A 144,179-nucleotide genomic window follows, 5' to 3' on the forward strand; every position below is an offset into this window, starting at 1 on the left:
ACGGAATGCAAACACTGGGGTTAGTATTTTAATAAACATAATGACCTGTGAACAATCCATGTTTGATATATACAATTTGTTCATATAAAACTCAAGATCAGATCATGATAACAATGACCGAAAGGATCAGACCCACAGATACAGCTGGCAATGGAAGGTACAGTTGGATATCATCCACTTCCTCAACAAACATCACATTTTGCATGCAGACCCAGTCCACATACTATTACTTAAATCAATACAATAACGGCCCTGTCAAATATACTACTCAAAAAAGATCAGGACAATCTCTTTCTTTCACATTTCTGTAGTTTCAAGTTCATAGGATGACAGTAGCTACAGCAAAATCAAAGAATCTGTATTTTTCAGCAGTGTATGATGGCTTTACTGACAAACTTTGGGGATAACAACTTCTGTTATGTCATGAGTGTGAAATTTCTAAACAGATTCTTGTACCACTGTCAAGTAGGAATCATCTGGTACAAAAATATGTATTGGAACACATCACTCACGTCATCACTGTTATGTCATGAGTGTGAAATTTCTATCCAGATTCTTGTACCACTGTCAAGTAGGAATCATCTGGTACAAAAATATGTATTGGAACACATCACTCGTGAAACAAAAGAAGCTGTTATCCATAGATAATATTGGGACTGTTGGAAACCAAATTCTCTACCAGTTATCGGGGAACAATTATCGATTATAATAAAAACATAAAACTTTTCAATGTAATCACCGATTTTAAAGGTTTTGCCCCAGGTAGCTAATACTGTCATGCAATGAAATGCACACAATTGCAGTTTGCTCTACGCTGTTGAGCGCCTGTTTGTTCATGAATATTCATCAAATTTAATGGTTTGTTTATCTCATTCAGGAGTGTTACACAAGAAAATTCTGACAAATGACAGATTTTTTTCACAATCGATAATCGTTTTTAATCCTTTTTTCCCCCCCGAGTTGATTTTTGATTAATTCCGATCAACATAACACCACCATCCATAAAGTTTGCCAATATTTTACTTTTCAACTTCTAAAATGCCACTCAAAGAATTACATGATGACTTGGCTAAAAATTTTCATTTCTCCTGACCAGGCCATCCCCTCGAAACCTCTTACACTTTTGTTTTTCTTTAAAGCATTATTAAGAAAGTTCTGTTTTCAACTCATATTTAATTTTTCCAAACAAAATTTAACATAACCTATGCCATGCCATGCCTTTTACAGAATATCAGATTTGAAAGTAACCTAGCCATGTAGGCCAGCTGTATATGTTACCTCCTTATTAAATGATAGCATTAAAAATGTTTTCTCTCTCTCAGTTTTCTACAAAATGCAAGAAAAGCAAGGCTATTTTTGTACACAATTTGGCCATACATTGTGCTTTCACCACGTTATCTGTGTTAACCATAACATGCAAAAAATAAGTAGAGGTTAAACAAAAAGAGAGACGTGGATTCCCTTCTCCCAATCAGCAGTGAGGTTTAGTTTTGTCAACACTGTTGCACTTCATGATCATCATTATAATGATCAACATGTTCCTGGAACAAAGTCACCAATTTATTTTGGAGAATTAAACAATTTTAATTATGTACTGAGCAAAACTCAAATTTATGAAAATATTCCCCCAAACATTCATGACTGTAAACTTTTTCTATCTGTATATGTCTCCATATATTAGACCAACCGAGGTATTGATATGTGCAATGTTAAAATGGCAGTGTGTACTATGGAGACAAATATTTAACCTTTACGAAGACCTTGAAAACAACCACAAATCAACTAGATACCTTAAAGACACATTGAACTCAGTCAAAATGAAGTGTTTCCTTGCTTCTTCTTAAAATCCACGTCCAGAAGACTCCCGTTTTATGATGATGGTGTGTTAAGTTTCAGACTCGTGAAGATCCAGGTTAGAATTGATCTTTAGTAACTGACCCGTGAAGGTCCGGGGTAGAATAGGCCTTCAGCAACCCATGCTTGCTATAAAAGGCGATTATGCTTGTCATAAAAGGCGACTAACGGGATCGAGTGGTCAGACTCACTGACTTGGTTGACACGTCATTGGTTCCCACGTGCACAGATAGAGGCTCATCCTGTTGATCACGGGATTGTCTGGTCCAGACTCGATTACTGACAGATTGTCGCCATATAGCTGGAATATTGCCGAGTGTGGCGTAAAACTAAACTCACTCTCTCTTCAGTAACCAATGCTTGTAAGAGGCATCTAATGAGATAGTGTGATCAGACTCGCCGACTTGTTTGCATGTCATCGTATCCCAATTGCTAGGATCTATCTTATGCTTTTGATCACTGGATTGTCTGGTTCAGACACGATTCCTTGCAGACCACTTCCAAATAATATGGCCTGTCGCCATGGAATATTGCTGACTGTGGCATAAAGTCAAATTCACTCACTGTTAACTATGGAATCGGCACCAGACAACTTACATCATGATTATCCATCTCTACAACAAAGATATGACAACGTTTATCAACAAAGCCTGACCACCTGATCATGTCACCTCATGACCAGCATACGCAGATTCCTATTCTAATTTATAGTTTTTTAGAGTATCCAGGTATGAACATATTCAAAAGTGCTCTCAACATGATGCAATCTACCTACATTCACATCAACAATCACTGCACAGGTTTTCCACATCAATTTGAAATCTTGTCAATTTTTCTCTTTAAAAAATATATACATATATAAAAAATAAATACAGATATGAAGGTAACAAAAGTTTTTGAGACATGTACTAAACTCCTGGGAGGTCTTCCAATGCATCACAAAACCCTCCAAACACTCTGCTGTATTCTTTCACTCCCATCACACAAAAATGATGTCATGGCACCGAGTATCATTTTATCCACAAAGCCAGACCAATTTTATTTCTTGTTTTAGGGATCCGCCTGTTTTTGTTTGTTTTTTTCAAGAGTAAGAAAAAAAAAAGATATTTAAGTTTCCCCACTCAAAAATATAATCCAAATGTTTTTATTGGTCAAGCAATAGGTTTTATTTAGATTGTTTGTTTTGCCCCGTATACGTAAATTGCTAAAAGTAAAATACATGTACTCTGAGTATTTGGAAGGAATATTACTTTGATTGGTGATTTTATTTTTATTTTTTTCTCCCCTGCCTTTAGGTTTTCTGAGGACAAAAATCTGTAAAACAAGAAATAAAATTGGTCTTAAACTGTATTACATTTAATATAGTATTACATTCTGTTAAAACCACATTCACACTAAAACACATGCCAATATCACGTTATTGCTAACACATAAGACTAATAATTAGTCAAGAATAAATGAAACATTAAAAGTGTACCTTAAATAATAAAAGAAACAGTTCCAAGGCACTCTGAAAATATTCGTGCCTTTAGTGTACTTAAAATAATGCTAATAAATATCTGGAAACACTATAAATGCATGTGGTTCTGAATGCATCCTTGTATATGGTGTCCCAACAGTGACAATTTAATTATATCTTGATGCTATTCATTATGCAATATAAACCCCAGTGAATGTGGTTTCATATCAAATACAGCTACCAACATCACATCTAATAATTTCGTACATTTATAATGCGCAAAGTTCCATTCACTTTGTGAATAGCCATTCTGTTGCAGTATTAATACTCTGTCAGAGGGTAAGTGTGCTCTCAATGTTAGTTCCAAGCTCCCTGGGGGGTATACAATGTAAGCTGCCTGTGAAGTGCAAGGTTAACATTCTTAATACCATCTCAACCCACCGGGTACCCATTCACTACTGGGTGAAACCAAGGAATATTTTTAACAAAGTCATTTACCTTAGGTATCTCAATGTTACTTCCCAGTTCCCTGGGGAGTATACAACATAAGCTGCCTGTGAAGTGCAAGGTTAACATTCTTAATACTATCTCAACCCACCGGGTACCCATTCACTACTGGAAGAAACCAATGAATATTTTAAACAAAGTCACTTGCCTTAGATATCACCATGTGCTGTGACAGCATAAATATTGCTGCCTATGGCAATAGATCGTTCAAAACCTTACATTTCTACATCGGTATTCCACATAGAGATGGTAGCAATACCACAGAACTGTCAGAAATACATGCAAATCATCTCCAAAATTTAGATTTATCATCAATCAGAGCTAAAGTCATTCATGTTCTTTTGTGTGCTTCAACAACCCTCATAAATATTGAACTGTCCCTAATATCACAGTGTGTTTGCCTGATGTGAGAGAGAAGCTTGAAATGATGCAAGTGTGTGGAGTTTAATACCTTGGTGAAACCCACAAGTATAGGTACACAACATCATGAACATTGGAGGATTTCTCTGTCCATGATTTCAACATCTTTTCAACACACTCAAGCAGCACTCTGATACCATCTTTACCTTGGAGTTTGATATCCATTGACAACTCACAATAAAAACCACAGAAACTGTACATCCCCATAAATGTATCACACATCAGACAATATTCTCCGCCTCTAGCTCTCTCGGTCGTAGTCCCCACCTCTGGAGGAACTTGTTAAACTTTTGGTCCCAGGACTCTTTGTTCTTGCTGTACAGGTTGAGGTAGATGCCCAGCACCACCACCAGACTCGACCATAGATATCTGTAGACGTAACAAGGTGGTATTACATATATACAACACTCAGCATCACCAGACTCGACCATAGATATCTGTAGACGTAACAAGGTGGTATTACATATATACAACACTCAGCATCACCAGACTCGACCATAGATATCTGTAGACGTAACAAGGTGGTATTACATATATACAACACTCAGCATCACCAGACTCGACCATAGATATCTGTAGACGTAACAAGGTGGTATTACATATATACAACACTCAGCATCACCAGACTCGACCATAGATATCTGTAGACGTAACAAGGTGGTATTACATATATACAACACTCAGCATCACCAGACTCGACCATAGATATCTGTAGACGTAACAAGGTGGTATTACATATATACAACACTCAGCATCACCAGACTCGACCATAGATATCTGTAGACGTAACAAGGTGGTATTACATATATACAACACTCAGCATCACCAGACTCGACCATAGATATCTGTAGACGTAACAAGGTGGTATTACATATATACAACACTCAGCATCACCAGACTCGACCATAGATATCTGTAGACGTAAGAAGGTGGTATTACATATATACAACACTCTGCATCACCAGACCCGACCATAGATATCTGTAGACGTAACAAGGTGGTATTACATATATACAACACTCTGCATCACCAGATCCGACCATAGATATCTGTAGACGTAACAAGGTGGTATTACATATATACAACACTCTGCATCACCAGACCCGACCATAGATATCTGTAGACGTAACAAGGTGGTATTACATATATACAACACTCAGCATCACCAGATCCGACTATACATATCTGTAGACGTAAACAAGTGGCATTATGTATATACAACACTCCACATCACCACCAGACATGACCAAGCATATCTAGAGACGTAAGGCTGCATAAAAAATTAAATGTTTCTTGAGAACAATTTTTTAAAAAATGACAAGGACGGTAGAATATTTAAAAATTTTTGAGAGAGAAAAAAGTGGTGAGGGAGGAACACATTTTCTATTTTTCTTTCCCTCAGAAATACAGCTTGGCAAGTTTAGCATGTGTTAATGAGTGTGTAGATTCAGTCACACTCATTCTAACAGACACTCATTCTTATAGAGGGCAAATGGATGATCGGGATGCAGCCAAGTCAAAATCACTTTTTTTAAATGGAAATAAAAAACTGTTACACACACAAATAAAAGTGACAAGCCTCCCAAGCTGATTAGATACAGACTGCCACTGTATCACTGGAATATTGCTGCATGCGGCACTTAACAACACACCAACACCAGGTATTGAGTGCCCATCATGTGTGTCTCTGTGACCACATTGACCCTTTAAAACATCTGGACAGGTTGTTCAAAAGCCTGTTAAATTTTAACTGACCGTTAACTAGTCCTTAACAGAACGTTAATGTTAAGAGAGCAAAAGCCTGTTGCTCAAAGCTCTGTTAAGTTTTAATGGTCAGTTATGAACACGTTAACTTACCATCAGGAGACGAGGTGCATCAGCTCACATTACCATTAGCATTAGTTCAAGACCTAGCTCCATGGTGACAGAACCTCATTTATGAAAATAATGGTGCTTTGAACAACCGGGCCCGATACTTATTGACCACTTTAGTACACCTGTACTTATGGCCCACTTGAATACAATTGTATGTACTGGCAACTTGAATACACCTGTATGTACTTGCAACTTCAATACACCTGTATGAATTGGCAACTCCAATACGCCTGTATGTATTGGCAACTTCAATAAATCTGTCTGTACTGGCAACTTCAAGACACATGTATGTATTGGCAACTTCAATACACATGTATGTACTGGCAACTTCAATACATCTGTATGTACTGGCAACTTGCCTACACATGTGTGTACTAGCAACTTCAATACACCTATATGTAGTGGCAACTTCAGTCCACATGTATGTATTGGCAACTTCAATACACCTGTATGTACTTGCAACTTCAATACACCTGTATGTACTGGTAACTTCAATACACCTGTATGTACTGGCACCTTCAATACACCTGTATGTATTGGCAACTCCAATACACCTGTATGTATTGGCAACTTCAATACACCTGTACTTACTAATCACTTCCATCCACTTAACAGCATGGACTGCAGTAGGAATCAGTTTATACTTACTGGAATGTAAATGGTTTTGTGAAGAACAGAAAGGACAGGACGATGGTGACAGCTTTCCTACATGTGGTCACTGAAACAATAGTGTACTATTAATACAGTACGAACTTCAATAATGCGACCTGATTCAGATAGGTCATACATCATAAATATTCTTTCCATGTGGTCTTCCATGTAAATTCATAATTTTAAATAACTTCTATATAATGCACTCATTCTGATCACAGAATACCAAATTTGCTCATCTGATACTTGCAAGCATTGCGTATTTGGCCAGGCATTTCATCAGGTTGGACAGACAGACTGATAGTCGTAAGAAGTCTTTGCAGGTATACAGTGCAACTTGTTCAAACTAGTTTTATACAGGTTTAAGTTCATGGTGCTGACTGAATATTACCTGTTACAGCTACAAGTGCCCCAAAAGTCTTGACCAGGGTGAGGACAACACTGATACCCAAGTACCCAGACACAGAGAACAAGACTGCATAACCGTACGTCTTCACTATGTGCTGTAACACAAAGCATGAAGATTGGGTTAAAATTGATGTTCTGTAACCTGTGCTTGACGTAAGAGGTGACTAAAGGGATCGTTGACTTGGCTTGAACATCATCTGATCCCAACAGCGTTGATCAATGCTCATGCTCTTGATCACTGGATTTTCAGGTCAAGACTTGATTATTTACTGCAGTCATATAGCTTGAATACTGCAGAGTGCATCTTTAAGCAACAAACAACACCCAATTCCCATCAACAATATAAAACAAACACATAATTCACAGAAATAACACCCAAGATGAGTAATAAAGATACCACCAACATGGAATATCATTTCCATGAAAATGAACTATTACAAAACACCTGGTATGCATGGTAAAGAGTAGGTTTATCTAACACACAAGCACCAACTTACATCCTGACAGAAAACAAAAGCTGGAACTATCTGGCCAGAGACGCAGAGTCCTACCAAAATGTAGAGAAACCCAATTCCATAGGAATACAACACCTGAAACAGCATCATGATCACATTAGAAATGTATTCCATGAACGTTACAGTTACAAACATGACATAGCCACTATACTCAGCTTAGTGCCCTCTGAAGGATATCTGTGATACATTCAAGCATGTTTTAACACTGTAGTCTAACTTTCAATGCAGTAAACAACTGAAAGAATTTGAGGTCATTATTCATAAAATCTTGTCCTTTTATTTCACTTTTCTGTTGTGTTTTAAATATCAATCAAATCAAAACTTATTGTGGCCACACATACCATTTCTGAGTTTGAGGCACTGTACTTCTTCAGTGTTTTCTCCTGGACATTGCCTATGGCTCCATCCGAACACAGGGCAAGAGATATCAGGATGACACCTGATGGAGGTAAGCATTTCAAGTTACTAGCAGCAACAACATTGTACACAATTAACCCAAAAACAAAATTATCTGGAACACCTAATGCATATTCCCTACTGAGCATGAGAAGCATGGTGTATTTGTTTTCTGTCACACTGTCATCGAGCCTGAAACACTCCCTCAACTAGGAACAATCGAACAACAACTACAAGAATGCTGAAATACTTTACAGATTTACAAAGAATTTCACACTTAATGTGACACACATTAAAAAAGATAACTGTTTACTAATGAAAGAAGTGGCATGACAGATTAACTTTAATGATGGCATTAAGCAAAACATCAAGAGGCCTTGAAAATTTGAGAAGTATGTTTTGGGGCAAAATATTTTCAAGGCTGCTCGGTTTCAATCTTGGTATGAAAAATGTAATTTCAAGATAATCTTGCTATAAGCTTGAAGCAGCTCCTCATTCTTCGGTTGATGTATGACGATTTGATGAACATTGTATGATTAGTCAATAAGAACAAGAAATACAAATATCATGAGTTAGTGATAAAAGGGGGACAATTCTTACCATACTGGTTGAAGTTTGGTGATACACTAGAGTCTGCAAGCATGAACAGGACGAGCCCAATACTCATCATTAGACATGCTGTCATGTCAATAGAGTTGAACTTCTTTCCTGAAACAACGAATGTGACATTGTTCCAGTCCTATCTCTGATGGCATCTGATACTAGACCAATATACTGATAATTAACCTGTGCTGCCATCTCACCTGAAGAAATATTGAGTGAGTTTAGTCTACAGAGCACTCAGCAATATTCCTGTTATGTGCCGATGGTCTACAAATAATTGAGTCTGAATCAGACAATTCAGTGATCAACAGCATGAACATCGATCTGTGCAATTGTGACACAACGATGTGTGAGTGAGTGAATGAGTGAGTTAGTGAGTGAGTGAGAGTGCGTGAGTTTGCTTTTATACCAACTTTAGCAATATTCCACCAACACCAGAAATGGGATTCACATATTGTACCCATTGTGGGGAATCTAATCTCTTTTCTGGAAACACCATGAATTGGAGAAGAGCACCCACTTAATATCCTAAATCACACATCATTGTGATATGTTCAGTCAGACTACCTTGAATGAGAATTCCTCCAATGAGTACTGGGATCAGCTTGCAGCATTTGAATATCACCTGAGTTGGGTAATTGAGGTAGCCAACTGATGTGTTGGACAATCCCATGGAGGCTACCGTCAGAAAGGCCAATAACCAGTAGGCCTGCATGGGTATCCTGTAAACATGAAACACCTTCGTCTTAGTGATAAAACTTTTACACTCTTGTAGTACTGTATATAAACAAAGTAAAAGGCAACTAACAGGATTGGGTGGTCAGGCACTCTGACTTGGTTGACACATTATACTGTATCCAAGTTGCACCAATCGATGCTCTCGTTGTTGATCACTGGATTGTCTGGACCTTTCGTGATTATTACAGGTACATAGCTTATTTACTGCCATATAGCTGGAATATTGCTGAGTGCAGTATAAAATTAAACTCACTCATTCACATAAACATAGATAACCTAACCACTATCTTGATCCTCAAGGGTATATAATACAGTAGCAGTTCTTTCATGTATTCTTTCCTAATCTTATGTAAAAGACAAAGAACTGAAAATACATAAAATCAAAACTGTCAAAGCAGTTACAGTTGTGGCTCCATTTGAATAAATTATTGCACCGTTTATGATTAAAAGGTCACAACTCACTAAAAGCAGCAACCTTACCATGCCTACAGTCTTCATCAGTTGACTGATCTTACTGATCCAAGGATACATTTTCTATATTTACTCAGAACTGTGCAAAAACTTCGAGTCTACATGCCCAGTCTGGCTATAGCAATCATTTTCTGTAGACAAGGATTTGCACTAGTCATAGACTGGGGCCCGTTTCACAAAACTCTCGTAATTCTAAGAACTCGTAAGTTTTCTCGTAGCCATTGTACCTCCTATATTGTAACACAGGAGCTACGGGTGCTATAAATATTATATCAGCTACCAGGTATATACACTCAAGTAAACATGGAAACAAAACCTACTTTCTACTCTTGTCCTGTTTAAACTGCAGTTCTGTGAGTCCAAACAGTGTATAGCACGCAAACTGCACCAAGGTCAAGTACCAGCCAAAAGGTTTGAACCCTTTCAGTTGAAAAATTAGCTCCTGAAAGAAAATGAGAAAATATCAGCTTAATAGTCTTTCACTGCGACAAATGCAACCTATCTTTATCATATTGTTATGTGCACTATATAAATATCCTATCTATCTATCTATCTATCTATCTATCTATCTATCTATCTATCTATCTATCTATCTATCTATCTATCTATCTATCTTGACAGGAACAGTAAGCGCAACTATAACATGTACTGATTCTATCACACGGGGTTTAACATCTTGGTCCAGGTTATTGCCCTTATATATGTATGTATCTCATGATCTGTGTGTGGCTGCTTTTACTCAAGGACCAAGCTATAGGTTTTTCTGGCACTAATCAATTGAGATGCCATACATGAGGAGTCAACTAGTCACCTGAGATACCATGCTGCAGTTTAACATGGGCACCCCACTCAAAATAAAGGCTTCAAGTCAACCAGTCCTTGTCTTTAACAAAGAACAAAATATTGCTTAAGAATGGTATGACTCAGCCAGGGTTTGAACTGTCAATCTAGCCAGATACTCCAACGACTACACCATGGATGGAAACAGTTCGGCCACATTCAAATCTGATATATTTTCGCAAGGCCATCAAGGTAGACTGACAGAAGCAATTGCTGACTGTTCAATCCAAGATAACTGCCTCTTATGGCAAATATAGTTTGCTGGGGATTTTTTTCTCTACCCAGACTCCTCATGAGGGGAAAACACTAGAACTGAGCAAGGACAAGCTGGGTCTGTATAAAAAAAAACAGGGCCCAAAGATACAAAACCTCACCTTTTTCCCTGATATATTCACATTTGATGGATGACAATGTGCTAAACAAACTAAACCACTGCAGTCATAACATATAGCAGCTGATTTAGAGTTGTCCAGGTACTTGTAATTTTATCATCCATTTTCATATAATAGAAATTGTTTAAACACAGGGTTCATTCAGATCACTGACCTCTAAATTTATCACTATCTAAATTTGCCACTATCTTATAATTACACTTATTTATTTGGATTGTACCTGGGCCTAAGGCCTTGCTACAAAATAAACTTGATTGATTGATTGATTGATTGAAATTTAAGCATTTTTTATGCACCTGCTAAGGAAACACACATGTTTTCAAGAAACTCATTAAAATATGAAATTGAGATCAATTTAAACAAAACCAGTATCACTGTGCAATACCTAACAGAATATAACTTCTTGAGGTCTTTACATGAACAGTTTTTTTTTCCATTACTAACACACTTTCCCATGATGTCATAAATGCCTTTGCAATAATTTGGAGATCCACTTCTCTACCTAGTTTTCGCCACAGGTCAATCTGACATTTAAACCTTCCTTTTGATTCCATTGAGAATTGTGTGAAATGATTATGATGATAAGAACTATTTTCAGTAATTGTAAACTATTACAACGTGTGAAGGAACTATTGCAATGCAAATCATAATAGACTGAAGAAAAAGTATTCCTCTCTCTTTTGTTTTTCTGGAAGAAAACAAGGTACAAAAACCCAAATGTTAACAATTATCAGCCATGACTTGGTTTCAACAAGTCTGATTTATTTCAAATTACAGTTCAAGTCTTTTCAAGAACTGTTTATAAAACAATAATACAAAAAAGTAATATTGTCTCCAACACTGGGAGACTGAATCACTGAAAGAATATAAATAAGTTTTACATGAAAATATGATCACACAGTACCATGACATCAAAACTGGTACTTTCTGGGCAATGAATCATCACAGGCTGTGGCCTTCCAATTGTCCAGTGAATCTTTCTTTAGAAACAAAGGTTGCTGAATAGGTACTCTTACCTGGGAGACCTATAGATTTTGAACTGAAACTTGTGTAAATATTCTAAAAAAAAGTTACAAGTTTCATGACTTTAACATAATCAGCTTATGTCACAACCAAACCTCATTTTACCTGAACCTAATAAATGTTACTTTGACTACAGATATAATTACCTGAAGATAGCCATAGATGAGGTAAAAGAAGAAGGTTGCCACAGTTAGAATTATAAACTGCGTGCTCCGTGAGAGGTTGGACAGATCAATGCCAAGCAGTGAAACCTCCTCCTTCTTCTCAACTCCTGATTCCATGGGCACAGAAACTTTGTCTGACTTCATGTTTGGAAATACTTGTCTTCGACCTTCATTTGGTTCAACTGGAAATCTGGACATCACAAGCACTGATCCTTTTAATCAGAACGTTTCGCTGAATGTCTTCCTGCTGAAAAGAACATAATATAGTTGTTTTCAGATTGTGTGTTATTTAAAAGTTATACCCCCAAATATTCCAGCTACATGTTTGTAAATTATCAAGTCTGGCCCAGACATACTGTGATACTCGTGATGATCATCAACCTATGCGACTGGGGCATAATGGCATGCATCAACAAATCCTGTTGGTTGTCTACAGAACGGCTGTATACTCTTACTTCAAGCATCCTGCATGGGCTGCTGAAGACCTATTTTAACCTGGATGTCCCAGAGTCAGTGAGTTGTTGTCAGCTCTCCTTGGATTTAACCAGGATTTTCCCGAGTGAACTGAAATTTATCGCTGTTCTAAATATCTTATCAGTCGCGATCCATCACCTAGCTGGAGGAAAGACCAGTAAGGTGCCGCTGGCCAGAGACACGTAATTTATAATAACCACGATATGAAACACACTCGACAGCGGATGAGCAACCTGCGATTCGCTAAAAATGCTTACTGAAATAAAACGACACGCTCTGTATAATCACTGCAACGGTGAAACCATCCGAAGAGAATTAAACGTTTCTCGATGTTGACACGGTACCAGTGATTTCAGGTGCTTGTGGACTACGTCACACTTTATGTGTAGAAAAAACAAACATGGCTGCGTCCATGCAGTTCGATTTCTCAGGCAGTAGAAAAACGTTTACGGTATGTTTCGTGGAGGTTATCTTGCGTTTTCAGCCGTTTATTAGTAGGTTTAATGAAGCACTCGCAATCGGGTTGTGGTATCGATTCACCACCGTTTAAATGTATCGCTGAAACGTTTTTCCTTAACTGTGTCTCGGTATTCGTGCATAAAGTCTGAGAAAACAACACACAACAGCCACCGTACGAGGCTACATTTCTCCGGTTGTTGTTGTGGAGTTAGGCTAGCCAACCATGACCATATCACATCATATTGAAACTGTCTGGTTGATCCATTACTAGAAAGTTAAATTAACAAATGCGGAACCGTAACCTAAATTCGTGCAAAATGCCATACTGCACTGGCAAAAATGTTACCAATCTGTTCATTACAACACTGATATAAATAGCCCAGTTTCTCTAGTACAACAAAAACAAATTTTCCTTTTTACAAAATGTCAAGTGAAAAGCGATACCGTTTGCACCAACCCTCTCACATCTCATCATCTGCTTTCCTTGGGTCAATACTTACTGCAGTGAGCTGTCATACCAGAGACCATATAATAGAATAGGTCTCTGGTCATACATAGTGATGTATTGTAACCCACCATGTAACCCACAAACCAAGGTTACATCATATTTTGTGTGCACACAAATGGGTAATAATTGCAAATGGCTTGGTAAACAAACATTCATTCCCGAGTGGACTCTAAGGCTTTTTTATTTGTGACATATTTGATAAATTTCCCATTACATGTGTTTTTAATGTTATGAAATAGTAATCTGTCTCTGAGCGGTAATTTGTTGTGAACATATTAAAGGGACTCAACAATGCTGTGAAGTTGAAAAATATGTCAGTTTTGGATTATGTTAAAATATGATGTCAGTTTTACAGCAACATTTGTATGATCTTGACATAGCAACTCCATATCTTTTCAAATATGGAAGTTATTTTTCAAATATATGCTAGTCATACTAAAAAAATTCTACTGTATTCAATGACCGTGATGACAACATGTTCAGCATTATTCATCAAATCACTGTTGCACAAATGAGTTTGTATTTCAGGAATCTCTCCATCATGCAAGTACCAGCGAAGACATCCAGTCCACTCTTGAGAGTATTGACAAGTATTCTGGCAGGTGAGTAGACATTGTCTATCGTATGAAACAAGTATATGGATGGCAACTTCTTTATTGCCATCCATATACTCGTCTTATATTTTCACCAGCTTCTACATGCCCCTTCAGAATCTCATGATGTATCATGTCGGATGTAAAAGAATTGGTTTGACATTCATATTCCCAAACAAGTACATGTATTGCTATCTGTGGTCAAACTGTATGACCTGTATTGTAATGCACAAGCCTCGCAGACAACACTCGCATTACACTAAACAAGAGGTTACTGTAGACGTATCGATAATCGACAACAGGTAATGTGGAGAGTGTTTATGGTACACTGCTATGAAAATGGCAATGGTGGTCTAGAAGTTACAGCATTTTTGTCACTGATCCCTCTCAGGTGGACGTCAACACATTGGTAATGATTGCCGCTTCACGGCATTGAGAAAGATGAGTCATTTTGGGTCACTAGCTTCAAGACAGGGCAAGTAGAAGAAGGTGAATTTGTGCTAGTTTATTCTGGATGGCTTGTCTTATGCGTTCCTTCTCAGAATCACCTACTCACTGATAAATACAGAGAGACACTATGTGTACACTCTTGTGGTCAGTGACAGCCGTAGTTTGAGCTGTACCAACATGGCACCTGGACAAGACTGTGACCCCAGTGGCACAGACAGAGTGATTTTTGTACACTGTGGATAGATTGAAACTGTTGCTTAGTGATGGCATGGGTATCTGGAGAGCATTGACTCCAATGGGAACATTACAACACCAAATTGCAGCATCTAGTGTTTGTTTACAAACAATGCAAACAAGGTAGATAATTCTTGATGATATCTTGTTATTAGGTACCTGTGTGGTCCCATTTAACAAAAAAATATACCTATGGCACGTGATCGGTTTGACATTTATGTGCAAGTCAAGATAATATGAGTTATCATATAGGTAGTGCATGTTTCATGTTGTCAATGTTGTGAACCAGTTAGAAAAAATATATATATGCAATTGAGGTGATTTATTGGAATCTATCATTAGCTAATATAACTAATTGATTTCTATATTCTTTTTGTCAGTACACAGATCTATAACAGTTTCTTTGAAAGCTTTGTACATGAGTGTGTGGCTAATTCCTCAAGAATTGTTGCAGAGGTTAAAAAATCCCATTGCCTGAGACCGGGGTTAAATCAGTTTTCATTTGGGGCAATGAAATAATGGTGTCTTACTTGTCTGTTAACTTTTAGATAATTTCCACATACGGTTTCAGACTACAAATAAACTTGGATTTCATTTCATATCTGTTCACGATGTAGCTATTACATTTTGCAGTAATAATAATTTAGAGGTATCGTTCTCTGAAATTTATCACTCTTGGAAAAATAGTCCAGTAAACATTAACGTCAAAGATTGTGTGATGAAGTCAGGGCAAGTGGAAAATTAGTCAGGACAAGTTACTTTCTTGAAGTCACGTGCCCTGGGGCAAGTGGCTACAAAAAACAAACTTGAACGCCTGTGTTGTATGATTCTCCTTAAATGATAAGATTTTGCTTACCCGACACATGTTCAGAACCACAAGCACTCACATGGGTCCTGAGTGGATGCAAGCGCTTGCTTACATCAAACCATTTGTGACCAAACTCATGTTATTCCGTGAAAGAGCTTTTTGTCTTCTTGTTGGAGGTTGCGGAAAGTGGCAAGTGGTGACGAATGACTTTGAACATGTATAAGACCAAACGTTATGGATATCAACTTCTTCTTTATGCTTTACACAATGTTTCATGGCTATTCCTTGCCCACTCTTCAGGTGGATGCTAACTAATGACAATGATTTGAATGGTTTATTTTCTTTTAAACATGGTCGCCATCTTTGTTCGCTTAGCGAGGCAGCTGTGAGTATAGTTTGCAGGCGCTCGTCCAGACACAAGCGTTCAGGATGGAGCGCTCGCAGGCGTTCGCAGGCGTTTCCGATTCTGAACATGCTTCTGGTGTATGACTACTTGTATACCCAACATGTCTACAATTTGTCAATACAGAGTTGCTTCCATTTTCCTGTTAGAACCCTGTTATTGTGGGTTCAAATCCTGGTGTTGTTAGTGAAGCTAAAACTGGTGCAGCGGCCTACCTTTAGCAAGCACCACCACAAACTTTAAAAACACATCATAATACTGTTTTACGTAAAGAGAACTTGTGAGAGGAGAAGCTAATCATGATGACCCCTGAATCTAGTTAAGGGGTTCACGGCTGATTTTCAAAATTGCCAACACTGCAGCTCCATGCCCTTGAGGTTTGCTGGTATTTAATTCCAGGGACTTCATTAATTAATGATTATAATAAACTTTCAGTTTTTGAGGTGACCGCATTTACATTTATGCATACTTCTTAACTCTGACTGACATTACAGTGAAACAGAAAAGAAGTTGGCTCTGGATCAGTCTCTGAGAGATGCACTGAAGGAAGCTCTGGTAGGTAGACTAATGTTGCCAGCGCCCATTCCACAAAGGAATCTTTGTTGTATGTTTTACCATGGACTTATGATGATCACATTTATAAGAACCATAACCATGGTGAAATCAGGAACAGCTTTATTTGACATCCCAAAAGGCCTTCAGATACAATATGTAGACAATTGAACGCAATCTTTATTTCCAATATCATGTACATGATGCAGACAGGTTTGTTGGGAGAAACTTTCAATGTTGTAAATTATTGTTTGGTTTTGGAGTCAGTGAGTTTAGTTATATGTAGCTTTTAGCATTATTTGAACAATATCACAGTGGGAGACACCATAAATGGGCTACACCTGTTGTACTCATGTGGAGAATCTAACATGGGTCTGGTGTGATGAGTGAATGCTTTAACCACAAGACTACCCTTTCACTCCTGGCTTTTAAGAGTCATTGACACAGAAGGTGTAAATCAGTATTTTGTATTGTGGGTCTTTGATCACAATATGACACATGTACAGTATTGCCATACTGAATCAATACACAACCAGTTGTGGAGACTTTCATCTGATTATATTAATTCACTCTAGAAACAGAAAAAAACATCTTATGGGTTGAAATTCAGTTAGAACTGTACGCCATGAGTCTGGTCTCAAAAGCTTCATTGCATCCTTTAATGATATATATTTGAATTTTTAGTAGCTTGTTGGCTAAGTTACTCATTTTCTGCTTCAGGTTTTTCAAAAGGGCTATGATGTTTTCAAGGCTCTGATACACTTTTCTGTAGAAGCAGCTTCGAAAGGTGAGTCCATGAGTAACCATGGTATCCAATATGGTGCTTCATACAAGATACATATGTAGATAATTATAGGTCACCATGGATAACAGATATCACGTATGTTGGATATATCAATAGGCATATTTTGGTCACAACAAAAGAAATCACTGGCACTATGACCACAGAATTCATCACTTATTTCAAATACATGGCAGAGTTTGATATTTGATAATGACTTTGCTTTTATGAAGTGATGTTCTCAGTAACTGAATATCTTGTGAGATTAGATTATCATGTGCGTGTTAGTTAATGAAATTTTCCAAACAGGAAAAGACTTCTCACTGGAAAAAAATGGATAATAGTAACAGGATATATGTTTTTCTCTATTATCACTTGAATAATTTTAAAATATGTCCCTAGTTATTTAAGTCAAGTTTATCTTAAACACAAGCCATCATTCAAGCTTTAAAATGTCTGTGTGACACAGCCAAATATTTATGATGCCTGAAACATGTAATCCAATGTCTATAAATATGTGCACATGTAAAGACTGGTGGCACATTCACTAAAGAGGAAAATACCTATGAGTAATTATGAATTGTCTCCCATGAGTCAGCTTGCAGGATTGATGTTTGGGCAGGAATGGATTGTAACCGGAGATTGATTGAGAAAATATGTGATTGAACACAATACTGTCTCATTTTTTGTCGCTCGTACAGATGCTAAGGCATGAATTTAATATAACATTTGCTTATGTTCCTTACTCTTCTCTATGACAGTAGCCTAATGGTTAAGGCTTTGGCTTATCACGCGTATGACATGTGTTCGATTCCCACATGGGTACAATGTGTGAAGCCCATTTTTGCTCATGATCTAACAAATTGTCTGTTTGTAATTTGGAAATCAAGAGACATTATCCTTGCTGAAGTGTGCTTTTAGTTTTATCAAATTGGTTGTTTCAAACCATAAACATGACTATATTTCAAGGACATTTTGTCAGTGTCAAACTCTCTTCACATATGTTAAAACATAGAGGAGATATGAGGTTAGAAAAAGTCCTCAGCAACTATTCTGGTCAAATGACCGAATGGTGGTCAGGGTGGTAAGACTCAGTGACTTAGTTGATTATACCCACTTGTTACTCAAAATATTCATTGCAGGATTGTCTGGTTCAGACTCGATCATTCACAAGCCACCGCCATATAGCTGGAATATTGCTGAATGTGACCTTAAACAAACATTAGTCTTAAGACTGTTAGATCTTTGTACGACTGTGGTCATTTTTTGTGATAGAGATGTGCTCGGCCTCCACACCATTCCTGATGTTGTCAGACATATTTGACATGATGACCTTGGACAAGTGTGAGGAGGTGTTCAACATCGTGGAGGAAAAAGTGACAACATGGAAGTCTGTGAGTGAAGGCTTGTTGAAGACCTCATATATTATGATCAATAACTGGGCATGTAGTGACTATAGAATCAGTCATTGGAGGGTACTCTTCAACTTCTTTATCCTCAGTGTCTCATCCTGATAAGAATAATTTGACTTATTTTCAGTGACTTTTTTGATAACATGCACGAATAGCATGAGTTTATTAATGAGTCATGAATACTGTATACTTTTCTTTGTGAGCTCAATGGTGCAAATTGAAATATATTTCTTTTTGTTGTTTTCAGAGCATGTTTTATGATGCAGGAAAAAACTACCTTCTACGAATGTGCAATGGTATGATGTGATTGTTTCAGATGAACTTTCTCACTGCAATATTTCTAATGTACTATTGCTGTCTCTTTTCACAGTAAATACTTAGTAAGACATGAAATAAGAGACTAACACCAAATGTGAAGATGCTAAATTGCAGCAGAAGGTAGTAGGTTGATGCAGATTCTATACCCATATACATTGCTCAGACTAGTATTTGGAAATTATTAATACATGTACTATTATTGGTGTATTATTGAGGGATAAAAGTCCCAACAGAAAAGTAAAATTTCAAGGTAAAAAGAGAGCATTTTAGCTTTTAGCCATTGCTTACGTTTGGAGCCTCTAACATGATCAATTACATAAGTAATCATTGGAGTTTATTATGTTCATCAGCTTCAAAAGAAATCTAAGTAGGACGAAGTTCGTGACTACATTTGACCAACCCTGTCTGTATTCAACTACTAATGTGTTATATGTATTACTATAGTTTTCTAAACTTGTTCTTTGGTCTTGAAATGTCCCTGAAAAGGCCTTTTACTTTGATTACTGATAATTTGTATGAACCCTGTTGTCATCATTGCAGATTTAATTCGTCGTCTCAGCAAGTCCCAGAACACAGTTTTCTGTGGTCGGATTCAGCTGTTTCTGTCACGACTCTTTCCACTGTCAGAGAAGTCGGCTCTCAACCTCATGAGTCAGTTTAACCTGGACAATGTCACTGTGTACAATGTCAAGTCAGATCAACGCAAAATAAAGGTAAAGGCATTGGCAGTTACACCTTACCATCTTGTGTATGTTTAAAGCAGGGAACTGAACAGAGTGTGGCGTGATAAGGTTTTTCCATGCATACAAATAGGAATATCTTAAGAGCCTTAGTCTACATTCTATTCATATTTGGTACCTACGCTCACCACAGTGTAAGAAAGGTCTAAGTCAGGTTTGGTGATCTTGATCCTCATTTCAAGTTCACAAGGGGATTTTAGTTTTTTATGCTCATGAGCTAGATATTTCAAGAATTGTTAACTAGGTTTTCTTCATATTTGACATCCAGCTTCACCCTTTCTTTGCACTCCTCCCTCGTAACAAACTGTGAACTGTGTCAGTATCTTAATTTTAGTGTCTTAAACAACTTGTTTATTTTTTAGTTTTATTGGAGTAATATTTCAAAGTTGACATTTCTTTTCTTGAACACATGCTGTTTTCATTTCAGCTGAAGGATGACAGCAAGGATGAAAGGATGGATGTTGAGGAAGGGGAAATGGATGACTTTTCCAGGTAAACTTAAAAACCTTCAGATACAAACTGGATTTCCTCAGTCAAAGAAGTGGTAAAGTTATGACAATCCAACTTGTTGTCAAGGAGAGTGTGTTCCAATCCAGCTGATCTACTGATACACCGCATGGAATAGTTCCTTGTGGTTATCTCCCTTTACTGTGTGCCAGTGACATGCGATCTTACCTATACCCTATTTGTCCTTTGGTTGTCTCCCTTTACAGGGTTCCAGCTCTCATGACATCATCCTAGTTTCATATGATTTTCTCCCTTTTTCAAGCTTTGATATCCTGAAATATCCTCACCCCACCATAAATATCATAGAGCACATACAGAGTAACTCAATCTTTCAGGGCGTTATCGTTTGGAGAAGCCAGATGTCTGTCATGAACTGACTGACGAAGGACTCCTGCAAATAATAATGCCCTGAAAAGTAGCGTTATTGTTATGATAGCTAAAATGGATAGAATTTTTAATAAAATAAGAGTAAAACCAATGGCATCAGTTTAGGAGCATTTACTGCTAACAGCAAAAGATGGAGGTCACTGACACAATTTTTACAACTATGGACACATCAAAGAACAACGCAGATATGTAACTTTTGAGAATGATGACATTCGACCTTGACCTTTGCCCATACTACCAGCCACCATTGTTTTCAGTGCTCAGCAATCTTAAATTTCCATTCAGTGTTTTCATTGCTGTATGTTTTAATTACATAATGGCACAGATACGTGTGACAAATATGAGTTCAATAATGAACCCAAGTTCAAATGAGCTGTAGGTGATTGAAAATCAACAGCTGAGCTGCTTATTATGTCACCTAACAACGGGCTTGATAATGCCCCATTGTCAAGCATTTTGCAGACATTATCAAGTTATAGTTGCCTGTTCATTTTTGATAATGTGCGGGTGTTTTAATGATAATGAGAAAGTGTATCATGACATCATGATCTGTTATATCCTAGTTTCATGTGATTATCTCTCTTTAAAGCATTCACGCTTTGATATCCTGATATACATCATATATCTTAGTTCCCCGTGATTATCTCTTACAGTGATTTGGTTTTATGCTATCCAGATATCTTAGTTTGCTGTGGTTATCTCCCTTTACCGTTTTCCAGTTTAAATGACACCCTGATCTAGCATATAGTCTAGTTCTTCGTGATTATCTCCCTTTACATGGTTCAAGCTATATTGACATCTTGATACAGCATATATCCTAGTTCCTGGTGATACCTCCACATCTATCATATTCCGAAATCACCATTATTATGTTGGTCATTTTTTTATTTACAGCTCTAGTGGTGTACCTATAGACTACAACCTTTACAGGAGATTCTGGTCACTTCAGGAATACTTCCGAAAACCAGCACAGTGCTACGAGAAGGTTGCATGGAAACAGTTTGTTGTGGTAATTCTTTACTCTCTAATTCTGAGCTCTCATGATTTTCTCAATATAATGCTTAGTTAATCCAGAATGATCAGTACTGGCAAGATTTGATTGATATTGATGGCATTCAGTACTTACTGTGATTTTTGTGATGGCCTCTGATGGTGTAGTGGTTAGAGCATCTACCCAGAGAGCAGAAGGTCACTAGTTCGACCTCCAGCTGTGTAATACCAAAGGATTATAAAATATGGTACTTGTTGTTCCGTGCCTGGTGTTCGGCATTAATGGGTAAGACAAGGAGTCAGTATAATGGCTGGGAGTCAGTGTAATGTGTCTGAGTGGGGTATTCATGATTAACTGTGGCATGGCATCTCAGTGAGCTAGCGCTGTTTATGCAATTAAGTCAGGGCTCGTACAAGCAGCCACACATGCACGTCAAGGTATGAGCAAAATATTCTCAAGTACGACGTTAAACCCCATTTCACCTTGTGACTTTTGTTATTTAAGAATGCAGACGAGGTGCTTGCAGCCTTTGACAGCTTGAAGCTGGATGATCTGAAGTCCCAGAGGAAGAACCCCAATGCCAGGAAACAACCGGAAACACAGACATTTTTTGCAAAGTACCTCACCAGTGAAAAGGTACTGACATTCAGCCTGTTGTATATCATTAGCATTTGGTGGGCAGTATGAAAGCCTAGCGGTTACAGCGTTTGGTTGTCATTCCAGGTTTCAATTCCCACATGGGTACAATGTGTGAAGCCCATTTCTGGTGTCCCTGCCATCCTATTGAAGGAATATTGCTAAAAGAAATGTAAAACCATATTCACTCACTCACTTTTACCATTTTCCTTCATATACCAGACCTGGATTCCAGAGTACACCAACAGTAATTCACTGTAAATACACAATGTGTTAGACTGTTTGGGTACTCTGTGGGATTGAGGTGTTCTGCTGTGTATTTCAGCTTTAGGTTCTAGTGTGGAGTAGTAAGACTGGTATTGTGACATACAGCTATGTGTGTTTCAGTTGTTAGATCTGCAGCTGAGTGACAGCAACTTCCGGCGTTATGTGTTGGTCCAGTTCCTCATCCTCTTCCAGTATCTCAACCTTCAGGTCAAGTTTAAGAAGTGAGTCTCAACAAAGCACTCACTATCTATTGAATCAATGTTTATAATATTGTTTAACATAAATGATGAGCACCATACTCTTTAGTTAAGAATTCATGGAATAGTCGCATGACAGATGATCAAAGTATTGATGCTTTGCGGTTGTTGACGTCTAAATATTGGTTTCTTTTTCAATACTACCCAGTGCTACCCAGGTCTTGAATGATGATCAGAGCAACTGGTTAAAGAATGCCCAGGAGAAAGTTTACCAGCTGATCAGGGAGACTCCTCCTGAGGGGGAGAAGTTTGCTGCCACAGTTGAGGTAAACATTGACTTTAGGGGTGGATGGGGCTGAGGTATCAGCTGATTGCAGACACATTGCCTGAGGGGGCATTTGTTAATATAGCTGATACACAAAGTCTTGTATTGGTAATGATTATAGGGGTGAATGGAGCTAAGGTATCAGCTTATCACAATTACACTGCCTGAGGAGATGGTGTGTGTGTGTTGGGGTGGGTCCCCCCCGAGCCATAAAGTATGAACAGTCTCTAAATGTCACAGTTTTGTGTGATTATCTCCCTTTACAGTGTTCCAGCTAAATTATGATATCCAGATATATATTATATATCTTAGATCCCTTTGGTTATCTCCCTTTACCATATTCCCGTTTTAGTGACATCCTGATCTATCATATATATCTTAGTTCCCCATGATTATCTCCCTTTATAGTTTAAATAACATTGTCACATTCTCCATGTCACAAAACATGTTGCATGTTACAGCACATTTTCTATGTAACAGGATATTGTCTATGATACAGCACATTCTCTATGTAACAGTGTATTGTCCATGATACAGCACATTCTCTATGTAACAGGATATTGTCTATGATACAGCACATTCTCTATGTAACAGGATATTGTCTATGATACAGCACATTTTCTATGTAACAGTGTATTGTCTATGATGCAGCACATTCTCTATGTAACAGTGTATTGTCTATGATGCAGCACATTCTCTATGTAACAGTGTATTGTCTATGGTGCAGCACATTCTCTATGTAACAGTGTATTGTCTATGATACAGCACATTCTCTATGTAACAGTGTATTGTCTATGATGCAGCACATTCTCTATGTAACAGTGTATTGTCTATGATGCAGCACATTCTCTATGTAACAGTGTATTGTCTATGATGCAGCACATTCTCTATGTAACAGTGTATTGTCTATGATACAGCACATTCTCTATGTAACAGTGTATTGTCTATGATACAGCACATTCTCTATGTAACAGTGTATTGTCTATGATGCAGCACATTCTCTATGTAACAGTATATTGTCCATGATACAGCACATTCTCTATGTAACAGTATATTGTCTATGATACAGCACATTCTCTATGTAACAGTGTATTGTCCATGATACAGCACATTCTCTATGTAACAGTATATTGTCTATGATGCAGCACATTCTCTATGTAACAGTATATTGTCTATGATACAGCACATTCTCTATGTAACAGTATATTGTCTATGATGCAGCACATTCTCTATGTAACAGTGTATTGTCCATGATACAGCACATTCTCTATGTAACAGTATATTGTCCATGATACAGCACATTCTCTATGTAACAGTATATTGTCTATGATACAGCACATTCTCTATGTAACAGTATATTGTCTATGATACAGCACATTCTCTATGTAACAGTATATTGTCTATGATACAGCACATTCTCTATGTAACAGTATATTGTCTATGATACAGCACATTCTCTATGTAACAGTATATTGTCTATGATACAGCACATTCTCTATGTAACAGTGTATTGTCCATGATACAGCACATCCTGCAGAGGGAGGAGAATTGGAACAACTGGAAGAACGAGGGCTGCCCCAGCTATGAGAGGGAAACACCAAAGGATGCTCCGAAAATGAAAGTCAGGTGAGTTATGCTGAACTCCTGCTTACATTCATCTGTCACTTCCATAGGGTTGAGTAAGAGGTTATCTTTACATGGTTGTTACGTCTTGAATGTACAGAGCCAAGCGTCGACGGATCGGGGATGACTTGAAAGCTGGCGGTGGAAAGATTATCAAGATGGGCAGTGCAGAGCTGACTCGCTTGTGGAACATCAATCCAGACAACATGGATGCGTGTAAGAATGAAAAGAGGTAAAGATTGATTTATGACAGTTTTGTCATTTTCATCATAATATCCTTTATCATAATGCTTGGATACTTGGATATCATATACCTTGATATCCATCATCATATTGTACTGTTGTTGTGCCATATTACCTTAATCATAACATTGGGGTACACTGATATCATATACCTTGATATCCATCATCATATTGTACTGTTGTTGTGCCATATTACCTTAATCATAACATTGGGGTACACTGATATCATATACCTTGATATCCATCATCATATTGTACTGTTGTTGTGCCATATTACCTTAATCATAACATTGGGGTACACTGATATCATATACCTTGATATCCATCATCATATTGTACTGTTGTTGTGCCATATTACCTTAATCATAACATTGGGGTACACTGATATCATATACCTTGATATCCATCATCATATTGTACTGTTGTTGTGCCATATTACCTTAATCATAACATTGGGGTACACTGATATCATATACCTTGATATCCATCATCATATTGTACTGTTGTTGTGCCATATTACCTTAATCATAACATTGGGGTACACTGATATCATATACCTTGATATCCATCATCATATTGTACTGTTGTTGTGCCATATTACCTTAATCATAACATTGGGGTACACTGATATCATATACCTTGATATCCATCATCATATTGTACTGTTGTTGTGCCATATTACCTTAATCATAACATTGGGGTACACTGATATCATATACCTTGATATCCATCATCATATTGTACTGTTGTTGTGCCATATTACCTTAATCATAACATTGGGGTACACTGATATCATATCCTTTGATATCGTCATCATATTGTACTGTTGTTGTGCCATATTACCTTAATCATAACATTGGGGTACACTGATATCATATACCTTGATATCCATCATCATATTGTACTGTTGTTGTGCCATATTACCTTAATCATAAGGTTGGGGTACACTGATATCATATCCTTTGATATCGTCATCATATTGCCCTGTTGTGAGTGTATGTTCATAATTCATGGCATCTGGCCTCTGTTACTTTGTACATAAGTTTATGGGATTCATTCACATTGTACATACTTGCCCATAGAAAGTATCATCACCCATCACTAGCCATAAATAAATATGAACAGTCACTTATGTCATCTTATCCTTTATTGCTGCTCCTTTATCAGATTATGTACACCTTTTGCTTGCAGCCATGACAGTGACATACCCCTTAGGGATAAGTAAACTTGTGTACTCAACCTTGGCTGCCAGTCTCTATGTAAATCACATGCTTCTCACCCAGGGGGCAGGCAGCATGCTGGTACTAGGATGATGCCTAGCACTGCAAACACTCAACACTGAATGTGCTGAAAGGATGCAATCTTTTGATCATAAACTTCGGATTGTATCATGGTAGCATTTGATAGTAATTCAGTGTTATAGAATTTGGTTTCATGTTGTGCATTTTCAGAGACTTTCTACCTCAGCTTGATGACTTCTTTGGAGAAGCCATTGAACAGGATGACCCTGAGGCCATGATAGAAGACAACTACAAGTTAGTGATGTCCTTGCTTTATGTTCTTAGGCTGAAACATCCCTGTTGTCAGGAAGTGATCCAGCAGGGATTCCTGGTTAAAACAGGGCCTAGATTTTCAAAGCTCTCTCAGCGATAAGATCGTCATAAGTTAGTTTAATGTATGGCACTTGCGACTATTTTAGCGATAAGAGAGTTTTGAAAGTTTTGGCCAAGGTCCTCAGGAACCTGTGCACATTGAAAGATGCAGCTTAAGAGACTGCAAGATTAGATGTGGATACATTGTTTGTTTGGTCCAAGATTGGTAATTTGCAGGCCAACATCATCTTACTCTAACATTGTCGACTGTTGCTTTACTTTGAAAAGTTTAAAAAATCAAATTATTTTGTGGGAATCAGCAGTCCTGCATTTCTACACAAAACTGTCAGTGTGTAACACTGATTTAGACAAGTAGTGTCACATTTTGTTAGCACTTTGTACAAGGTGACTTTCTGATTATTGAACTACTTTTGTGCCACCTTTAATTTCTTGATACAGCTGCTTCTGTTGCAGCTACTGTTATTAGAAAGATATTTAACAATGGTATTATAAGATATCACTGGTCTCGAAGAGGACATGGGTTGATGTACCCTCAATGTTTGTTTGTGTTCCCCGAGCCTGAAGGTCCAGGGGAGCATAACTAGACATAGAGTTTACACCAACCTATGGGCACCAAGGGACCAGTGAATGATGTATTTATCTTACTGAACTCCTCAGTGTTAATTCTGAACTGTATGAAGTATGGCTGGTGCATCACAGTAAGGAGTACCAGAGTTAGGCAACAGCCCAAACAAAGTCCCACAGTTGAGCATTTCCAGCTGAGTAACATACTGGTAAATACATATAAGACAGTGGTGTGGAATTACTATGTCCGACTCGTCCGACTCGGGAAAAAATTGACACTGACAAGTCAGTTTTTACAAGTTAGTCGTCCGCGGACAAGTAAATACCGAATCTCATTCATTCGTTCCATTAAAATACAGTGTGCCAAAAATTAATGTCCTAGATCAAATTCATTCATCAGTCCCCTCCCGCACTCGTTCTGACGGTCACGAATATTAGTGTTGTAATAAATTGTGAATGTCAACTCTTCTCTGGTTGGCTGGATTTCATAACTTCCTGGGAATTCCTTGGTAGAGAACCAGTCAAATCAATTGTTACTATAAGGCACAGTCGCGTTGACAAAATCGTGGAAGTGATCCCTCGGCTATTTCTGAGAATTCGATACGATGCAGCATTACGATTGGCTGAAAGTTATATCCCTGATTAATATTCATGAGCTCATTCGCGAACATTTGTCAAACTTCCGCTGTCAGGGAAGCGAATGTTGTATGAAAAATGGACAAGTTTGTAATACGATCAACACCTGGTCACAGAGAACAAACCCTGAGTCGATCAAGTGAGGAAGCTGGCTCTAGTAAAAGAAAATCTAAATCAGAACGCGACCGTGATTATGATAAAAAAAGAGTTAGAAAATTTCAGTCAGGTTGGCTGCACGAATTCACGTGGCTCAAAACAGATGACGATGACAATGTATATTTTTGCGAAATTTGTCGTCTGTACCCTCAACTTGCAGACACTACCTCTGGACTGTATGTTGGAAAATCAGTTGACAGAAAGGACACGTTAACGGCCCATCAGATGTCTGCCAGACATATTTCGTGCTTGTCAAAATTTGAAGGCCAGCAGAAGAAAAACACGACTGACGGCGCGCTGTCGAAAGCCTTTTCAAAAGTCGAAGAAAAGGAAGTTGAGCGATATAAAAAGCTTTTTAACACAGCATTTGCGGTTGTAAAACACGGACGCCCATATACCGATTATCCGTTTTTATGCCAAATTCAGAAGAAAAACGGACTTGAGCTGGGAAATGACCACATCGGGAGGGATGCTTGTGTAGATTTTCAGAATGCTATTTCTGCTGTTTTAATGAAAGAAACTGAAAACCACATGCAGAGTGTGAGATTTGTTTCAATTATGAGTGATTCCAGTACAGACTCTTCTGTTATTGACCAGGAGGGTATATTACTGCGTTATGTGCATCCAGTCAGTCATGAACCAGTTACTGCAGTGGCAAGTATTGAGAAGCTGGAAAATGCCAGAGCTGAAGGTGTTGTACAGGCAATTAAAACAGGTGTACAGAAATGTGGCTTTGATCTTGAAAATACTCAGAATAACTCTCCCAAATTAATCTGTGTGAATTTAGATGGAGCAGCAGTTAATATGGGGGCCAAGAACGGTGTTGCTAAACAGCTGAGTGACTTAGTGGACAATAAAGTTATTATAACTCATTGTGTTGCACACAAACTGGAACTTGGTGTGTTGGATGGCATAAAACACATGGATTATGTAAAGAAATTTGAAGACACAATCAAGAGAATTTGCAAATTTTATTCTTATTCTCCAAAAAGGCGACAAGAACTTCAGAAACTGGCATGTTTTTTTCAAGAAAATTTGATCATGTACACCGAGATCAAGGCTATCAGGTGGGTCTCTTCAAAACTACGAGCGCTGAAAGCAGTTTGTGCAGATCTACATGTCACTGTCTCTCATATGGAACAAGTGCTGTCCACATCCAACAAGGCAGATGAATTAGGCCAGGCACGGGCCATACTCAATGAATTGAAGCAAGTGAAATTTGTCAAGTACATTCACCTCATGACTGATGTTCTGTCTGTCATTACAAAAACCTCTGAACTGTTTCAGACCAAAGATCTTCTTCTCTTTGAGGTTAAAGAAGCCATTGATACCCTGTACATGAAGCTACTTGCTATGTCAAAAGAACCAGGAGAAAATTTGTCCAAGTTCTACAGTGTTTTTGACAAGGAATCTGCCCTGTTTGATGGGAAGCTAAAACTCACTGGCCATCTCCCTGTCTTTGGAGAGGACAAAGATGTTCATGATCTACTTGAAAAAGTTGCCACATACATTCTGAACAGGTTTTCAGATTTGGGAAGACCCCCTGTCTCCAACTTTCAAGTGTTTGACTTCAGGACCTGGCCATTCAGTCTTCAGGACTTGAGCACTTATGGGTGCAAGGAAATTGGAACTCTCTGTGATGAATACAGTGACATCTTGACAGACGAAGAAAGATCCAGCATTCCCTCCGAATGGCAAACCTTGAAAGTACAAGTCTCAATGCAAAGGAAATCACACCCCCTGGCAGTCTACACTTCCATTCTGCAAAGACAGGAAGAGAGTGTTAAACACATTCTGGTCCTGTTAAACATGTTGGTAACTGTTTCACCTTCGACAGCTGCATGTGAACGCTTGTTCTCCAATATGAATTTTGTGAAGAATTCGTTCAGAACACGCCTTACCCAACAAAACCTTCAGAACCAAATGCGTATCATTGTTAGTGATACACAACTTGAGGACTTTGATCCACTTCAAGCTGTTGAATTTTGGTTGCAATCTGGACATAGACACATAACTCACAGAAAGCGTCAGAGGGCTGCTACTGTAGTTCCTACCCAAGCCAGTACAGCAAGCTGTTCTGATGTGACAGATCAGGAATCTATCCAGCCTTTTGTAGATGCCATTGTTAACACACTGGGTGGGGAAGACATTGCCAGGCAGAAGCTAAAAGACATGGCCAGTGATTCAGCTAAACAATGCCTTATTATGTGAAACCTTGTTAGACAGAAGCTGAAAATCATGGCAAGTCATTCAGTTAAACATTGCCTGATGATGTGAAGTTACCATAGAGACACTTTGCTAGACAGAAGCTGGAAAATAAAGAAATGATTCAGCTAAGTAGTGCCTTATTACAAATATGTGATATTCAGTTTAGCATTGAGTTACATTGATAGACAGAAGTTGGAAGACAGCAAGTGATGTAGCTTATTGTGTGACTTAAATACTTTTTGATCCAGCCTATTGTGTGACTTAAATACTTTGTGACATTGCAAGACAGAAGGTAGAAGATACATCTGTGCTGGCTGCTTCCATTAGGTGAATGGAAGTTCCTAATTTCAAAGAATTCAGAGATTTAGTGACTGTGTTGCAAACAAATTCATTAAAATAAAGAACTTGTGCAAAGTAAACGTGTTTGATGACCTTCAACAATGTATGCCATAGTATAGTCAAGGTAATGTTGATTTAATTGTAGTTTTAACTGTCATAATTCGGACAAGTAGAGTTTAGCTGCGGACAAGTGGATTTTGGCACTTTACTTGTCCGTGGACAAGTGAATGAAAACTGTATTTCCACACCCCTGTATAAGATGATCCACGACCTGACAAATCACCCCAATTTGCATACTTGGGAACGCCCCACAGAACGATCCACTTGAAACAAGTGGGAGACAGGTTGTCTGATAAATATTGAGAAGTTCATTTTCCCTGTGCGTTTCACGCATGAATTGTTATAGCACACATGATTTGGGAACAGGTACAATCCCAACGAATTGAATCAACACAATATACTGAGCAAATATGTTTAGGACCACCGATCCATTTCACAAAGCAAATGACATTTTCCTGGGGTTTTTTAAACAAAATTGTTGAATATCTAAAATGCTTGTCAATGCCCCAATCATCTATTTGTCTTCGTCTTAACTAAAGGTTAGCGTAGAATATCAGTATCTTATGCCTGAAATTGCAGTCTAATCATTCAAAGGAATATGCGGTGTTGATTTTATGTCACGGTTAGCATGTATTGCACGTGCATAATCGTCAAGCTATCTGTAGCAGCCAAGTGTACTCGCCCAATTCGTTGTACCGCCTCTCTGTCACAAATGTGTTTAGTGCGCAGGATCATCTAGTATGTGTCTAGCAGTAGTGGCCAAGTGTACTCGCCCAATTCGTTGTACCGCCTCTCTTGTCACAAATGCGTTTAGTGCGCGGGATCATCTAATATGTGTCTACCTGTAGAAAGTGCTAGCTGCTTGTAAGGGGATACATTCATTGGCCCAGCCAATCAGAAAGTGACACTAATGTGTGAGGTAAGATGAGATCATATGATGATCTTTTTATTACGCTTCCTTTTAGACTCATCTATGAACAAAGTTTCCAGTGGAAGGCTTTACGTCTCCTTGCCCGCAGATGTCCTCATTTCTTCACTCACAACAACACCCCAGCAATACCCATTCCCAAATACCTGGAGCTGATGGTCAAGAAGCTTGCTACAGAAATGCCAGTAAGGTTTTAATGCTGTTACAATAAAAACAGAACAGAAAATCTTGTGGTTTGAAGTGCTGCAGGTGATACTCCCAAAAGAATGACATAAAACCTCATTCACCTTCATTGAAAATTCCAAGTCAAAAAAGTCTCCAGAGCCAATGGCTAAAAAAGGCAGATTAACATTGGGATCTGGGTGCTGTTGTACAGAATGATCTTAGCTCTAAGTTGACAGCTACTCCCAAATTTTAACATAGACCCTTAGTGCTAAGGCTGCCTTGTACAACTGCCAGTTCTACTGAAGACTGGATGGTCAGGCTTAGTGGTTTCTTGCTCATGCTTTCAATCAATGGTTGACTATTTGCCTGGTTGTCCAAGTGTCATTGTTGAAAGACCACAGCAGTGAGGATAGTTTACTGTGGCAGTGTTTCCCCTGACTCTGAAAATCTGCACGTTTTATGCACAAAATATCTAAAATATGCAGTGTATTTAGATGCATTCGTCTTTGTTGACATACTTCTTCTGGGCACTTAGTGCAGGTGATCTAAACAATTAATTTGTAATTTGTTTCTGTTTAAAACAGCTTAGTTTAATTCTTGCCAGTTAACTGGTCAGTGCTAGTTAACCTCACCTGTCGTACCTTGTTTATCACAGTACCTTGTAAATCACAGTAGATGTCTTGATGAAAATTCCAAACTGTAGGTGAGTTCTTGGGCAAAGGCTGTGTGGTATCACTCACTGTTGACCAGGGGCCACAGGTAGTCCAGTCAACTAACACCGCAGTGTTCTGGTTTGATTTGTTGTTTAACGCAGCATTCAGCAATATTCCAGCTATATGGCAGCCATCTGTGAACAATACTGGACAAGACAATCCAGCAGTAAACAGCAGAAGAATCAATCTTCACTAATGGTGTTACGGTGATATGTGTCAAATAATTCAGAAAGCCTGACCATCCGACCCTGTATGTCACCTCTTACAACAAGCATGGGTTACTGACAACCAATTCTTACCTGATCTTCATGGGTCAAGACAGTAATGTACTGTAGAGTTTTATCCAGTGATCCAAATTATCTTGCATACAAATCCTGTTAACCCTGATTATGTGTTTGTCAGCACCAAGCCAGTAGTCCTTGATGGCATCACTGTAGGTAGAATTCCCAAGTTGTCATCAAATCCAAGTCTTTTCCTCATTGGTGCTTTTATATCTGTCAGTCCCAGTCAAGTGAAGACGCGAATGGAGATCAGCAGGAGATGAAGACAGAGGTTGGCGAGGAGGAGGACTCCATTAAAGAGACACAGGATGAAGAGGACCTCAAACAGGGCAATGAACCAGGTACACAGTCATTCCATTTCTGTAACAGATGGTCCAGATTTTCAGGTTTCAAATCCAACCAAAAAGAAAGGGTTTCAATACCTTCCACATTTATCCTTCAGTTTTCAATCTTACCATGTCAAAATTTTGCTTAGTCTTAAAACTATGGACATTGCTTTTTATGAAGATTTCAAAGATGCATTAAAGGGGCACTAGAGTAGAGCAGTTTCCGTGAACTGGTTGTCGTTTTTGTTATTGTTTTTCTCTCTTGTGAGTACCTGGATGATATCCCAGAATTCGTGACTGATTCATGACCTCTGCTGCGCCACCCATATGTGGAATTGATAGTTTAAGTATCTACTGATCAACAAAAATGAATCATTTTTACTTCATTATTATGAAAACAAATGAACCACTTTGAAGTTTAATCATCTGCCAGTGGTAAAAAACTGTTAGGACTGAAATATAATGAAGGCAAAGTGCATCTTCATACTTTGTCTTATAACCCTGAAAGTTTGTTTTCATATTTGTATGCATTTTGAAAGTTTATGAAAAGCACATGGTCTACTTATACTATGTGAATCATATTTCAACCATTGCATGTGGTTAGTGATTGAAGTTGTGCATTGCATGTTGTCATTAGCAGACAGGCAGGCAGACATATAGGTGTCGATAAACCAGACATTGAGTTTTCTCTGTGACAGAGTCTACTTATCCCAATCAACATGTTTTTTTCATGTTACGAGTAGATAATTTACTTGTTCATGTACACAACCAAGATTAGATTACTGCTCACGACCTCATATTCTGGGCAGGCATACCGAGTACGTTGCAGGCAAAAAATTGCTTAGAGTGAGTAAATGAATCGCTTATTCCAGGCTTGCAACAGCTCGAGGTTTCTATCGCTCTTCCAAAAATGGCGGAGCGATTACCGTTTGCTCGTCTGGTGCTGATAAGGAATGTATTAGGACAAGTGATGAATTTATGATTGTTGATGACTACATTGAACCTGTGGAACAAACTGAGGATGCTGGGATGTGAGAACTTTTTTGCCAATTTGGCAGCCGAATAGTTTTGTTCAGCCTTCAAATTCAAATTTTCCTAAGCCACCATTTTGGTTTGAGAATGAAGCGACCTCATCCATCGATTGCTGCGATTGCAAGTGGCTGAAACTTAGTGCTGCGTTGTCAAGTGAATCACTGAATCAATCAAATTAGTGAATCGTTTTAACTACGATTATGATTCCGATCAGTATTTTACCTAAGAACTGCTCAGATTCTTCTACCAATGGCAAAGTCATAGTTATTAGTTTATGGATTCAGATAAATCAAATGTGTGTTTTGTTATAGATAATAGACCAGAGGCGTAACTACCAAAAATTACACATGATTTTTGCTATGAAAGATGGGATAACCCTCAATACTATCTAAATATATAGCTTTGCAATCTATCAGTCTTAAATGAAACAAATGGCTAGCTGCATGTCTGTTGACATATTTTTACATGACATAGATAAATAACAAGGTAAAACACAAATAAATTGGATCAAATTGGATCAGTCACTATACAAACCAGGCATTAGAAAAAAACTACACCGCTGGGATATTTTATTACAGTCAGACAAGCAATACCAGGGATCTTTTCAGATAACTGCATGTGATGGACATCCACCCTTCTCACTGTTTAGGGCTTTGAAATTCTGCCAGTGTGGACAGTAGCCCAGTCCCTGTGTCAAAGGAGCAGGTGCTGACCAGCTTGCATCTTGGTTTTGTAATTGCACAGTTGGTGAGAAACATTAATCGCTCTGCATCAGTGCCTGTTTATGGACACAATCCACAAAATGTTCATGACTTTGACTGTTATAGTTTGTGGAATGATCATGCTCAGAAACAATGTTGATGTTATATTGTCAGACAAGGACGAGCCTGCCGAGGAGCAGCTGACAAAAGTTCAGCTGGAGGTAGTGGCAGGGAAGCTAGCCGATGACTGGAAGAAGCTGGGGACAGAACTGAACTTCCCAGAAGACGATATGTACTACTTTGAGGAATCATGCGACAAGGTCGCCAAACTGGCAGGGCTCAAGATGCTGACGGTGTGGATGGTGAGTGTCGCTTTCAGAGTTACTTTATCACTAGTATGGGCGTACAGCTCAACATTTTGCTGTAAAGAGTTGTTTCCCTTTTGCGAGGCAGAATCCGAATTCCCTTTCATTATCTGTATGTTTCTAGGTTTATCTGCATCATACCCATCATCAGTGGGTTAATCAATATGGTAAATGTATCAGACATGCACAACCTCGGGCTTTCCTGCCATGAATCAGACATGCTGTGATGTAACTGGAATACTTTAGAAACTGCATTAGACCCAATTCACTCATGCTGAGTGGAAAGCAGCAGACTTGACACAATCAATATCTCCATTGCACCTTCCTTTGGCTTGATGAAAAACATTCCTTTGTCTAAATATTTTAGATGTTTGGTCGAAGTCATATATATATGTCTGAAAACTAGAGTGCTTAGGTTTTAGGTCATCAGTCCCAGCCAGAGATTATATTTCTTGTTCACTGTACATTGGTGTTCGGAAACAGAAAAGAAACGTTTTGAAAATGATACATTAGAACTGATATGTTATATCTTTTAGTATTGTCAAACATCTAAATAATGTTTTATGCATTTTTGATAAGCATGGAATATTTCATAACTAATTTGGGGGGTGTTGGTACCTTTAGAGTAACAGGATTTGTGTCTCCTGCCAAAGCTGCCTTGTTCAATCCACCATACGGTTATGGCGTGTAAATCCATTACTGGTGGCCTTACCATTGCGATAATGCTGAAAACGATGTAATTACCAGTGCATACTGCATACCAAGTTTCTCTTTGACAGGAAAACGAGCCAGAGAGGGCAACAATTGGAGCATTGCAAATAGCCCTGAAGGAGATTGGCCATGTTGATATTGCCACAGAAGTGTTCGGAGCCTTGACATAGTGGCACCAAGTCTGTGATGGGTTCCACTGACATTACATGATTCAGTGTTTTGACCTACATGATTTGGTTATGTGACCTTGCAATGGACCCATCTGGATACTCACTACATGTGCTTCTGAGTCTGGTTCCGCTTGCACTAAGAGATCCAAGTGATGAAGCTATGCTGCTGCCACATTAAAAAAAAAAGACTTTTTTTATTGATAGCCTTAACACTATGATTGTTCAGTGCAAGTGGATCCTGAGTCCTGTTCAACTTGTTGTGGAATAGCTACCTGGAGCATACCATCATTCATCAGTCACAGAAAAATGTGTCCCAGGGTGCAGTTGTACAAAACAACCTTAGCACTAAGACTACTTTAAGGTATGGGAGTTACAGACACCTTAGTGCTAAGATTGCTTTGTACAAGGGCACCAGGTGATTGGCTGTTCTTTGTGCTGTGAAAGCTTTAAGATCATGTCTCTGCCGATAGTCAGCTAGGTGAAACCCAGAAAGAGGGAATTCAGCAATTTCATCATCAATATTTACATTCACCATCACAAAGCCATTCTTGTATCTGGTGCATCAGTAAATCTATTTTTACGTCACTGTTGCGTTATTTTGATTGCTTATGTCATGGACTGGATTGTATATGATGTGGTTTGAGGATAAATGGTTGTGAATGTGGGTGTTAAATATGCTAACATCTGCCTATGACCTGGAGTCAGGTCTTTAGTTCCTTATGTCACTCTGTATGTGTTTCCAGACTCTCTCTCTTCCACCCTGAATTACACCCTGCTTCGCGAATTCTGTTTCCAAGTTTCATTCAGTATGTTTAATGCGGCCTTTTTCAAGAATATCTTAGTGCATTGAGCATGCACAAGCAAGTACATGGATACAAGTGCTTTATGAATGTATGCCATTATTAATTGTTTTGACTAAGAGAGGGTCACATGTACCTTAGGGTTTAATCTTTATTTATGATGATCTTAGCCTAAAATGACTTGTAGAAGAAGTAAGTAGCCTTATCATAAAGGATCTACCATTTGATCTTATGATCACAAGGCTGTGGTAGCCATGGGAGTAGTGGGGCCTGCATCACCAGAGGATTAATTTTTTGTGAAGATGAAGTTAATAACAATAGCTATAAACCTATGTGATAGTAACCTTTGCCTTAGGATGCAAATAACAGGGACTGAACAGGCACAGAAATATGTACTGGTTATGACCCTTGGATGGGATGAATTACTGGCAAAACAGCTTATACATTGAAATAGCGAACATCATTATCTCATGCAATGGCATTGACGACACAATGGCGTAGGTAGCTCTCTGTACAGTATTTTACAACATTAGTATTGTAACATATCTCTTGAAATGGTTGAATATTGACGGAAACAGATCACTATATGCTATTGCGCAGTGAACATCCACGACGGTTTATTTTGGTTATGAATGAATGAGTGTTAAAACAACACTTCCTACATTAACATTATAACAATTCTACCCCGAACTTGACCAAGACTACATGTAACGTGTACAGCATGATGTAGCATTATGTAGCTTCTATATTTCCCCTGCTATGCCCATTGGGGGATTGGCCTTACAATACAGAGGAGGTCTGCCCCTCTGTTATGTAAGTAGAGAGTCCATGCATACTTTTCTTAACATACACTGTAAAATGTAGAGACCACGTTTAATTTTCACGACACTATCGTTTGATGTGCTACAATTCACTGTGCAGAGTTCGCCAGCGTCCGTAAGTGTGCAAGACAATTAGTGTTCAAACCTCTGGTTCACCCTTATCGTGTGTATAGTTTTGTTGGCACACCCTTATACTTGAGGGGTTTACAGAGTTCCTATTGTGTTCCATATATTTTGTCAGTTGTATTAACATTATTAATACAGGTGCACATCTGCAGCGACAGGTGGACCAATCTCACTCGACATGGGCCAGATAATATCGAGTCGACCCAAGTTGGAAAGATGTTTTTCTGTTCAGTTACAGGTTGTTACAAATAAGGCATAATTACGTTTTATCACGTTTGATCGAGTGGTCAGGCTCGCTGACTTCCCAGTTGCGCAGATCGATGCTCATGTTGTTGATCACTGGATTGTCTGGTCTAGACTCAATTATTTACAGACCGCCGTCATATAGCTGGAATATTGCTGAGTGCGGCGTAAAACTAAACTCACTCACTATGACCAATGCAAAATGATTTTGTATATGTGTGAATTTACAGAAACACTCACGCTAACACATACACAAAGACATCCACACTTATTCGCACGCACACACACATTTTTGCGCGTGCACTTTATGCTCAATTCCTGAAGACGCCCCTTAAGTTTATCTAAAGTCCATCGGAAAATGGACATTGAATACAAATTAAAAAGTGTTTCCGAACGTACAGTCAGCATCGTGGAAATGAGAAAAACAACATAACGTGACTGTACACTACGCTTACACAAACACAAACGCGCACACATACGAGCGCTGTTGAAACATTTTTACGTAGGCATCGGTTTCGTAAGTGTAGCTTTTTGAACGCAATTCCTCCGAGGTGACCTCATTTGCATACTTATGGATCGTGATACTAAGTTTATCAGATTGGTGTATCGCCCCGATAACACTATCCGTTGTATGATACATGTGTGATACTGAGCGCAATGTTACGACAACACCTTACATATATCACCCGTTCATCGCAATCAGCTAAACCAATGAGTGTGTGAGTGAGTGGGTTTATGACTGTTAGCAGTTTTCCAGCAATGTCATGACCGGGAACACCAGAAATGTTCTGCACACATTGTAATCACGTGGAGAAGCGAACTAGCGCTTTTCGTGTGACGTGCCTGGAGGGAGACCCCAGAATCCACTGAACCTTCCAATAACATACAGCCGTATCTAGTTAAAACATGGCTGATACAGTAACCATATACGGAAGAGAAACAGTTATTATCAAGCGCGCCTTCACATTAACTTGCAGTGAGGTGAGTTTTACGCCGCACTCAGCAATATTCCAGCTATATGGCGGCGGTCTGTAGATAATCGAGTCTGCACCAGACAATTCAGTGATCAACAACATGAACATCGACCTGCGAAATTGGGAACCGATGACATGTCAACCAAGTCAGCGAGCCTGACCACCCGATCCCGCTAGTCTCTTCTTACGACAAGCATAGTCACCTTTCATGGCAAGCATGGGTTGCTGAAGGCCTAAACATATCGTGTTGGAAGAGGTATATAACGAAATTATAAGACCTCTAAATTTAAAAGTATAACCGCGTTATTAAAATTTCAAAATACACGCTATGTGGGAAAATCAGCGGTATATGAGGTGATTATATACCCCTAAATGTCTTTGATTAACCAATCACAATCCAGTATTTACTGAAGGCATGGTGGAATCACAAAATGAACATTTCGACTGATATGATGCAGTAGCTGGGCTTTGAAGTGGTACACCATTTAATGTTACTACAACAGAAAAAGACCCGACAGGAGGCACCAGGAAAAAAATCAGCTCCCGTGTGACAGGTAACGCTTTCACACGTGGACTGTAGGCAAATATAGATATAACGTCATCATCAGAGATAAAGCACGTGATAGAATGCTGTTTCACGCCGCGATCAGCATTATCCCATATATAACACGTAAAGGTCGAACCTAGATATGCACCTATCGCAGTCTTACTGACCGTGGTCATAATCACAGATACACCATTGGACAGAATGATATTTCACGCCGCAGTTGGTCGTATTGCATGCATATGTTCCAGTCTGATTGTGAAATCAGTCGTTTCGTGAAATGACCAAGAGGGTCAGTCATTTTGTGTAACAACAATCAATATTCTTCATCAAGTGGATCACAATTTTAACTTATTGTCACTAACAGTTAAACCTATTGTTACTTCAGCTGTTGCATTTAAGCTTACCTTTGAAGCATTTATACCTGTTTGTTTGACACTTGCTGTGTCCAGAGCAGCTACACCTCACAACCCCTGTCCACCACATACAGAGGAAATGAAATTTTATGAAACGACTGAAGTATATTGATTGTTGCTACATGAAATGACTGATTTTTTTATATTTTATTTTATTTTATTTTATTTTTTTTAAATGTGATTTCTCAATCTGACTGTGACACATACACAACTAGACGATGGGGTAGCCTTGAAGTTAAAGCGTTCCCTAGTCACGCCGAAGACAGGATTCGATTCCCTACATGGATACAACGTGTGAAGCCCATTTGTGGTGTCACCCCCACCTTGACATTGATGGATTATTGCTAAAATCGTCGACAAACACTCACTCAATCACTCACTGACAATCATCATCATCAGATACAAGCGACAGGAGAAATACTTTATTTATTAGTCAGCAATATTGCACGTACAACAAGTACATAATTGCGTTTATTGTTAATATACAGAAGAAAACTTTTATAACGAACACGGATATAACGAACTGACGGCTATAGCGAACTGTATTTACCTTGATCTTAATAGCATAGTGAACGATTCATGAAGGAGGGGTCATGCTTGTGTTAAGATTATTGAAAAGTCAGCCTAGGGTTAGCTTAGTGGTCAATGCGTCGGCTCGCCACTCCACAGACCTGAGTTCGAATCCCCACACGAGGAAGACCCGTGAAGGTCCGGGTTAGAATAGGCACTCAGCAACCCATGCTTGCCATAAAAGACGACTATTCTTGTGAAAGGTGTCGGTGGTCAGGCTCGCTGACTTGATTGACACATGTCATCAGTTCCCAATTGCGCAAATCGATGCTCATGTTGTTGATCACTGGATTGTTTGCTCTAGACTCGATTACTTACAGCCAGCCGCCATATAGCTGGAATGTTGCTGAGTGTGGCGCAAAACTAAATTCACTCACTCATCTGCATGGATACAATATGTGAAGCCCTACATGTTGGAATATTTTAAAAGCGACGCAAAGGCAATCTCCGTCTACGAAAGCCTAATGGAAGCACAAAATATATATTATCAAAACTTTGTTTCAATTATTTGTTAAATATTTTCGAAATTTGGAGTTTTCTCGCTACACTTTATTATTTTCGAAATTCGAATTTTGTCCAAATTTCAAATTTTCTCAAATTTCTAGATATTTCAAGTTACTTTCAAATTTCAATCGCTTTTCTCGTAACAAATAAATAACTATAATGGTGAGATATTTCAGTTAAACATAACTCATGCTACCAAGGTGGCAACCTTAGGCTATTGTTGATTTCATTGTTTTTATAAGTCGTTGTTTGTAGTTTGATAAATGCACCCAGAGTTTTATATGTATAAAATATACATTGATCAAGTGTTGATCATCTTGTGAAAGTATAATCAGATCTATTTGAGTGCGTTTGCACATATTTGTTCGGGACCTCCCCAGATATATGTTTTGTCAATAGATCGCTTGAATACACCAAGAAAGTAAAGAAATGAGCTCTCACAGCTTGTTCCATTGGCAAGGAGATGGTTCCGTGACTCCCACCAAAGATAAATGAAGACTATAAATAGCTTGGGTTAATAAGTTGGCCACATGATTACTGTAGTTTATTAGAATAGTATTCAACCTTCACCTTGCATATTTATCTCATACCCATTTTCAACATGATTGTGAAGTGTTGGAGATATAGGTTATCTTTCTTGCAGGAACAATGACATCTTGATCGTTAGCCCGTTTACGAGAAGGTGACACATTGAGGGACCATTAGGTACATATGTTCTGTGGGTCAGTCAGATATACAAGCTGAAACATCATAAATAGTTTCATCGATGTTTAATCGTAATATATCAAACACTTTAAAAATTGTATGAAAACTGCTTTAAATTACTTCTTGTGTACTTCTGAGGTTTCCTGTGAAGGTCCGGGCTTGAAATGGATTTCAACGCCGCGCTAATGCGATAATATAACGTGACTTGTAAAGAATCGAGTATGGACCAGACAATCCAGTGATCAATTTCATGAACATCGATCTACGCCATTGGGATACAATCTGTTAACACCAAGTCAGAGAGCCTGACCAGCCGATCACATCTTACAACATGCATAGGTCACAATACTGAAGACCAATTTTAACATATCAGAAATACTAGGGCGGGGAACGCAAGATATTGGATTCACACGTCGTGAACATTTGGTTCCCGAGCTCAAATAAAACACCTATATTCATCATAGATTTTATCTGAAAATGAACAGCATCCCTATCTGGTTGAAGCTAGCAACAAAGATTGAAGTGGTGCCAGTTGTTCAACCTTGTGTTTATGCGAACCATTGTTAAAAGCAGCCTCTGATCACGTACAAGTATTTTTTTCATGAAGGTTAATATGTTGAGAGTGAAGGACACACTGTTTACTTCAACATAGATAGTGATCGGCTTCACAAACGCGGTTGTTTATTCCGAAACAGAGATAAGTTACTACCAGGTTATTGCGCATGTACAGTCAAATACTATCGTTTTGAAACACTAGCATGTGGAACATACGGATGTCTGAAAGTAAAGGCTTGGCCTCAGCGCATTCAGTTTTAATTACCACTTGGTTTTGTGTCGAACCTACTATAACTTCGACTTCGACACCACGGTGGCAGATGACTCGACAGACAGACATGCAGACATTGTCAGTACGTTATAGAAGAGAATAATTAAGTTTAGTAAACTCCGCACTCAGCAATATTCCAGCTATATTGCGGTCGTTAGATAATCGAGTCTTGACCAAACAATTCAATGATTAACATCATGAGCTTCGATCTAGTGCAAACGATGACATGAGTCAACCAAATCAGCGAACCTGACCACCCGATCCCGTTACTCGCAACTGACGACAAGCATAGGTTACTGAGGATCAATTCTAATCTTCAAGGGTCAGAACCGGCAGATTTGGTTCTCACATTTTAGGTACGAAAAACACTGTTTTCATTAACTCATGAATTCATATATTTCTGTTTGGCATTCAGCAATATTCAAGCTATACGATGGTGGTTGGTACAAATGTAGTCTGAAAAATGCAGTGCAATGCTTGATGCCATGAGTACATGCCTATACACTCCATGTTCAAGTGTGACCATGAGTTTGTAAAGTTTTCAGGACGTCGCAGTGTAGTACCTACAGCGGACTGGATATTTATGTTTTGACCGTGATCTTTTATCTACGTATTATCAGAGTGTATGCGTTTGAGAGCTCAGTTTTTGTATGAGTTACGCTTGCACTTTATGTAATTGTACGCGCATTGGGAAATGTTGGATTATTTCTTATTCGAAACTGAACACACGAAAAGAACTCATCTCCAATGTCTGTGTCCCCACGAAGATTGTACTTCCATTAACGTGACTGGTAGGTTTTATAGTCTCTCTGTTTCCATGAAGAGATAATGGTTACACATCTAACTTTTATCGTTCCTTTTGGTCAGCACCATTCCTGTTCTTGTACCTATGAAGATCCGGGTTAGAATCGATCTTTAGTAAACCATGCTTGTCGTACGAGACGACTAGCAGTATCGGGTGGTCAGGTTCGCTGACTTGGTTGACACATAGATTCAGTTCACAGTTGCATAGAACAGTGCTCATGTAGTTGATCCCTGGATTGTCTGGTCCAGACTCGATTATTTACAAACCGCTGCCATGTAGCTGGAATATTGTTGAGTGCGGCACCTTGCCTCCTCCGAAATCACTCAATCCCTCACTCCTGTTCTCGTGCGTTTCACCAAAGGGGTCAATCGGAGTCTGCCTCACTCCCTTACCCCTCACACTCCACTCTCCTAACTTATCATTCATTTACAATTCATCACCACAACACGCTCGAGTTTGCGTATCTAATTCACTGATCAGCGAAATTGACTTGTCATCACCTACACCTCACATATCATCTCAACCCCGCTCACCACCTCCGTCAGTCCCATCATCTCAACCCCGCTCACCACCTCCATCAGGCCCATCATCTCAACCCCGCTCACCACCTCCATCAGTCCCATCATCTCAACCCCGCTCACCACCTCCATCAGGCCCATCATCTCAACCCCGCTCACCACCTCCATCAGGCCCATCATCTCAACCCCGCTCACCACCTCCATCAGTCCCATCATCTCAACCCCGCTCACCACCTCCATCAGGCCCATCATCTCAACCCCGCTCACCACCTCCATCAGGCCCATCATCTCAACCCCGCTCACCACCTCCATCAGTCCCATCATCTCAACCCCGCTCACCACCTCCATCAGTCCCATCATCTCAACCCCGCTCACCACCTCCATCAGTCCCATCATCTCAACCCCGCTCACCACCTCCATCAGGCCCATCATCTCAACCCCGCTCACCACCTCCATCAGGCCCATCATCGTAACCCCGCTCATCACCTCAATAAACCTCATCAGCTCCACAGCTTGTCGTAAGAGGCGACTAACGGGATCGGGTGGTCAGGCTAGCTGACTTGGTTGACACATGTCATCGCTTCCCAAGTACGCAGATCGATGCTCATGTTGTTGATCACTGGATTGTCTGGTCCAGACTCGATTATTTACAGACCGCCGCCATATAGCTGGAATATTGCTGAGTGCGGCGTAAAACTAAAACTCACTCACTCACTCATCAGCTCCACCACACTCATCACCTCCATCAAACACACCATCTCCACCACACTCATCACCTCATTAAGCCTCATCATCTCCATCCCAATCATCTCCTCCTTCAAACTCATCATCTGCACCACACTCATCACCTCCATCAAACTCATCATCTCCACCCCACTCATCACCTCAATCAAGCTCACCATCTCCATCCCAATCATCACCTCCATCAAACTCATCATCTCCATCCCACTCATCACCTCCATCAAACTCATCATCTCCACCCCACTCATCACCTCCATCAAACTCATCATCTCCACCTCACTCATCACCTCCATCAAACTCATCATCTCCACCACACTCATCACAACCATCAAACTCATCATCTCCACCCCGCTCATTACCTCCATCAAACTCATCATCTCCACCACACTCATCATCTCCATCAAACTCATCACCTTCATCAACCTCGTCATCCTCAACCCGCTCATCACCTCCATCAAACTCATCATCTCCACCCCACTCATCACCTCCATCAAACTCATCATCTCCATCAAACTCATCATCTCCATCAAACTCATCATCTCCACGACTTAGCTTGTCGTAAGAGGCGACTAACGGGATCGGGTGGTCCGGCATGCTGACTTGTTTGACACATGTCATCGGTTCCCAATTACTCAGATCGATGCTGAGTGCGGCGTAAAACTAAAGTCACTCACTTACTCATTCATGATCTCTACTTCGCTCACCACCTGCATCAAACTCATCATCTCCACCCCACTCTTCACCTCCATCCTACACATCATCTTCACCAAACTCAGCATCTTCATCCAACAGCCCCCTCATCACTAACACACCACGCCCCATCCACCACCACCCCTGACGCTTATCACGTTCATCTCACTCATCACCCCAACGCACATCTGACCCTGGTTCTCTCCTCAACAAATCTCGATCACAACACAGCCCCACCTCCACCGAACTCGACACTTCGCCTCCACCAAACTGGACACCACCCCTCCACCCATCATCCTCTCTTCTCCTCCACCCTCAAACCCGCTCATACCCGCTTCTCAACCTCAACCCCTATCATAATCTCATTTATTCTGTTCATATACGCCATGAATTTTCATCCCAAAATGAACCTCTGCTCACATTTATCACGCCCGCTTCTAAACTCCTCAGTCCAGTCATTCACCTACCGCACAGGCTTGTCTTTCGTGCAGACCTTAAAGCAAGTATATCCAAGAAAGCCCACGCAAGTCTAGAAAATGTGGCAAGTCTAGATTCCCTTAGCACTGAAAATGAAGAAAGTCTCAGGGCTCCATTTCATTATATTATTTTTTTTACTATGAAGACTATTTCAGAGACTAGATGTTACTCTACGCGCAAATGGGGTTGCTCAGCAGAAAGATACAGACCAGTCTGTCATATTCTCTACGCTGCGCAACCCTATTTGCACTACAGTTTGCCTGTGCCAATCGGTTACCAATGCCAGACCCTCTCTCTCGTAACCTTGCGTCCGAATCATCATTCCCATTTGAACCTCATACCCATGCACAGATTACCTCTTATCTCCAACGGTCATTTACAGGTCAGGGCCATACAGCTGGAATATTGCTAAGTGCGGCGTAAAACTAATCTCACTCACTCACTCGTACCTCCAGCAACTCGTACCTCCATACACTCTGTGTTTTGCCAGAAACGAATCGACCAAATGACACATTTTCTCTCATCCTTATCGTGACATAATTTAAGACTTATGATATTTGTTTAAGAAGCTTAAAATAAGCCATATTTTTACATTTAAAAACATTCATGAATAGCAGCTGAACAATATTAACATTTCGTCCGTTAACAAGATCACCTCTTATTAGTGTCTTATCAAACTGATATGTAACGCCCATCAGATGTCATATAATAGAAGATGGAACACACGTTGTATCAGTACTTATACATATATAATATGTTCGCGAACGTTCGTTCTTGTATCTCCCTTATCACCGAATGCTCCTATCTCCACAAGGGCACATGACTTTGATAAAACAACTGCAGTAACGACAGCACATGATGGAGAGCCCAATTGATCACACCTGCTGACGTATTGTAGATAACGGAACAATTAACACTAATTTATGATCACACCAATATGCACTGATTTGATTACAACTGGGACAAACACTCGATTATGCAGTGTGAAAGGAAAATAGGATAAGAGGTTCTTCCGGTACAAAGTGTGTGCCGACAAAATGAAAATCCTAATTCTTGTGGACATTAACTGGTGTGGGCTGGATGAGAGATGAGTGGTTTGCTTGTCATTATGTAGGTCTAGGTCAGCTTGACTTGTTGGCATAAAGGTTCCTCTTGGTGACATCGTCAGAATTAGACTGCGAACTGGTAATATTTGCGTATATGTAGGTGACACCGGTAGAAATAATTAAACACAACTCAAAAGGGAAAATGGCATTTTATAAAAAAGTCTATAACGATGATGATAATGCTGTCGACGTCAAAGATGATGTTGATGATGACGATGATCATCTACAGATGCTAACGACGTTTGGCATGTGCAGATTGATACAAAAATCATTGTACACAGAAGCACAGTTTTCAAGATGGTGACGGTTTTCTATCGCCGTGACGTGTGGGGTTAAGAGTGAAGTAGTTAGTGAGGCGGTGATGACTGGGGTGGCATGAAGAGTGAAGTAGTTAGTGAGGCGGTGATGAGGGATGGGGTGAAGAGTGAAGTAGTTAGTGAGGCGGTGATGACTGGGGTGGCATGAAGAGTGAAGTAGTTAGTGGGTTAGTGATGACTGGGGTGGCATGAAAAGTGAAGTAGTTAGTGAGGCGGTGATGAGGGATGGCATGAAGAGTGAAGTAGTTAGTGAGGCGGTGATGACTGGGGTGGCATGAAGAGTGAAGTAGTTAGTGAGGCGGTGATGACTGGGGTGGAATGAAGAGTGAAGTAGTTAGTGAGGCGGTGATGAGGGATGGGGTGAAGAGTGAAGTAGTTAGTGAGGCGGTGATGACTGGGGTGGCATGAAGAGTGAAGTAGTTAGTGAGGCGGTGATGACTGGGGTGGAATGAAGAGTGAAGTAGTTAGTGAGGCGGTGATGACGGGTGGGGTGAAGAGTGAAGTAGTTAGTGAGTTAGTGATGACGTGTTGGGGTGAAGAGTGAAGTAGTTAGTGAGTTAGTGATGACGGGTTAGGATGAAGAATGAAGTAGTTAGTGAGGAGGGGAGGAGTTAGATGGGGGCGATGGTTGTGAAATAAGCGAACCTGGTATTCCACGACAAGGTATGTTTTGCCTTTTGAGATGTTAATCTGAACCAGTTTGTCTGAGAACTGCAAGAAGATCGGCGAAGGCTTTAGTAACAAATACACATCACTAACGAAACAATTAGTTGAGGACAAACTATCCTAAATGAGTGATTTCCTGGTGATCATATTAAGAAACACTGACGCAATAAGCGTGTAACAAGTTAGCCGTTATCTTTGCTTTCAACAAAAAAATGCGCATGTGGATTATTTGCATCCATATTTGTTCACGACTATTGTCCCCAATATCGCCACTTTGCGAATACCGAGTGTATGAGGCATGGAATCTGGAATTTCGAGTTCAGTTGGATTTCAATTAAATTCTGTCACTCATATATCCACATAAACAGGTAAATGTCCGCGTATTGTAATTATACTATCATTTACGAAAGTGAGTATTTCAGTTTCTAACAATGTATCCCGATCTGTCACAAAGACATTCACTTGGAAGGAACAGAAAGCTTTGTATCGCATACCCATATATTCTTACGATGGCAATACAGTCGTGCAATACGGCGAGCTGTGACGAATTCTGCGTTACACAAGTATTTCCGTATTGCATGACTAGTAGATCTTGAATGTTTGCAGACGGTGTAGTAGGAGAGTACAGTACTCTCTTAAGAGTGTCAGCTATGAAACATTCGGAACAGTTTTGACATTACACAGAAGATATATTGTGTCATGTATTATTCTGTTTCGTTTCTTTATTGCGGTGGAATAGTCTGGCGGCGAAAGCGTTCTCTCGTCACGCCGAAGACCCGGGATCGATTCCCTACAAGGGCACGATATATGCAGCCCGTTTCTGGTGTTCCCCGCCGTCACATCAGTGCGGAAGTTTTGACAGTAAGGTTTAGTGATAGATCTAAATTTAATAAATATAGAACGAGACATCAGTGTATCTGGACGTAATAGTCATTATGTATTGAACGAAAATATGTCATAGTATAAGAGACTTCAACGAGTTCAACAGCGACTTCGAAGATTCACCAGATGTTCAGTATGAATATGCATCAGTTGCAGAATTCATGTATTGGACGAACTGGCTTTGACCTAACACTGCTGAAGACAATTCTGGACATGGACTCATGACACAGATTACTTTGATAATATTGAGGATAGTTTAACAATACACCATGCCTAGTGAAAAAAAAAGAAAAAAAAGTGGACGCGAAATAACTGATTCCTGTTAAAGTGAAGTTTCTCACGGGAGAGACTGCGCGCTTCAGATTTTGCTCTTCATGAGAAAACAGTACAATAAACTGCGTGAATGAATTTAGCTTAACGCCGCACCCAGCAGTAGTCCAACTATATTACGTCGGTCTGTAAATAATCGAGTCTGGACCTGACAACTCTGTGATCGACAGCATGAACATCGATATACGCAATTGGATACGATGACATGTGTTAACCAAGTCAGGGAGCCTGATCACTCGATCCCTTACTGAAGACCATCGTGACAGGAGATCCAGGGGCCCGTTTCACAAAGCCCTCGTAAGTCTAAGATCTCGTAACTTTTCGCGTAGCGTTCGTACCTCATTTACTGTAACACAAGAGGTACGAATGCAATGAAAAAAGTTACGAGTTCTTAGGTATACGAGAGTTAGGGGAAACGGGCCTCTGGGTCTCTTTTCACGATGCAGCCTTTACTAAGGTTGACCATAACTCCCTTCTTTAACATTGCACTAAGGTTACCTTAGTGACTTACGATCAACTTTGGGCTTTTTGAAAGGAGGCCCCCGTCCTAACCGAGATCTGCACAGGTTCAATAAACTAAGAATACGACGAACACAACTATACCAAACTAAGGGATATACCGAATTTGGGGATATTTTAGGTCCTGGTCACTGGCTCTATATTTTATGGATATCATGAATTACGGATATAACGATCAGGTGTTACGTGATGTTCTTTCTGATAGTGACGGTGTCAGGTGTTCGTGAAAAGTTGTGTGTATTCTACCCCATCATAAACACCTGGCATAAACACATGCAAAACAATCTCCGAGTCTAAAGGTCAGTAAACAACCATTGCGCACTGACGTTACCTCTGTGGTACATCTGACCTGAGAAATATGACAGCCCAGTAGGAGACATATGTACGGTGGAGCTGGGTGTCATATGCTCCCATCAATATATATTGACCTAAAATTAAACAAATGTCTTCATGTTATTAGAATAGGTAAATTTATTGTGAAGGAGCCAACTTGTCCCCAGCTGAAGGTTTATCAATTATTTACGTGAATACTTACTTTAATGCTCTTCAAAACAATTAGGGGATCCTCAGAAGTATTTTACAATTACCAAATGTGTAAGAAATATTTGTTTGTAGTATTTGTAGGATAAAAAGAACGAATCAGGAATGCGCGACAGCAATTAATGAAGTAGGACATTAGATCATCGATTGTGCATAATATCGCCACGATTTGTCATTCTTTCTCCAACTCGCGATTAGAGGCAACTCTTCTTGTGGCACCTGACCAAGCATCTAACCTCTACGACGTCCTAGCCGGTACTACCTACTTTAGGATATCCTTATATATTGATTTACGACCGTTCCGTGACGACAGCTCTAAAATAGTCGCTATTAAACGCTGACTAACGACGTCGTAAGCTAGTTACAAGGACCCCTCACCTAATGTTTGCTAAGAGGCTGTTTATGAAGGGGTCTAAAGTGAAAAGGTCTTTGTGGAACGGCACAAATATCTCAGAGCTGTTTTACAAGTGGTTTAGAGCGTCGCAGCGCAAAGAGGCCTTCGTGAAACGACACCCTGGTCTTAGGCTCACGTCTCTCTATGATGCCCCAGACGTCTTCAGTCTGAGACGGGTCCAGGTTTGTCTTTCTGGCACCCTATGTTTGTTGCGCAGCTGGAGATGAACACTGACGCCCCATGCACGAAAAGAATAGGCGCCGTCGCCCCTAAAGACTAAACGCCGATCCACATGAAGTCCAATATGTACATTAAGGGTGTCAGTATGTTGCCCCGACAATATTGTCTACTTACAATGTGCAGTCGGTTTCGCTCATTCTTATATTGACGCTACTCCACACAATAACAGACTGCCACAGCGTCGAGCTTGGAGACGACTATTTCTAATCGTTTCCGGCTCGAATTCAGCATTACCCGATTCACCGTTTGAACTCGATTTACAGTCTTTCGACGTTAATCATAAACATCACAGTGTTTGTTGGTACCTGTTCAATAGTTTGCTAATCACAACTGGGACACATTGAAGGCAATGGTCACTGTATATTGACTGTCAACACGCCACGGGTCCGTAGACGTTCATCGTGATGTCGACGTCGCAACAGAATGAATGAAATGGAGCTGTTAATGACAACTGAATGACAAGGAGAATAATTAAGATTAATGGTCTACACAGGTCCTACACATGACGTCGCAAAATCAAGAACGCACATGCATGACTCTACTGCATTTAGCACGTGGAAATTGTATATGTGGAGATGTGGGGTCCAAAGACAGAAACGTTGGTGTGTAGCACGTTTTGCCAATTTTTTTTTCTAATTCTTTATACCATTTGCATAACATTGTACCCTACTTTTAAGAGTACATATAAGTATATATTTCAAAATACTTCCCGATTTTCTAAAAGCCTCGTGCAGTCTTTTGTTTGGAATGATGACTAACATGTCACATGGTTAGTTAGCATTTATGGGGTTAAAGTATAGATTGTCAAGTCGATGTGGGTCAACTGTTTCAGTGACTCATGGTTGATGACGGCAGCTGTCAAGTTACATTAAAACTCTTACGTTATCATTACTATTACTGATAAATTTGATTGTTATATTTTCATAATACTAATCTCTAACAATTAACATTGTCCGTAGTTGTGATAGATAACCTTGTTTTATTTCGATGAAAATAACATTCTGGTCTTTAGTAGCCATCCTACTTCAAAACAGATACATTTGAGGGATATAAGTTTTTACCTTAATGAAAATAATTTTAGTGTTTTCAGAAAGCATGGTATGTTGAATAACAATTGATTCGCTTTTCCGTATTTACCACTGTCGGTATGAAGGATACCACAGAGTGACCTTCTTCAAGTAGATTTTACATTACAGCATATGCTGAGGGCGCAGTTCTAACAGGATCGAATATACAAATTGTCTTGTGATGAAGTCATGCAGTGCACGGAACACGCCCTTGCTTTTAAGAGATCTCAGTGACAACCACGCAGTCTTGAGGCAAGGTCCGTGTAATAAAGAGTGTTCTTCGACATTCACTCAGAGCAGAGAAAGTATCCTTGTTAAGATTGCTCGAGGAATAAGTGAGTGAGTGTGCTTGAATTTATGCTGCTTTTTGCAATATTGCACTATCACAGCGGGGGACACCAGAAATGGACTTCATACTGTACACGTGTTGGGAATCGAACTAGAGTGACGAGCGAACCATTAACCAGTAGGCTACCCACCGCCCCTAAAGTATATCAGTGACAGTTTGTTATGAAGCTTCTCGTTGTTGTATAGAGCATGCATGGGCATACAGTAAACTAGTACGTCTTGTAACGATCACGCATAAACCGAACTGACGGGTATTAGGAATAGTTTTGTTCTAGCCACCTGGGATATATTTTAGTCGAATATATGTGGTATATATTTATGAATATAACGACCTATAGTAATAACGAAATATATATCCGTTCGAGTGCGATGTGACAGTTAGTACTGTATTTGTATAATGATTCGGTTGCTGTTTTCAAGTGATGACTAGACTTGCTCCAAGGCTGTACTGAATGCTGAGTCTATGAATGTATAGTAATTCTACCCTTCCAAGAAGCGAGTCTAGATAAGAGGACAGAATATTTATTTTAAAAACTGTTGATTTCTACCCCTAGAGACTTGTGCAAGTGTTGGCGATGTCGTATTGATAATGTTTTTAATATTGAGATGAAATCAGTTTTGAAGTGAAGAGTCTGTAGACTTTAACTTTCCCGTCAGTCAACATACCAACAATGGATCATGCCAGAAGCGTTCTACCCGTGAAGGCCCTGGTTAGAATATTGACTTTCATTAGCTCATGTTTGTCGCGACTAACGGGATCTAGTGGTCAGGCTCCCTGACTGCGTTGACATATGTAATCGATTGCGCAGATCGATGCTCATGCTGTTACTCTCAGGATTGTCTGGTACAGACTAAATGATTTACACACCACCGCCATATAACTGATATATTGCTGAGGTGCGGCGTAAAACTAAACACTTTCACTCAGAAACGTTCCGTATGTTCCCAGAATGATATGCGGCATTAATCACACAAAACGAAAAACACTATGGTGTATGCGTTTAGAGCATACACGGGCGGCTTGGAGTGGCCATATTTATTTGTATTATTTTATATGACGTCCTTGTGTTGTCGAATGTATGGACATGCTGTATATCCGATGAGGTTTGAACTTTGTCACTTGTGGCTGTACAAGACCTAGAGTCAATGAGTGCATACTGTGAGCGCGCCCTGACAATTCCGGAATGAACATTCCGTAATAAATTCTAGTTTCTCTTGCTGATTCCTACAATCACCCACGTAGTGCGAATCTTGAATTCGAATGCTGCCTTTTGCTTCCCTTAGGGGTGGGTGTGTTGGGTGGCTGGATGTTGGGTGGCTGGATGTTGGGCGGCTCGATAGGTGGTTAGTGGTGGTGAGCGATACCCAGGGTCATTAATGGACTTGCTTTCTGATTGAGGACTTCACGAGGGAATTGTAGAAAGCTGAGAAAGTTCCTTATTAAATTTGAACATATGTGTACATAATATATTCTCGTTGATTCTGAATTCGGTTCTGAAATGTTTTGAGCGTACATGTTGGCCTCTGGTAGAGGGCGTGGTCAAAATTTCTCTTACGGCAATACGATATATTGTGGGGAAAGTGTTTTTTTTCTCTGTCTGTCTCTCTCACTTTCTCTCTCTCTGTATGTCTCTCTGTATCTCTATCTCTCTCTCTCTCTCTCTCTCTCTCACACACACAAACACACAGCCGCAAACCACTGCTTACACGAGATTCCACGTTAATAGTAAAGTCCTAATGGATGGCGGCGTTGCATGAAATTGATATTGATCTGTACCTCGTGAAAATTGGGCCTGATGCAAATGCCAGTACAAATGTCATATTATTTTGTATTTTATGCAAGTCTTGAGATCACCATGTTTATTGTATTTAATGGTCAAAATGCTTTGCCCAGTGTGACCAAGAATTGAATGTATGACTGTCTTTAAAAGCAAACGCGACCTCCAGCAGGTTGTATTTCACTGAAGTTACACCTGTACGTGTAGCCGTTTTTGAAGGCGTAAAACTACATTGACCGCTACTACATGCACTAACTGTCCCATGTGTTGTTCAACTAGTTAATCTGTGAGTGAGTGACATTCCTGCAGTATCACAATGGGGAACACCACAAGTGGGCCTCAGTCATTGTAACCATATGGGGAATCACGTCTTCAGCGTGACGGGGACGGTGGGGTGGCCTGGCGGTGAAAGCGTCCGCTCGTCACGCGGGTTCGATTCCCCACATGGGTTCAGTGTGTGAAGCCCATTTCTGGTGTCGACCGCCGTGATATTGATGGAATATCGCTGAAAGTGGCGTAAAACCACACTTGCCCTCTTCGGCGTGACGAGCGAATGCTTTAACCATAGACTGTCCCAAGTCACAGCTATGAATGCCACTGATGGTGTATCGTTAGTCCTTGCTCATATGCTAAACACAGGATGTCACAGACCGAGATTCGACCATTCAAAGCAACAGAGAAACATTATTGCTGAATGAACAACCTCCGCGCAGATACATTTAAAATATGCTACTACTGTTGTGACGTACAGTTTTAGATATTATATATGGCGGGTGAGTGCCAAAGGACTGCGTATTTCGTAATGATACATTTCAGCAAAAGGTATTCTAAATCCCAAACCTACCCCCCCCCCCCCCCCGCCCCACCTCCGCTCTTAGCCCCAAATAAATAAATAAATAAATAAATAAATAAATAAATAAATAAATAAATAAATAAATACAGAGGAAATTAAGAAAAGGACTGTGCGTTTCAATATTACCAACATTGTAACGCTTATTTGAGATGTAAAGCAAGCACCTTCAATTTACTAAGTTCAGTTTTCCTAACCTATTTCCATGTTATTCCACGTACAATTGTTACTATTGTCCACACTGTTGTTCACACATTCTGCCATCCTGTCTACAAGATGCACAGATACACACAGCCCCCACCCAGAGAGAAACAATGTGGACAGTCCACAGTCCACTCAACTCTGAACGCCAGTGACCACGCACCGCGTGCTTCAAGGGTCTTAGCAGAAAGTTTGCTCTCTGACCGCAATGTGTCTGTCACGTGTACACAAAGTGACATAATACCAGGGGACTTTGTTCATAACGAGCAGAGTCGATTGTTTGTTGGCATTTCAGCTGTGTGTGTAATCATAGGACCGATGTATTTCTGAAGTGGCGTGTAACCCCTCGTTGAACTTGGTGAAGCAATTGTGTTGATATGACATTGGAAGTCCGAATTAACCCCGTTGTAATATGAAAATCAAGACATAACTGTATTTAATTCAAAATGTTTTTATGAATAATTATTTTGTAGTACCTCAGACAAATCACATCAAACTGATGAATGTTTAGTCAAGTGTCTTGCCAAGATAATTTCACTTGGTAGTGAGTGAGTTTAATTTTACGCCTTTAGCAATATTCCAGCAATACCACGACGGGGGACACTAGAAATGGGCTTTACACATTATACATATGTCTAGGCTGGGCCTAGATTTTCGAATCTCTCAAAGATTGTCTTAAGTGCCATACATTAACATTAACTTAGACTATCCTATCGCCCTGGTCCTCGGCGTGACGAGCGAACGCTTTGACCACAAGGCTACCTCACCGCCCCAGTTTACTAGAGAAATGGTTTTGACCAACAGATCATGAGCGTTATGAAAAGATTACTGGTCTGACTACTGAGAGATACTCACTGATATTATGATTATGGCATCTAATACGTAGGCACTGTGTAGTGAATGAGTGAGTGAGTGAGTTCAGTTTTACGCCGCCGCAATATTGCATCTATATGGAGTCAGTCTGTAAATAATCGAGTCTGGACCGGACAATCCAGTGATCAACAACATGAGCATAGATCTGCGCAACTGGGAACCGATGACATGTGTCAACCAAGTCAGCGAGCCTGACCACCCGATCCCGTTAGTCGCCTCTTACGACAAGCATAGTCGCCTTTTATGGCAAGCATGGGTTGCTGAAGGCCTGTTTCTAACCCAGACCTTCACGGGTCGTAGGAACTGTGTGTTCTTAGCTTTTAGTATCGGCCATGATCATCACCACCATGAAAATGCATCACTATCAAATAACCACATCCTAGTCGTCACCTGGAGTCACCAGTGCAGATTGGTGTATGCCTTTGCTGATCGACAGTTCATGGACTATTGGATGCTCATGATGTCAACCACTGGATTGTCTAGTCTCATATAGGTGGAAAACTGCTGAGTACGGCCTCAAACAGTAAACAAACAAGCCCGCTTTGAGACTGGGCTTATCTTGGAGTCTAACAAGGAAATGTTTATTTGTTTGTATTGTATCATTGAACATAATAAGAAAAAAAATCAAAATAATACCTGAGTCCCACTCTGTCGTATGTGCGAAATGTTTACAAGCTACAGTCAGAAGAGAAGGCATGCTGCTCAATATTTCGAAAAAAAACTGAAAATACTTTCAGAATGAGATGATGCTTTACATACAATCTTCTTAAAAAGCACACACATGCAATTACAAAACGTCTTTTAGCAGTAACTTGACGAAGTAAAGAGTAGTACGCTCTGACTGAATTATTCAAAATCCCTCCCGAACGCAGTAAATGATGTACATGAACCTTGCCCTAAATGAATATTTTGAATATTTTGCACAGAAACGACGTGCCACTCTCAGTAATGAGAGAACCAAAGGTAGAGTGTAGTTGTCCACAGTCGTTTTAATATAACTGGTCTACATTTACGAGCTAAATGTTCTATATTTTATCCACATTGTTCATCGTGTGTAGTGCACGATGTTGCGTACTTGTTATCAGGTAATTCTTATCAACTCTCCTGTAAGGTATATAGATATCAGTTGACAGTTGATGAAAGGTGTACCATGTTATCACTTGGCACACAACCTCACCTGATAACATGAATATTCACACTTATATTAAAGCTACACTGAAGCATGAATTAAATAACCAATAAACTATCTCTTTTTCTTCATCCAAGACCAAAGTTCAGAAACGCCTAAACTTTTGTACCTTATGATACAATCACAGTTTGGCCACATTATGTTTCTTGGTTGTTCGGCAACATATCCTTGCGCGGCGTAAAACTTAACTCACTCACTAACTTGGATTTCATCAAAGTAAAAATTGCTCAGATTTTCTTACTCGGGGGCGGTGGGGTAGCCTAGTGGTTAAAGCGTTCACTCGTCACGCCGAAGACCCGGATTCGATTCTCCACATGGATACAGTGTGTGAAGCCTATTTCTGGTGTTCCCAGCAGCGATGTTGCTGGAATATTGCTAAAAGCGGCTTAAAACGTAACACACTCACTCACTCACTCATAAACTCATAAACTCACTCACTCATAAACTCACCCATTCACTAAACTCGCTGACAAGTCGTAACAATATCTGAAATGCCGCTCAAAGAGGCGTAGACCCAGACGCATGAGGAAATACTCCTTTCGAAATAACCTTGTGCTTTTTATTTCATTGCAAACTCTTAAAAGGGTGCTTATAACAGATGTTCTGAAAGGGTACTAATTTTTACACACAAAAACGAAACTATTTTCATTATTGCTCACCGATCTAGCAGCATCAGCAATCAGCAAATGGACCCACCGTTCACACAGTTTCATCTCTCGCTATGACATAACATATTGATCCTGTGTACAAGTCACAGCCAAACGTATTCAGCTGAATACATGATTTTTAAAAATGCATTAAATAAAGGTTTCTTTGTCTAGAAATATCCTTTGTCCACAAACTACAACAACCGCTGCATGAATCCACCCACAAGACCACCATGCAGTTCCGAATTATCCTCTGATACCGTAACATATCTATAAGTATTTTAAATGTTCGGGCTGGGACATACCGCTCAAGGGGGACTGGATTAGTGTTTTAGGACGCAACACTTCTGTTTTGCGAGGGCGTATGATCTTAAATTTCTTAGGAGAAATACACATCACTGAACGTTGTAGATGCACATCCCCCCCCCCCCCCCCCCAAACTGAGTACGTTATGTCAAAATCAAACCAGACCACTTCCCTCAAATTGAGCACAGCTATAACTGCTTTCAGATAGTGATGTTACCCCGTTCAATTTAAATTGTCTCAGTAATTATGAACACGGAAGACACACTTCCAAACAGGAAACCTGCATTGTAAGGCTTGAATATCACCTCGGGTGGAAGTACTTGGAGTTCATTCACACATATATTGGAACCATGGGTAGAAACATATGACCTACCGATGTGTCTATTCCTACACAACACTATTGGCATCAGCATCCCTGAATCACACTTTTAGTTTATCAGAACTGATAACATTATCTATTTCGTCAATAACAATGCAGTAAGCATCCACAGGGCATGCGCAGTGAGATCCAAACAAAACCATCCAATAACGTAAATGCGCAGTATGTGATGAGAATAGACGCTGACTTTTGACCGCTGACTGTCCAGAAATTACAGGTATAAAAGAGCGGGCACCTCCACCGGACACTCAAGCTTAGCTAGTACATCTCTGAGCTTCACACTATGGAGGCCAGCTTCCTACTGGTACTCAGCGCCATATTGGCCACGGCCATTGCAGGTAGGCTAACTTTATTACGTTCTCTGACTGATGGTTTAACGCTGAAGTTAGGAGACTAGGGAGTGCCAGGTTAAAGTATATATGAATAGCATTCCATTGGATGTAGGTTGACAGATGGTTCCTGAAAGCGTTTTCCTTTAATGAAACCTACAACGGCTTATTGGAATTGTGTTCGTTGTTTAATTGCACAGAAAATACAACGTTGATAAAATGTCTATCTCAGAGAAATTATAGATATTCTTTTCATTTTATGCCGCGAAAATGTTGGTGTTTATTTACTGGTATAAATGGGTTGAATGTATCGACATACTTTGCCAATGCGATGCGATGTAGAGACTGTAAAGCAAATACCAATACAGAGTATATGATAATAAATACAATGGATTGCATGTACGGCTATTCTCCGAAAGGACTCATTGCGCATTTCTTTCACAAAAAAAGGACGGGAACGTACACATTAAAGGAAAACCTTTTTGAAAAAGAATGTTTTCAAGTCGGTATATGTGTTACAGTGGACAGACATTGTGTGACAATATTTAACCCTTTGTGTGACAGGCCCTATCAGTGTGAGACAAGGAGATGATGACGTGACATCGTGCGCCAAATCATGCACAGGTAAAGAAACTGAAGGATTTCTCCCCATTACATCACTTTCCACATGCAAATTTCCGAGAGAATATGAAAATTGTAATTCGAACAAAGTTTTGCTGATTATCCATATCATATGATAAACTGAGAATGATGGTATTTATAGGCACATCCAAATTCAATTACGTCCCTGGGAAGACGTATGAGTTTGAGTACAACGTTCAAACACAGACGTCCATGGAGGGAGCCAGCAGTGAACGAGCCTCACTTGGTATCCGGGCAACGGCTGACTTGGAAGTGCTGTCCAAGTGTGAAATGGCTCTTCGGGTAGGTAAATCAGAAAATGCATATAACCAACACATTTCTATTGTAATAAGAAAGACATGATATAAGATGAGGTTCAGCCAGTTATGAATGTATTTGGTATTTCTTCTACTCAGCTCCGTGACGTCAAAGTGTACCGATCTGATCCCTCTGCCCCCAACCCCATGAAATATGCTGACGAAACTGGGGAATTCAAAAGGAATTTGGAACGATTCCCTCTTCGATTCTCATTCCAAGATGGCGTGGTGGAGGAACTTTGTCCAACCTTTGGTGAAACGACATGGGCTCTCAACATCAAGAGAGGTCTTCTAACTGCAGTGCAAAACAGCATGGATCGTATCGACAGAGACCAGAGAGTCAAAGAAGTAAGCAGCAGTTTCCTGACTAAATAGAGAAAGAGCCATGACTGATTACATCTCTCCTATAATGTTATTGTATGTATGGATATATGTAACGTGTCCTAAATTTGATTTTCTAGAGTGACATTGCTGGCAACTGCTATACAGATTACAAGGTAACCAATACTGGGTGGTATACCACGTCAATCAAGAAAGTCAAGGATATTCTTGGATGTACTGATCGCCATGGTTACCAGAGTTCTGTCCATGCCATGTCATACAGAGTGCCATCGGTGAGTATGTTTATTGATGCTATAGTCAGATTATGTAGTTACTTCCATAAGTCTTCATGATGTACATTGGTATTCACATGTCCTCTTGTTAAGTGTAAGCTTATTCAATCTTCCTCAGGATATCCAGTCCATGCCCCTGATGAAGAGCACACACGAAAACGAACAAGAACTTGACAAGAATGGTCGCCTTAAGAGTGCACTTATTACGGAGACACATACCTTCAGGCCCTTTTCTCAGGACACCAATGGTGCCACAACCAAAGTCCTCCAGAGACTCAACTTCAAGTCTGAGAGATATGGTGTCACAACAAGGCCTGATCTGATCGGCAGCCGTACAGGACTGATCTATGAACACGTTTATGGAAATGGTCAACGTGCCGAACCAAGGAGAGAAGCAGAAAACAAACTGCAGCAAATTTGCAGGGATACAACCCAAGACATAAGACCAGACACACCACGTCTCTTTTCTGAACTTGTCTACATTCTCAGAAACATGGATGTCAGTACCCTTAGAAGTGTCTACAGTCAGGTCAAGAGAGGATCACTTTGCAGTGACAACAATGAGCGCACCATGTAAGGGACTTCATCTTTTTATTGTGTCAGTGAAACTAAACTATGGATCCACTTTAAAAGTAGCATCATAGTCCGGTGGTGATTTTAAAAAAAATAACAACATGCATTGTCTGTTGTAGGAAGTTCTTCACTGATGCCATACCAATGGCAAGCACAAGCGCTGCTGTTCAATTTCTGACAGAACTCCTGACCAGAAAAGTCGTGACCGGAACCCAGGCTGAAATGTGGATCACCTCACTTGCACTCATTCACCATCCAACATTAGAAATGCTTGAACATGTCAAGGTAAGACAGAAGTGTACCTTTAAAATGTGGAAACTCATCTCTAGTAAATAAGCGAAGTAAGAATGATCTGATGCTTGCTGCTTTCTTTTGTAGGACCTTGTGGAGTCCCCTGAATTGAGTATGAATGCCATGCTACCTGTGTCGACAATGATCAACAACTACTGTAGTTTTAACCCTAGCTGTTCGGATGAAGTGGCTGTTGCTGACATCCTATCAGTTTTCAAGAAGAACATTGGTTATGGCTGCTATGTACGAGACAATAAACTGGATAGAATTCTGATGACTCTACGCGCCATTGGAAATGCAGGTCACTCAGAAGGAATCGTTGACAGCATCAGAAATTGTTTCACCAGGGAAGGAAATCCAATGGAAGTTCGCGTTGCAGCTGTTGAAGCCTTCCGTCGCCTTCCATGCTCTGCTGATGTGAGTTGATTTCATGTCACAATATGTTGATCTTCACTTTTCTTACTGCATAACAACTGTCGAATAAGCCCATTTTATTGATTAATATCAAATGCATGCTTTCTGTTTCAGAGAAATGAGGTGATGACCATCTTTAGAAATGGAGAGCAAGACCCTGAGCTGAGAATTGCTGCTTATCTGGCTCTCATGCAGTGTCCCTCAGAAGATGTCCTTAGTAGAATCCAAGACACTCTTGCTTCAGAGGAAGCCAGTCAGGTTGGATCCTTTGTCTGGTCTCACCTTACCAATTTGATGGAAACCTCCAGTCCTCTGAAGCAGACAATCAGGCGCATTCTGGAAGACAAGGTCCTCAAGAGAGAATTTGATATGGACACCTTCAGTCATTCTCGCAACTATGAAGGCTCCCTTTTCCTGGAGAAATTTAACACTGGTGCCATGGTCGACAGCAACTTAATCTTTTCTGAGAAGTCCTTCATACCTAGGTCGGCGATGGTGAATCTGACAGTGGATCTCTTTGGAAACTCCATCAATTTGCTGGAAATTGGTGGTCGTATTGAAGGCCTCGAATACCTCCTGGAAACCTATCTTGGACCTTATGGCTACTTTGGTAACGCCAAGAAAAACATACAACAGGTAATTCTGAACTTCTTAGTACTCGTTCTTAGTATTTAAGTACGAGTACACTGACACTGCTCATTTTCTATTAAGTCGCTCATGAATTAACAATGGGGACATTTTTCAGAGTCGAGCCAACCTTGACAAACTTCGGGGTGCCATGTACATGAGGATTTTTGGAAACGAGATGTTGTACAAACACTTCAAGGGGATGGAGTCCTTGACGACTGCTTCCAAGTTCAACTTCCTTGAATTTCTGATCAAGATGTCTAAGAAGCATGACTACTCTTTCACTCAGAGTATGATGATCCTGGACAGTAGCATGATAATCCCTACCAGCTCTGGTCTTCCCCTCAACCTCACCGTCAATGGCACATCAACCATCGATTTAAAGGCCTCTGGACAAGTAGATCTCCGCAAAGTTGCCACCAAGCCACGCAGTCTTCTCATTGATGGAACTATCCAGCCAAGGTATTATATCAAAACCCTAAATACAAGTGTATAGTAGGAAATACCTGACCCTCAGGTAATGATTTTGGAAAATGCATGTTTCTTTACTATTTTTCAGTGGAGCGATACAGATTGCTGGCACAATGACAATGGATGCCTTTGTGACAAAGTCTGGCCTTCGTGTCCTCAACACCTGGCACTCCAGCACAGCCCTGAGGGGTCGTGTAGAACTGACTCGCGGCAAGATACTCAGTGCTGAACTCGAACTGCCAGAACAGAAGATGGAAATCTTTGATGTCAAGTATGTAGCCTTCACATACATCTAGTTTTGGATATTCCAGTTATAGCATGTCAGCTCCATGATGGAGGAAAGCTAAAAGTGATGCAAGTCATAAACGTGTACCTCTTGGTGACACATACCAGCAATTGTTCGTCCTCATGCTGTAGGGAGGATGCAGCCAAAATATGTAGCTTGGAAATCAACTTTTCGTCTTCATTTTAGAACCACCTTCTTCACTCTTCATGGAGACCTGGAACGAGAGGAGAAACTCATCACTGATAATCGTCAGGACCTGAAGCTCTGCACCGGTGAAAGACTTGCACAAATTACTGGTGTTGAGCTGTGCAATGAATTCCAGTGGGCCAATGCATCCTTAACAAATGGAGCTCCCTACTTTCCATTCACTGGGCCATTTTCCTACAGCATGACTCTTCTAAAGAGAGACACACACAGTGGCTACAAAGTTTTGGCTAAGCGCACAGAGGTATGTGCAATTTTCCTTTCAGTATCATACTCCTAAACAAACAGATGGGATATTTGCCAGACCAATCAGTATGTAAAAATATTCTACTAAAGGTTAGTATTTCTACCGTATGGTTACAGAGCGAGTTGTTGCAATAGATTTTGTTCATTTCGTAAGTTTAAACATTTATCTTCAGAATAAGGTCTCCAGCACAGCTCAGCTTGCTTTTAATACTCCTGGATCTAGTATTAACAGAGCCCTTTCAATGGATGTTACTATCAACTACAAGAACAAGGAGTTTGAATTGGAAATAGTTTCTCCCTGGAAAAAGGCAACGGCGAAAGGTAAAGAAATTCTTCGGCAATTTATGCAAAGGAAAAGTACATTTGCATAGCAATGTTCAAATCATATTGATGCTCTTCTATCACTATAAGGACATTCAGCCATTCTGCCATTATACATATACTGAGTATCAAAACGCAATACATTCACTGATATGTTCCCAACGTCCATATGGCAACCTTTGTGTACATTATTTAAGTAGACCCCTGTATATCTACTTTCAGGCAATTTGGACACTGACCAAAAGCTGCTTGGAGTTGGAGGTAACCTTTTGTTGGATGAGAAAGATGAGTATGGCCTAGTGGGACAAGTGAAGATTATCAAAGGAAGAGATGCTATGACATTCAAACCACGCTTCGAGATCAGACAGCCAGGAGCCAAAGTTATTCTTCTATCTGGCTCTGTAAACACTCAGGGCTCGAGGAAAGCAAATGTGGACTTGTCTCTGGATGGAATCACTGCCGACCCAGTCATGTTCAAATGTAAGTGCATTTCAACTTTTATCATTTTCTATTTCAATGCACTTCGTTTTTCAGATAACCTGCAAAATGGCAAATATCTTATAAGTAACTTGTGGCTCATGATTTCTTCCCTGTAGCCAATCTGCAGAACACAAAGTATGAAAAAGGCATGACTGCTGTGCTGAATTTGGGCAACGGAAAGGTTTACAGCATTGACACCAGCCTCATCAACAGAGACTCTGGGAAGAATCACCCTATCATCAAAGTCATCCCAAGACTTGTTGTCTCAATGCCAGAGTATGAACTGATCAATCTCAAAGGAAATTCCCTATACAAGTCTCAGAAATCCTTTGAAGGTGACATGTCTCTCTCGGTCTACAAGGTACTTCCGAAGCCACTCACAGCCAAATGTAAGTTTTCCCTATTCATCCTTTACAGTCTTGAAAATCATTATGAAGTAAAATGAAAATATCCAAAATCGGGTCTTTAATTTATGATGCCCCTCCTATATTTTATAGGGAAACTTGGAGTCAACAGTGGCAGAAATAACAAATACATAGGTTCCATCAATGTCAATTCCAAGTTTGCCAATATGAAACTTAGTGGTGGTGTCGAACTGAAGAAGAAGAATAGTGTGTCCTCAACAGTTACCGTCATCTACAGTGTTCCTGCCGTGAAGTTCATCAAGCCAAATAGATTTGACCTCAGTTCCAAATTTACCAACAGAAGTACAAAATCAACATTGAATTACATCCTGAATGCGTAAGTACAAATGCAAATACTTCGACTTCTATTGGAAGTTAAGGGATAAGTTGTTAACATCAGAGTTTCAACATTTAATGCTTTATAAATGCTATATTGTAGACATGTAGAGACGGATCAGTGACAACATGATTTCCGATACAATTTCTTACTTCGAGTTCAACCTATTTTAGTTGATGTGAACCCCTAATTTGCCTTAGCATGATTTATGATGGTACATCCAGTGGGTCAGGATATGTTCACAACTTCCTGAACTCCTCATATCACTATTCTTTGATAATGATTCTTTCAGAGCTTCTGGTGTAGTCAGAATCACACAGTTCGCTCTAATTTCTTCTGATTGTGGAACTGGTCAAGTCACATGAAATTCTGGTCTGTGACAAAACCTGATGTATACATCTTGTGTCTTCAGAAACTTCGTATCTAAGAGAAACCGTGACTGGAACTTCGAAACCGATCTCGACTTCACCCACAACAAAAAGCAGACTGGAGGTCACATGCAGCTGAAGTATGGAAAGAAGCAGAAGGATCCAAGTAACTCCCTCACCACAACTGTCGATATCTCCCATGATATGGGGCCCAAATCAGCAAATGTCAGATATGACGTGACAGCTACATTCCCGCTAAAGGTATGTCGAAGATAGATACTGCTGAAAATATTTAGATTCTAAAGCTGTTTGATATTGTTTATGAATGTACACTTTTACCTAGTGGACACCAGTAAAGATAAAGGAAAAGTGATATGTGTTTCCATGTACACATTGGGTAATGTGTTTTGGTTTTCTTTATTGATAAATTTGTAAATGCAACTTTCTTGAGAAATATGGAGTTATATTTCAAGGGCATAACATTAACATATACATCCCAGGTAATAAATATCTACATTTCAAAAGAAATATTCTATACATTTTTTACAAATTTGTTCCAGGATGTTGACATCCGACTGAACGGAAAACACAAGCACGATAAGAACATGCTTGTGTCAAACATGCAGCTCGACTATGCTAAAGGAAAGGCAATTACTGCATCTTTGAACTTAAAGGACAGCAGCAAGAAAGACTTGAAAATGTCTGGGGTCTTCAATTTGGACTCCCCATTCAAAGATATCAACCTGAAGACTGATCTCACTCAGAAGAAAAAGAACTATAGGCATCAAATCACTCTCAGACTGGACAAAGCCAAGTCGACTGTTGTCACAACTTACAGCAAACAAAAGGGAACTGTCCACAGTGTGGATTCACAGATCAGTCTCCATTCCATGAAACCAACACGGGTTATGGGTGAAATAGATCTGGACATGAAAGATTTTAAGGTTTCAGGGAAAGTGGACCATGCCAAGAAGACTTATGGTGTTTCTACAGCCTACAAATATACCAAGGATCCCAAAGGAAAATGGTCATTTGATCTTACCTACCCAGCCCGCCACATCATTGTTGAAGTAGAGGGTGGTAAAAGGGGAAGTGTTTATGCTGGATCTGTTGATGCTAAATGGGACGCTGACAAGGACAATCAGCAGAAAGTGAATCTACAAGGAAGCCTTGACTACAAATCAGTCAACGACATTGATTCATCTCTATCACTGAAGTATCCATCACGAGTCCTAAAACTGAATGTTAAACACCAAGGTGGAGATCAGACGATTTCCCATGCTGACTTCTCCTGGTCATCGAAGAAACAGATCTCTCTTGATACAATGTACAGCAATAAAGTGTCAGGTGGCAGTCGGAACATTAAAGGATCTGTCAGATTTCAAACACCTTTCAAGAAATATGAATCGATGTCAGCTGAAATGAGTGTTGATAATCTTCCAGAACGGTACGCCTCAACAGCTAAACTGGAATGGGGATCAGATGCAATCAATAGTGCCATTGTTTTGAAGAAGCCCTACTCCCCCAGGAGCCTTGATCTGAGTATAACAGCTACTTCACCTTTCAAAGGATACAGACGAATGAATGCCAAGCTGGACCATTCCATGTCAGACCAACAGCTGAATACCAAACTCGAGGGGACCATTGAAGGAAGAAATGCTGAAGTCACCCTCTCTGCTCGAAACAAAGGCAACTTGCATGATCGTGATGTTGAAGGCAGGTTTACTCTGACGTCCAACATTCCCAACATGAAATCCATCTCTGTGCAGATGGAACACAAAGATGATAACAGGGAATTTGTGACGGATCTAACAGCTGATGTAAATGGTGATCGCTATCAGTATAACCTTGTTATGACACATGCTCTGGCTGGTTGGCAGTACCAGAATGAGGGCACATTGATTCTTCTGTCACCAAAGCGCAGGATAACCAACACATGGACTCACAAAAACACAGGAAGGGATCTGAAGACCACTTTAAACTCCGAATGGGGAAGAGGAAGAAGACTTCATTTCAACCTGTATGGCAATCATGACTCTTCTGCAAGATACACTACAACCGGAGGTCTTCTCCTTCAAACACCCTGGGAACCTGTGAGGGATATTGACATCTCTTTGAACAATGCATTTGGCAGAGGATATATCCGCAGCATTGCTCATTTCAAGAAAGAAAAATCCATTCTCGCCTCAAGTGAGATCAACTACAGGAGATCAGTGGAACTGGCCGAGTTTGACTTTATCATTACTACACCAAGCACACCAGACCTGAAAGGAAAATTCAGTTCAAGATACAACTCTTACCCAATCTCCAGCCATCTGGAGTTTGAATGGGCACCACGTGAAATGATTTCAGCAGATGGGTCTCTTGATCTTGCATCAATTGAGAATCTGGATGGTGAGCTTCGAATTACCACTCCATTCAGAAACTTCAGAAACATTCTGTTGAAGGCATCTAACAAATATGAAAATAGTGAATGGCTGTCACATGCTCTTTTAGATTATGCTCCCAGAAAAGCTATTGAACTGGAATCCCATATCACCACTGGAATGATAAAGAAGGCAAGAGTAACTCTAAAGACACCTTTTGATGACCTGAGAGTGCTGGATACAGGAATCGAGTACAGAGGTGGACTCATGACCTTTGACAGTCGAGCAGATTTTGAAATTCAGCCAATCACTGGAAAATATGCTGCAGTAATGAACTGGAACTATGTCAATTCAGATGTTTCAGGAAAAGTCAGAATTGATACTCCCTTCAAAACACTTCGATATATGCAAATGGTTCTCTCCAGCCAGAAACAGGACAATGGCAAGAGGCACTCTCGCTTCGAGGTGGAGTACCATCCACAGCACAAAATGTTCCTTGATGTCACTTATAAGCTGAATTCCCTGGAAAATATTCATCTAGATGTAAGGCTCAGCGCACCACTTGCAAACATTGACCACGTCTCTGTAACTTTAAACCATGTCCTCCGCCGTCGAGGTGTCATCTCTGATTTTGAAGTAGCATATGCACCCTATAAAACAATAGCAGGACGTTTCAATTTGAAATGGAACAACGGAATTGATGGATCTGTCATGATTCACAGTCCCTTTGATAGTTTATCTTCACTGTTAGCTTCTATTCGGCATGAAGGCGAACCAACTGACTTCAAGAGTCACGCAGAGCTGCAATTCAACAAGTATGGCAAAAGTGAAATGGACATTAAATTTGAACATGGAGGTAAAACAAAGGGTTCCTTCACACTGAAGACACCGTTTACCAACTTTGAGATGACGAAAGCTTCTTTCTACAGAAGAGGAGGACTAAGGAACCTGGAATCAGGTTTATCTCTGATATATGCTGATGGACAGGAGGAAATTAGAGCCACTTTCACCAACAGGATGACATCCTCATCACTTGATTCTGTCCTTGTGATCAGCTCACCTTTCATCGAAGACATTCGTCTGTCAGTTGATCACAACGGCCGACCTACAAGCTTTACAACTAAAGTAGGAGTGTCTGTTGCTAATAGATATACCCTGTCGTCTCAAACAGGATTTACCCTCCGGCAATCAACCATTGATTTTAATACAAACCTTGCATCCAAATCCGACCAGGGTAGCAGGAACATGAGGTTAATGTTCCATAAAGAAGGACCAGTAAACAACATGAACAGCCAACTGACTGGAGAATACAATGGCGAGCGTATTGAAATCAAAGGAGTTTTGAAGATGATCACAGACATAGATGGAAGTCTTACAATCCAAACACCCTTTGAGCCATTTAGAGACATTGGTGTGATGGTGAAACACTCAGGGAATACCAACAGATTCAACAGTGAGGGCGTCATCAGGTACATGGATGGACAATCTGCTGAGGGTAATGTTGCATTCTCTCATGATGGCCTTAGATTGATTGATACTAAGGCAGAGATCAGAACACCATTTAGTGGTTCCCAGTCAGCTACTTACCATCACACACTGAGTGATACAAGAATAACAGCTAACGCAGGACTTCAATATGGACAAGGCCAGAAAATTACTGCAGACGTTTCTGCAATGAATTCCCCTAAGATAGAGATGTCAGCTGACGTCAGAACACCCTTCCAGTCCTTTGAAGAATCCAAACTGATTTTCACCCATGAAGGTCCGCTCGATGACTGCAAAAGCCATGCAGAATTTGAGATGGCTGGAAAGACCTTGACTGCTGATTCCAGTTTCATACATGGAGAGTCAAGCAAAGTGGACCTTGTCATCCACACCAACGTGGAAGGCTATGAGAGTCTTAAAATCAAAGCTAACAGAGAAGGCAGTCTTCGGAATCTCAGGACAGGTGCACAGATTTCTCTACGCGATTCTGTTTCTGAGGTATCTCTGAACAACCGTTTCACAGGAAGACGTCTTGTTACTGCCTTTATTTTGAGAAACCCCTACACACAGGAAATAACATTGAACATCGATCATAATGGCATCCTTTCCAACTTTAAAAGTCAGGTGTCTGCCAGCATGGGTCAAGATGCAACACTGACAGGAAATATGGCATTCAACATGGACAATCTTGCTATCAAGATGGACAGTAATGTTGCTTACAGTATAACTGGATTTGGAAACAACTATGCCCTCAAACTTGGGAAGGATGGCCGACTTGAGGATCTCACAGCCTTCCTCACAGCAACCTATGGTGACCAAAACATTAACATGAAAGCAGCTCTTAGATCTGTTGAGAGCATTCACGGTGAGATCAGTGTTGATACTCCTTTTGAGTCCTTCAGAGATCTTGCACTCACGTTTGATCACTCAGGAGACCTGAACAAGTTTTCATCACAAGGAACTATTCGGTACATGGACGGGAGGGAGCTATCTGGAAAAATCAGCCACACGAACAATAGGCTGAGACGAATCCTGTCGACTATTGAAGTCAATACTCCATTTAAGGGTTTAGAGTTTACAAAGGTCGAATACAGACACAGAGGAGACAGCAATTCTATCAGATGCAATGCTGATGTTGAGTATGGGACACAAAGGAAGATAAGTGCCGAAATGAGTGCAAGTATATCACCCAAATATGAAATAATGCTGAAAGCTAGGACCCCCTTTACTGACCTCAGGGAAATGTCTGCATCTGGGTCTTTCGAAGCATCCATGAAACGGTATGTCTTGGCCAGCAAGATAAGTGCAGGAAGAAAGAATACAGTTGTTCTGGATTCTACAGTTGACCTGTCAACATCACCAATGACAGCCACAGCCACACTCAAAACGCCCCTGGAATCCCTTAGAAACAATGAAATATCAATCACCCATACTGGAGAATGGACCAATTTCCGGTCTACACTGGACATGAGATCTCCACTCATTAGTACAGTGTCTGGAGAAGCTTCCCTACACTACACATCCCCAGCTGAAATGGATGCTCTAATATCTCTGACGGATAACATCAAATTCTCTGTTGAAAACAGTTTGAAAAGTGGCAGACAAAGGTCCCACATTGTAGGGGCCTGGGCACCAAGAAGGCAGATTGTTCTGGACGGATCCTACATATACTCGAGTGACTTCATGGAAAAACACCTCTCTGCAGATGCTTCTCTGTCTACACCTTTTGAAATGTTGAGGGAAGCAGCACTCAAAATCGAACACAGCCAAGGAAATGAAAGGTCAACTCAGACGATTGAAGCTGACTACAATGGAGAAACTGTCCTAGATGTTGACATGGAGTACAATAAGGCAAACAAACATGAAAGCATCATTACATTCAGAAAGCCAAGAGCCATGCAGTACACTGTGTCTGGTGAGTTTGGAGACAGGAACATCGAAACTGAGCTATTTGTCAACTGGGACAGAGATGAACCAGAAAGCAATGTCAGATTCCAAACATCTCTCAACGACCAAAGTGCAGCAAACACCATCGACAAGGCCATGACAATCAAATTGATTCACCCTGCTAGAACACTCGGTGTCGCTGGTACAATTGCCAAGAGTGGAAGACAGACCAAAAGTGTTGGCCAGCTTATTTGGAATGAAGATGCTGGGCAGATGTTCTCCTATGATCTGGACCTGAGTGATAAAAGTCGCAGATACAGCACCCTGTACGATGCTTCACTACGCCTGGCAACCCCTGTGCGGGGATTCAAAATGGATGGGTCATTCAGCAATGCCCGTGGGAAAAGGGTAGTGGACGGTGCATTTTTCTGGGATGCTGCTCGTGATCAGACAAAACAAATAGGGATTACAGCTGTTCTTTCTCCCCCTGACATCCAAAAGAGGGCCGAACTTAGTTTGAGACTGCCTTCCATCGGAAAGGTGTGTACAAATGTTTTTTGGTTTTTTTTATTGAGGCTGCATTTTGGTACTGTTCAGATCTTGGTAATTGTATTTAGGCATTTGCAATGTCCTAAAACTCCAGTCTTACTATCACTATCCCGGATAGCCCAATCTGCCGGTGAGGTGCTAGGTTATTGGTCACATAACTTATGCCACTGGGTACCCATTTTTGCTGGGTGAACAGAGACAATTTGGAGCAAACTTTCTTGGTTAAGCTGAGATCACCTGTATCACATTGCTGTATGTCTGTGCTTCTGTACAAAGTAATTTATGTTTCAACGTGCAACTGTCTTTCATTCCAGGATATCAAGGTTGATACTGAGCTGACATTGAATGATGGGCGAACCCTCTTTGACGGCAAGACAGAACTCTCTTACTCTTCAGACTCCAGGAAAACGCTAACTCTCAGCTCCAAAGTTGAGGATATATCATATGGCTACTCCAACAAGAACTACAGCATGTCAGTGGCGGTTTCACACCCCTACACTGATGTTGATGTCAGGCTGACATCCAATATTGGCATGTCCAGTGACAGGTACACCAGTGGTATGGATGTCAAATACCTAACTGCCAGACGTGAGAGAAAGAACTTTGCTCTTCGTGGTGAAATCAACAGACTCAGAAAACAACTTGATCTTCAGGTCAGCTGCAGTACATTTTGGATACAAACTAATCTCATCAGTTATTGGGAAAACTATAGTTGTCAATATATAGACTAGTGGGGAGGTGGTGATTATTATGAAAACCTGGACCAAACTTGATTTTCAGACCTGCAAGTAAATATTTGATGAAAATGTTGAATAATTCTTCTAGCGAGCATCGATATGCAGGCTTCTGCTGAAAGACCTTTCAAGTTTCTCTACCTTATGAATGAACCCAAACTAAATTGATGTGATGATGCTACTAAAACTTCTACTACACAAATGTAGGTGTTCATTGGTTTTCCATAGATGATGTCCCCTTTGACAACGATGACTCTGTCAGGAGAAGTTGATACCACCAACCCGTATCGTCTTAGAATCAGCAACAATTATGGTGATGACCGCAGCCTCAAATGTGTGATGACTTTTGACAAGGAGAGGAAATTTGTTGACTTCCAGACGAACTATGATCTTGGTAACTACTTTATTGTTAAACCTTATTGTTTTTCACTACCTTATTACTAAAAGTATATATTTGCCCTAACATTTCTCATGGTTTATGTCACATTTGTTTAAAGATTACACACCCGCTTTGGTATTATCATTTTTGGTGTGATGTGATTTTCAGATAACCCAGGTAACACCATCAACTTGCATGCCAACTACATCAACTCCACTGCAGTGAAAGCTGAGCTATATAACACAGGCAACAGTGGACGAGTCACGGACAGCCTTGTTTTCGTTCGCCTTAATACATCAAGAATCTTCCACACCAGGATTTCCTGGAGACCCGAAGTTGTTCGGGAAATCCAAGATTACTTGACTGACAAGGTTCGGAGGTTTGGACAGGAGGCAAAGAGTGAATTCCATGACCTCTATGACTCTGTTGGAGCGGAAATCAGTGGAAAATACCATCGAATTGCAGCAGCTTTCAGTGAGGACATTGCCCCTTTCGTAACACTCATTGAGAGGGAGATGGAAAGCATTGAGGCTCAGCTAGATAACATCAAACGTGACATCAGACGCATGTACAGCCGAAACGACCTCTACATTGCAGACATGGGAGACAGTTTCCTATCAGCGTTGTAAGTATTTATTTTGTCTTCATATTTTTCCAAGATGAAGGGATAGTTTTGAAGAAATTATTAAAAGTTCTTTGATATCTTTATTTTAAACCTGCATTTTTTTACAGCGAGAGCTACAAGAATTTCGTCACTGCTACAAAAACCAGGTTTGCTGAGATCAGCGAGGCAATGACATCTTACCTGGAGGAACTGAAGAACTACCCAATCAACAGAGAGTACCAAGAATTGGTTTTCCAGTCCCTTACCAAACTAAAGGTAAGCTTCTTGATCGGCATTTAATGGGACAGGACATCGATACACAGTCATGCATTATACCTCTTTACATGTACATGATATACGATTATCACTTCATATCATGGTTCCCAGTCATTGACTTTGGAGCTAATATTTTCCAGCCAAAGATGTACACCACTCCAATGCTAGCAATTCTTTACATAAGCAACCTGTTTCATGATTTTTTTTGTAGTCTGCCATCGACCACGGTGTGGGATATGCTGTTGAAATTATAAGCAAGATCGATGACCAACTGAAGTCCCTCAAAGAACAATACCAGTTCCACGCTCAAAGAATCCAGGATGGAGTTAAAGGTACAAGTTTATGACGTCAGAATGTATGGATCTCTACAGTGCCATGTATATCTATTTGTGATTACGTGATGTGATGGTGAAAAGCGAAAGATAGCTTTCTCTGTAGTAAAATGTTAAAGGAGTATTTCGGTTTTGTGTTTGTAGATTCCATGAACAGAATCAACAACCACCCCAAACTTGTTGCCCTCAAAGCCAGAATTTCCGACATAGATTATCAAAGATACATCACAATGCTTCAAGAGAGAGTACACGGTTTGAACATCCCCGAGAAATACAACTCTGTTATCTACAATGCCCGTGAGATGATCAACAGTAATCTGGCCAATGTTCTGGAACACGAAAATGTCAAGCACATGAGATCTATGGCCAACAACGTTTACCAAGAGGTAATCTGACAAAGCACAATCGTCATCATCTGCTAAAGCTATCAAAACTTGCTAGTTGATATTTATAAGATCATAACCTTCCAAAGAATGCACATATACTTACGTCAGTCTAACATAAATCCTGAATGCTTCATTAGCTAATGACACGCAACGTTCCTACAGGGGCTGTGGGCATACAACTACTGGCAGGTGGAGGAGAATCTACAAAAGCATATCCACAGCATCTATGAGATCATCAAGGAGATGGTTGAGGAGGAGATCGAGAAATACACTCAGTACCTGAACTTTCTGGAGAAATCCAAGGTCACTGTGTGGGATCCCGAACATGGTGAAATCCAGATGGATGTGTACCTGCCTATCCCACTCAAGTCTCTGGACTCCCTTCCCGAGATGGACGCCTATGTTGACAGAGTCAGGAAAACTGTAGACCAATACCTACCAGACAGAGAGACCATCAAACAATACTACGATAAGGTGAGTAATTTTTGTGAGAATTTGTTTCCAGGAAATTAGTGAATTCGACATAAAGTAATACTATCAGTCCAACATAAATTTATTATTAGTTTACTGTGTTTCAGTACATGCCCAGCATCAAATGGAGATCTGCAAATCAAACCAAACTAGATGATGAGGAGTTCACTGAAGAACTCAGTGTAAGTAGAATTTTCGATGTTCATACTACATCCTGAAATGGAGGACAGTTCAAAATGAAATACATCACAGTGCGCACACCATACCTAAACATCCGTCAACGTCACTGTTCAATTTCTTCAGGAACCCATACAAGTATCGTAAGTGTTCAGTGGGATCGTGTGATCAGGTTATCTAACTATGATGAGTCATGTCACCATATTCTAATTACGTACATGGGTGTTGATGACTGGATTCAAAGACCACATAATTGTTGGAATATTGCCACGTTAAACAGCAAACAGAACGATCAAACCCCAAACACTCCTTGTCCTGTAGCGACACCTGTTGCAGATGAAAGCAGAGTTGTGTCCCTTTGGCGCATATGCCTTGCGTGTAATGATTGAAAAGTCTTAAGACGAGAGAAACCCTCAGTGTTTCACTGTAAAGACGGTAAAGATGTGTCATATCCATTTATCACACATGTTGCAGGAGTTCATGAGGAAGAAGTCAGTTCGTCAACGCCGCCGGTACCGAAACAGGAGCAACTGAACACCTGGCCTGTCCCCAAATGATCTTGAGATTATTGTAATATTTCAATAATTTATTTATTTTATAGTGCATAATGTACAGTTGGCAATATGTAATCTTTATGTTTAATGTATTGCATCATTTGAAAATAAAATATTGACCTTTTCCATGTTGATATATTTTATATCCACCTCTCACGAAAGACTCTGTTAAAAGAAGAAGTGATTGTATACTCCCATCAAACGTTTAGACTCACAATAAAGGTAAACCGTACCTTTAAACTATATGGGGCATTTTGCAAAATCTAGTTTAGAATAGTTGACTAAATCAAGTGGCTGCATTTACGCTAGTGAGTCTAAATTTTCTATGGATAGTAGTTATACAATTAGGACTTCATCATGAAGATGTGTTCACGAATCTCCATGAAATAGTGGGGTTGTTCATAATATAGGTCTGATTCATACCTTGTGGGGTTAGATGGCCAGATGAACGTTAACTTTCTACCTTTTCACAGACAGCTTGTATGGTATACTCCCCACAAAAAATGAATATATACAGTCCTTCCCTTGACCGAAGTGAAATATGAATCCTTGAGCATATACCTAGGCACAATAGAAGTGAACACATTATCATTGTTACTTTGACATCTTATTCAAATCATTTCCATCTTATTCCAACAACCTAACAAACACATTTCACACAGTTAGTAAAAGATATCTTGTAACTATATGAAATTGGAAGAATTAGACACAAGTAAATCTGTCTTCGGTTAACCACGAATATTTCGGACGTCATCGTACCCAGTTCATGTCCTATAACTAACGTGGACTAATGTGATTTCACTTTATGCATTCCCACCTAGACGCGGTTCTTGACAGATTTCTATAAAGTCAAAGGTAAACGTCACAGAGCTCACGGAAACCAACATTATGTACCCTATGACAGGATTATTGCACATCGTCTAAACATTTGGAACCCCTTTAGTACGATTTTTCATGCCACAACGATCCGTTATTTAATTCTAAATAAACGACTTCACAACATACATGTGACTCACGTGCAGCTCTTGTTTCTTGGGGTAGCTACTGGTGTATTCACCATAAGACTCTATCAGACATGGACAAATCTAAATAATAAGCAACCCTTGGGCTTTGTAACCAGAAGTACCTTGACAAAGATGTGCCTTGGTGTTTAAGGCAAGAAGCATCTCTATCTTTACTTTGACAACACCAATCTACACATGTTTTCAGGGAAAGTATAATCTCTTTGTAACATGCACTCATTCAGTTTAAATCGTCAATTCTAGATTGTGACGCATTGCATACAGCTGTCTCTTGGATACAAAATGAGTATTTAAGTACCACAGTCTTGTGCTGGTTCTGTACTACAGGTGATACTAGTCCTGTGACATATCAATGTTCCAAGGACAAAAGTTTACACATATCGATTCCACACAATATACGTCAGAGGTATTTCCGTGAATGTACTCCTTTTCGAAATGGACCTCGGGGTTGTGTAAGAGGGACAGTGAATACGATTTTAAATAAATGATGATAGTGATAAAATAATTGACTGAAAATGATCTGTTCTGAAACAAAGGTTAATGGAGTTATCATGCCTCGTTTAGTCCTGGTACAAGGGCCAAGGTACATATTAAGCGTGTAAAGCGTGTTACTGGTATATTCATTAAACTTTGTGGCAACTGAATCTCTGAATCACACTGGGTGCCATATTATCTGGTTTAAGAATGGTAAAGTGTGCTGGATTAGAACACAACTTGTATGAATGTTTGACCACTTCAGTCAGCACAGCGCTTGTGTACAAGTAACGACAGATCCCTGACCAAGAAGGAGCTTGTTAGTAGAAGTAGTGTGTAGAGTTGAGTAGGGTTGCGTCCCTTAGTCACTGCGAAGACCCGCCACCTCAGGTTTCGAGCAGATTATGATACGTCTGTCGGTACCAGATATGAATTCGGATGCCACTGATATGGTTTTACTGAGTCGACTATTTAGTGGAATCTTTTTTTTCTTTTTTTTTAATATGTTTTTTTTAATCATCTTTATTTCCACAGTTTACATGATACATGTGTAGTACATTCAGGTATATGTCAAGGAAGGTATAAGCAGTTACACAGTGTATATTTGCATACAAAGATGTTTGCTTGCTATACCTTTAACACACTTTCACAACTCCCAGTCATGAAATAGATACAAACTCCATTCCAACTGCAATGATTATTGCAAATGCGCTTATAATATATTTTGTGGGTTATTGCACCTGAATAGATTATGAAAAGATGAGCAGAAGGTGAAGAACTCGCTGTTGCTACATGTAGAATATGCATCATAGTATTTTGCTATCTCCCTTACTACATGGTTAAAATATATAACTTGTTGTTTTGTTTTGTGTGCATATATTACCTGTTTCACTACAAGGCATATTGCATTTAAAGAGTTATTGTTTCTCCCTTTAAACCCGAGTAGAATATTTTCTGGTGTAAAATCAATTTTGCCGTCAGTTTCAGTCTTATGCCAGCTGGCCAGGTTCTCCCAAATCCTTTTAACATGACAGCAATCGTAAAACAGATGGATAATAGTTTCTGGTTCTTTCGAACAAAATGTACATATAGGTGTGTCATTTAGTCTAATTCTATTTAAGAAAATGTTTGTAGGTATAACACCGTATTGTATCCTCATCGATAGCCATTTTGTACATCTATTTGACATAATGTACATGTATATGTTTCGTAATATTGTGTTATCATATTGTATTTCAAAGACCCTTTCCCACTTTTTATGTGCATATGATTTATTATAGTTTGGATCTAGTAATGAGGTATAAAACGTTTTGATGTCTTTAACCTTCAAATTTATTATTGTAGAAAATGGTATTGTTATGGGAAGGGAAATGTGTCTTTTCTTTAAACAGACTGTTATGGAAGATTTGATACTGTAATATCTTAAGATATTTATTCTGACTCGATATATATTTTGTAGCTCTTCATAAGTGTAAACTTCTCCTGCAGTGGGGTTCATTAGATCATAGATAAAGTGTATTCCTGCACTGTACCATGTTTTTCATCAAAAGTGACACTTTGCCCACTTAAACATGTAATTAAACCAAATACTTTGACTTACTATATCCCTTGAATTTAGAGTCATATATTGTTTTTGTAAATATAATCCCCATGCAGAGATGTCATCTCGTCAAAAGGGGTTTCTTATGTAAGGTTTTATGTGTTTGTCCATATTTTCAGGGTCTGCTAACCAAAGTCTCTTGTAGGTAATTATACAATTTTCAGCTAGTGCTTTCCATTTACAGGTACTTGAGTATAGTCTCTTTATCCATGATATTTTACACGCATAAATAATGTTCTTAATAAGTGGAACAGTAATTCCTCCGTACTCAGGTGATATAGCGAATACATCCCTTCTAATTTTATCAGGTTCATTTTTCCATACAAATTTGAAACATGCTTGTTGGAATATATTTATTGTTTCATCTGGGGTTGATGGAATTGAAGAAAATAAATGATTTAATTTTGCTAGTGATGGTGACTTCAAAATAGCATTTCTCCCAATGGGGGTAAGTGTTCTTGTTAACCATAACTTCAATCATTCTCTATCTTTTTGAATTCATTTTCATAATTCCGTTTCACCATTTCATCAAGGTCTATATCAAAAATGAAACCCAACAGCTTAAAGCTGCTTTGGGTCCAATCCAAGTGCCAGTCTTTGCAGAGTTTATATTTACATCTTTTCTTAGAACCTATCCAGATCTTGTCTGCATTAATTTTTAATCCAGAGAACCTTGCAAAGAAAGATAAAGTATTCAGTAAGGCATATAGACTACTCTTTGTAGGTAGGGAAGTATCATCGGTAAATTGTGCAAGTACATATTCAATACTTCCTTTTCAATACCTTTTATATTTTTATTGCTTCTAATAAGCATAGCCAAAGTTTCTGCACACAAGATAAAAATACATGGTGATACAGGATCTCCTTGACGACAGCCCCTAGCTATAGGGAAAAAAGTGCTGGCAAATCCATTTACACGTACACTTGATTGCATATCATAAAAAAAAGATCTAATCCACTTCTGAAAACTAGGTCGGAAGTTTAAAAAATTCAATTCGTTTAGGATAAAATTTCTGTCGGCTGAATCAAAAGCCTTTTCAAAATTTTCAAAATCGATCAGAACTAATAAAAATCGTAAATTAACCTTGTGACCTCACCAATATATCTTCCTGGTACAAAACCCTTTTGATCCTCATTTATTATCAGTGGAAGTATCTTTTTCATTCTATTGGCTATAACCGCTGAAACAATTTTATATGATGTGTTTAAGAGAGAAATTGGCCTCCAAGATTTTACAAAAAGTTTTGTTTTGTTTTTGTTTTTGTTTTTTTGTTTTTGGTAGGCATGTGATTAATCCTTGTTTCTGAGTAATTGATAGATTTAACGAATTTATCAAGAATTTATTTAGGAATATCGATAGAAGTACAGCTCCATGAGAGTGTAAATGTGTCAGCTTTAGTGAGTGAGAGACTGACTGAGTGAGAGAAAGAGAGCGTAAGTTTAGTTTTACGCCGGTTGTAGCATGATCCCACAGTATCATGGCAAGGGACACCAGAAATGGGCATATGTGAAGATGCCCATATGTGAAGAATACGAAGCTATGTGGCAAACAATCGGTTTTTCTTTTCGTTTTCCAGCGACGACAGGACTGTGTCCACACACGTGTAGTAAGATGTGCGATAGTGAGATATGTTTAAAACGAGGTAACTCGGTTGTCCTGTCACAATCTGACGTGGACAATATCTCTCTTCCAGAAAGTTCTTTATCATGCAGGATTCATTGCATGTCCACTTACAATTACACCTGTAGCTAATTCCTTACAATTACACCTGTAGCTAATTCCTTTGTGTTGATCTTAACAAAATCACCATTATGCTCACTCATATGGTGCATAAAGGGACATGGGCGATAGCACAGGTCGCGTCCATGAGGTTGACATTTCATTCTTAAATTACACATTACACATTACACAGTCCACATAAATCTTACCTATCACGAACTTCAACAGTTTATGCATTGTGTTCTCAGTACTCTTTAGATGGTACAGATTTGAGGTTGATATCAAAGTGGCACTTAATATTTTCAGTTGGCTGACAAGACACGCATCACACAGGACACATTAATCTGTCCTGTTGCCTTAAAGCCAATCATATGTATGGCAAGTAAAGCCAGGGTTCATATATCTGTTAGATGAAAAAAAATATATATAAATCTTTGTTTCCAAAAATAACATTTGATTGCATGTGTATGTGGGTTAATGGCAGACCTATTAGAGCAAGCAGAAGCATACGCAGCCTAGAGTCCTTTGCCCTCCAATCAGCTGTAACATGGCATCGACTCCAGGTGTAAACCAAAAGGCGAAACACGTCCTGAATAATGGACCTGAATATCAACTGACAGGCTAGTACTTCCGTGGAGATCCGGGTTAGAATAACCCATGCATGTTATAAGAGGCGACTAAAGGGGATCAGACTCGCTGACTCGGTTGGCACATGTCAGCGAATCACGATCATTTACAGGCCACCACCATGTAGCTGGAAACTTGATGAGTGGTCACTCACTCACTCACTCACTCACTCACTCACTCACTCACTCACTCACTCACTCACTCACTCACTCACTCACTCACTCACTCACTCACTCACTCACTCACTCACTCACTCACTCACTCACTCACTCACTCACTCACTCACTCACTCACTCACAAGCCAGTAAACTGGCATTCGATGTCACTGTTAAGAATCATATTTGTATAATAATAGGGCATCAGTACATGCCAGGCCGTGCTATCTACAATGTGTTCTTGCTGATGGTGTTGACAGGGGTATCGATGATGATGAGTGTGATAAACAGTTGTAGTGAACGCTGTTATCAGTGACAACTAAGCATGATTTTAACGCCTGACATTTCTGTTGGGTAAAAAGTACAATAACCAGTGTTAAAGTATGTGATATTTTCAGTGTTGTATATACAACGGGCTGCTTTCACTCTAATTTCAAAACACACACACACACACACACACACACACACACACACACACAAATGTAAATTCTGCCCTGATTTGTCCACTTTAAGACTTAGCTGCAGATATTGTTTTGTTATGGTTTGAATGAACAAGTGTGGGTGTTGTTTAAACGCTGTTCTCACCTCCAATCCAGGTATATTGCGGTTGCCTGAAGACACTCAATTTAAGAATAGTTTAAGGCGCCGAAAACGACTGGGTGTAATGTGTGAAGCTCATTTCTAGTGTCCCGACGCATGATATTGCTGGAATATTGGTAAAAGCTGTGTATAACTATACCAGTTCACTCTCTCAAACAGTTAAATATGTTACTGAAAGCACCGATCACCACTCTAGTAATTACGAGAGGCAGCCAGCCAACTCACTATCATTCTCTTCCGTCGAGGATAAGAAACCATTTCTACACTTGAAACCTTCACTGACTAAACAAGACAACAGTGAGCATGATATCTATTACCTGAAGAAAGAGAAATTCTTATCAAAGTATCCTATTATTTCAAAGAAACATTTTTCAGAAGAAAGTGTGAAATCCACAGAATTGTGTAAATTAGTTAGTAGATGTAACAACACTCAAACTCTTAAAAGAACGAATGGGATAGAAACATTGTCAGTGAATGCAGTAACAATGGGAGACTGTAATGTACGAACTTCTTACATCACACAGGGTCATTGATAAATATATCTTCACACATGAGAATAATCTCTCTAAATGAAAAGCTGTTGACAGCTATGGCCATTGACTTTTATCTAATCTTGTTAGATTGATTGATAATGCCCTACAATTCAGCATATTTCATAGTACTAGTATCCTACTGATTGTACCAGGAGCAAGATGCGCAGTATGTGATGAGAATAGACACTGACTTTTGACCGCTGACTGTCCAGAAATTACAGGTATAAAAGAGCGGGCACCTCCACCGGACACTCAAGCTTAGCTAGTACATCTCTGAGCTTCACACTATGGAGGCCAGCTTCCTACTGGTACTCAGCGCCATATTGGCCACGGCCATTGCAGGTATTACGTTCTCTGACTGATGGTTTAACGCTGAAGTTAGGAGACTAGGGAGTGCCAGGTTAAAGTATATATGAATAGCATTCCATTGGATATAGGTTGACAGATGGTTCCTGAAAGCGTTTTCCTTTAATGAAACCTACAACGGCTTATTGGAATTGTGTTCGTTGTTTAATTGCACAGAAAATACAACGTTGATAAAATGTCTATCTCAGAGAAATTATAAATATTCTTTTCATTTCATTTTCATGTTTATTTGCTGGTTTAAATGGGTTGAAAATATCGACATACTTTACCAGTGCGATGCGACATACAGGCTGTAAAGTAAATACCAATATATAGTATTGGTATATGATGATAACTATAATGGATTGCATTTAAGTACGGTTATTCTCCGAAAGGACTCATTGCGCTTTTCTGTCACAAAAATTGGACGGCAAAGTACACATTAAAGGAAAACCTGTTTGAAAAAGAATCTCTTCAAGCCGGTATATGTGTTACAGTGGACAGACATTGTGTGACAATATTTAACCCTTTGTGTGACAGGCCCTATCAGTGTGAGACAGGGAGATGATGACGTGACATCGTGCGCCAAATCTTGCACAGGTAAGAAACTGAAGGATTTCTCCCCATTACATCACTTTCCACATGCAAATTTCCGAGAGAAGGTGATAATTGTAATTCGAACAAAGTTTTGCTGATTGTCCATATCATATCATAAACTGAGAATGATGGTATTTATAGGCACATCCAAATTCAATTACGTCCCTGGGAAGACGTATGAGTTTGAGTACAACGTTCAAACACAGACGTCCATGGAGGGAGCCAGCAGTGAACGATCTTCACTTGGTATCCGGGCAACGGCTGACTTGGAAGTGCTGTCCAAGTGTGAAATGGCTCTTCGGGTAGGTAAATCAGAAAATGCACATAACCAACACATTTCCATTGTAATAAGAAGGACATGATATAAGATGGGGGTTCAGCCAGTTATAACCGTATTTGGTATTTCTTCTACTCAGCTCCGTGACGTCAAAGTGTACCGATCTGATCCCTCTGCCCCCAACCCCATGAAATATGCTGACGAAACTGGGGAATTCAAAAGGAATTTGGAACGACTCCCTCTTCGATTCTCATTCCAAGATGGCGTGGTGGAGGAACTTTGTCCAACCTTTGGTGAAACGACATGGGCTCTCAACATCAAGAGAGGTCTTCTAACTGCAGTGCAAAACAGCATGGATCGTATCGACAGAGACCAGAGAGTCAAAGAAGTAAGCAGCAGTTTCCTGACTAAATAGAGAAAGAGCCATGACTGATTACATCTCTCCTATAATGTTATTGTATGTATGGATATATGTAACGTGTCCTAAATTTGATTTTCTAGAGTGACATTGCTGGCAACTGCTATACAGATTACAAGGTAACCAATACTGGGTGGTATACCACGTCAATCAAGAAAGTCAAGGATATTCTTGGATGTACTGATCGCCATGGTTACCAGAGTTCTGTCCATGCCATGTCATACAGAGTGCCATCGGTGGGTATGTTTATTGATGCTATAGTCAGAGTATGTAGTTACTTCCATAAGTCTACATGATGTACATTGGTATTCACACGTTCTCTTGTTAAGTGTAAGCTTGTTGAATCTTCCTCAGGATATCCAGTCCATGCCCCTGATGAAGAGCACACACGAAAACGAACAAGAACTTGACAAGAATGGTCGCCTTAAGAGTGCACTTATTACGGAGACACATACCTTCAGGCCCTTTTCTCAGGACACCAATGGTGCCACAACCAAAGTCCTCCAGAGACTCAACTTCAAGTCTGAGAGATATGGTGTCACAACAAGGCCTGATCTGATCGGCAGCCGTACAGGACTGATCTATGAACACGTTTATGGAAATGGTCAACGTGCCGAACCAAGGAGAGAAGCAGAAAACAAACTGCAGCAGATTTGCAGGGATACAACACAAGACATAAGACCAGACACACCACGTGTCTTTTCTGAACTTGTCTACATTCTCAGAAACATGGATGTCAGTACCCTTAGAAGTGTCTACAGTCAGGTCAAGAGAGGATCACTTTGCAGTGACAACAATGAGCGCACCATGTAAGGGACTTCATCTTTTTATTGTGTCAGTGAAACTAAACTATGGATCCACTTTAAAAGTAGCATCATAGTCCGGTGGTTACATTTTAAAAAAAAACAACATGTATTGTCTGTTGTAGGAAGTTCTTCATTGATGCCATACCAATGGCAAGCACAAGCGCTGCTGTTCAATTTCTGACAGAACTCCTGACCAGAAAAGTCGTGACCGGAACCCAGGCTGAAATGTGGATCACCTCACTTGCACTCATTCACCATCCAACATTAGAAATGCTTCAACATGTCAAGGTAAGACAGAAGTGTACCTTTAAAATGTGGGAAATCGTCTCTAGTACATAAGCGAAGTAAGAATGATCTGATGCTTGCTGCTTTCTTTTGTAGGACCTTGTGGAGTCCCCTGAATTGAGTATGAATGCCATGCTACCTGTGTCGACAATGATCAACAACTACTGTAGTTTTAACCCTAGCTGTTCGGATGAAGTGGCTGTTGCTGACATCCTTTCAGTTTTCAAGAAGAACATTGGTTATGGCTGCTATGTACGAGACAATAAACTGGATAGAATTCTGATGACTCTACGCGCCATTGGAAATGCAGGTCACTCAGAAGGAATCGTTGACAGCATCAGAAATTGTTTCACCAGGGAAGGTAATCCAATGGAAGTTCGCGTTGCAGCTGTTGAAGCCTTCCGTCGCCTTCCATGCTCTGCTGATGTGAGTTGATTTCATGTCACAATATGTTGAGCTTCACTTTTCTTACTGCATAACAACTGTCGAATAAGCCCATTTTGTTGATTAATATCAAATGCATGCTTTCTGTTTCAGAGAAATGAGGTGATGACCATCTTTAGAAATGGAGAGCAAGACCCTGAGCTGAGAATTGCTGCTTATCTGGCTCTCATGCAGTGTCCCTCAGAAGATGTCCTTAGTAGAATCCAAGACACTCTTGCTTCAGAGGAAGCCAGTCAGGTTGGATTCTTTGTCTGGTCTCACCTTACCAATTTGATGGAAACCTCCAGTCCTCTGAAGCAGACAATCAGGCGCATTCTGGAAGACAAGGTCCTCAAGAGAGAATTTGATATGGACACCTTCAGTCATTCTCGCAACTATGAAGGCTCCCTTTTCCTGGAGAAATTTAACACTGGTGCCATGGTCGACAGCAACTTAATCTTTTCTGAGAAGTCCTTCATACCTAGGTCGGCGATGGTGAATCTGACAGTGGATCTCTTTGGAAACTCCATCAATTTGCTGGAAATTGGTGGTCGTATTGAAGGCCTCGAATACCTCCTGGAAACCTATCTTGGACCTTATGGCTACTTTGGTAACGCTAAGAAAAACATACAACAGGTAATTCTGAAATTTTTAGTACAGAACCTATTTAAGTACAACTACACTGACACTGCTCATTTTCTATCAAGTCACTCATGAATTAACAATGGGGACATTTTTCAGAGTCGAGCCAACCTTGACAAACTTCGGGGTGCCATGTACATGAGGATCTTTGGAAACGAGATGTTGTACAAACATTTCAAGGGGATGGAGTCCTTGACGACTGCTTCCAAGTTCAACTTCCTTGAATTTCTGATCAAGATGTCTAAGAAGCATGACTACTCTTTCACTCAGAGTATGATGATCCTGGACAGTAGCATGATAATCCCTACCAGCTCTGGTCTTCCCCTCAACCTCACCGTCAATGGCACATCAACCATCGATTTAAAGGCCTCTGGACAAGTAGATCTCCGCAAAGTTGCCACCAAGCCACGCAGTCTTCTCATTGATGGAACTATCCAGCCAAGGTATTATATCAAAACCCTAAATACAAGTGTATAGTAGGAAATACCTGACCCTCAGGTAATGATTTTGGAAAATGCATGTTTCTTTACTATTTTTCAGTGGAGCGATACAGATTGCTGGCACAATGACAATGGATGCCTTTGTGACTAAGTCTGGCCTTCGTGTCCTCAACACCTGGCACTCCAGCACAGCCCTGAGGGGTCGTGTAGAACTGACTCGCGGCAAGATACTCAGTGCTGAACTCGAACTGCCAGAACAAAAGATGGAAATCTTTGATGTCAAGTATGTTGCCTTCACATACATCTAGTTTTGGATATTCCAGTTATAGCATGTCAGCTCCATGATGGAGGAAAGTTAAAAGTGATGCAAGTCATAAACGTGTACCTTTTGGCGAAACCTACCAGCAATTGTTCGTCCTCATGCTGTAGGGAGGATGCAGCCAAAATATGTAGCTTGGAAATCAACTTTTCGTCTTCATTTTAGAACCACCTTCTTCACTCTTCGTGGAGACCTGGAACGAGAGGAGAAACTCATCACTGATAATCGTCAGGACCTGAAGCTCTGCACCGGTGAAAGACTTGCACAAATTACTGGTGTTGAGCTGTGCAATGAATTCCAGTGGGCCAATGCATCCTTAACAAATGGAGCTCCCTACTTTCCATTCACTGGGCCATTTTCCTACAGCATGACTCTTCTAAAGAGAGACACACACAGTGGCTACAAAGTTTTGGCTAAGCGCACAGAGGTATGTGCAATTTTCCTTTCAGTATCATACTCCTAAACAAACAGATGGGATATTTGCCAGACCAATCAGTATGTAAAAATATTCTACTAAAGGTTAGTATTTCTACCGTATGGTTACAGAGCGAGTTGTTGCAATAGATTTTGTTCATTTCGTAAGTTTAAACATTTATCTTCAGAATAAGGTCTCCAGCACAGCTCAGCTTGCTTTTAATACTCCTGGATCTAGTATTAACAGAGCCCTTTCAATGGATGTTACTATCAACTACAAGAACAAGGAGTTTGAATTGGAAATAGTTTCTCCCTGGAAAAAGGCAACGGCGAAAGGTAAAGAAATTCTTCGGCAATTTATGCAAAGGAAAAGTACATTTGCATAGCAATGTTCAAATCATATTGATGCTCTTCTATCACTATAAGGACATTCAGCCATTCTGCCATTATACATATACTGAGTATCAAAACGCAATACATTCACTGATATGTTCCCAACGTCCATATGGCAACCTTTGTGTACATTATTTAAGTAGACCCCTGTATATCTACTTTCAGGCAATTTGGACACTGACCAAAAGCTGCTTGGAGTTGGAGGTAACCTTTTGTTGGATGAGAAAGATGAGTATGGCCTAGTGGGACAAGTGAAGATTATCAAAGGAAGAGATGCTATGACATTCAAACCACGCTTCGAGATCAGACAGCCAGGAGCCAAAGTTATTCTTCTATCTGGCTCTGTAAACACTCAGGGCTCGAGGAAAGCAAATGTGGACTTGTCTCTGGATGGAATCACTGCCGACCCAGTCATGTTCAAATGTAAGTGCATTTCAACTTTTATCATTTTCTATTTCAATGCACTTCGTTTTTCAGATAACCTGCAAAATGGCAAATATCTTATAAGTAACTTGTGGCTCATGCTTTCTTCCCTGTAGCCAATCTGCAGAACACAAAGTATGAAAAAGGCATGACTGCTGTGCTGAATTTGGGCAACGGAAAGGTTTACAGCATTGACACCAGCCTCATCAACAGAGACTCTGGGAAGAATCACCCTATCATCAAAGTCATCCCAAGACTTGTTGTCTCAATGCCAGAGTATGAACTGATCAATCTCAAAGGAAATTCCCTATACAAGTCTCAGAAATCCTTTGAAGGTGACATGTCTCTCTCGGTCTACAAGGTACTTCCGAAGCCACTCACAGCCAAATGTAAGTTTTCCCTATTCATCCTTTACAGTCTTGAAAATCATTATGAAGTAAAATGAAAATATCCAAAATCGGGTCTTTAATTTATGATGCCCCTCCTATATTTTATAGGGAAACTTGGAGTCAACAGTGGCAGAAATAACAAATACATAGGTTCCATCAATGTCAATTCCAAGTTTGCCAATATGAAACTTAGTGGTGGTGTCGAACTGAAGAAGAAGAATAGTGTGTCCTCAACAGTTACCGTCATCTACAGTGTTCCTGCCGTGAAGTTCATCAAGCCAAATAGATTTGACCTCAGTTCCAAATTTACCAACAGAAGTACAAAATCAACATTGAATTACATCCTGAATGCGTAAGTACAAATGCAAATACTTCGACTTCTATTGGAAGTTAAGGGATAAGTTGTTAACATCAGAGTTTCAACATTTAATGCTTTATAAATGTTATATTGTAGACATGTAGAGACGGATCAGTGACAACATGATTTCCGATACAATTTCTTACTTCGAGTTCAACCTATTTTAGTTGATGTGAACCCCTAATTTGCCTTAGCATGATTTATGATGGTACATCCAGTGGGTCAGGATATGTTCACAACTTCCTGAACTCCTCATATCACTATTCTTTGATAATGATTCTTTCAGAGCTTCTGGTGTAGTCAGAATCACACAGTTCGCTCTAATTTCTTCTGATTGTGGAACTGGTCAAGTCACATGAAATTCTGGTCTGTGACAAAACCTGATGTATACATCTTGTGTCTTCAGAAACTTCGTATCTAAGAGAAACCGTGACTGGAACTTCGAAACCGATCTCGACTTCACCCACAACAAAAAGCAGACTGGAGGTCACATGCAGCTGAAGTATGGAAAGAAGCAGAAGGATCCAAGTAACTCCCTCACCACAACTGTCGATATCTCCCATGATATGGGGCCCAAATCAGCAAATGTCAGATATGACGTGACAGCTACATTCCCGCTAAAGGTATGTCGAAGATAGATACTGCTGAAAATATTTAGATTCTAAAGCTGTTTGATATTGTTTATGAATGTACACTTTTACCTAGTGGACACCAGTAAAGATAAAGGAAAAGTGATATGTGTTTCCATGTACACATTGGGTAATGTGTTTTGGTTTTCTTTATTGATAAATTTGTAAATGCAACTTTCTTGAGAAATATGGAGTTATATTTCAAGGGCATAACATTAACATATACATCCCAGGTAATAAATATCTACATTTCAAAAGAAATATTCTATACATTTTTTACAAATTTGTTCCAGGATGTTGACATCCGACTGAACGGAAAACACAAGCACGATAAGAACATGCTTGTGTCAAACATGCAGCTCGACTATGCTAAAGGAAAGGCAATTACTGCATCTTTGAACTTAAAGGACAGCAGCAAGAAAGACTTGAAAATGTCTGGGGTCTTCAATTTGGACTCCCCATTCAAAGATATCAACCTGAAGACTGATCTCACTCAGAAGAAAAAGAACTATAGGCATCAAATCACTCTCAGACTGGACAAAGCCAAGTCGACTGTTGTCACAACTTACAGCAAACAAAAGGGAACTGTCCACAGTGTGGATTCACAGATCAGTCTCCATTCCATGAAACCAACACGGGTTATGGGTGAAATAGATCTGGACATGAAAGATTTTAAGGTTTCAGGGAAAGTGGACCATGCCAAGAAGACTTATGGTGTTGCTACAGCCTACAAATATACCAAGGATCCCAAAGGAAAATGGTCATTTGATCTTACCTACCCAGCCCGCCACATCATTGTTGAAGTAGAGGGTGGTAAAAGGGGAAGTGTTTATGCTGGATCTGTTGATGCTAAATGGGACGCTGACAAGGACAATCAGCAGAAAGTGAATCTACAAGGAAGCCTTGACTACAAATCAGTCAACGACATTGATTCATCTCTATCACTGAAGTATCCATCACGAGTCCTAAAACTGAATGTTAAACACCAAGGTGGAGATCAGACGATTTCCCATGCTGACTTCTCCTGGTCATCGAAGAAACAGATCTCTCTTGATACAATGTACAGCAATAAAGTGTCAGGTGGCAGTCGGAACATTAAAGGATCTGTCAGATTTCAAACACCTTTCAAGAAATATGAATCGATGTCAGCTGAAATGAGTGTTGATAATCTTCCAGAACGGTACGCCTCAACAGCTAAACTGGAATGGGGATCAGATGCAATCAATAGTGCCATTGTTTTGAAGAAGCCCTACTCCCCCAGGAGCCTTGATCTGAGTATAACAGCTACTTCACCTTTCAAAGGATACAGACGAATGAATGCCAAGCTGGACCATTCCATGTCAGACCAACAGCTGAATACCAAACTCGAGGGGACCATTGATGGAAGAAATGCTGAAGTCACCCTCTCTGCTCGAAACAAAGGCAACTTGCATGATCGTGATGTTGAAGGCAGGTTTACTCTGACGTCCAACATTCCCAACATGAAATCCATCTCTGTGCAGATGGAACACAAAGATGATAACAGGGAATTTGTGACGGATCTAACAGCTGATGTAAATGGTGATCGCTATCAGTATAACCTTGTTATGACACATGCTCTGGCTGGTTGGCAGTACCAGAATGAGGGCACATTGATCCTTCTGTCCCCAAAGCGCAGGATAACCAACACATGGACTCACAAAAACACAGGAAGGGATCTGAAGACCACTTTAAACTCCGAATGGGGAAGAGGAAGAAGACTTCATTTCAACCTGTATGGCAATCATGACTCTTCTGCAAGATACACTACAACCGGAGGTCTTCTCCTTCAAACACCCTGGGAACCTGTGAGGGATATTGACATCTCTTTGAACAATGCATTTGGCAGAGGATATATCCGCAGCATTGCTCATTTCAAGAAAGAAAAATCCATTCTCGCCTCAAGTGAGATCAACTACAGGAGATCAGTGGAACTGGCCGAGTTTGACTTTATCATTACTACACCAAGCACACCAGACCTGAAAGGAAAATTCAGTTCAAGATACAACTCTTACCCAATCTCCAGCCATCTGGAGTTTGAATGGGCACCACGTGAAATGATTTCAGCAGATGGGTCTCTTGATCTTGCATCAATTGAGAATCTGGATGGTGAGCTTCGAATTACCACTCCATTCAGAAACTTCAGAAACATTCTGTTGAAGGCATCTAACAAATATGAAAATAGTGAATGGCTGTCACATGCTCTTTTAGATTATGCTCCCAGAAAAGCTATTGAACTAGAATCCCATATCACCACTGGAATGATAAAGAAGGCAAGAGTAACTCTAAAGACACCTTTTGATGACCTGAGAGTGCTGGATACAGGAATCGAGTACAGAGGTGGACTCATGACCTTTGACAGTCGAGCAGATTTTGAAATTCAGCCAATCACTGGAAAATATGCTGCAGTAATGAACTGGAACTATGTCAATTCAGATGTTTCAGGAAAAGTCAGAATTGATACTCCCTTCAAAACACTTCGATATATGCAAATGGTTCTCTCCAGCCAGAAACAGGACAATGGCAAGAGGCACTCTCGTTTCGAGGTGGAGTACCATCCACAGCACAAAATGTTCCTTGATGTCACTTATAAGCTGAATTCCCTGGAAAATATTCATCTAGATGTAAGGCTCAGCGCACCACTTGCAAACATTGACCACGTCTCTGTAACTTTAAACCATGTCCTCCGCCGTCGAGGTGTCATCTCTGATTTTGAAGTAGCATATGCACCCTATAAAACAATAGCAGGACGTTTCATTTTGAAATGGAACAACGGAATTGATGGATCTGTCATGATTCACAGTCCCTTTGATAGTTTATCTTCACTGTTAGCTTCTATTCGGCATGAAGGCGAACCAACTGACTTCAAGAGTCACGCAGAGCTGCAATTCAACAAGTATGGCAAAAGTGAAATGGACATTAAATTTGAACATGGAGGTAAAACAAAGGGTTCCTTCACACTGAAGACACCGTTTACCAACTTTGAGATGACGAAAGCTTCTTTCTACAGAAGAGGAGGACTAAGGAACCTGGAATCAGGTTTATCTCTGATATATGCTGATGGACAGGAGGAAATTAGAGCCACTTTCACCAACAGGATGACATCCTCATCACTTGATTCTGTCCTTGTGATCAGCTCACCTTTCATCGAAGACATCCGTCTGTCAGTTGATCACAACGGCCGACCTACAAGCTTTACAACTAAAGTAGGAGTGTCTGTTGCTAATAGATATACCCTGTCGTCTCAAACAGGATTTACCCTCCGGCAATCAACCATTGATTTTAATACAAACCTTGCATCCAAATCCGACCAGGGTAGCAGGAACATGAGGTTAATGTTCCATAAAGAAGGACCAGTAAACAACATGAACAGCCAACTGACTGGAGAATACAATGGCGAGCGTATTGAAATCAAAGGAGTTTTGAAGATGATCACAGACATAGATGGAAGTCTTACAATCCAAACACCCTTTGAGCCATTTAGAGACATTGGTGTGATGGTGAAACACTCAGGGAATACCAACAGATTCAACAGTGAGGGCGTCATCAGGTACATGGATGGACAATCTGCTGAGGGTAATGTTGCATTCTCTCATGATGGCCTTAGATTGATTGATACTAAGGCAGAGATCAGAACACCATTTAGTGGTTCCCAGTCAGCTACTTACCATCACACACTGAGTGATACAAGAATAACAGCTAACGCAGGACTTCAATATGGACAAGGCCAGAAAATTACTGCAGACGTTTCTGCAATGAGTTCCCCTAAGATAGAGATGTCAGCTGACGTCAGAACACCCTTCCAGTCCTTTGAAGAATCCAAACTGATTTTCACCCATGAAGGTCCGCTCGATGACTGCAAAAGCCATGCAGAATTTGAGATGGCTGGAAAGACCTTGACTGCTGATTCCAGTTTCATACATGGAGAGTCAAGCAAAGTGGACCTTGTCATCCACACCAACGTGGAAGGCTATGAGAGTCTTAAAATCAAAGCTAACAGAGAAGGCAGTCTTCGGAATCTCAGGACTGGTGCACAGATTTCTCTACGCGATTCTGTTTCTGAGGTATCTCTGAACAACCGTTTCACAGGAAGACGTCTTGTTACTGCCTTTATTTTGAGAAACCCCTACACACAGGAAATAACATTGAACATCGATCATAATGGCATCCTTTCCAACTTTAAAAGTCAGGTGTCTGCCAGCATGGGTCAAGATGCAACACTGACAGGAAATATGGCATTCAACATGGACAATCTTGCTATCAAGATGGACAGTAATGTTGCTTACAGTATAACTGGATTTGGAAACAACTATGCCCTCAAACTTGGGAAGGATGGCCGACTTGAGGATCTCACAGCCTTCCTCACAGCAACCTATGGTGACCAAAACATTAACATGAAAGCAGCTCTTAGATCTGTTGAGAGCATTCACGGTGAGATCAGTGTTGATACTCCTTTTGAGTCCTTCAGAGATCTTGCACTCACGTTTGATCACTCAGGAGACCTGAACAAGTTTTCATCACAAGGAACTATTCGGTACATGGACGGGAGGGAGCTATCTGGAAAAATCAGCCACACGAACAATAGGCTGAGACGAATCCTGTCGACTATTGAAGTCAATACTCCATTTAAGGGTTTAGAGTTTACAAAGGTCGAATACAGACACAGAGGAGACAGCAATTCTATCAGATGCAATGCTGATGTTGAGTATGGGACACAAAGGAAGATAAGTGCCGAAATGAGTGCAAGTATATCACCCAAATATGAAATAATGCTGAAAGCTAGGACCCCCTTTACTGACCTCAGGGAAATGTCTGCATCTGGGTCTTTCGAAGCATCCATGAAACGGTATGTCTTGGCCAGCAAGATAAGTGCAGGAAGAAAGAATACAGTTGTTCTGGATTCTACAGTTGACCTGTCAACATCACCAATGACAGCCACAGCCACACTCAAAACGCCCCTGGAATCCCTTAGAAACAATGAAATATCAATCACCCATACTGGAGAATGGACCAATTTCCGGTCTACACTGGACATGAGATCTCCACTCATTAGTACAGTGTCTGGAGAAGCTTCCCTACACTACACATCCCCAGCTGAAATGGATGCTCTAATATCTCTGACGGATAACATCAAATTCTCTGTTGAAAACAGTTTGAAAAGTGGCAGACAAAGGTCCCACATTGTAGGGGCCTGGGCACCAAGAAGGCAGATTGTTCTGGACGGATCCTACATATTCTCGAGTGACTTCATGGAAAAACACCTCTCTGCAGATGCTTCTCTGTCTACACCTTTTGAAATGTTGAGGGAAGCAGCACTCAAAATCGAACACAGCCAAGGAAATGAAAGGTCAACTCAGACGATTGAAGCTGACTACAATGGAGAAACTGTCCTAGATGTTGACATGGAGTACAATAAGGCAAACAAACATGAAAGCATCATTACATTCAGAAAGCCAAGAGCCATGCAGTACACTGTGTCTGGTGAGTTTGGAGACAGGAACATCGAAACTGAGCTATTTGTCAACTGGGACAGAAATGAACCAGAAAGCAATGTCAGATTCCAAACATCTCTCAACGACCAAAGTGCAGCAAACACCATCGACAAGGCCATGACAATCAAATTGATTCACCCTGCTAGAACACTCGGTGTCGCTGGTACAATTGCCAAGAGTGGAAGACAGACCAAAAGTGTTGGCCAGCTTATTTGGAATGAAGATGCTGGGCAGATGTTCTCCTATGATCTGGACCTGACTGATAAAAGTCGCAGATACAGCACCCTGTACGATGCTTCACTACGCCTGGAAACCCCTGTGCGGGGATTCAAAATGGATGGGTCATTCAGCAATGCCCGTGGGAAAAGGGTAGTGGACGGTGCATTTTTCTGGGATGCTGCTCGTGATCAGACAAAACAAATAGGGATTACAGCTGTTCTTTCTCCCCCTGACATCCAAAAGAGGGCCGAACTTAGTTTGAGACTGCCTTCCATCGGAAAGGTGTGTACAAATGTTTTTTGGTTTTTTTTATTGAGGCTGCATTTTGGTACTGTTCAGATCTTGGTAATTGTATTTAGGCATTTGCAATGTCCTAAAACTCCAGTCTTACTATCACTATCCCGGATAGCCCAATCTGCCGGTGAGGTGCTAGGTTATTGTTCACATAACTTATGCCACTGGGTACCCATTTTTGCTGGGTGAACAGAGACAATTTGGAGCAAACTTTCTTGGTTAAGCTGAGATCACCTGTATCACATTGCTGTATGTCTGTGCTTCTGTACAAAGTAATTTATGTTTCAACGTGCAACTAACTGTCTTTCATTCCAGGATATCAAGGTTGATACTGAGCTGACATTGAATGATGGGCGAACCCTCTTTGACGGCAAGACAGAACTCTCTTACTCTTCAGACTCCAGGAAAACGCTAACTCTCAGCTCCAAAGTTGAGGATATATCATATGGCTACTCCAACAAGAACTACAGCATGTCAGTGGCGGTTTCACACCCCTACACTGATGTTGATGTCAGGCTGACATCCAATATTGGCATGTCCAGTGACAGGTACACCAGTGGTATGGATGTCAAATACCTAACTGCCAGACGTGAGAGAAAGAACTTTGCTCTTCGTGGTGAAATCAACAGACTCAGAAAACAACTTGATCTTCAGGTCAGCTGCAGTACATTTTGGATACAAACTAATCTCATCAGTTATTGGGAAAACTATAGTTGTCAATATATAGACTAGTGGGGAGGTGGTGATTATTATGAAAACCTGGACCAAACTTGATTTTCAGACCTGCAAGTAAATATTTGATGAAAATGTTGAATAATTCTTCTAGCGAGCATCGATATGCAGGCTTCTGCTGAAAGACCTTTCAAGTTTCTCTACCTTATGAATGAACCCAAACTAAATTGATGTGATGATGCTACTAAAACTTCTACTACACAAATGTAGGTGTTCATTGGTTTTCCATAGATGATGTCCCCTTTGACGACGATGACTCTGTCAGGAGAAGTTGATACCACCAACCCGTATCGTCTTAGAATCAGCAACAATTATGGTGATGACCGCAGCCTCAAATGTGTGATGACTTTTGACAAGGAGAGGAAATTTGTTGACTTCCAGACGAACTATGATCTTGGTAACTATTTTATTGTTAAACCTTATTGTTTTTCACTACCTTATTACCAAAAGTATATATTTGCCCTAACATTTCTCATGGTTTATGTCACATTTGTTTAAAGATTACACACCCGCTTTGGTATTATCATTTTTGGTGTGCTGTGATTTTCAGATAATCCAGGTAACACCATCAACTTGCATGCCAACTACATCAACTCCACTGCAGTGAAAGCTGAGCTATATAACACAGGCAACAGTGGACGAGTCACGGACAGCCTTGTTTTCGTTCGCCTTAATACATCAAGAATCCTCCACACCAGGATTTCCTGGAGACCCGAAGTTGTTCGGCAAATCCAAGATTACTTGACTGACAAGGTTCGGAGGTTTGGACAGGAGGCAAAGAGTGAATTCCATGACCTCTATGAATCTGTTGGAGCGGAAATCAGTGGAAAATACCATCGAATTGCAGCAGCTTTTAGTGAGGACATTGCCCCTTTCGTAACACTCATTGAGAGGGAGATGGAAAGTATTGAGGCTCAGCTAGATAACATCAAACGTGACATCAGACGCATGTACAGTCGAAACGACCTCTACATTGCAGACATGGGAGACAGTTTCCTATCAGCGTTGTAAGTATTTAGTTTGTCTTCATATTTTTCCAAGATGAAGGGATAGTTTTGAAGAAATTACTAAAAGTGTTTTGATATCTTTATTTTAAACCTGCATTTTTTTCAGTGAGAGCTACAAGAATTTCGTCACTGCTACAAAAACCAGGTTTGCTGAGATCAGCGAGGCAATGACATCTTACCTGGAGGAACTGAAGAACTACCCAATCAACAGAGAGTACCAAGAATTGGTTTTCCAGTCCCTTACCAAACTAAAGGTAAACTTCTTGATCCGCATTTAATGGGACAGGACATCGATACACAGTCATGCATTATACCTCTTTACATGTACATGATATACGATTATCACTTCATATCATGGTTCCCAGTCATTGACTTTTGAATTAATATTTTCTAGCCAAAGATGTACTCCAGTTCAGTGCTAGTAATTCTTTACATAAGCAACCTGTTTGATGATTTTTTTGCAGTCTGCCATCGACCACGGTGTGGGATATGCTGTTGAGATTATAAGCAAGATCGATGACCAACTGAAGACCGTCAAAGAACAATACCAGTTCCACGCTCAAAGAATCCAGGATGGAATTAAAGGTACACGTTTATGATGTCAGAAAGTATGGATCTCTATGTATATCTATTTGTGATGACGTGATGTGATGGTGAAAAGCGAAAGATAGCTTTCTCTGTTGTTAAATGAGTATTTCGATTTTGTGTTTGTAGATTCCATGAACAGAATCAACAACCACCCCAGACTTGTTGCCCTCAAAGCCAGAATTTCCGACATAGATTATCAAAGATGCATCACAGTGCTTCAAGAGAGAGTACACGGTTTGAACATCCCCGAGAAATACAACTCTGTTATCTACAATACCCGTGAGATGATCAACAGTAATCTGGCCAATGTTCTGGAACATGAAAATGTCAAGCACATGAGATCTATGGCCAACAACGTTTACCAAGAGGTAATCTGACAAAGCACAATCGTCATCATCTGCTAAAGCTATTAAATTTTGCTAGTTGATATTCATAAGATCATAACCTTCCAAAGAATGCACATATACTTAGGTCAGTCCTGGATGCTTCATTAGCTAATGACACGCAACGTTCCTACAGGGGCTGTGGGCATACAACTACTGGCAGGTGGAGGAGAATCTACAAAAGCATATCCACAGCATCTATGAGATCATCAAGGAGATGGTTGAGGAGGAGATCGAGAAATACACTCAGTACCTGAACTTTCTGAAGAAATCCAAGGTCACTGTATGGGAACCAGCACATGGTGAAATCCAGATGGATGTGTACCTGCCTATCCCACTCAAGTCTCTGGACTCCCTTCCCGAGATGGACGCCTATGTTGACAGAGTCAGGAATACTGTAGACCAATACCTACCAGACAGAGAGACCATCAAACAATACTACGATGAGGTGAGTAATTTTTGTGAGAATTTGTTTCCATGTACAGGACATTAGTGAATTCGACATAAAGTAATACTATCAGTCCAACATAAATTTATTATTAGTTTACTGTGTTTCAGTACATGCCCAGCATCAAATGGAGATCTGCAAATCAAACCAAACTAGATGATGATGAGTTTACTGAAGAACTCAGTGTAAGTAGAGGAATTTTCGATGTTCATACTACATCCTGAAATGGAGGACAGTTCAAAATGAAATACATCACAGTGCACACACCATACCTAAACATCCGTCAACGTCACTGTTCAATTTCTTCAGGAACCCATACAAGTATCGTAAGTGTTCAGTGGGATCGTGTGGTCAGGTTATCTAACTATGATGAGGCATTTCACCATATTCTAATTACGTACATGGGTGTTGATGACTGGATTCAAAGACCACAGAAGTAGTTGGAATATTGCCGCGTTAAACAACAAACGGAACTATCAAACCCCAAACACTCCTTGTCCTGTAGCGACACCTGTTGCAGATGAATACAGAGTTGTGTCCCTTTGGCACATATACCTTGAGTGTAATGATTGAACAGTCTTATAACGAGAGAACCCCTGAGTTTTTCACAACAAAGACGGTAAAGATGTGTCATATCCATTTATTGCATATGTTGCAGGAGTTCATGAGGAAGAAGTCAGTTCGTCAACGCCGCCGGTACCGAAACAGGAGCAACTGAACACCTGGCCTGTCCCCAAATGATCTTGAGATTATTGTAATATTTCAATAATTTATTTATTTTATAGTGCATAATGTACAGTTGTCATTGAGTGATCTTTATGTTTAATGTATTGCATCATTTGAAAATAAAATATTGACCTTTTGCAATATTATCGTTATGTTTAGCATTGAATTTGGACGTATGATGCTAGTTAACTGCAAAATATTCTCGAAAAATATGTGCAGTAGTGGACAAAGTGCGAACTGAACTGATCGCGTTGAACCTAAGAGTGAGTTTAGTGAGTGAGTTACGCTGCACTGAGCAATATTCCAGTTATATGGCAGCGGTCTGTAAATGATCGAGTCGGGACCCGACGACATAGTGATCAACAGCATGAGCATCAGTCTACTTATTTGGGATACGATATCATGTGTCGTGTATCAACCATATCAGTGGGCTTGACCACCTGATCCCGTTAGTGTCCTCTTTTACGCATGGATTTCTGTAGATCAATTCTAACCTTGATCTTCAATGGTAGGGAACCTTAGAAATGGATGAAATTAGTTTATAGAATCCTTAAATGTGTTCCAGTTTTAAAACGGCGTGCCAGCTTGATGTGAGAAGAAAGCCCCGAGATGTTGATGTGGGACACATACAATGTATTTACCTTTTCATGCAATTTTTGACAGACCATTGCAGCATTCTCGCCATTTCTTCGGGCATCTGACGCCACGCCAAATTACCACTGATGCGATCACTGGATTTTCTGGTCGACCGCGTCTTACAGATGTAATACTACTGAATGCCATGTCCAACAAACATATACTCATGGTATAGTCAAAACTGTACAATCTTACGATGTTTGCCGTTTCTGTGTACAACGCAGTGGTGCCTGAAATCTGCGTATAAGTGGCGGTGGTGTCTCCTAGTGGTGAAAGCGTTCGCTCTTCACGGCGTTGACACAGGTTCCATTCCAAACATGGTTAGAATGTGTGAAGCCTATTTCTGGTGACCCCTGTGATATTGCCCGAATATTGTTTTAAAAACACGGCGTAAAACCATACTCACTCACTCGTTCTGCGGATAATTGTAATCGTAATCCATATCGCGATCATCAGAATTGGGATTCGAACCATTGATCATCAGTTTCTGGCCTACATAAGGGACACAACTCTACACATCTAACAGTTGCAAGAAAGAGTGATAGTTGCTTCTTTTTTCAAAATATAGGGTATACATTCCGAAGAGAATAATACACCACATCGGTTACCACGGTGAAATCCGGAGCAATGATATAGTGCTCACAAGCCCAGAATCACTTAAAGACCCGTGATAACAGTAACCCATGCTTGTTGCAAGAGGCGCCTAACGGGATCGACCGACATATACCTGGAATATATACGTGTGCGGCGCTAAACAACAGACTAACCGACTACAAACCTGTAAACGCGGTCAGGATGAACCGATATTCGGACTCAAACCCATCGGTTTGCCGTTCTCGTTCCTTAAGCACTTTATGACACAAAATGTGACTTGGAAATCAAACAAAGTCCAACTAGGGGAAACAAAAATAACTTAAATGTAACAGAATGACACACTCCTGAAATATTTAATAAGTTTATTCAACATTTATGAAACAAGGATGGATTCCTGCCTTGAGTGATATGTTTTCCTCTTTGGCCGTTTTCTATATCCAGGAGTCATCCTTACAATCAGATTACTTATGGCTGCCGTTGTATAAAACAACCTCAGCGCTAAAGTCATTACGACAGTCTTAATGGTAAGGTTGTTTTGAACAACTTCACCCTTGATTTTCTGTCCACGTGGTTTTTATTATTAGCTAAATAGCAATCCAATGTATTGCGGGACAGCTCAAGCCCATAAGCCAGACTCACTGCTCACATGAAAGTAATTAGGTCCCCAACCAAATCTCAATAAACGGTAAAGGGGCGGTTGGGTAGCCTTGTGGTTTAAGTGTTTGCTCATCACGCCGACGACTCGGGTTCGATATTCAACATGGGTACAATGTGTGAAGCCACTTTTTAGTGTCCCCGCCGCGATATTGCTGGAATATTGCAAATATCGGCGTAAACCATACTCATTCACTCTTTTAAATCCGACATGGTTAACACGTACATTTCAAATGGTCACTTGTGGTCATATTTACAAATATGTCAGTATAGGAGTGACTTTTAATTTCCCATCTTCCAACTTGTCAAGATGCCAGGGCTGTTTGTCCAGAGCAACATGGTACTTGGATCAGGTCCATAAACAGAAGGACACCAGGACATGCTGTGCATCGACAATAACCATCACAGGGTTCGAATAAATGTTTGGACAACAAGTATTATACATAGAAATGTTTATATTTACAGTAGAATATTGTTTTCATATGTTATGGTTCACATATATTTAAAATTTTAACAAAATCGGCGAGGAAATGATTATTTCAGAAAATTCTACCGCGACACACATTACATAAAATACATTTGCATAAAATACATTTGTGTAATGAGTGTAGCTGTAGAATTTTCAAAAATATTCATATCCTCACCGGTTTCGCTCAAATTTGAACAATCTGTTAATCCTAACATATAGAAACAATATAAGACTGCAAAAGTCGAGATTTATATTTCTAAAAAGTATTGTCCAAACTAAGTTTCGAACCCTATTGATCACCACACGCGACAAACGGTCTTATCTGGTCCATGATTGGCTACTGATGAGTGGTTGAATATGACTTCTTTCCTTACACTCGTTAGATTCATTTTGAAACAGCTCGTATGTTAGATTTATCCGTCAGACACTAGGGTGATAATATCTGTATATTCCCCAATCGGTATTCCATTCATTCCTGCAAGTTCCTTGTCCTGTCCACTCCTCGCCCTTTTGTAATTTTCCTGTACGGAATTGAAGCGTTTTCGTTGGATAATGCAAAGCCAATCCTAATGCGGCTCCCTGTATCAGAATCCTTTGTCAAGGAGATAATCCCCGATTTTAACCATCGTGTTGTAGCAGCTCCCGGGATGTGTCCCCTCCTCGTATAGAGCAATCAACACACACGTATTGGCCTTGAAGATGATACAGCCGGCAGCAGTGCGGGCGTCCCGACCCACCATGATGCTTGCTCCGGTCACCCTGGTAAGGGTGAACACCCTACCGCCAAGGCATATCCCTTGTAGGTGAAGCTTCGACGAGTCATCGAAGCCGTCAATAATGTCCTTGACCTCCACAGGGTGGAAGACGGCATTGGTTGACGCTGCCCATACCTTGCCGTCGACGGTGCTGTGAATTGAGATCTTTGAAGCAAATCCACCATTCATGAACACGTCGATATAGTCCTTCCACGTTACCGACGGCTGAAAAATAATAATGTGAATGATTATCATTAGGAAGTGACCTTTCTACCATTTCAGACAGTGTGGATGAATACTGAATCAAACGATATATAAGACTTGCAGATGATATCTTGGCGTTTGATTTGGATTTTTTTAAACGCAGCATTGAACTATTCCAGCGATATGTCGGTGGTCTGTAAATAATTAAGTCTGGAACAGACAAACCAGTGATCAACAGCATGCGCATCGATCTACATAAGTGACATGTGTCAACCAAGTCAACAAGCCTGATCACTCGATCCCGTTAATCACATCTTAACACAAACGTTGGTTACTGAAGGCCAATTCTATCCCGGATCTTTCACGGGTTCACTTCTCGGATTATCTGGAGATATAAGCAATTGTAGATGGGGATTTGTCTCTCCTTTTAGTCAGGGCGTTAAATATACCCAATCGGGGTATCGAAGCATGACTGATGGGGCTGAACTTGGTTATACGTTGTTTGACGCTGCAGTCAGGTATATTTACAACGATATGGATGCACACATGGAGGGCCGTAATATCTCTGTTTGTCAACGTATATTCAGATATAAATTGGACTGTACTTGAACACTACAAAGACGTCTGCTGTGCCCTTAAAAAGCTGATGAACTCGTTTTATGTATACACATGAGCATTAATTAAGCACCACAAATTTTCATGCTATAAGATTGTGTTTAACACAACACATTGGTCATTCACGATATGGAAACCAAACACATTGCTATAATTTCGTTAACTGAACCATCTAAAGTGTCAATCCATCAACTACCAACACTGCTGCTACTTTCGGCTGTAATTTAATTTATCAAATGGTCACATGGGAGAACTAAAACGTTATCAATAATCATGTCCAAAACTATGGTCACACAGACAATGTCTGTGGTCCAACGTGCACAAAGTTCTCAAAAAACGCTCACTGTTCAATCCTAAGCCAACAGTAATGGTGACATCAGTATTTGGTTTATCCTCCCCACGCACCGAGAACTGCTGCAGCCCTCCTTCTCATGCTGGAAATCAACGCCGAATGCGCATCATTGGAATGCTCTGCCATTCCTCATGAAGAGCTAATTCCTGTAGATTTTGAACAGGTGGATCCCTTACTTGAACTTGACGCCCCAGATTTTCCCATAAATGCTCAATTGGGTTCAGATCAGGGCTTCTCGCAGGCCAAGGTAATCTGTCAACTGCGTTGTTCTGCTAGTATGCGATAACAGCTGTGGAACAATGGGGCCTAACATTATCGTCCATAAATACTGGCCGACTGGCCGGGGTGGTTATCAAAATGCGGGACAACAGCAGCTTCCAGTACTCCCTGTTGGTATCTCTGACCGAATGGCTCCCTCGTCATGTCCTCAGATTGTGGTTCTGCCGTTGATTACACCATGCCAAACGTTGAGCCTGGTGTCTATCAGTGAGTAAGGGACGTCTGATTGGACGACGTGCACTGAGTCCAGCGGACCTGAGCCTCCTTCGGGGATGGTGCTGGTTGAGAGACGAACACGTACTCTCCATTGTTCTCTGAGATCTTTGGCATTTGTGATTCATATTCAATCTGGACCCAGTGTCGCGACAGGACAAACCAGCTTCATTAATACCAGTACTCTGCCATCTGGTATTTTCAGAAAGCCTACGCCTCGGCATGTCAATTTCAGCACTGTTCACTTATTGATGCGTCGATAAAAAAGCAATAGGAATACTTCATTTCACCTTTTCATACCCCTCAGTCGCTTGTACCATGACAGAACTTGAGCATGAAACGCGTTCATTTGAGTCAGCACGTGAATTTCATGCTAACTGCATGTGTATTTAGATTGGTTGACTTCTTTGTTTTGATCCCTTTTTGTTACAATCAACAATTATGTTTAGTGGTGCTTAATTGATGCTCATGTGTATATTTGCAATGCATCTTTGAAATGAAAGATCTCTATTGTTTAGTAAGCGTCGCACTCAGCAATATTCCAGTCATATTAGGGCCACGGCCTGTACATAATCGAGTCTGGACCAGACAATCCAGTGAAGAACAGCATGAACATCGATTTTTGAAACTGGGATACAATGACATGTGTCAACCAAATCAGCAAGCCTGATCAACCAATCCCGTTTACCTCTTACGACGAGCCATACTCTTTCCACAGACATTACTCCTCCTACTTGAAGATATGGCAGGAGTAACCTCTGTGGGAAGAGAATGAGCATGTCTTGATGAAGTAAATCCTCACGCGGATCGTCGTGGGGCCAGTGTTTGAATCGGGGTGAAACCTTCCAACTTTCATAGGTGCACAACTTTGCAGCACTATTTAAGTTGGCCTTTAAAGACCTGGGCCAGTTGTGGGCTGCTGTACTGAACCCATCCCTATGACAGGAAGGTCGAGCAGACACTTACACTGCAAAGTGACCACAACACACCCCTCAAAAGCATCGACAAGCAGTTGGGGTTTACACAGTTCAGAAAGAACTGAGTGAGTTTAGTTTTACGCAGCATGAGCATCGATCTACGCAGTTGGGACCGATGACATGTCATCTAAGTGAACCAACCTGACCACCTGGGTCCACTTGCACAAAGCGATCTTAGTGCTACAACTATCTTAAGCCTATGTTGGAGAATGGGAGTTACAATCATTGTAGTACTAAGACTGCTTTGTGCAAGTCGGCCCTGATCATGTTAGTCGCCTCTTATGAGAAGCATGGGTTTCTGAAAATCAATTCTAACCCGGACCTTCTCGGGTTACCTCAGACAGGAATTTGTTTGTAGCGAAGGCCAGAACTTAGTGTTCCAAGGTTTACAGAAAATCCACGCTCGGGGGAATCAGGGTCACAGATCTCAAAACATTATGACGAATTTGAGATTTAAACGCACGACCCCAGATGCCTGGAACGACGTAAAGGACCTCCCCCGTAAGGCGAACTGTCGCAAAACACAATTGGACCACACTCTTATTTATTGGTGGTTTGCTCTAAATCATGAGTGAGTGAGTGAATGAGTGAGTGTTGTTCCATGCCGCTTTTAGCAATATTCCAGCAATATCAAGGCGGGGAACACCACAAATGGGCTTCACACAAAATACCCATGTGGGGAACCGAACCTGGGTCTTCGCCGCGACGAGCGAACGCTTTAACCAGTAGGCTAGCAACGAAACGCAGAAAAAAACAATAACCTACCGAGTCAATATCTCTGTTTTCGCTGGTCATTTGCAGTGCTGCTGCTCTTTTCCGTAATTTCACCATGTTCTTGCCGTCATGAAGCACAGTATAGGACTGGGTAGGTCAAACGAACTCGTGGGATAAAGATAGAATCTGGTTATACAACCAAGGCGTATTATTAATCCAATCCGTTGCATTGAGAACTACACACGCACTCATTGTTCTGCATTCAGCGGGCTCACTTCTTATACAGATATCATGCTTGACAGGCGAGAGGCATTCGCACGCCGGATTTTAATATCCTTACACCGTGGCGACCGATCCCTACCTGAAGGTCAAAGTATGTCTCGATCAGAATGAACGTGAAGTGGAGCTTCGGTAAACATGCCAATGGATTACGGATTATATTTATTTATATTGAGATTAGGCCTGACATTTGAGAAGACAATGTTTCTCAATGGAATGAATTGACGTCACCTACAGGGTTGTAAGAAGCAAACTGAGAGTGGTTCATAGTCAATCTTACTGTCCCTGAACCGCAATTTTCCTCGACTCCAAGGCTTAAGCCTTAATGCAAATCTAGATGTCATCAGATTCATGTTCTGATTCTTCCATTTCAATGTGGATCCTATTCAGTTTAAATGTGTTCAGGGTGTATGTGTTACTTTCAAGATCGCGCATATTCAGAGACTAAGCGTGTTACATTGATGCAATAAATTATGTTTCTGTCTGCATTTTCGTTTCGTGTCTGCAGTTTGATCTGTGGAAAATTATGTGTATGTGAATGTCTGCAACTGTTGTCTGTGCTTGTGTCTGTCTTGTGCCTTATCTGCTTTGGTATGCGTGTGCGTGTGCGCGCATGCTTTTCTGCGTGTGTCTCGCTGTGAACATGGTAGAGCCCATGCACAGTTAAACATCACTCTTTTACACGCCGACCGTCTATGAATCTCTTGGGTTTACCGACATAACAAACTCACCCTGTGAAGTGGATCAGTAATAGAGACAACGGGTATCTATATTGGTTGTGCCTGCGTTGTGTGTATGTTTGGCTTATCAAAACCTGCCACACATTCATATGTGTCTGTATCCACGGTGTATATGTAAATCGGTGTCTGTATGTACCTCAATTGTACTGGTTTAATAACTGTGTTACTGCCTGTATGTCAATGCATGCGTTAATGTTTGTTGCTTTCAAGATTGGTACGTGTCTGTATCTATAGATCTGAAAGCCTGTCCATGTTCATGTTTTGATCACTGTCAGTATGTCCATGTATGCGTCAGCGTTTGTTAGTTTTAGCATTGGTCTGTACATACGTGTCTGTATGCAAGGTTCTGAAAGCATGTTCATGTTTCACCACTGTCTGTGTGTTTATGCATGCGTCAACGTTTGTTACCATCATGATTGGTTAGCGTTTGTATTCATGGATCTAAGTGACTCTCCCTAGTTGTGTTTTCTATAGCAGCGTATGTTACTTTATGCATGATATTTAATGCTATACATGTGTATACCTGTGTTTGTGACCATAAACGGGGCGGTAAGGTCGCCTAGTGGTTAAAGCGATCGCTCGTCAGGCTGAAGACCCGAGTTCGATTCCCCACATGGGTACAAAGTGTGAAGCCCATTTCTGATGTCCCCTGTCGTGATATTGCTGGAATATTGCTAAAAGTGACGTAAAAGTATTCTCACTCACTTGTGCTGATAAACAGGACGCATATATGATCTGCCGGGAACCTGCAAATAGCTAAAGGGAGAGAAAGCAATTGCAGAACAATGCACATCAAAAGCATTATTAACGAACAACACTTTGTGTTCACTGTTTCTGAAGACAGTGAACACAACATAAACAGAAGCATAGTGCAGCATATAATTCCATAATCGGGTACAACCGAAAACTGGCACAGAAAACATATGGTCAATATAGAGTATTATCCCCAGTCGTAATCCGCTGTCCATTACAGCATATAAGTAGATTTCATTGTTAACAAATCAATCAATAACCCTCAGTGGGGGTGGGTGGGGTGGGGTATTAAAATGCACCCCGTCCGTCCATGCACATTTATAGAATACTAGTAGACCTCAGTGCAATAAACTATAACAAGTAAACTATTCAGACATATTCTTTACGTTTTTTTCATAAACCATCTTGCCATTTCATGAAAAACACAAAATGGCTCAGAATGATTTGGTATCGTTGACGTTATGAGCCCAATAGAAACACGAACCTTTAACTGTTCATGAACACACTTGGTGCAGTGGGGTAGCCTAGTGATTAAAGCGTTCACTCGTCACGCCGGGTTCGATACCCGTGATATTGCTGGAATATTGCAAAAAGCGGCGTATAACTACACTCGCTCACTCATAAACACACTAATAAACACCATCACCACTTCAACATAGACAAGCAATAATGGCCTGCAGCATGACACCACAACACAGATCAATGACAGGACCGTGCCATCGACGCCATAACTTGTGACATCTGATATTAACACGGTTAGTGATATATGACACGCAACAGACAACGGACAGTGCGTGTACGCCGATATACCATGACTGAGGGTATAGATGGGTATGATAAAAACTGGGTATAGTTCTTGTGTTGTCAAGGAACTTTTTCGTCTACACATTCTGCTGTAATAGTGCTAAGCGGCGTAAAAGTATACTCACTCACTCACGCCTTTGTTGTTGTCTTTAACCGTGTGTTTCTTGAAAATGCCTTGAATAGTTTCACATGTTGTTTCGTGGCACCATGGTATCAGGGATAGTAACGTCGTACAGAGCACCCCTCCGTAAGAGCACCCCTCCGAGAGAGAGAGAGAGAGAGAGAGAGAGAGAGAGAGAGAGAGAGAGAGAGAGAGAGAGAGAGAGAGAGAGAGAGAGAGAGAGAGAGAGAGAGAGAGAGAGAGAGAGAGAGAGAGAGAGAGAGAGAGAGTATTACTGGCTGCCGCATCAAACTTAAGTCACTGTTCAAAGGCCTGATAATGAAATAGACAAATAAAGGTGTTCCACTGATACACTTGTGAAATCACTTGTTTCACGTTCCCAACTCATTTTAAGCGCCACTCATGGTACACCAGACCGTTCTTCGCCTCCATTCCCCATACCAGCTTCCGGTTCAACTTGGTTTCCCGTTGGCGTTGGGATAGCCTCTTGGTTTCGGGGCACGATGATGACCGCGTGATTTCTGGATGCGGCGGTGTAGCTGCTTGGTGTCCGTGCGTGATGGGGTAGCCTCACAGTTTCCTGGGGCACTGGGGTAGAGTCTTGTTTTCCTTGGACGGAACGCGAACCACTTGGTATCCAGGGGCCATAGTGTTGTCTCTTGGTTTCCTGAGGCGGTGGTGTTGCCTCTTGGTTTCCTGGGTCGATGGTGTTGCCTTTTGGTTTCCTGGAGCGGCGGGGTGGCCTTTGGGTTTCCTGGGACGGTGATGTAGCAGCTTGGTTTCCGTGCGCGTTGAGGTTGTCCTTTTGGTTTTCTTGGGCGATGGTTTAGGAGCTTGGTTTCCGTGCGTGGTGATGTAGCCTCTTCATGTCCTTGGGCGATGGTGTAGTCTCTTGGTTTGCGATTGCCCACACGGGTTCATCTTGTGAATCCCATGTATGTGTCCCCTGCCATGATATTGCTGAAAGCAAAACTACACTCACTCACCCTAACTGCTTGTCATTACGAAGGCCCGAGTTAGATTCCATAGGTACAATGACAGAAGGACGTTTCTGGTGCCCAGGCTATTGACGCCGCGATGTCATGGCGGGCGGGCAGAAATGTGTAGTTGGGCGAGTGGTGGCGTTCCACTTGTGGCCAAACCTTCGATGATTTCGATGTGAAATTTACGAAGGAGTTTCGCGTCTTAGAAGGGAAGTGGTCGCCTTATCCATTAACTGCAACACTTCAAAAAAGTTTTTATCGAGGGCGGCAAAGCGACAGTGTCCCGAAGAAAGACGGAAATTCTCACAGCGTCCTGTCCAAGGTGTGCTTAATGCAAGTCGATATTCAGTAACAGACACAAGTGCTAACACATAGTACTTACATGCAATAAAGCGTTGACGTCTTTAGTGTAATCTTCCACCTTTAAACTGGTATACAGATAAAATGAATCTCCATCAAAGGCCATGGTCACTATACCATTTGACGACTACCCGCTGAATTACGCTAGCCTTAAAGGCTTCCTGATACACAAACCGCTCGTGTAAATCTAATCCGCTACCGAGAGGCCTCTAGACTTCAAATCTACATTTTTGAATTTGCAGGACTTTTAATCTTATCGGTTAATCTGAAGGTAAATACCTGGCACTGAAACGTAGCCGGCGTTGATATGAAGACAAATACTCAGTTGAGTTAGTGTACAAGTCAAAGCGGTTTGTCATACGAACAAAAGAGGAAAGTCCAAGAGAAGCCTGTTGCACGGGTACGTTGTTTACACCCAGATAATGAGCTGAGAGTGATACTTGATAGTTGAACGGGCGTGTGGCTTGTGACAAGACGGGTCAATAAGGGATAATGTATCTGTGAACAGTTGGTTCTGTGTAAATAGAGGCGCTCGACACTTGTATTTACTCTTACCTTTTACTTATGTTACAGCAACTAAAATCAGCAATGCTCCCCAATATCGGTACAGAGTGCTTCAACCCTTAAAGTACTAGAATTTGTATTTTACTGTCGGTTTTTGATTAATGTGGCACTGGAAATTTTCCAATTTATGATGGTGGTCTGCAAAAAATCGAGTTCTAACAAGATGATCGAGTGACTGGCATTATGAACACCGATCTAATTAAGATACGATAATACTGAACAAGAGTATTCCCAAGTATTATACAAGTAACAATTCTCCATATCATTCGTATGTTAAACATTGCAGCAGGGGCATTTCGGTTCTATGCCAAAAACAAATGAATGATCAAAAGGGGGTAAGAGGTGAGGTGAATTATGGTTTAATGTGGTACTTAAGAATATTTCGCTCATATGACGATGTTCATGCGTGTATATGTGTGACTACATGTATTTGCCCAGATTTAAGATGGTTTTATAGTGCAAGCTCACCGAGATACCATGCCGCAGTAAGGCATGAGTAGTGAGTAAGTGAGTAGTTTTACGCCGCTTTTAGCAATATTCAAGAAATATCACGGCGGGGGACACCAGAAAATGGGTTTCACACATTGTACTCAAGTGGGGAATCGAACCCGTGTCTTCGGCGTGACGAACGAACGCTTTAACCACTAGGCTACCTCTTTGCCCCAGGGCATGAATACCCTACTCGGACACATTATACTGACTCCAAGACGGCCAGTCCTTGTTGTACCCACTGATGCCGAGCGCCAGGCACCAATAAGTACCATATTTTAGCGTCTTTCATTGTATGACGCAGCCGGGAATCGAACCACTATACCACGGAGGCGGTCCTGTGAGTAAGAAAGGATTTGGGGTTTGCATTTAACATCCAAAACTGTGTTCCACGGGAGATATGCTTGTAGTCCAGGAGGAGGCAGGTGAAAAGTCTGATGTCGTGGCCTCCCAAGTACTGATTTGGTTTGACACTGTTTTCAGTTAGTATGATGTCTTGGGCTCATGAAAAGGCCTGTAATACTCTTACATTGTGGTATCAATTTTTTTCATATGCCATTTTATGCGATGGGGGACTGTGAGCATTTTCATGACATTTTGCTTTTAAAAATAATCAAAATGGCCGCCATTTTACCCGCCATCTTGAATTGTCGTGTGTTGCCTTCTCGGCAGTTAAATTTACGTAAAAATTAACACCGAATGTGTCCAAATTACATCCAGTAGTGATACTTTTGATGTTTTTGACACTTGTCTCTTCTAGAATGGCGGATATGGCACAAAACAAGTAATTTTGTATGGTTATGTCGTGGTAATATAATGCTTACTCAGCTTATTCTTTGAGACAGGGGATTTTACCGACTTTTCATGTTAATGTGTGGTGGTGATTTATTTATTGAAAGTTTACATTATTCCTGTAACTACAATCAGTTGTTTTTGTTTCCTGTTTACTTCTAGCGTGACAGCATGTTACATGGAATTATTTCATATTGTCCAGTATTCAAAATGGCTGCTAAGATGTACTGAATTTGTACTGATCTATAAAACAAACAATTCATTTGGTGTCACGTGTTTAACACAGCATAGAAAAAAATAAATTTCAATGTTATGGTTAATGAAAGCTTCACATTCCTAAAATATTTGATGAAATAACATTATCCAAAGTATTAGAAAACTATGCTTCACGATCGATAACTGTGTCTAAGTTCTTGCTGTAGCTTAGACAAATGTCTGTCAGATAACTCTTAACCACTTTTGAAACATTCAGAAGCTTACAATTAACTCTTCTCTTCACTTTCTTCATATCATTTGTAACATCATGTCAGAATTGGAGTCATCTACAAGCCAAAGCCAATGACCTGCCATACAAAAAGACAGGTCTTTGTGCACAATAAATCAGTTCATCTGCATAGATCTCTCTCCTGGCATACTGACTTTATTGCATTTACTCTATGTCAGTTCAACTGATCCATGGGGAGCAGAATCTCTCGACATCAGAACACCAGAAAAAGGATAAGCTGACCACCACAAATGCTCCAACCATGGTCAAGTGGTGAAGGAATATGATTGGCTGCAGATACTGTTTCCAAACATGCACTTGGTTGTTTACTTGCTCAATATGATATTCTAGACTGTTAGTGGTAGCTTTTTCATTTAATGTCTTGTCTCATCTGCAGACATCACTGGATTGTTTGGTACGTACATTGAACTAAAAGTATGTGCGATGTGATCTGGTAATGTTGATAGGCTTTTGTATTGTTCTGTTTTGTAGATATTATACTACGCCCGTGTACTGATGTTGGACTTGTTTCTTGATGTGTTTCTGTGTTGGCAGTGTTTAGTAGTGTATGGCAGTGTGTGGCACAAACATGCACTCCTACACCCCGATAAAGTCAGGCACACCCGATTTTCATGGACAAAAACAGTTCTTCTGGAGTTCACAACTTTCAAAAACAAAACAACAAAACAAACAAGTACAACTGAACCAGCTGGGCGGATTATGTTTTTAATGTCATCATTCCCAACATGGAACAGTACCAAATCCTTGAACACAAACACCAAAATTGTTGCCGCAGAATGTATGTCTAAATTGACCTTGTTCAAATTTGTGATTTGAACAAGGTCAAAGGTAACTGAAGCCCGACACGTAAAACCAGAGATAAAAACCTTTTTGAGAAAAAAAAAACACTCTGGAACCGTGTTCCCTCAACGTATGCAACCGTACCTATTCTACTGGAAGGTTTACAGCATAGTTCATTGTCACAAAAGGTACGAACAGTAAAACATCCACATCCACATCCACATCCACATCCACATCCACATCCACATCCACATCCTGCTCCACAAGAATCCTTGATCCACTTTTGTCCATGGAATATCTTCTTGGCAGTTGTCCTGCCTCTGGGGGACTTCAACGTCCATTTCCACCCCCAGGACGAGGGTATCACTGCTCCTAATAGTAAAGTGAATATATTTTACATCATTGGTACTTACTGTGTCTATAAATGAAAGTTATATGCCTACACGTGAAAAAATCTCAAACATGAAACTCAAGTTGTAATTTTGCAGTAGACGTCATGGTAAACAAGGTTGCACTGCATTTTATGTTTCCTTCAATACAGTGTTTGAAAGAAACAGTTGCTTGCGTAAGCGACGGTTCTACTCAAAAGGGCAAAGAACACTTCCCACACAGATTATGACTGCGTGAGTGTACTTTTTACACCGCTTTTACCAATATACCAGCTATATCACGGTGAGCAACAACAAATATATGCTTCACACATCATTTCAATATGGGAAATCAAATTAGGGTTGTTTGGAGCGTCATGAGCGAACGCTTTAACCATTCGGTCCCCATAGATTTAAATGCAAAACAAATATGTCGGGGCGTGAAAACAAAATTTAATCTAAATATCAAATTGAAAGATTGAAATACTTTACCAGCAGGTGGCCGTGCAGTCGGCCAGTACACTGACTCTCAAAGTGACCATCCGGGACTTGCTTAGTCTCGAGTTACCTACTGAAGGACGGAATGGTGGGTTAACACTAAGTTATGCCATCAACAGATAGCATCGTACAGGGCGTGCACGCAGGGGCCCCTATCTACACTACCACCTAAATCTACCAGTCAAGTGCAGTCAGCATTGGGCCTACTGGGGATGCTGAAAAGACTGGGGCCACAGAGTGTGCCACCCCTAAACTAGCTGGGTTGCTGTAACAACCATCCTGACTGTACAACCAGGCCCTAGCACCGAACCTACTCCATGTACAGTCGGCGGGGAGCTACGCGGAGAGTGGACGTACTATGGAGCCACCATGAGACAAAAGCTCATCCCATCGATCCCTCGGAAAGCCAGTGTACTAAAGTTCATGTGGAAGAGTTCAGAGGGACACAACACCATATCCAGAATGTGCCAGGATTCCTGCGTCTGAAAGAAATGAGTCATGCATAAGCATCAGGAATCACATTTCTCACGTATGTAGATTGGTTTAACAACTGCGAGTAAGTGTGGTTTTATGCCGCTTTGGCAATATTCCAACGACGGGCCTCAGAAGTTTGCGTGAGCCATAGTATTTAAGTGGGAACTCGAACACTGGCACTGAACGTGGCGTGTCAACACTTGAACAACTAGGCTACACTACCACTCCATTTACATTCAGAAACCAGTATCAACCTTTCCCATCTATACCTAAATGGCTGTATACTATGAGAGAATGAGTGCGCATTGTATATTAAACAAATATTCATGAAGACGCGTATTTTCTTTAAAATATATTTGGAAACACCTGTCTGTCTGGTCCTCTGTCGCCCTTCCGAAGAATGCTTGAAGTCGTCCTACCTCTACAGGATCTCAACTTTCTGTCCCCACGACTAATATTTCATATCATTGTGAGTCTGTGCTCAGACTCCAAACGGGCTTTAAGTGTGGAGCTGGAAAAGACAAAGGGCAAACCAGCCATCTTACACAACCTAATCCCAGTCGCCGAACCTGAAACAAAGGGTTAAAGCTATGGAAAACACCCCAACCACAAGTGTTTGCACAGAGATATGTTTTCTGATTTAGCGTGAGCCAAGAAAGACCTGGTAATATTCTTTTTTGAAACAAAACGAAACAAAAACTTCTTTCATTAATTACAGACTTATTTATGGAAGACGATATGATTAAAGCATAATCAACTGCTAATACAATACAGGTATGACGCAGTGTAAATTTAAAATTACAAGTTAAATGCGAAGTGACATAGGTGTATGGATCATTCAATACAAATGAATTAACACAAACTGTCGTCCGTGGGTGGGAATGTTGGAAACTGTGATGTGCTTATCACTGCTCGTGACTCATTCGTGTTATTATGCGGTTACAGTCTGTTTGCCGTGAAAACATACCGATGAATGTCTCTTTAAATAAAAAGTAAATCGAATAAAGTGAAATTCAGATTGGAAATTCTTATAATTTTACCTTGCCGATTGAACATTTAATCCTCAGAATTTTATTCAACTTAGTATGAAAGTTGTTTAACAAACGATCGTAATTTCAAATCACTTTCTTTGTTTGTATTACAAGGGGGTATGCACATTAAATAAAACTCCGAGAAGTTGGGTTGGTCTAAGTTAATTCTCATCACGTACCGCACGTGCTCTTGTTTCACTGATCTAACTGCTGCGCTAACTTTCTTGCAATACAAACCAGTAATAATGATTTGAATCTATGATCGTTTGTTAAATAACTTTTATCCTAACCTGAATAAAATTCTAAGACTTAAATTTTAAGTTGGCAAGATAAAATTACGTGGATTCGAAATATTAATGTCACCATGTCTGGTTTACTTTTTGTGTAAAGTGAGAAGTCATCTAACATCGGACACCACCATCACATTCACCAATATATGGCGCACCACCACATCCACCAATGCATGGGCACCACCACCACATACACCACTACATATAGACACCACAGCCACCGACACAACATGGGACGCAACACAGCCACCACTAATTACGACACAACTACATCCACCACTACACCACTGGAACACCCAAACCACATCTATTACTGTATGCATGTCATCATCAAGATGTGGTGCTATGGTGGACACTGAATTGTTTTAGCCCATAATATGTAGTGGTAGGTTTGTTCATCCTTTGCTTGTTCAAACAAGTTCTAAAGATGTGTTGTGATGCGACATGCATCTTAGAAAGACAAAGTAGGATAACATATTTTGAATGAATTAAATCTCTCGATATGGATGAATTTGACGTTAAAGGAATATGCATTTGAAACAACAATATTGACACCTAGGTAATTTACAAAGTACATATGATATACTCCCAGGTTTGAGATATTCTAACAACAACAACAATATAACTTTTAACACATGACACGTTTTATTGATAACAGTACTTCTTTTTTTCTTCATAGGACGTTTCAGAGCTAGTTCTTGCTCCTAGTCAGCTATTTTGTCCAGGTGATAAGATGTTATATTTACTAGCCAGTGTTTAGAATACCTCTTGGCTACATTTTCAGGTACATGCTCTTTTGCTGAATCAGCTGTCACGTAGATACAAGTCTTGGTGTGGGTGCATCTTCCAGTCTCCGTACACTGTAGGTTAAACATTTGTGGATTTAGATCTGGTTTTCCATAATCGTAGATTGTACATGTGTTTATTCAGATTTGCATCTAAATGATCGTAGATTGTACATTTATGGATTAAATCTGGTTTTGAATAATCGTACATTGCCTATACGTGTATTAAGATCTGGTTGCAGACAATAGAACATATGAATTCATACATGTTTTATATGATTGTATCAAATTCCGATTTATTCCCTTAAAATTTAAAGATATTCTTGTGAAATTCTGATGTTTTAATGACCTTTCTTGTGTCTTGTTTCGGGAACAGGATCATATTCGGTAGACTGGATCAGCTGCACAAAATGAGGAGAGAATAATGTAGGACTTCACTAAACGTGACAATCCTTGAGAATGGCTTTAAAACTAACACTTTGGGGGATCGAACCTACACTAATTGTCAAAACGCTTCAATCAATCACTCACTCACTCACCCAGCCATTATGGACGTTGGGATTTGATGGTGTGTTGTATGCGTATACAATCTGGAACATTCTCTAACATTGTCTGATATTATACTGAAGTGTTTTGACCTGTTTCCGAAGTGTGGTAATAAGACGCCGCCAGGTGTAATGAAGATATGATTTGGGACAGAGACGAATGGAATCGCCATACTTCAAACTTAATGGGGATGTGTGCAGACATAATGTAGTTGGACATCAGTTGCAATATGTTTGTACCACAGTTTCCACCAGGTCAGCTCTGTTCGCAGACAGACGAAACTCGACCGCATTATGTTCTAAGTTACTTTGGTATTCCGTGCAAATATTCTCAAATCCAAATGAATTGTTCTTAAGAGGTTTGTAGTACATTTCTACTCGGTTCTGAAAGAGCGCAATAGATTCCCATCAAGTTCTACTCGTTCTGTGTTTATGTAGGTCTCACACAGGTCTTACTATGCCAACACTGTGTGCATTACGATATGACGAGGTAGGGTATACAGACATGCGTTTCTAACATGTTCTCCATTTGGGATAAAAAATTCTGCCGGTGAAACATGAACAAATTTGCAGGTGTCAACATGCTGAATGCTTATTTGCTGGAATTTTTATTGGAAGCAGAACAATTGGTAGAGCAAGAGAGGCGGAAACCAACAAGGAATTGTTGGATGAGAAACTGGCTTTAACCTGAGAGGGGAACAGCTGTGGAACATTTCATCAACTGACACAGGATCTCCGCCTTGATGATCATGAGTCCTACAATTTCTTGAGAATCACCCCACTCAGATTTGATGAAATTCTTGAATGCATCCTCCCTTCATTAAATAAGATGTCTTTCTTGGTCCACCCTCATTTTTCTGTGGAGGCATGGTGATGTCGATGTTTCCATCTTGAAACTGATAACGGAAATAGAATGGGCTGGGTACTTACAGAAATCAAAGCAGGACATGTCTGCTATTACCTCTGCATACGCTACAATCAGAGTGAGAATGTAGTGCGAACGGGAAAAGGTGTCTGAATACGAGCTGGTTGAGTTAAGAAAGAGTTAGAACTGGGTAGTGCATGTTAAGAAAGTGGTAGATCTAATCCAGAACGGATATATACTGACTAAAGGCGGGTTTGAACTGCTTGAAAACGTTGTTCACATGGGGTGAAGGCGCATTTCTTCCCTGTTTATACGTAATACCAACTGTTTGGGTATTGGGCACAGATGAGACATACTGACAGCTATTTATGATCGAACGAGCAATGTAATTTATATAACCATTACACGTTCTATCCCGTTCAATCTCTTTTCACAGTTATTGTTAAGACAGATCAAGACGTCCTAAGAACTACAAATGTACATTGGCGTGCCTCGGGCCTACCAACAGGTAGCATGGCCGGACCAACAAAACTCCATCGTTCGTTCGTATGTGCGACAAGACTAGACTTGTTGAGGCAACACACAACAATTCAAGATGGCGGGCAAAATGGCGGCCATTTTGATTATTTTCAAAAGCAAAAATATGTAAAAAAAATTATACGTCCTTTACCAATACACAAAAGTCAAAATAAAAGTGATCAGATTGATAGTAGTAAAACTATCCATGACTAACTTTGAGATGTTGTCGGGCAGCAAACCAAATGTCATGAAAATGCTCACAGACCCCTATCACATAAAATGGCCTATGGAAAAAAACTGATACCACAATTTAAGAGTATTACAGGCCTTTTCATGAGCCCAAGGCATCATACTAACTCAAAATAGTGTCAAACCAAATCAGTACTTCGGAGGCTACGAAATCCTATTTCTAGGCCCCTTTTGAAATTCTCCTCCTGGACTGTAAAGCCGACTTCTGGTGTCCTCCGCCGTGATATTGCTGAAATATTGCTAAAACTAAACCCACTCGCTCACTGTATGACAGACTATTGTCGATACGTGGAAGCGCTTTGAGCATATCTTTGTGACGTGGAAAGGCGCCAAATAAATAGCCTATTATTATCATTATTACGTGAGAGGTCGTGTAGTGTGAGATCAGACGATATCTCCCAGGAGATTGGCAGTAGATTTTGCACAATGTCCTGACAATGCTGTGACGTCGTGAACTTGATGACGTCAAAATGCTATGACATCGTTGGACTGCAAATCTAATGCCAGTGCTGTGTTCAGAGATGTACATTTTTCATTGAAAACAAATGAGGAATGGTTTTGGATGATAAATAGAATCTCACCCTCGTGTCTACTGATATCAGATATATCAACACGTGTTGATAAAGGTAAAAATATCCTCGGCAAGCTTTGGATATTTGTTATTTTATCAACTTGTGTTGATATATATTTGTTATTAGTTGACATTTGGATGAGATTCTCTATCTCTCTAACATTATGTTAGATACATCACACGATGTCAGTTACTTGGTTCGTGGTGGAGCAGGTTCCCCTTATTCTGCAATGACTGGGGTGTTGGCGTAGCTATAGGTATTTGGGTTAAAGCCGTCATCCGTGACGCTGAAGACCAGGGTTTGATTCCCTACATGAGTACAAAGTGTGAACCACATTCCTGGTGTTTCCGAACATAGTAGTAAACACAAACACTCACTTTAAAGAAACATTAAAATCATCACAGAAGGGTACATGATGGTACATGATGTATCTGGCACTCGCCATGTGGCAACTATGACAGGCATCATCATCAGAGAAGTAGAAGTGCCCAGAGCTCCTGATCCCTACACTGCTTATGACAACAGATGTCTTTCTCATCTAGTGTCAGGTGATGATATATGGATCCACCACTGTGACCCAGAAATTCATGCAATGGGAGCATCACACTTCACCAGGTACAGACCAACACATTTTGGAGGCATATTACTGATCGATTATATGCCATCCAAAGCTACAATCAATGGACAGTGATATGCTAACTTAATGAAAGACTTGCAAAAATCTGTTCACAACAAAGGCACGAGATGTGAACACATACTTTTGTTCTATATTTGCATGACAAACCTCTGGTTCAGTAGCTGAAGTTCAAATGAGACTTTTATTGCAGGCCATGTAAGGGTTGGGTTTTTCTGCTGGTGGGGCACAGTGCTTATAGACCAAAAATACCTGCTATGACATACTGAGGTGTGTGTGCACATCTTCCAACCTTTGGGGATTGCTCGATGACTTTCTCTTATGCCATGTTTTCTCAATTCATAGGGAGCAGTTTCAATGTTCAACTGACTGCATGATTTTATACTTCAAATTTTTCTCACTTAATTGTGCTAGCTCTGCAGCTAGTCAGGGAGTTAAGAAATAAATACCATAATGTGGCTGGTTTATAGTGCCAGGTTACTTCCAGACCATGTGGCTGTTAAACATGAATACTCCTTTCCTACCCAGTACACAAACCCTGAACCAACCAGTCCTCTTTTTATCCCAATAATGCCCTTTCACCAGGCAAGGAAACAACAAGTACATCATATAATCATCTGTTTGCATAGGGCAGCCTGTTGACTGAACTACAGACCTTTGTTCTGTCAGCAAAGCCCTGTCTACTCCACTACAGATGCAGTGGCTGCTACTTGAATAACAAAATCATATCTGTTTTGAAAAAACACAGACATTTGTAGAGATAGAAACTTTATTAAAGAATATAAGGCCTAGAGAAAACAAAGGTTACAATCTATATAACAAACTTTATGTATATATCACAGATAAAGTGGATTATGTCAAAGACAGTTTGTCCAGAAGACATATGGTCCCAAGTGACTAAAACCTTTGCACACTTTTGCAAAAGAAATCAGATAAAATCTGCACAAAACAGCCATTTGATGTTCTCTTTAAAATATAATGATTTCAGTAATCGATTATTCTCAAATCCTTATGCTCAAATCAAAACTAAACGGAATTCTGTTTTTCTTTAGCTTTGCTGACATTACAGTGGAATCTGGGAAGTTTCCATATCTTTAATCTTCAACATTTTGGTACACCTAGAACTTTCAACTCAAATGTGGAACACTGTTTGCTTACTTGTCTAACCTGGATCAGTTGTCAGCATTATTACTTAATCTTTTTTCAAGAACCAATAATTCATACAGAGGGTGTTAATATAAGTACTGGATAAGAAAAAGAGATTTTCAAAGAAACACTTTCTGGATACTGTTACAAAATTTCACCACAGGAAGATTTAATTGTTCCCTTGAAAAATCATTTACTTTCAAATGAAGCAAGAAAACTGATTACATTTACTGTTCCAATTCAGAATTGATTTTCTCCTTAGATCCTAGGTCTCATCTACTTCCATCAAACAAAGAGGTAGATGTTTCAAATACTGTGTGTGTTTTTTAAATACAAACCTAACAATTTATCATTCAAGTGGACGGATTTGTACCCTAACTACACACTACCACTAACAATATCTCAAAATCATGTTCATAGAATAACCCTTCAGCAGGATCAACAATTAAACAATTGTTATAATGGTGTAAATATGTACGATTATAGAATGTCTAAGATCTAAAATTTGTTTACTAAAATCATTTGGTAAAAAGCAACATTTGCAAGGGTCCATGGCAACAAATAACATTATATACAATATAAGGCCTGTTTCAACATGTTCAAAAGGACTTCACCTTTTGACAAAACAGTTCAATAACAAGTGACTGATCATAAAATACTCTGGCAGTAACATTTGAGCATGTGTTGATGATATATGCATAGCTCTTTCTCTCAAAATTCATTTACATATTTCTATATTCAATCTCATCAAAGTCCTTGCTGCTGCAAAACAATGTCTTAGGACATCCCATTCCAGGTCAGGTCAGAACAACCTTTTGTACAACCAATCAGGGCACTGCTCATCAGATAAGGAAATTTGACAGTTGGAATGTGTAGCTGTTGTCTAGTCATGCCATCTTGAACAGGATCACATGCAATAGCATGAAAGACAGTTATGGCTGAATATCTCAAATCATGGTCTGTCCCACACTCCAATGGATCAACATTTGAATGGAAGACACTATGCATTCATGAGTAACAACTGAGACATGTCTTCACCTTCTGAATCCACATCTTTGTTCAAATATGTTCGATACAGCATCTGAAGAAAGCTGCTTTCCGATTGGCTAACATCAGAGTTTGGTTTGTAATTTCATTGGTCAGAAATAGGTAATTCTGAAGAGACCTGTAATGGAATGGCCTCAAATTTGTGTTAAATGGTAGCAAGAGCAATAATCTGATTTGAATGAGATGGCATTTTTCTTGCATCTGTAAGTTAATAAACAAAATAATTCTCCTAAGGAGTAATACAATCGTATATTTATCGTAAATATTTTTACCTTGCATAGCCCTTGCTTTTTATGAAAGAGAACTTCACTCATTTCATGATGGACAAATATGATTGAAGAATGCAAACAGCAATAAATAACAACATAGAGTATTATAAGATGAAATCATCCTTTGAAAAATGATCAGAAAAATAGGATATTTTTCATTTGGAAATATTATGTTTCAAACATTCTAGGGGAATGTTCAGTTGTACACAACAACATGAGATCTATCTCATCACTGGTTGGAAAAGTTGGTATAACGTGTACAAAATGTGTACAAATAGGAGTTCAATATATGCTGAATTAATACTAGTCAGCACACTCACTTTCAGTTTCTGCTATCAATAAACAGCAATTAGCATTTTAAAGTATTTCATCTGACTGTTGTTTTATCCTACAGTACCTATTTTCCTAGCATTCACAGAAACTCTGATGTACACAATATACAACAGGTGTCCATTCCAACCAGTGTTGCAACTAAAGTCGATTATAATAGTTATAAAACAGATCTACGTAAACTTGTGAGGACTCTGTTTTCTAGCTGTATTGTAAAGTTTTCCATATATTGTACTAAGGGTATCAGTGAAAACCTGTCTATGTGTTTTACCGCTCAGTTTTGCTGCATTGGGCGTCCAGTACTTTCCTTCATCAAGGTGTACAAGGCTGAAAGACAAACATTGTCACATTATAATCCAGGCTTCTTATTTCTTATTTTCAGTTTTGGTGTCTGATAAGAACCTACCTTTATACAGATAAGGTTGTCAAAACTTATGATCTGGTTACCAAAGGGAGGCGACTGTCTAAGAGTCTAAGGGAGTGTTTGTTTGTTTGTTTGTTGTTTAATGCTGCACTCAGCAATATTCCAGCTGTATGGCAGTGATCTGTAAATAGTAGAGACTGGACCAGACAATTCAGTGATCTACATCATGAGCAACATTCTACCCCATTGGGAATAGATGACATGTGTCAACCAAGTGAGCGATCATGATCACCCAACCCCGTTAACTGCCTCTTATGATAAGCATGGGTTGCTGAAGACGAATTCTAACCCAGATCTTCACAGGTCACCAATGGAGTAAGGTGACTCAGCCGCTAAAGTGTTTGCTTGCCACACAGGATCACGGACGTATATGGGCACAATGTAGTATAGTCTATGCTTGGTGTTTCTTACAGTAAGAATGCATAAATGTTGCATTTATGCATGAAACCATCCTCACAAGCCACAAAGTAGATTCATTCAAAAAACAACACATCATCAGGATGTTTTCATCTGTCTCCCTTTCATAGCAAGAAATGCATCATATTTTCTACATTCTGTGGATAAAAAAAGTGAACGCACCCAATGCACAAAATGAGAGAGGAATAAACTAATACAAAACATCTTTGAAAGGCATTTAGGAGAGGAATGCGGTAGAAAAGCAAGATTTATAGATGTCAACTTCTTTATATCACCCACTGAAGGCGCCATGATAAATGTCCATACATATTCACAATATAGCTGACATCCATAAATCCTGCTTTCCCAGGGGTTCAAATTTTTTTTTTATAAGCCACTTGCCACAGGGCAAGTGACTTTAAGAAAGTAACATGTCCTGACTAATTTTCCACTTGCCCTGAATTTATGACATAATCAAGAGTGATAAATAGCAAAGTGAGATAACTCTGCTTTATTATTATTGCTAGATTTATTAGCTACATTTTGAGCAGATATGACATGAAATCCAACTTTACTTGCAGTCTCAAACTGCAAGTAGAAACTATCTATTAGCCCATGGACAACTAAGATACCACTATTTGATTGCCTGAAATAATAACTGACTTGACCCAGGATTTTTGAAAAATCTGCTTTTCTCATGTTAAAGTTGCTGATTATTTAGTTGGATGTTGTTGTTTTTCACATTGAAGAAAAGGGATCTGGATCTGTTTGTGACAATATCACGGAGTTGGATGACCTCATCAGACACCATATAATATGGTCTCTGATATCACAGACTTATGACATCACTTTTGTGGATTATTGTGCTGCTTTGAGGTTATCACACTGTGCAACATGTCAGTAACAACTGTAAAATAATATTAGTACTAACAATTCACAACAACACTGACTTATCTAACTCCAAAGGTAAGGATAAAACTTTGGTATCGCACAATTAAGCTCAAGCAAAATGTTATTTTGCTCACTTACAGGTTTGGGTAGAATGTTATGAGCCTTACACAGAAAGAGTTGACCTAACAACATTACAAAACATCAATAAACCAGAATCATAGGCGTTTCAATGATGATGTCTCCTTTACTGTCTGAAAGGCTCTCTACAGATGCTATGATGTCATTTGAAGAGGAACAATGAACATTCTTTTCAGCTTCAAATTCAACTGTATGTTTCAGTCTCTATTTCATCATAGCATTACCTCGAAAGTGCCGCAACACATGACCGCCTGCCACATATGAATATTTTCACATATGAAATGCACACACGCAAAAAAGACACTAGAATTGTTTTTGAACAAAAAAATGTGGTTGAAAGTTTACAATGCGTATAGCTTTATGCTGATGAGCTTATATTTGTTTGTGAATATTCATAGAATTTAATGGGTAGAATTCTTCATTCAAGAGTGTTATACTAAAACAACAAAATTCCTGTTATTCGAAAATATGTCTTTAACAAGTAATTATTTTTAATCATACTTTCGATTGATTTTCGATCATCATGCAATCATCCGAACACCACTATATTTGAAGAATGTAATGCTTGACATTTCTGTCTATGTGAGGCTCAGAACGTATCAGAAAACCTTCCCATCCAAACACCATCCACTACAAATTAGAGAACAATAAAATGAAAGTAACCTGGCTGGTCAGGGTTTAGTAGTAGCAATACCTCCTGGATCTAGCCAGCTTGGTCTCCAGCTCAAGGTCATCCAGGGAGTCATAGTACGGATACCTCCTCGTGTAAATCTAAAACAGAGGACACTTGGGCTTTCATAAAATCCCTGATTTCAAACATCACAGTGAGGTCGAAGCTGGATGAGAAAGGTGTTTACATTACACATATAAACACAAGCAGCATATTCCTGATATTTTTTAATGGCACAAACTTCTTCATCAGCAACATAAGACTGGCATTTAGTCTCTGAATACACAGTATACTACCATAGGTAAGCCAGATTTTGAAGAATAAACACAAGCAGTCTGCAGAAAAGGGGTCACACTTTTGTCAAACATTTTAAGAAAACGACGTATCGCTTCATGTAAACAAACAAGTGAAAATATTTGCAATTAAACATCACTAGACAAGATTATGTACCTTTTAAGTTCGAATTTGTTTTCGCAAGGCATATATGTATAATTTCAAGGAACCAAATCTCAACTCCAGTGAGCAAAGGGAGTTTGATTTAGATGCTGAGGAAATCTTGGAGCAGTGAGTTGAATGGTTTGCTCATGTCAAAGATCTGGGTTTGATTCCCAATGTGGACACAATATGTGAATCCAATTACTGACGTCCCAATGCAAAACAACTATGAAACTGTAACTGTGATTCGCCATAACTTAAAAGCAAGATGGAGTGTATTCTTGTCAATTCCACTTCTGTAAAACACATGCTTGGTACTTCTTTGAAACAGAAAGTCCTTCACCCCATACTACGTTGATAACAAAGTCATAAGCACTCACAGTTTTACAACAGCATTTCCAAGTTTCAAAAACACACTTAACTTAAAGCAGAATATCCCTTCCTTGTAGCAAACAAAAATCTGGACAAACTTCATCCCCTTAAGTATAAACATTAAAATACATTTTACAAATGTTTAGTGGCATTTAAAAACTAAAGCTGACAAAGAAATACCATACCGGGGTAGTATCGACAGGACTGAGTCGATCAAGTCTTTCAAGAGACCTGTTCCTCCACAGGATCCTGTCAACTCGGCGACTCAGGCTGGAGGTCGGGGAGTAGGTACCTCTGCCAAATCGGGTGCGGTAACTTGGGGTGTACAGCACGGGGCTCACAGAACGAGGCCGCACTCGAGGCACTTCGATATCTCTCAGTGATGATGTCAGCTCAGCTACTTCAGCATCTGATAAACAAATAACAAGATTCAGTGAGGAGAGAATGTTACCTTTAAACAGATCCCATCAGAATTTTGAATAAACCAAGAGATCAGTGATGGCAGTAAAGTTTCCTTCAACAAATCCTATGACAATTTTGAATTAACTAATAACAGATTCACTGATGACCAGAAAGTTTTCTTTCAACAGATTCCATCAAAACTACTGACAGATCAAGCATGGATTACACAATTAGAAGAGAAAGTCAATCACTAAAGATTCAGCATGTCCAGTAAGGAGGGAAAATATCATTTCAAAAGAATTCTCTCCTTAACTTGTTATTCTTTTTTTTCACAAAAACTGCTCTTAACAACACACAGTTTCACTAATTTTCTCAACAGTATAAGAAAACCCATATATTTCTATAAAGATTGGCCCATTCATACATCTAGCATGTCAACACTGGGTCCTAAATGCTAAATATCTTCACAAAGTTTACTATCGTAGATTGCAAATTGTATGTCCACATGATATTCCCTTCAAAATATTCTGTTCTAACATGTTTATTGAGAAGAATGAGTGAGTAAATGAGTTTAGTTTTATGCCGCACTCAGCAATATTCCAGCTATGTGGCGGCGGTCTGTAAATAATCAAGTCTGGACCAGACAATCCAGTGATCAACAACATCAGCATCAATCTGCGCAATAGGGAACCAATGACGTATCAACCAAGTCAGTGAGTCTGACCACCCGATCCTGTTAGTCGCCTCTTATGACAAGCATAGTCACCTATTACAGCAAGAATGGGTTGCTGAAGGCCTATTCTACCCTGGGACCTTCACAGGTTTGAGAAGACTGAAGTTTCTGACACATAGTGATAAAGTCCAAAGAGAGGATAACTTAGCTAACAAACATATCTCGACAAAGAACATGAAACAAAACACACCATCGTCATCGTATGTGCTATAGCGGGAACCATACACTGGAACTGGGTCTTCATATGGCTCTCGAATTACCTGAAAAGGTAATTGAAGACTAATTAAAGTTAACATGAAGTCATTTAAAAATTAATGTTAGGGAAAATAATCCTGAAATGATGCTCTGTATCACATTGGGTTGTTTACTTAACACTGCACTCAGCAATATTCCAGGTATTTGATGGCAGTTTGTTAATAACTGCATGTGGACCACACAATCCTGTAACTGATACTGTGAGCAAAGATGTACACAGTCAGGGTACAATGTCATGCTATTGAATCAAAGTCATCATGCCTGACAACACAATCTATTTGGTCGCCACTTACAACCAGTACTGGCTGTGGGTATCAAGTTCTAATTCACAGTTCTCAAAAGAACAACATTTGTGACCAGGTAACAAACCTAACATGCTGCAAAACCAAGGATGATAATCATTATCAGCAGATCCTGGTGCAACTAAGAGAGACAACAATGCCAAGAGCATGGATTTCATAACCATGATAACGAATATGTCAAATGTTCTCTAATATTTGTGTTTGTATACTTGTATTGTATATAATGACTTTTAAAGTACACATCTGTTTAGGCACAAACTAATTTCAGCTTACTCAAATTGAAAATACATACATGCAACCATTGTAACAAGATACAGTGAATGATATTGAATTGACACACAACCATTACAATGATTAACCAAAAGCAACATTTCGCAAGCAGACACGATAACATACTATGAAAGCAAGCAGTGTGACTAGAAAGTCACACTTGTGCATACTTGTGTACCAAAAAATTGTTTTGATAGAGAAATAAAAAATAGTGGCTCGAGACATTCTTCTATTTCATTTGGCATCAGATTATGTTAGTCTGTTGGTTCAGTTGGAAAATAAATGGCAACACTTCTTCAAAAGTGCAATGAGTGTACAAATTTTAAAGTAAAGGTTTCAGAAAATTTGGATCCATGTCATCCATTTGGTGTTTAGCTCCTGATGTTTGAATACACACACATAAGTTTTTTTTAAGATAGAAAATGCTTGTAATTGGACAATATGTCCAAATATTGATAACATTTATCAAATACTTCAGACTTGTATCTCCACATTCTAGAATCATCCCAACCAGCATTAGAGCTGTCACAATAAGGATAAAACTGATATATCTTTCATATTCCAAACTTTCGAACAATTCAAATCCATGGCCACAAGAATGAACTGTTCTAGTTCATTAATTCTACCTTTTCACAAAATGAAGAACAAGACAATCTTTGGAATGGTAACGTATTGCCAACGAATCAGTCAGACATATATTACCTTTTTTAGCCGATACTCATGCTTCAGAGGGTAGTCAAGATCACTGTAAATACCTAGAACACAAAACATGCTGAATACCAACATGCATTGGACAGCAAGCAGGAAAATGTGATCACACACTGGGTAAAACAACCATGCCGGAAACTGCCTCCTTTGGGCAAACAGTTTCCTAATCGCAAAGTGTTCAACAGCTTCGTGGGGCCAACATAGAGAGCAACATCAGGGGAAACTCAGATCACGTTTGTCACTTTGGTGATGTATTTTTCTTTCGTTTTATCAAACCTACATAATTGTATTGTGTAAGTATGGTTTTATGGTGATTTTAGCAATATACCAGGAATGTCATGGCTGGGGACACAAGAAGTGGGCTTCACACCTTGTACCCATGAAGGGTATCAAACTTGAGTCTTAGGTGAGCAAGCGCTTTAACCACTAGGCTACCCCACCACCACCTACATCAGTGTAAAACCAGTAGCTTGGATACGTTGTCAAACATGCATGGTCATTTAACAAACAGCACAAATGGCAAGCCTAGTTAACTCCATTAAAAAAAGGAACAGAGAATGTTAAACAGCATCTTTGTCTTGGCTGTTCGGACATGTTGACAATGAACATTTTACAATGATAGAGCCAGCCAGTTAGGACAAGGTCACACAATACATTAGTATTCACTTGACCAGGTCAAGATGACCAAGCTGTATTAACGTATAATAGAAGGAGCATAATGAACGGACTGTACAATTTTCAGTCTTTTACACAATATTTTACTCAGTACTTAAAAGTTAAAATATGTGTTTTTACTATATTTCTTTGCATGGCTCAGATAAGCACTTGTCATATGTATTTGACACATGGACAATGCATTATTAGTCATGGATAAAGAATAGGATCCAAAGATCCATGACAGTACTTTTTAAAATATCATTTACATGTAGGAAACTGAGACACAGAAATACACATGCTTTTCATGGTCATTCCCGAATATGACTTGAGAAATGACTGCATAGTTTGCTTATCATGCTATGCAAACATATTTATGAACACATGCTGTCAATAAAACAAGTGAAAAATACCATACCATGCCAAGCAAACATGACCGTGACAGTACGTGACGGCACCCTCATGCTCTAACGAAGCCAATATTCAGCCATTGCTACATAAACAGAGCTGACAGTGAGCTACACTGACCACCAAGCAGTGCCACAAGTAGACAATACCTCTCTCCATTTGTAATTATGTACATGTCCTGTGGGGTGGTGAAAGTGGGTGTGGCCCCAATAAGGCCGCCCCATGTGTCTGCGGTAGGCACGACAGACAAGACAGTTGGCCTCGCTATATACATCAAGACACGTTGGGCACTGTAGGTGACGTAGACCTGACGGAATACGTGATTAGGTCTTAGCTGGCTCCCACTTGAGAATCAAACATTTTAGATACTGTAAATAATCCAGTTTTGTGACATATGTTTGTTAATAACCATATCTGGGCAAGATTATCCAATGACTGATATCTCGAGCACTGATCTACACAGTTGCATCAAGCAAGTCAGCATTCCTTTATAAGAAAGATTTCTGGTGATGTCCATGTCCTGTTAGATAGGAGCATCCCAGTATGTATACATCTACCAATGAATTACAAGTGAGTCATCAAGAATGGTACATAGTGTCAGAAAGTCACATTCACAAAATAAACAAGTTGTTATCCATAAAGGCGCTTCAATATTGCATGTCCAAACTTCTAAAATGCCACACAAACAAGAAATCTCATGAACTACACAATACCGAAGTCCTCTGTTTGTTCCTCATCCAACAACAAATAACAACTGTAATGAGAGTGTGAGCTAAAGCGGATACTCAATGAATGAACGAACTGCAACCAGACAAATCAAGGACGATCACCTGGATCAAATATCAAGACATACGATCACACACTGCCATCACTCAATCCTGCTCTTAATCACTACTAGTCATTATAACTGTAAGTTAATTTAAAAGTCAAATATTACATACTGAGACTGGTGGTACTTGGGGACCGACTCAACAAGCTGCTCTTCTTCTTAGACTTGGCAGTTTTGGCAGTAGGACCTCCTGGGTTTCGTCCTATCAAATCATCTGAGAGCTGAAAGACATTAACAAATAACAATACGTAAACCTATCAAGAATGACTGTAAATGCCTATGAATTGCCATTTTCCAAAGAACTAACCTCAAGCATTCATAAACATGACAAACCTGCAACGAGTTGATGATATCCATGAACTGATCTTCTATAGGACTTATCAATCCTTCCATAACTTACCTTCCTGACAACGAAAGGAGGTCTTCCATCAATAGTATTCTCCAGACTGGTATCATCATATTTGGCCCTGAGACTTGGGGAGCAGGATCTGGAACGAGAAAGAAAAGCTGATGTTGGCAGCTGGTAGTCGTTGTCGACTCGGTAGTATATTCTTGTCGGGGATCTGCACCTAGAGAGATGGAGAGAGGGATAGAGAAGGATTAACAGATGGAGGTAAGTCTGTTCCTTTTATTATAAAAATTGTACAGAACAGTTTACCTGATATCAAAAATAATATGTAGTTTTAGTCAAATATATTAATATAAAAAGGATTCAGCTGCATTAGTTTGTTCCTTTCAAAAAAAACATGTTGATGTTACATCACTTTAAAGTTGAATAATGGCAAGAAAAATTGTTAAACTAGACTAGTTTGTTCTTTTGAAAAAACTGATTTCATACTATAGTTAATGTTAGTGGTTAGCAACAATACCAACATCACTTCAACTTTTCTAATTGCCAGCTCGTCCATGCCATCACTCCATCTCAAAAACAAAGCCGTTAATTCGCATTAATGTCCAACCTCTGCTAGAACTAGCAAATGCTACTTAACATCAACACTATGTATTACAGGTGGTCAATAATGTCACTATGATTGTTATGTGGGGGAGAAAACTCTTACAAACAACTTATGTTAGGTGAAGTTAGAAGCCACCATAGTCCGTTTGATTCCATTTGAGACTGATGAACTGCTCACTGACACAAAATCTAAGAATTACAACAAAACCAAAGTTTGCACAGTCACATGAAATCGACAGACCAATTCTGATGATTTGTCTCATAATTTTGGACACCTGAACAAAAAGGTTCGATCATCATGTTGTTGTCACTTGTTGCAATTTTCAAAGAGGGAGGCTACTTGCTGGCTGTAGTTTACACTGTTAAGCATCTGTCTACAAGGTCATACCACAGCAAAAAAACACAACAATGTAAGGGAGACAACTCAGAGCTTACCTTCTTGCTGATGGTGTTCTCCTTGCTTTCCTTCGTCGTGCCTGCTGAAGATGAACAAAATAATATCATGGCATCATCTGTCAACTTACAAAATTTTCCACTAACTTACAAGTTAGTGCGTAGGCATGACTATTTTAAACACTATTTCAGTTAAATCACGACAAGCAGGCTAAAGAAACTTTACATTGATGTTAATACTCTTGTAAAACCCACAGCCACGGAGGAGCTAAGAAAGAAACATTTCTTCAAAATGGCAATCTTATCAATGTTTGAAATGAAATTAACCTCTTCACTTGAACTGTAAGTCAGATGAGTGTGATCCCCCTTAGTATGTACTGCTAACCAACAACTAGTAATATTAATAATACTGTTTAGTGAGCCTCTGTTGACCATATATGGTGTTTTAGAAATACCAAACCATTGTCTGAATGTGAACATGTTTTAGAAAATTTCAGCTCCATTACACTTGCCTTTCAAAAGGGAAATCGCTGGCAATGAAATCAATAGTTGTCTCTGAAAACCTGACAATTACACCACTGAGTCGGAGCATGGCAACACAAAAACTATCATGTCCCCAATTCACCCAATTACAAGAGAGATGGTCATGGAGTCGTTGAAGATAGCACCTTTGTATTTACATTCAGGATTTCAAACACTGCACTGTGTAATTCTAGTATGAGTCACAATACTGGTCTGCTGCTCAGCAGTCTAATCCGTAAAGAGCTGGTACAAATACCATAACAGAACTGCTAAGCTAGATGTATATCCATACACCCATTCACATACCCGCTCATCCTCTAAGGCATCTTCTAAGGCATCTGCTTCTGGGGAGAGGGATTCCCTGATTACGCTTCGAGTAGAGAACTCTAGTTTGGGGGAGATACCCTGGAAGAAACATACATCATTGATATTCCAATGTTAAAGAGACAACATCTTGGACTACATAATTTTTTATCAAACTACATTCCAGATCATCATGATCAAACTGTGGTGTGCATCATGCTCAAAGTGCAATTCACATCATCACAATCAAACTATAGTCTATATCACCATGATCAAACTCTCATCTACCACACAGCAGGCTTATCTAGGCCAGCTCATGCCCTGCTATTTGACATCATCATGATCAAACTACAGTCCACATCATCTTATATAATTTATAACAGGTATGATTAGTGCTAACTGCACTCAATCAGTCAATCTTTAGTTTGCACTGAAGAGACCACAGGCCTATAGTACATATAAATATATAATAGGGAATTACACAAATAAATGTATTTACATTACAGTGATAAAACTTTTGTTCTATACAACATTGCACTGTGAGTGAACATGGTAAGGTTTTTTCGTAATATATTTTTATATTTTCTGCTTGTAAGAACAGAGAATTTCATTATGTTCAGATGGATATAGTAATATCTTTTAATGCATTTTCAATGTATTGAATTATATAATGGACGGAAGAGGAGAAAGTGAGATCCATCTTCAATATCGTTTAAATTATACAGTGTACATATTCTATCTTCTGTTTCTAACATTTTTATATCTGCCGTTTTCAAATCAACAAATCATGAGATTAACATCAGAATCTTGCTAGTGATCACCTAAATTTCATTATATTGACACATGATAAGTATGCTTCAATGAACAGATCTTTTTCTAAATTTTGAACAGTAGAAACATTTACTTGCCACAGATATTTTCTCATGCCATGTTTGAAGATATAAGTCTTTAAGTCTTATGGTAAGTGACTCAATGAATAACATATGTGATTCTTCATATTGTGCTTACCAAGCGTTTCTGAAGCCAATAGAGAATAAGAAGTTCTTAACATGAGATGACCAATTTCTTTGTCCATTTTCTTCATACAGTAACAACATTTTATCAGTAATTGATATGGAGGCATATTTAACAGTTTTAACCAATATTTGACAAATTTCATGCTTGTAAACAAGTGCACTGGATATCTGCCACATTCACCGTAAACAACTGCATTAACTATATTCAATTTAACACCACGATATTTCTTGCATGCATACAAATTTAAATTTGATGGAAGTCTACTGATCCCCAGATTTCTGACCCATACGTCAAGATTGGGTTTATTTTTGCATCAAAAATCTGAAAAAATATTTTGCAACTAATACCTCCAAGTGTATTTACTGTCATATTACTGATAAGTGCCTTTTGGCAAACCATGGTAAAATACAATCCCAAATATTTATAATAGCTAACACAGTCTAGATGTACACCTTTTTCGCTTTCAGAAAGTTTATCTCCCGTTTTTTTAATGACTCCGATTTGTTTTCTCTCTGGATTTACTGTTAATTTCCATTTATTGCAATGACATTCAAGTTCATATATTTGATTTTGGAGGCCATTAACAGTGCAAGTAGTTTCGATTTGAACAGAAAGATCATTGATAAAGAATTAAAACAGGAATGAACTACGTATACATAATTGCCTTACACCAAATTGTAATTTGAACGTTTCTGAAAATTCTTGATTACTTTTAACACATGCCTTCACATTCTCATACATACTATTCATTTTGTTACTGAGACCATGACATTGAAACAGAGACCGAAGTTTGTTGCGTTGGATAGAATCAAAGGACTTCGCAAAATGTACAAATAGGGCAAATAATTTTCCTCTTTTTGAATTCAAATATCTTTGCTAACTCCACTCTGATTACCTGACAAAGGTTCTCATTTAGTATTTCTCATGTCTGTAGTTAATATTCAAAATCATGAATTAAGGTCTGATGTGGCAAACATATTACATGTTATGTAACATGCACATACAGTGCAGCAAGAGGAATTATTACCTGAGTTTTAAAACCCGGCTGATTAAAGGATTAACCAATAACATGCTGATTGATTAATTCCTTTATCTTACACAGCGGTATCAAAATATAGTGTTTACGGATGTAGATTTTGCTGATGTATATTGAAATTGAATACACACTGACGTAAAGTGCCTGAGTGAAAACAATGTCCTTCCTTTAAAGGATAACCCGCCAATACCTTGATTAATTGCTCATTGTTGTCTAACTAAATTACTTTCATTTGAATGGTGGACATCATGCAAATAGTTGTCAGGTGTGTTATCCTAGGTGATCGATGAGACTACATCAATGTGAAAAACCAGTTGAGAAACTATCACTTGTTATTACTTATTTGAGTGGCATTTGGAAACTGGTACGATAAACTGGAATGACATTTTATGGATATACAACTTTTATATTGCAATCAATATGACATTCTGATACAGAGTAACAACTTCTTTATAGCAATCAATGCAATCTTATGGTGTAGAGGCAGAGATCATATAATATGGTCGCTGGTTGGGGCTATTCTACACCAAAAAGTCACATCGATTGCAATAAAGAAGCTGTCAATCCATAAAATCAACCCTGTTCATCACTAGTTAGAACAAAGTATAAACTTTTTGCATACTGGACTGTTCAAAACACATAACATGGAACAGGTTTCTTTGTCAGCTGCAGATAAATGGCATATCGTTCTTTTATGTGGATATTGATGGCTACATTCCTTGAAAAAGGTAATGGCCTGATATTATCATACCTGCCATCTATCATGCTTTTTCAGTGAGAATCAAGCATTTTCATACAAAAACATGCTCTCTCAACCACACACTAAAATCTCATACATTAAAGTATCCCTCTTATGTGAATCATTGCTATGGGTTTCCAGCCTCCCTTGACCCCCTGCCAGGACTTCACCCTGGATCTGGACACTGACTTTCAAATAAACTCACTTGTTGGAAACATTTCAGATTGGCAGCTCTGGATTCAGTTTTCAGTTTTAATTTCAGTATTTGTATTTTATTTTAAAACATTTGTTGTAGCATCCAACACAATCATTCCACTTCATATTTTTTTCACTATGAAGTACTATAAGGACAACGCTATTTTTCAGGGCATTATCATTTGCAGAAGCCCGAGGTGTTTCATTGTACTGACCGACGGTTTAGAAGCATTTACTGCCAACAACAAAATGACGGAGGTCACTGACACACATTTTACAAATACAGACACATCATAGAACAACACAGATGACGTCACTATTGAGAGTGATGACATTTGACCTTGACCTTTGCTCATACTACCAGCCGCCATTGTTTTCAGTGACTAACAACATTGGACTTCAAGTTGATATTTTCATTGCTGTATGTTGTCATTTATGGTACAATTGTTATGGTTGGCACAGGCAGGAAAGTGCATAATAGCACAGGCACATGTCAAGAATATGAGCCAGATATATGGTCAATAATGAGCCCAAATTCAAACGAGCCGTAGGTGATTGAACTTCAACAGCTGAGCTACTTATGATGTCACCTAACAACAGGCTTGATAATGGCCCGTCGTCAAGCATTTCGCGGGCATTATTAAGTTACAGTGGCCTGCTCATTTCTGATAACGTGCAGTTTTTCCATTTTGGCTATAAAAGAGTTCAATGCAACATACAAGAGTTTGTACTTAATGTGTGTGTGAAATATGACTCACATGAGCAATTAATAAAATGTCTAAATATTAGAGACTTGTTACAAATTCACTAAAAACAGATCCTGTACTATTTATGAATTTCCTAAATGTATAAATATATAAATAATAAATAAGCTAGGCATACAAGACAAAAATATAAAGACGTACATTGACTTTGGGGTTTTTTAGTGGTAACACATTTTACTACTGGCAGATGAAGTTAATCTTCAAAATGGTTTCACTTGATATCATAAAAATAAAGATGGAAATATTAATTTGTTGATCAATGAAAGCATATACATATTATACACATACTACCGATTATACTTGCAGGTGGTGCAGCACAGACTGCAACCTGTTCAAGAATTCTGAGATATCATCTTGGTACTGGAAGGTACAATAACAAAAGCAACAACCGGTCATGGGGAATTTCTCTGGATCACTGTCCATTTAAGATACAAATCCCTACTATATTTTGAGCTGTAATAAACATGATCATTTATTTGTAACCTCTAATTAATATCTAATTCAGTTTCAAAGTAAACTTGGTCTTGAATCATCAACACACCTCAAAATTCAGAATACAGTAGGTGTACCTCCAAAATATGGTACATGAGAAACAGTATTAAAAGATTAATACAACACATGATTAAGTAAACCTGTTGGTTTGAACCTGAAAGAGACAAGTTTGAGATGCACCTGTACTAACCGGGAAGGCAATTGTCCTACTCATGAGGATCTCCCTGTCTGCTGAGGAGTAGATCGGGGCGAGGGAAGGGTAGGGGTAAAGGAAGTCCCTGGCATTGGTGGAGAAGGTGGCAAGACGTACAGCGCCATCAGTGTACTCAGACAGTTGCAGGAGCTCGAAGATAATCAGTTCATCTATAACAAGACTTCATGTTAAACACAGGTCACAGAAAACATGTACATCAATGTTCATATCCAGACAAATGATGCAAATCAACAGGTGATTTGCAATAATAAGGCACATTACTTTATGGATAACAACTTCTTTTTATGGAACTCAGCAACTTTCCACTACAGAGTCTTATCAAGCTAAGATAACATGCTATCCATAAAGTTGCATGCTAAATTAGTGACTCTCCAACTCTACAATTAAGTAATTTGCAACGTATAATATTCACAGTATTTTTATAAGAGAAACAATATTGCAAAACAGGTTGTTTTTGGCCAGCAAGGATAAGAAAAATTAGTTGGACAATTCCCCTGCCTCATGTCAAATAGATTGTATACATTAAAGTTTCCATAGAGAAGCAATAGCCAAGTATATTGTTCCAATGGAAGAATTCCTCCGCGCATATGAATCCTACTACATAATTCTCTATGACATGCTCACCTTCAAGGAGTTCAGCAACATGACCCGGGTCAACAGCTGTGTAGTATGTCTGCAAACAAATTCACAAACCTTACATTATCACGATTATATGTTTATGACAAACATTCACTGTAATGCCATGGCAACAATACAGCCCCAAATGTTCGCACTACCTTCCGACTATGTACCCATTCCTTCTTACACTTATGAGTGTAAATAAAGATAAATATGCAATCAACTTAGTTTATTCACCTAAATTGCTTTTTCCACAGTTCCATTCAAACAATTCTAAATTAAGATGTTTTGTAACCAGACATCAAAACCAACATGGGGTAAAGGGGATCCAGGGCTCGAGTTAAGAGATGTTAACCTACTTGTAACAGGAGAGACAATCTGAGATTATAGTCTATTTGTACAAGCCAAATTCTAGGTTGCAACATAATGTGTTAAAACATCAGAGGTTTGGGTGCACATAAACATACATCAGTGATGTAACCCAGAGCAACCCAGAGATGCCGCTGATCCTTGTTTTCAAGAGCTGTCACATTCAAGACATGTCTATATGTAGCAATGTTTTGGTGCCACAGATATTCACAGTTTAGAAAAAAAAACAGGAGGCCTGCTTAAGCTTATAATGTTATTGTAGATTTGTTTCTTGCACCTTGTGCAAGTTAGACTCATAACTAGGTTGCACTTTGTAATATTGGGTTGCACCATGTGCAAGAAACAAAGCACTAAATCCAGCCCTGGGTTCTTGTACCTAAGTAGAAGATTTGGTCTTGTGCCCGACGCAGAATCTATAATATGTCATGTATATCATGCAAGCAGGCATAAATGGGGATCGAGAGGACAAAATGGAATGAGGATTGTTACTCATACTTTCAACAACTGGTATTCTTGGCACAAACTTGATGTCATAATGTATTCTGGAATCAGGGAATAACAACAAATCAGTCATCTCCAAACATGAATATATTATCCTCATTTGTCTCCTATCACCATGGTGAAGTCGTTATGTCATCTAGGATCTATGACTATGCTTGTGATGTCATGACATCACCTAATGACATCAGGTGCGACACTGCAATAAGCTTCACTTCTGTCTCTCAGCAGGGACAGTGGAGGATAGTCTAGTGGTTAAAGCATTCATTCATCACCCACGTTCAATTCCCCACATGAGTAAAATGTGTGAAGCCCATTTCTGGTGTCTGACGCTGTGATATTGATGGAATATTGCTAAAGAGGTGTAAAATCGAACTCACTCACTATAACTCTGTGTTTAAAGGAGGGCATCATGTATATTTCCTGTGCTTACTGAAGTATGTGTCTGAAACCAAATCTGACCCTGGTTGCCATGGATTCACACTGAGAATTTAATAGCATTGTTTACACTCTAATCCTTATTCAAAGTATTTATCATGTTTATGGTGGAATGCAGTCCATAGACAAAGTAACACACATAGTTTCCATGGCAACACTAAATAACAACTAGCACCCACATTCATGCTGACCATTTATAAATCTAAGTCACATTACCGAGTTGTTAAACAAAGGACATTTGAACACCAACACATGCCTACCATGGCACACTGACCATGTTACAATGTTATCTAATCAAGGGTGTCAAAGTCAGGAGTCAAATAACACTGAGCCAACAGCTTGTTGTTAACAGTTCTACACAATATTGCAGTTGGTCAGCATTCTGAAAGTCTGCATAGGTGGATCCAGAGGGGGGTCTGCACCCTTCTTTTTTTCCTGAAACTTTGTTAAATGACCATTGAACATTCTTTCCTGAAAACGGGAGCAAATGAGGTGTGCACCCCTCTTCCTTAAAAGCGTACACCCCTTTTCTCAAAACAGGCATCAATCTTGCATGGTGATCCATATGTTAAAATGACTGTGCTGAACTTTGTAGCAAATATAGAAGCACACAAGTGTCATATATGTCTTTTCAGTGAAACAATCACAGTTTCCACAATTAATCCTTATTCTTTATTCTATCACTTCTCTGCCTCTGAATGATGGCATTAGGTCTGCATTACACACACATTTTTAAAGAAAGAGGCATCATGTATTTAAATTTTAAAGGCAACATAATGGTTTCATCTAGAAGATCAAATGAAATATGTGGCAGCCATATTGAAAACTGCATTTGAACATTTTCAACAAAACCAGGTGCTTTCCTTGATGTGAACATGAATGTAACATTTCACCTTTATAGAGGTAGAAGACTCAAAAGCTGTCCCTTAAATATATGATGTTTTAGATTAATGTAGTATATTAGAAGACTGAGTATCATGAAAGACATACAATGCCAAACAGGCCATGACTTGAGATCAGGATTCAGTCAGACGGGCAAAAAGTAAAAACTGTACTCTTACCTTTTCAAACCTAAACGTCTCATTGATAAGTAAAGGAAAGACTGAAGTCACAAGGCGTGTATTTCTGTACTGGTTGAAAACACAAACACTTAAGTAGATGTCTTCTTTGCTGGGCAGCCATACCCCTGGTGCAGAGACCTGATAGAAAAACAATCATACATCACTTAGAAAACGGAAAATTAACACAAACATTCTCTTGCTCTTGTCGGCTCACTATGCTGAAAGATCCTTGAATGATTCATCTTATTTGTGACAAAAACATAGATCATAAATACCCTCTCTACCTATCGATCTGTTTGTGAGTCTCATGACTCTTGGTAACACTATGTTTGAGGGTCCTTGTCATGAAATTTGAGGTCCCAGGGTGACAGCATGAAGTAACTGCCATGTCGTATGTCTACCATACTCGTAAACAGAAGTTTCCTTGCATGAATTGTAAAATTGTTGCTGAATGAAGAAAATCTCACAAACTTTGACTGTCCAAACTCAGTAATGAAAATAAGCACTAGCCAAGATTAGATTTTTTCATGATAAAGGTATTCTTAGTGCTGTGTGAATTTACAACATACTACAGGGTCAGGATAAATGTCACCGTGTTTGGGCTACTTGAAGCTTTCAGTTAATGTCCATCAGAGGCGTAGCTACTATTAATTAAAAAACCAGGGCTTATACGTGAATTTTGCAAAAGATCACCTTGAAAGTTGGGTACTCAATACTACCTCAACATAAAGTTTTACCACCCATCAGGCTTACATGAAAAAAATGGCTTGCTACAAGCCTGTCCATCCCTGCAGAGTTTGCTACAAGCCTGTCCATGGTTTGATCATATTTCTGTGTAGGAATATCAGTAAAATCTGATGTGCATGGTACAACTGATTCAGGTTCAATAAACGGAGCATCCATGATCCGTATCTTTTGTTTACCTTCAGACACACTGTTAACATTATTTGTGTCTGTCTGTAATTACTGTGCATCTCTAGTATTTTGCAAATGCCTAAACCCTGTTTCTACTATCCAGATTTGGAAATGGACACAGATCCAACTGTTACTCAGGGTATTTTGGGTTTTTTTTATCTGTCTTTTATGCATAACAACTATAACACTAACAGTAGCATTTTTTGTCACCAAATCTACATATTAATGATGGTAGACATAGATATCTAAAATAAATATCGATTTGAAGGAGAGATACACATGCTCATTAAACAAGCCACTACTTAGTGGAAGTCATTATCAGGAATCCATGAACATATGATTCTTTATAGTGAATGAGGGGGATCCTTGCTACAATGGACACGATTTTCCTTATGCCAAGCATTTTGATCATCATCAAGTCATACTGGCCCACGTTGATTCGGTTATTCCTGGATATTGCTGGGATCTTCTCACAATTACCAAGTTTATCAGCTTTGTGAATGCCTATATATTGATTTTTTTTTCAATATAATGGACCAATATAGTACATGCAATGTTTTGTTTAGTCACTAAATAAACCATGTAAAATAATAGGATGCAAATGTAACTTAATTTTAAACTTTGCGGGATTTAATGTCAAAGCGGGATGAAAACGACATGACAAGACTTGCAACTACTGAACTAGGAACAGATCAGCACAAGGCAAAGTGACTGCTCTTGACTGCAAGTTAGCAACGGTGCAAGCAAAAATATCCTAGATCGTAGCTTACCGTATTTATGTTAAGATCAACAACACATCTGAGTGCTCGTCGCGGCATGACTGGAAGATGTAAGTCCCGTTAGTCGATCGAAGTTATTACCAAATGCGGAACCTGAAAGAGTGACAGGTCAGTGTTTATGTCCAGGTTGCACGGGACGCAAGTGCACGTAGGAACATTGTCCAATCACGATGGAGCTGAAGGGAGCAATCATTGATATATAAAGGCACAATTATGCAAAGTATCTATGTAAAAGTATACAGACACTATATTCATATCAACATAACAAAATCAAAATTAAAATATAATATTAAATATATATCAAGAGTTTATTGATAATTGTGTTATTTTGTAAAGTAAACGTCTATCAAAACTCAACCTCCCTCTTCTCGCGTGATCTCAGACTCAGAATCGTCAACAATATGTCTGCTTACGACAGCGTACAAACTGGTGGCCTCAAACTCAAGGGTGTATCCGATCATTCCATTAAAAAGTAAGGTTTACACATGTACAGAATATCAAGTAATATATATTATTCATTTTTTTCCTTGTTTAACGGACTAAATAAATTGACAAACAACCTAAATGTGCATCCCTTACCACTGACTTGTAATGTTTGTTCAGTTTTCGATCAGTCTCGGACAACAGTAGGTGAACCTGATCTTTTAATAACACCATTGTTAAACAAGACATGTATCGTGTCAGAATGTGTCAGTGTTAACCCAATAAACATGGTGTTTTCTATTCTCTTAGAAACTTCTTGGTTAGAATAGGTGAATTGACAATGACGGTTATTTTCACGCTCAGAAAGAAGAAAAAGAAGAGCAAGGACAAAGACAAGGAAAAACAACTTTTGGAGCTTTCTCTAGAAAATGAGGGAAAAGAGCAAACATCACCAACCACCAGCACACGGATGTATGTTGCCAAGAAAACTAAAGCTGAGCTTGCTTTTGAAAAAGTCAAAGAGAAAAGGGTAATTGTTTCAACAAACTACTTTCATCTTACCAGTTGATAATAAATAAACCTTTGCAATAGATGAACCAATCTCGAATACTTTTTAGTATTCTATGTAGCATTATAACATGCCTGCTTAATGCAACTCTGCAGTCTACAATATAACAGCTCTACGAAGGTGGTCTGAAAATTGTTATGTCTTAACCAGTCATAGTTCAGCTAGCTAAACCAGACACAGCTGAGAGCCATGATGAGGTCCTACCTTTAGAATACGGCACCAGAATCTTTAAAAACACGTCATAATACTCTTTTACGTAATTTTTGATTAGGGTTAGGGTTAAGTTAGGCAAGGTTACCCTAGTTCATATGAATAAACTCATATTCCAGCCAAGGCCTACATCGAGTTTATACGGCGAGTGCATTTTCTTTGACGCACCTATCTGCAAGAAATTTGAGTGGAGCGGTTTAAGGCTAAATCAAGACTGAAAACTCAACCTATCGACTGATCTTTTGCAGGTTTTGCTAAAACAAACATTCGTCGTAAAAGCGGGACACTTACCTCCAACAAAATACACTCATTTTATTTCTGACAAGTCTTGAAACATATATACCCCCCCTTGACTGCCGGCCATTGTGGATATGTAAATGAGAGGTTGCTTAAAAAACGGAATCTGTGAAAACGGACCATAACGCTCTGCACTAGGCGGGAGGGGAAACGAACCGTTAGTGGTGTGTATCATTGTTTGTGGACGGTACATTTCAGGGTCTGAGATGTCATGAGACCTACAATGTCATTTCTAGATGTTTTTGGTGTTGGATAGGTGTGCATAGTGTTCTTATTATCCAAATTGGAAAGGTTTTTTTCAGACACGACATTGCCATGGCGTCACATGTCTCATGCTACTACCTTGATAAAGACTGAAGTTCCTATAACCTTTGAAGCCCAGGGATTAAGTCGGTGGTGAAAATCGGGGTTCGAATTCCAATTTGTGAAGTCCATTTCTGGTGTCGCCCGTCTCGATAGTCCTGGAATATCGCTGAACACCGGGGAGTAAAACTAAACTCTATCACTCACTCACCCACTTCTAATACGTAAGGTACACACGCGTGTTATTGATGACGGTACACACACGTGTTATTGGTAACGCATTAGAATGTGTGCCATTTACACACGTTTGACACATATTTTCGGAAAGTTATTCGACAACTGCCAAGCTTTCTAATATGCAACATTTTAGGAAGACTTATGTCTCTTGTATGGGGAAGAGCCGTATTATTTCAGTCGACTTTATTAAGTATTTGGTGGAGGTCCTG

General features: G+C 39.8%; 8 protein-coding genes across 11 annotated transcripts in view; 4 read left to right on the plus strand and 4 right to left on the minus strand.

Moving 5' to 3' along the window:
• Positions 1-1,176: 1,176 nt before the first annotated feature.
• Positions 1,177-13,161, minus strand: LOC137291738 (adenosine 3'-phospho 5'-phosphosulfate transporter 2-like). Of its 2 annotated transcripts, none has more exons than XM_067823234.1 (10): positions 13,048-13,161; positions 12,299-12,563; positions 10,218-10,339; positions 9,256-9,410; positions 8,686-8,793; positions 8,031-8,128; positions 7,672-7,764; positions 7,158-7,269; positions 6,764-6,833; positions 1,177-4,609 (listed from the first exon to the last, which is right to left on the minus strand). In XM_067823234.1, the coding sequence occupies exons 2-10, from the start codon at positions 12,512-12,514 to the stop codon at positions 4,462-4,464; spliced, it is 1,122 nt and encodes a 373-aa protein (XP_067679335.1). In that variant the 5' UTR covers positions 12,515-12,563; positions 13,048-13,161; the 3' UTR covers positions 1,177-4,461. The 2 variants fall into 2 exon arrangements, with proteins under 2 accessions (XP_067679335.1, XP_067679334.1); XM_067823233.1 differs by lacking the exon at positions 13,048-13,161 and adding an exon at positions 12,772-12,861 and having other exon boundaries at positions 4,376-4,609.
• LOC137291737 (THO complex subunit 1-like) lies at positions 13,155-36,777 on the plus strand. Its single transcript, XM_067823232.1, has 19 exons — positions 13,155-13,241; positions 14,286-14,359; positions 16,740-16,800; positions 17,518-17,584; positions 18,854-18,972; positions 19,238-19,286; positions 19,849-20,021; positions 20,476-20,540; positions 21,837-21,951; positions 22,438-22,569; positions 22,957-23,057; positions 23,242-23,359; positions 24,884-24,984; positions 25,082-25,213; positions 26,676-26,759; positions 31,766-31,913; positions 33,108-33,228; positions 35,121-35,308; positions 36,091-36,777. Exons 1-19 carry the CDS (start codon positions 13,191-13,193, stop codon positions 36,190-36,192), a joined length of 2,001 nt encoding a protein of 666 aa, XP_067679333.1. The 5' UTR covers positions 13,155-13,190; the 3' UTR covers positions 36,193-36,777.
• A 7,249-nt stretch (positions 36,778-44,026) lies between these two features.
• Positions 44,027-44,509, minus strand: LOC137291933 (heterogeneous nuclear ribonucleoprotein M-like). Its single transcript, XM_067823488.1, has one exon. The coding sequence runs from the start codon at positions 44,507-44,509 to the stop codon at positions 44,027-44,029; it is 483 nt and encodes a 160-aa protein (XP_067679589.1).
• Positions 44,510-58,769: 14,260 nt separating this feature from the next.
• LOC137292142 (uncharacterized) lies at positions 58,770-75,811 on the plus strand. Its single transcript, XM_067823682.1, has 27 exons — positions 58,770-58,922; positions 59,478-59,537; positions 59,677-59,837; positions 59,951-60,199; positions 60,313-60,465; positions 60,584-61,038; positions 61,158-61,323; positions 61,417-61,746; positions 61,858-62,379; positions 62,489-62,832; positions 62,930-63,112; positions 63,314-63,575; positions 63,751-63,898; positions 64,121-64,378; positions 64,495-64,767; positions 64,876-65,119; positions 65,532-65,748; positions 66,048-71,765; positions 72,089-72,427; positions 72,737-72,902; positions 73,056-73,512; positions 73,620-73,767; positions 73,979-74,099; positions 74,244-74,485; positions 74,648-74,959; positions 75,064-75,138; positions 75,608-75,811. Exons 1-27 carry the CDS (start codon positions 58,868-58,870, stop codon positions 75,665-75,667), a joined length of 11,718 nt encoding a protein of 3,905 aa, XP_067679783.1. The 5' UTR covers positions 58,770-58,867; the 3' UTR covers positions 75,668-75,811.
• Positions 75,812-83,505: 7,694 nt separating this feature from the next.
• On the plus strand, positions 83,506-99,617 carry LOC137292143 (uncharacterized). Its single transcript, XM_067823683.1, has 25 exons — positions 83,506-83,662; positions 83,777-84,025; positions 84,139-84,291; positions 84,410-84,864; positions 84,984-85,149; positions 85,243-85,572; positions 85,684-86,205; positions 86,311-86,654; positions 86,752-86,934; positions 87,136-87,397; positions 87,573-87,720; positions 87,943-88,200; positions 88,317-88,589; positions 88,698-88,941; positions 89,354-89,570; positions 89,870-95,587; positions 95,915-96,253; positions 96,563-96,728; positions 96,882-97,338; positions 97,445-97,592; positions 97,803-97,923; positions 98,053-98,294; positions 98,446-98,757; positions 98,868-98,942; positions 99,416-99,617. Exons 1-25 carry the CDS (start codon positions 83,573-83,575, stop codon positions 99,473-99,475), a joined length of 11,532 nt encoding a protein of 3,843 aa, XP_067679784.1. The 5' UTR covers positions 83,506-83,572; the 3' UTR covers positions 99,476-99,617.
• Positions 99,618-102,420: 2,803 nt separating this feature from the next.
• Positions 102,421-110,091, minus strand: LOC137290653 (uncharacterized). The gene is made up of 2 exons (XM_067821729.1): positions 110,008-110,091; positions 102,421-102,816 (listed from the first exon to the last, which is right to left on the minus strand). Exons 1-2 carry the CDS (start codon positions 110,089-110,091, stop codon positions 102,421-102,423), a joined length of 480 nt encoding a protein of 159 aa, XP_067677830.1.
• A 10,605-nt stretch (positions 110,092-120,696) lies between these two features.
• Positions 120,697-142,091, minus strand: LOC137291012 (spermatogenesis-associated protein 6-like). 3 transcript variants are annotated; one of them, XM_067822254.1, is made up of 13 exons: positions 141,924-142,091; positions 140,239-140,376; positions 137,879-137,927; positions 137,231-137,403; positions 132,801-132,899; positions 132,015-132,058; positions 131,025-131,112; positions 130,737-130,845; positions 128,728-128,780; positions 127,389-127,458; positions 126,249-126,472; positions 125,250-125,357; positions 120,697-123,064 (listed from the first exon to the last, which is right to left on the minus strand). In XM_067822254.1, exons 1-12 carry the CDS (start codon positions 141,969-141,971, stop codon positions 125,265-125,267), a joined length of 1,188 nt encoding a protein of 395 aa, XP_067678355.1. In that variant the 5' UTR covers positions 141,972-142,091; the 3' UTR covers positions 120,697-123,064; positions 125,250-125,264. The 3 variants fall into 3 exon arrangements, with proteins under 3 accessions (XP_067678355.1, XP_067678354.1, XP_067678353.1); XM_067822253.1 differs by lacking the exon at positions 128,728-128,780 and adding an exon at positions 129,945-130,102 and having other exon boundaries at positions 141,924-142,065; XM_067822252.1 differs by having other exon boundaries at positions 125,281-125,357; positions 131,025-131,193; positions 141,924-142,053.
• A 215-nt stretch (positions 142,092-142,306) lies between these two features.
• LOC137291553 (protein FAM32A-like) overlaps positions 142,307-144,179 on the plus strand; it is a 7,374-nt gene continuing 5,501 nt past the window's right edge. The window contains exons 1-2 of the mRNA XM_067822931.1: positions 142,307-142,404; positions 142,719-142,884. Coding sequence (XP_067679032.1) covers positions 142,334-142,404; positions 142,719-142,884 — 237 coding nt within the window. The 5' untranslated portion in view covers positions 142,307-142,333. The remainder of the gene's footprint in view (positions 142,405-142,718; positions 142,885-144,179) is intronic.

This window comes from Haliotis asinina, chromosome 7, assembly GCF_037392515.1.
Source record: "Haliotis asinina isolate JCU_RB_2024 chromosome 7, JCU_Hal_asi_v2, whole genome shotgun sequence".
Taxonomy (NCBI): Eukaryota; Metazoa; Mollusca; class Gastropoda; order Lepetellida; family Haliotidae; genus Haliotis; species Haliotis asinina.

Coding starts and splice junctions, on each gene's coding strand:
- LOC137291738 (XM_067823234.1), bottom strand. CDS start 12,514: ATGTCCAGATTTCCAGTTGAACCAAATGAAGGTCGAAGACAAGTATTT. Junction 7,765..8,030: donor GTGCCTCAAACTCAGAAATG/GTATGTGTGGCC, acceptor ATGCTGTTTCAG/GTGTTGTATTCCTATGGAAT. Junction 6,834..7,157: donor GGCACTTGTAGCTGTAACAG/GTAATATTCAGT, acceptor CTATTGTTTCAG/TGACCACATGTAGGAAAGCT.
- LOC137291737 (XM_067823232.1), top strand. CDS start 13,191: ATGGCTGCGTCCATGCAGTTCGATTTCTCAGGCAGTAGAAAAACGTTT. Junction 21,952..22,437: donor CATGGAAACAGTTTGTTGTG/GTAATTCTTTAC, acceptor TTGTTATTTAAG/AATGCAGACGAGGTGCTTGC. Junction 22,570..22,956: donor AGTACCTCACCAGTGAAAAG/GTACTGACATTC, acceptor TGTGTGTTTCAG/TTGTTAGATCTGCAGCTGAG.
- LOC137291933 (XM_067823488.1), bottom strand. CDS start 44,509: ATGGGCCTGATGGAGGTGGTGAGCGGGGTTGAGATGATGGGCCTGATG.
- LOC137292142 (XM_067823682.1), top strand. CDS start 58,868: ATGGAGGCCAGCTTCCTACTGGTACTCAGCGCCATATTGGCCACGGCC. Junction 58,923..59,477: donor ATTGGCCACGGCCATTGCAG/GTAGGCTAACTT, acceptor TTTGTGTGACAG/GCCCTATCAGTGTGAGACAA. Junction 63,113..63,313: donor ATGGAAATCTTTGATGTCAA/GTATGTAGCCTT, acceptor TCTTCATTTTAG/AACCACCTTCTTCACTCTTC.
- LOC137292143 (XM_067823683.1), top strand. CDS start 83,573: ATGGAGGGAGCCAGCAGTGAACGATCTTCACTTGGTATCCGGGCAACG. Junction 86,655..86,751: donor GATGGAACTATCCAGCCAAG/GTATTATATCAA, acceptor ACTATTTTTCAG/TGGAGCGATACAGATTGCTG. Junction 97,593..97,802: donor AGTCCCTTACCAAACTAAAG/GTAAACTTCTTG, acceptor ATTTTTTTGCAG/TCTGCCATCGACCACGGTGT.
- LOC137290653 (XM_067821729.1), bottom strand. CDS start 110,091: ATGGCCTTTGATGGAGATTCATTTTATCTGTATACCAGTTTAAAGGTG. Junction 102,817..110,007: donor ACGTCAACGCTTTATTGCAT/GTAAGTACTATG, acceptor ATTATTTTTCAG/CCGTCGGTAACGTGGAAGGA.
- LOC137291012 (XM_067822252.1), bottom strand. CDS start 141,971: ATGCCGCGACGAGCACTCAGATGTGTTGTTGATCTTAACATAAATACG. Junction 137,404..137,878: donor TGTTGCTGAACTCCTTGAAG/GTGAGCATGTCA, acceptor GTCTTGTTATAG/ATGAACTGATTATCTTCGAG. Junction 123,065..125,280: donor AAGCTGGCTAGATCCAGGAG/GTATTGCTACTA, acceptor TTTGTCTTTCAG/CCTTGTACACCTTGATGAAG.